At 46.0% G+C, this 144,179-nt stretch overlaps 1 long non-coding RNA gene across 1 annotated transcript; it reads left to right on the top strand.

Moving 5' to 3' along the window:
- The first annotated feature begins 33,201 nt into the window (after positions 1–33,201).
- Positions 33,202–120,839, top strand: LOC138260422 (uncharacterized). The gene is made up of 6 exons (XR_011198853.1): positions 33,202–33,287; positions 36,609–36,684; positions 61,965–62,473; positions 94,675–94,773; positions 111,882–111,941; positions 113,130–120,839. It is a non-coding gene; the product is annotated as an uncharacterized lncRNA (long non-coding RNA).
- The last annotated feature ends 23,340 nt before the right edge of the window (positions 120,840–144,179 follow it).

Here is a 144,179-nt window from a genome sequence, read left to right as displayed (position 1 = left end):
AGTGGTGGACACACAGCTGATTGACGTGTCCTGGGGACGGAGGTATGGACCCGCTGGGTGGGTGCTGTGCTGGTGTTACCAGAGGGGGGAAGGTCTGTGGTGGCCTGTGCCTGTGTGAGGGGAACTGACTGTCCCGAGGCCCACAATGGTCCGAGCTGGTCATCTAGATCCAGTTGGACAGAGCTGCTGTCATCACTGTGGGCCTCTTCTGTGGGTGGGGTGGAGATGTCTGGACCCTCCTGTCTGGTGACGTTGGGTAGTGGTCCTGCAGGGGTGGAAAAGCATGATTATTGCATCTGTGTGTGTCATGGTGTGCAATGGGTGGGTGAGCGTGTACCCCAGTGCTTGCATTCCTGTGTGGGGGCTTGTGTGATGATGGTTTAGGGGGGTGTATGGGTATGTGCAGTGGGCATGCTTTAGTGATGGGTGTCCATGCCTTGGTGTTGCATGCAGGGCTTGGTGCTGGGATGTGTGGTTTGTGATATTGGTACATTTGTGAGGAGTTGGAGTGATAGGGGTGGGGGCGAGGGTGGGGGTATGTGATAGCATACAGGTAGGGTGGGGGATATGGTAGTTAAAGGTTTGACTTACCGGAGTCCATTCCTCCACCGACTCCTGCGAGGCCCTCAGGATGCAGAATCGCCAAGACCTGCTCCTCCCATGTTGTTAGTTGTGGGTGAGGAGGTGGGGGTCTGCCGCCAGTCCGCTGAAGCGCCTGGTGGTGTCTTGAGACCACGGAACGTACCTTCCCCGTAGGTCGTTCCACCGCTTCCTGATGTCGTCCCGATTTCTTGGGTGTTGTCCCACTGCGTTGACCCTGTCGACTATTCTTCGCCATAGCTCCATCTTCCTTGCAATTGAGGTGTGCTGCACCTGTGCTCCAAATAGCTGTGGCTCTACCCAGACAATTTCCTCCATCATGACCCTGAGCTCCTCCTCTGAAAACCTGGGGTGTCTTTGCCATGCCATGGGGTGGTGTAGGTGATGTGTGGCGTGGTGTGTATGGTGATAAGTGTAGTGATATGTAGTGGTGTGTGGTGTTTTGTGCGTGGAAGTAGTGTGGGTGATGGTGTTGTGTGCCTGTGGCTGCTAGTTTGTGGATGGTGGTGTCTCTCTCTGGCCTTCTTTCGGAATTTTTGGTTGTGGGGGTTTGTGGATGATGTGGGTGTGTGTTTTATATTGCAATGGGTGTGTGGGAGTGGTGTGTGTATGTGTGTCAGGTGTGTGTATTTCGAAATGTCCAATGTGGCGGTGTTTTGTAGAAGTGTGTGTATTTTGAGCGCGGAAGTGTGTACCGCCAATGGAATACCGCAGTTGAAAGACCGCCGCGTGGATTTGTGTGTCGTGATAGTGTGGGCGTATTTCTGTTGGCGTGACGGTGGAGGTTTTTTTTCCGCCAGTTTATCACTGACCTTTGGTGTGGCAGACTTGTGTGGGTGTCTGAATTTTGTCGGATTCCGAGATGTGGGTCATAATAGCTGTGGCGGAATTCCACAGCCGCGGCGGTGTGTTGGCGGTCTTCTGCACGGCGGTAAGTGCCTTTTACCGCCAATGTTGTAATGACCGCCAAAGTCTCTTTCAAGCACAAAGTACCTGGTTTGGAGTGAAAAATCTCCGCAAAGGGCCGCAGAGGAGGAGATGCGTGGAAAAATGGTGTGTGCGTCGGTTTTGCTCCTTCACACACGGACTTGCGTTGTTATTTTTCACGCGGGGAAGAGGTGCGTCGATTTCCGGCGTGCGGACAGGTCTCCTCTGTGGGTCGCAGGGTTTTCAGACGCCCCGGGGTCTGTGCATGGAATCCTGGGCTTGTCGTCCGGCTGCGCTTCGTTCCGGTGGGCTGTGCGTGGAATTTTCTTCCTCACGGCAGGCGTCGCATCGATTTCCTCTCTGGAAGTCAGCCGGCGTTGTCCAGGCGGGCCGTGCGTCGAAGTTCCAGTCGCACCGCAGGCGCCGCATCGATCTTTTCCTTGCGGGGTCGAGCGGCGTCTTTCCGGATCAGCATGCGGTGAATTTTTCACAGCGGAGCAAGCTGTGCGTCAAATTTTTCGCCGCACAAGGAGTCCAGTTGCAAGATGTAAGTCTTTTTGGTACTGAGACTTCAGGGAACAGGAGGCAAGCTCTATACAAGCCCTTGGAGAGCACTTTTGCAGCAAGGCAAGAGTTCAGCAAGGCAGCAGGCCAACAGCAAGGCAGCAGTCCTTTGTAGAAAGCAGTCAGGTGAGTCCTTTGAGCAGCCAGGCAGTTCTTCTTGGCAGGATGCAGGTTCTGGTTCGGGTTTCTTCTCCAGCAAGTGTCTGAGGTGGTAGGGCAGAGGCCCTGTTTTATACCTAAATGTGCCTTTGAAGTGGGGGAGACTTCAAAAGTGGCTTAGAAGTGCACCAGGTCCCCTTTCAGTTCAATCCTGTCTGCCAGGGTCCCAGTAGGGGGTGTGGCAGTCCTTTGTGTGAGGGCAGGCCCTCCACCCTCCCATCCCAGGAAGACTCATTCAAAATGCAGATGTATGCAAGTGAGGCTCAGTACCCTGTGTTTGGGGTGTGTCTGAGTGAATGCACAAGGAGCTGTCAACTAAACCCAGCCAGATGTGGATTGTAAGGCACAGAAAGATTTAAGTGCAAAGAAAAGCTCACTTTCTAAAAGTGGCATTTCTAGAATAGTAATATTAAATCCGACTTCACCAGTCAGCAGGATTTTTATTACCATTCTGGCCATACTAAATATGACCTTCCTGCTCCTTTCAGATCAGCAGCTGCCACTTCAACAATGTATGAGGGCAGCCCCAATGTTAGCCTATCAAGGGAGCAGACCTCACAGTAGTGTAAAAACGAATTTAGGAGTTTTACACTACCAGGACATATAAACTACACAGGTACATGTTCAGCCTTTTACCCACACAGCACCCTGCCCTAGGGGTTATCTAGGGCACACGTTAGAGGTGACTTATATGTAGAGAAAGGGGAGGTTTAGGCTTGGCAAGTACTTTTGAATGCCAAGTCGAAGTGGCAGTGAAACTGCACACACAGGCCTTGCAATGGCAGGCCTGAAACAAGGTAAAGGGGCTACTTAAGTGGGTGGCACAACCAGTGCTGCATGCCCACTAGTAGCATTTAATCAACAGGCCCTAGGCACATATAGTGCACATTACCAGGGACTTATAAGTAGATTAAATAGTCCAATTGGGTATGATCCAAGGTTACCATGTTTAAAGGGAGAGAGCATATGCACTTTGGCACTGGTAAGCAGTGGTAAAGTGTGCAGAGTCTAAAGCCAGCAAAAACAGTGTTCAAAAAGTGGAGGGAGGCAGGCAAAAAGCTAGGGGTGACCACCCTAAAGCTGTCAGGTCTAACACCTGCCATATAATTCCAGTGGCCCAGCATTTAACTACTATAATTTGGGACGGATTGGCGGGTGAAAGGAAAGAGGGAGTCAGAAGTAAAGATGGAGAGGGCAAGTGGTGAAGTAACGGTGTCATGGGCCTTGGAGTAAGAAAGGAAAATAGTTGACTGCAATTTCGGTTGGAAAATACAGCAGTAATTAAAGTTGAGTGAGGTCCTTAGGTCTCTGGGCCCTGGTACCACTGCACCTGTTGCTCCATTGATAACTAGGCCTCAGGAGAGAATGGGATGGGGCAGAAAAAGAGAAGCAAAATGAATTCAACAGACAAAAGGAAGAAAGAGAAGGAGTCACAAAGAAATAAAAGACAGAAGGGAAAGAAAGAACGAGAAAATGAAAACACAACTCAGAGAAGAAATAGAGCAAACGTGTGGGACAAAAGAAAAAAGGGAAGGAAGCTAGCAAACTAAATATAAAGAGGAAAAAATAATGAAAAAAGAAAAGAAAGGGAAAAATGAACATTAGAGAAAAAAGAGTGATGGTGAAAGAAACTAGCAGTGAAAGAACCAGTGCAAGTATGTACTGACAAATTTCCCACAGACACAGAATGGGAAAACCACTTTGACACTTTGGGTCCCGACAAGTAACTTGTGGCTTCCACATACAGATGGGAAAAGGAGTGATTTATAGTAAAACATGAATTGACAGATTAAGATAAGAAAAACACCAGAGCAAGGAAGGAAGAAAGATCTAAAAAAAAAGTGAAAGGACGCATACCGAGTCAAAGGAAAGAGCAAATATAAAAAAACAAAGAAAGATAGAAGGGAACAGAAAAAAATATTGAAAGAATGAACGCCCAATTAAGAAAAAAGAGAGGAACAAAACAAGGAAAAAAATAGCCACGTTTTTGCGAGTTTGAAAGAGGAGGTAGCAAGCGAAAGAGGAAAATAACAACAAAGGAGGGAATTAGAAATAAAAAGTTGAAAGAAAGAGCGAAACTGTTAATGTGTGGATTTTAAGAGCTGGAAAGAGAAAAGTGAGGGAAAAAGAAAACTTTGAGAGTAAAGGAAAGAATGGAGTGAGATAGGTGACCCTCCCAAATAAAGATGGCATCTAAGAATAGATTTAATTGGCTCCCCCACGTCCTCAAACAGAAGTCAGAGTGTGGAACTGCAGAACAGCAGGAGGTGCATTAGCAGAGTTGTATGTGAACCCCCAATGCAGCAATATTGGGGCGCTTCAGGTCAAGATTGTGGGTATAGACAGAGCTGTGTCCCAGCCGAGTGCTGTAATAACAGAAAGGCAGCGGGTGAGGAATGAGAAACAGAGTGCTGTTTAACTGGTGGTATTGAAATAATGGGGCACTGAAGGTTAGGGATGAGGTGCACTGACAGATTTGTATGTGGGCTGCAGTACTGGAAGAGTAATGAGCACACAATGTCAGAAGTGAGGTATGTTAATAGAGCTATGTATGGCACCTACTATGTGCTTGCCAGTGTTAGCCTGGAGGTGCCCTGATGAAGCTGCGAGTGGGCCCAGTATGGGAGTGGCATTGCCTCTGAACCACAGAAGCAGGGAGTCCTGAAGGGTGAGTGTGTGAGCATTAGTAATGAGAAGAAATGTGCACTCAGTGTTAGAATAGATGGATTCTGACGGAGCTGTGTGATTCCCATCAACAGTGGCGTTGGATGTTAGACGAGGTGCACTGGCTGAACTGTGTATTGCTCTTTTGGGTGCAATAGTGGCCTGGCAGTGGGACTGAATATTAGAATTGAGCTGCTGTAATGGAACTGTATGTGAGCGGGGTCCCAGTATAGGAAATGAAGTGACCTCACCGGGGTAGAACTGAGGTGCACTGATGAAGCTGTGCCCGAGGTCCTAGTACTGGAAAAGCAGAGTGTACTGACTGTAAGAACTGAAATGCTCTGGCAGACTGCATGTGTGGGGCTCTGGCACGGGCACCGCTGAGGGCTTGGAGTGTGTGAACTGATGTGCACTGATGGAGCTGTGCCCGAGGTCCCAGTACTAGAGCAGCAGAGTGTACTGACTGTAAGAACTGAGGTGCTCTGGCAGACAGCGTGTGTGGGGTTCCTGTTACTGGCACGACTGAGGGCTTGGATTGTGTGAACGGAGGTGCACTGTTGGAGCTGTGCCCGAGGTCCAAGTACTGGAACCACAGTGTGTACTGACTGCAAGAACTGATTTGCTCTGGCAGACAGTGAGTGTGGGGTTCTGGCACGACTGAAGGGCTTGGAGTGTGTGAACTGAGGTGCACAGATGGAGCTGTGCCTGAGGTCCCAGTGCTGGAACAACAGTGTGTACTGACTGCAAGAACTGAGGTGCTCTGGCAGACAACATGTGTGGGGCTCTGGCACGGGCACCGCTGAGGGCTTGGAGTGTGTGAACTGATGTGCACTGATGGAGCTGTGCCCGAGGTCCCAGTACTAGAGCAGCAGAGTGTACTGACTGTAAGAACTGAGGTGCTCTGGCAGACAGCGTGTGTGGGGTTCCTGTTACTGGCACGACTGAGGGCTTGGATTGTGTGAACGGAGGTGCACTGATGGAGCTGTGCCCGAGGTCCAAGTACTGGAACAACAGTGTGTACTGACTGCAAGAACTGATTTGCTCTGGCAGACAGTGAGTGTGGGGTTCTGGCACGGCTGAAGGGCTTGGAGTGTGTGAACTGAGGTGCACAGATGGAGCTGTGCCTGAGGTCCCAGTACTGGAACAACAGTGTGTACTGACTGCAAGAACTGAGGTGCTCTGGCAGACAACATGTGTGCGGTTCCTGGCACTGGTGCATCTGGGGACTTGGAGTGTGTGAACTTAGGTGCACTGATGGAGCTGCACCTGAGGTCCTTGTACTGGAGCTATAAATGAGACTGATCATGATTTGCAAGTCGTTCAAAATACAGCAGCCCATCTTATTAACAATCTACGAACCAGGATGGCACCTGCCCCACTTCTGCAGGAACTCCACTGGTTGCCAATTCGTAAAACAATAATTTTCAAGATATGTTGCTTGATGCATGGAAGAGGCCTGAGCTAATTTTCCGCAGAGCTTGTCCATTATCGCACAAGCAGATCTTTAAGATACAGTGATAAAGCCTTGCCTGCAGTACCACGGATCAATAAGTCCCATTCAGCAGGTAGATCCTTCTTTTGCCTTGTCTTTGCTTTGGAATAAGGTCCCACTTCATTTATGCCAATGTGTGGACCATTATAAATTCAGAAAACGTTTAAAAACTACATTATTCTCGGCTTAATACAGTATGTTTTGGTTTATGAGTCGTGCTGCGCCAAGATACCCTATGTGGGGCAAATTGTGCACATTACAAATTAAATTAACATTACAACAACATAACTCACCTGATGGACGATGAGTAAAATTCCCTCTGCTGGCAACAGGGTAGAATGAGAATTCTACCACTTATCATACACTCGTATTGGCAATTATTTTCCCACCGCCACTCAGGGTAAAAGGCAGACATAGGTCCCGCTGGCGAAAACAATTCCCTGCAGCCTAATGTCTATCTAAGGATCTTCAGGCTGCAGGAGACATGTTTAGACAAGAGGTTTTCACAATGGAAAAAACAGAGCCCTCAGAAGTATCTGATAACTGAAATGGCACTGACACTCTTTTTTCCAGTTGTAAGAAACCCTGCTCAGAGACCCCTACATTGCCATTGACTTATTTCAGAATGCTAGCAGATGTGAGCACTTTTTCCAGGAGATTATGACAATTGGTGGCTGTTAGTATATGTCTACCACAGCTAATCAGAAGGTGTGTGCCCTTTTGTCAAGCCCATCAAGTAACTCGCTGAACAATGATACACAAGTAGTCTGTATCTTTGCGACTACACTATGGCCCTCATTACAACCCTGGCGGTCGGTGATAAAGCGGCGGTAATACCACCAACAGGCTGGCGGTTAAAAAAAATGGAATCATGACCACGGCGGAAACCGCCAACAGAGACAGCCACTTTAACACTCTGACCTCCACGGCGGTAGCAACAAACACCGCAGTGGTAACCGCCAACAGCCAAGCGGCAGACAATGTACCGCCCACTGCATTACAACACGCCTATCTGCCAGCTTTTCCGGGGCGGTACCAACGCCATCAAAAGCACTTCGTAAACAGTACACTGAAGGGAAACAACTCACCTCTCGACACTCAAGGAAGAACCACGACGCCATGAAGCCCAAACTGCAGATCTTCCCCATGCAGGTGTACCTTCTCATACACCAGGAACATGAACACTGTGAGTACTGCACCTAGCACACAGGGGAGGGGGGAGGAAAAAGAGAGTGACACACACACGCAACACGCAACACCCCCAACCTCACCCCCAACACTATACACACAAACACATGCAACAACATTACATATACACCCCGTAACCCTCTAGAATAACACAAGGACAAAAGGAATGGAGTAAAATGAGTGTAATATAAGTAATGTTTAGAAATACGTTCATAAAGAAATAAACAGTATGTACAATATATACAATATATACAAAAGGAGGGACAATGCCCACTCCAAAATGTTCGTGGCCCACTGGGCCAAAACACATAGGCCAAGGCCACACTTGCCTCCTGCCTCTATACGGACAGAACATTGCAGGGGCATCAGGACGAAAACACACAGGCACCTCAGGGGGACGGGGAATGGGGGGGCACCTCAGCTGGAAGATGGTACAACGCCACTGGCCTGGAGGGGGCTCGATGCCCACTGCTTGGTCCTGGGGAGTGCAAAGCCACAGTCTCTCAAGTGGGTGGTTTGCCCACTGCTTGGTCCTGGGGAATGCAAAGCCGCAGTCTCTCAAATGGGTGGTTTGCCCACTGCTTGGTCCTGGGGAGTGCAAAGCCACAGTATCTCAAGTGGATGCCTTCTTCCACTGGTTCTGGAGGGGGCCTATGCCCAGTGTGCTTCATCCTGGATGGGGCAAGGTCACAGTCTCTCACCTGGGTGTCACACTGACAGGTGTTGCAGGGGCCAGGACTCACTGAAGCCCATGTAGTCACCACTACACACTGCTCTCCGGCGATGATGGCTGCTCAGTGTATGCCAGTTGCGCTGCAGGTGGCGGTGCAGGCAGTGGTGGTGGTAGCCTCCAGGCCTTCACCTGCAGCCTTGGACGGCTGCCCACTGGGGCTGCTGATGCCGGCAGTGGTGCTGCTGGTGGCGGGGCAGGTGGCGGTGCTGGCCGCGATGCAGTGCTGGCCGTGGTGCAGGTGGCGGTGCAGGCAGTGGTGTGGTATCCTCCAGGCCTTCACCTGCAGCTTCAGACGGCTGCCCACTGGGGCTGCTGCTGCTGGCAGTGGTGCTTCTGGTGGCGGGGCAGGTGGCGGTGCTGGCGGCGGGGCAGGTGGCGGTGCCAGCAGCAGTGCAGGTGACGGTGCTGGTCGCAGTGCAGGTGGCGGTGCAGGCAATGGTGGTGGTAGCCTCCAGGCCTTCACCTGCAGCCTCGGACGGCTGACCACTGTGGCTGCTGCTGCTGGCATTGGTGCTGCTGCCGGCAGGGCAGGTGGCGGTGCTGGCGGCAGTGCAGGTGCTGCCCGCGGTGTAGGTGGCGGTGCTGGCAGTGGTGGTGGTAGCCTCCAGGCCTTCACCTGCAGCATCAGAAGGCTGAGATGACATGGCTGGGATTCTGTGCCCCTTTCTGCCCTTGGCAGATGGTGGTGCCTCCTTGCTTCTGCCAGCTGGAGTCTTTGACTTGCCCTTGCAGGCTGATTCTGCCTCCTTCCCCTTGCTGGCTGCTGTCCCCCTCTTGCCTTTGCCAGGTGGCGGACCTTTCTTGGCCTTGGCAGGTGTTGCTGGCACACTGGCTGGGCTGACTGGTGCCTCCTTGGAGCCTCTCACAGGTGCAGAAACCACAGTGGCTGTGGACTGGGTGGCTGAGGTGCTGGGCTGGGTTCTGGCCACCCTGGCCCGAGGTGAAGGACGGGGGAAGGTGGGAGGGGTAGGGAATAGGTCAATGTTGCTGAGGAAAAGTTTCTTAGGGACACTGGGGCGGGAAGAGGGTGAAGGTTTGGGAGAGGAGGAAGAGGGAGTGGTTGTAGGAGGTGTCAGTCTGCTGTGTTTGGGTGCAGGTGCATGGGCTGGATGCTATTGTGAGGTGGATGGCTGTTGGGTATGTGTGTGCTTGCGTTTGTGTCCTTTAGGAGGAGGGGACACAGACACAGTGGGAGAGGACACAGGGGACGTGTGCATGGATGTGGGGGTGGAGACTGCCAGTGAGGGGCATGTAGTGATATGCGTGCTGGTGATGGAGGTAGTGGATGAGGATGTAGTGCATGCAGGTGTGAGTGGAGACGCTACTGGGAGGGGTGTGGAGGACGACGAGGAGGGGGACATAGTGGAGGCAGTGGATGTTGGTGTGTCTGCATGGGGATGGTGCTTGTGTGAGTGCCTGTGAGCTGAAGTGTGGTGCTTGTGTTTGCCTGAACCACTTCTGTGTCTTGATTTGGGTGATTGCTGTTCTGAAGGTGTGCTTGGGATAGGCTGGGGTTGAGGGGATTGGGACTGGGTAGAGGAAGTTGGAGGGGGGAGGCTGGAGACAGGAACAATGGCTGTCATCAGTGCAGAGGCCAGAGCCTGGAATGCTCTCTGTTGGGCCGCCACGCCAGAGTGAATGCCCTCCAGGTATGCAGTTGTTTGTTGCAAATGCCCTACTACACCCTGGATGGCATTCAGTATGGTTGACTGCCCAACCGAGACGGATCTCAGGAGGTCAATAGCCTCCTCACTGAGGGCAGCAGGGCTGACTGGGGCAGGACCTGAGGTGCCTGGGGCGAAGGAGATGCCCACCCTCCTGGGTAAGCGGGCACAGAAAACATGCTGAGGGGCTGCTGGGAGGGCGGTGCTGGTACGGGGGTGGCAGCTGTACCTGTTGTTGGGGTGGGCGAGGTGTCCGCCACCACCAGGGAGCTTCCATCGGAGGAGTTGCTGTCGGTAGCGTCCCTTCCTGTCTCTGTCATGGTGCTCCCCTCGCACCCGTCCCACTGGTGCCCTCACCGTCGGTGGATTCAGCCTCCAGGCCCATGTGAGATGCAGCTCCCTCCGTCGCTGGTGTCTCTGCTCCTCTGCCAGATGATGCTAATGCACACAAGGATAGGGTGACAAAACAAAAAGTGGGGGAGACACAGAGGATACACTTGGTCAAGGCCATCAACAACACTACCGTTGGCGTACACAACACACAGGGAACAGCCCTATGCACTAGGTCATGTACTACCAGTTACAATGCTAGTCACCGGCCCATGGGGTACAATGCCAAACGCCTTTAGCTGCACACCTGAAACCCACAGGACCCTGCCCAGTAGTAGATGCCCGCTAACACTATTGGGGTTGGAGTGCATCTGATCTTGCCCATCAGTGAACTTACCTTGCTATGTTCGCCCTGGCCTAGGGGCGTCCACAGCCCACATCCCTCACCCAGGTAAAACCTTCACGCGCGCAAAGTCATGATTCTGAATCTGTACTCACCCCCTTGTGGCTGCTGTGATGCCTTCAAGCGCCCATCCAACTCCGGATAGTCCACCGCCAGGATGCGAAACATCATGGGGGTCAGGGTACGACAGGCACCCCTTCCTCGTTCGGGTGGCCAGCCCCAGCTGGGCCTCCGACGTCTTCCTTGCCCAGCGGCCCAGGTCGTCTCACCGTTTGCAGTGGGTGCTCCACCTGTCAAAGACCCCCAGGGTCCGCACCTCCTTGGCGATGGCACACCAAATACCCTTTTTCTGATGGGTGCTGACCTGCAGTAAAAATAGAGCAGAAAAGGGATTAGTCATACCGTACGGACTGTCATACTCCTGGCCCACCATATCCTTCCCATCCCCTTACGCACCTACATTCCCCACCATATATGCAGCACTCTGCCCAAGACCCCTCAGACCCCCCACACGAGGCTTCCACACACAGAAATCCATACATTCATGGCCCACACATCGTGCTCACAGTGTACTCACCTGTTTGTCTGGAGGACTATAGAGTAAAGTGTACTGGGGTAGGACCCCATCCACCAGTCTCTCCAACTTCTCCGAAGTGAAGGCGGGGGCCCTTTCCCTGGACATTGGAGCCATTGTCGCTTCCAGACACAGGTCACAGCAGCACGTGCAGTGTAGGTCCTCTCCTGTTGAAGGTCAGGTAGCAAGTGAGTGAACAGATAGAACATGGCGGTCACGTCCGCGGAGGTGTGTACCGTCATCGCCGGCGTACATCGCCATTGGCTCCTGGAACCCATAGGGCCCAATGATAACCAATGCGATGTTGCGTGGCGGTCATCGACCGTCGACCGCAACGGCGCACAACGCCAGCAGAATTACCTCATTTCCACTTGTCTCTCCTCACGGGTCAGGTAGCTGCCATTTCAGGGGGGCACAGCTCATGGCACCGAACTATGTCACAGCAGACATTGGCACATTAACTGACTCTTGAGTTCACATACTGTTTCTGTAAAGGAAGAAATGCATATTAATTTTGACATATGTGTGAATATGACCCTCTGCTCACCGTTTTTCACCCTAGAGTTCAACCGCTGAGGATGAAAAAGAGATGGAGACATCCCCTGTGTACAGACCCCTGGTGGACCTGGTGACAATGGAGGACAGGCACATTATCCTGACCTACAGACTTGATAGGGCCACAATCCAAGAACTGTGTGCCCAATTGGAGCCAGACCTGATTTCAGCTATCCGCCACCCCACAGGTATCCCCCCTCTAGTGCAGGTCCTGTCAGTGTTCCATTTCCTGGCAAGTGGTTCCTTCCAAGCGACAGTGGCCATGGCATCAGGGATGTCTCAGCCAATGTTCTCAAACGTGCTGACCAGAGTGTTGTCTGCCCTGCTGAAACACATGCGCAGCTACATTGTATTCCCCCAGGTGGAGGATTTGGCCACAGTGAAGGCTGACTTTTAAGCCATGGGACATATCCCCAACATCATTGGTGCCATTGATGGTACACATATTGCATATGTTCCCCCCCCCCCCGGAGAAATGAACAAGTGTTCAGAAATAGAAAAAGCTTTCACTCTCTGAATGTGCAGATGGTATGTTTGGAGGACCAGTACATCTCCCATGTCAATGCCAAGTATCCTGCCTCTGTGCATGAGGCCTTTATCTTGAGGAATAGCAGCATACCATATGTGATGTCTCAACTCCAGAGGCACCGGGTGTGGCTAACAGGTGAGCCCATGATGTAGGTATATGGGTGTGGGTTTGGCCCTAAGGGTGAGTGTGTGGCTAACTGGTATCCCTCGAATATTTGCAGGTGACTCTGTTTACCCCAACCTCTCATGGCTACTGACCCCAGTGAGGAATGCCAGGACAAGGGCAGAGGAACATTACAATGAGGCACATGGGCGAACATGGACCATCATTGAGAGAACGTTTGGCCTCCTGAAAGCCATATTCCAGTGCCTCCATCTGACAAGTGGATCCCTGTACTACTCACCCAAGAAGGTGTGCCAGATTATCGTTGAATGTTGCATGTTGCAAAACCTGGCCTTGAGACGCCAGGTGCCTTTTCTGCAGGAGGATGAGCCTGGAGATGGTCGTGTAGCAGCGGTGGAGCCTGTGGACAGTGACGAAGAGGAGGCAGAGGAAGAATATGTAGACAACAGAAGTGCACTCATTCAACAGTACTTCCAGTGACACACAGGTAAGACACTGTAACTTCACCTTCCACTGCAGTATTGTTTTTGACATTGAACACTGCAGCTTGATTTCCCTTTTTCTATGGCCACTTACTGTATCCTTTGGAATCTCTATTTTCAGATCACTGTGACCCACTCTGGCTCCTGGTGTGTTTGCTGCTGCCCACTACAGGTCATACCTATGTTAATATTACAGTTCATTTGAATTGCAATGTTTACAGTTTATGAAACTAATACATTTGTCATAGAATTCACAGACTCCATACTTGACTTTGTTCAAAGGGTGTTTATTTATGTGCTAATAGGTGTAGGGGGTACTGCAATGGGCTGGGTTGCTGATGGAGGAAAGTCCAGGGTAGAGTCTATTCTATTTGTATCACAGGTGCATTGTCCAAAGGAGCATAAGAAGTGGAGCAATGGCAGTTCAAGGTGGACAGGGTGACAGAGTGGGACAGAAGGGTGACAATCAGGAGAGTCCTATTTCCTGGCGGGGGTTTTGGCAATGTTCTCTGGCTTCTGCCTGGATCGCAGGGACCGTTTGCGGGGTGGTTCTCCTTCTGCAGGGGGTGGGGTGCTGGTGGCCTGTTGGTCCTGTGGCGGGGTCTCCTGTCCACTAGCGCCAGCGGAGGTGGAGGGCTGTTCTTCGGTGTGGCAAATGTCAGGGGCCCGTTGGTGTGCCAATGCCTCCCTCATGATGTTGGCCAGGTCTGCCAGCACCCCTGCAATGGTGACCAGGGTTGTGTGAATTTCTTTCAGGTCCTCCCTGATCCCCAGGTACTCTCCCTCCTGCAGCTGCTGGGTCTCCTGTAACTTGTAGAGTATCTGGCCCATGGTCTCCTGGGAATGGTGGTAAACTCCCAGGATGTTGGTGAGTGCCTCGTGGAGAGTTGGTTCCCTGGGCCTATCCTCCCTCCCGCACACAGCAGTCCTCCCAGCCTCCCTGTTGTCCTGTACCTCTGAGCCCTGAACCGTGTGCCCACTGCCACTGACCCCAGGTCCCTGTTGATCCTGTGTTTGTGGGGTTGCCTTGGGTCCCTGTGGTGGTGGACACACTGCTGATTGACATGTCCTGGGGACAGTGGGATGGGCCCGCTGGGTGGGTGCTGTGGTAATTTCCTGAGGGGGGAGGCTCTGTGGTAGTTTGTGACTGTTTCTGGGTCACTGACTGTCCAGAGGTTCCTGATGGGCCAGGTTGGTCATTGTGATCCAGGTGTGCAGAGCTGCTGTCATCACCATGAGCCTCTTCAGGGGGTGGGACTGGATGTGGCTGGCAGTATTGGGATGGGTGGGTTGTGATGGTGGGGTATATGTGAGGTGGTGGGGTGATGGGGGTGAGGGTAGGGGTTCTTGTTTGTGATGGCATGCAGGTAGGGTGGGGATAAAGTAGTAAAGATTTGACCAGAGTCCTCCTGCTACTCCTGCGAGGCCCTCAGAATGCATGATCGCCAAGACTTGCTCCTCTCATGTTGTTAGTTGTGGGGGAGGAGGTGGGGGTAGACCACCAGTCCTCTGTACAGCTACCTGGTGTCTGCTACCACGGAACGCCCCTTCCCCATAGATCGTTCCACCTCTTCCTGATGTCATCCCTTGTTCTTGGGTGCTGTCCCACAGCGTTGACCCTGTCCACGACTCTACGCCATAGCTCCATCTTCCTAGCAATGGACGTCTGCTGCACCTGTGATCCGAATAGCTGTGGCTCTACCCGGATGATTTCCTCCACCATGACCCTTAGCTCCTCCTCTGAGAACCTGGGGTGTCTTTGTGGTGCCATGGCTGTAGTGTGAGTGGTATGGGTGAGGCTTTGTGGGGTGATGTGTTGGGGCATGTGCTGTGAGGTGCTTGGATGGTGTATGGGTGATGGTGTTATGTGGCTCAGATTCAGTGGGTGCTCCTGTCTTGTCTCTCTCTCAGTTGGCAATATTTTTTTGTTGTTGTAAGGGGCTGTGGGTATTGTGGGTGGGTGGTTTATATTGGATTGGGTGTGTGGGTGTGGTGTGTGTATGTATGTTAGGTGTGTGTAGTTTGAATTGTCCAATGTGGTGTAGTTTTGTTAGTGTGTGTGTATTTTGAGCGCAGTGGTCTGTACCGCCAATGATTTACTGCGGTTGACTGTCCGCCTCGGGGATTCTTGGGTCATGATGCTGTGGGCGGATTTCTGTAGGCGTAACTGTGTGGGTTTTGCTACCGCCACTTTATCACTGACCTTTGGTCTGGCAGACTTGTGTGGGTGTCTGTATAGTGGGGGATTTCTCTGTGTGGGTCATAATACCCGTAGCGGTATACCGCCGTGGTCACGGTATGTTGGTGGCCGTCACCACGGCGGTAAGCATCATTTACTGCCAATGTTGTAATGAGGGCCTATATGTCTGTAGTCAGATAAGTAGTGTGCACGGCGGTCTCCATCAGGGTACATTCAACTAATTCTGGCATTTCCATGCACAACACAGGGGACAGTGGATAAATATGTTAAGAAGCTCAGAACCTTCCCTTTCAAAATAGTCACCACAAAATACAGGAACCTCTCTTCCACCAATGAAATCAGGAGAGGATCAAGCATCAACATGTAGTTTCAGCTTCCCATTGCATAAATTGTATGGTGTTTCCTGGAGGACAAAAAGATGCAATTGTGTTTTTATTCTCTTTTTAAATTTCCACAATTTACTTCTGTGGGACTGCAGTGAAGGATGGGCAGCCTTCTGCCAAGTAGAGACTGCTGGTTCCTGGTACAGACTAGAAGTTGCAAGGCTCAGTGTCCTTGCATCAGGATGTGGTCCTGGGCCACCTCATGCACCATCAACTTTGCCATGATGCTAACCAGAAGCTGCTACTTGTGTGCATTTTAGGCCTGCATGCATGTCTGCCTCTCAAGTGGGTCAGCTAGTTCAGGTGCCAAGATGTTTGATCTGCTTCCATTGACACACTACACCCTTGCAAAGTGAACACACACCAATGTGTTGATAGTTCATGTGAATTGTAACAAAAAGGAAAACCAGGGATGTGCTCATTCTCACAACACCAAACCTATACCCACCCGTAGTATTTGGCTCTTTACGCTATGGGGTCCAGATCTGTTCCGGTCAAAACTATGGCCGGGTTTGTTGCTGCTGTTGCCTCTTTTTTCAATGTAAGTGAAAGACAATGGGGATTATAAGGATGGCGTGTGCTGCAGTGTGGATAAAGGTTACCTCCAGTACCTCAGTGCCACTCTCAATATACCCAATCACATGTTTATCTTCATTGCGGTAATCACAAATGTCATTGAAAATCAGCATTTCCACAAAGTTATTTTTTGTTATGTTTCCCTGGCTTCGATAAAGACATTGTTCATGGAAAGTCAAATCCACTGCTCTGCTGCTACCATTGGTGTGTCTGACTATTTTTCTTCTTCTGTTTGCTAGGATGACCTAGTGTCATCCATGATTGCTTTCATAGCAAGTGTGAGTGGAAGGGGGTTTGTTTCAGACAGACCAATGATGTTGGTGATGGGACACTAGAGCAAAGAGTACTTCCAACATCTTACTAGCTAGAAGGGCTGGGTACCAGTACCCCACACAGCACATTTCTCCTACTGACTATAGGTGCTGTTGTGACAGACTGTGCATGGCTGGTGCTCTTAGAGAAATGTTAGAATTGTCACTAGCCACACTCTTGGCAAGTACAGATTTTTGGATTTCATGTTTACTTGTTCAGTTAAGTTAGTCTGTTCACTAGATTCGCAGTTATGGAAGAACCAGGGCTCTGTCTCATCTACCTGCAGAACTAAGGAGGCAGGCTGTGACACTTGTCCACAGCTGTGATACAAAGCTTGCATTACACAAAGCTAGATAAAGGAGGAAGTAGGCATGAGCCTCTGAAGAAGAAGAATTAAATCAACTAAGGCTTTCGTAGTGGTTTCTCAGCACTAAGAATTGTCTTTCATGTGTCCTATGAAGATGATGTTACCTACTCACACCATACCTAAAAGATGCCTGTGGCAAAGGCCTCAAAAGATAAGTCCGCCCAGTAATACATAGGAAAGTATGAAGTACCAGGCTCAAACCAACAGATGCAGCCAAGCCAGGATCACATTATAACACAGAGGGAGCCACAGGACATGAACTCCTCATGACAAAAGGAGACCCTCTACATTGGGGGAAAATGGAGGACCATTACAGCCCACGTGTGTCTCGGGAATACAGCGAGGAAATTGTGAAAATCAATCAAAATCCAGATTAATATATGTGGCCTACACCAGACCCTACACACACCAGGAGTAATGAAGGAAAATACATGGCAGAAAAGCAGGAAAAACCCACTATATTCAGGAATATTGTCAGAGGGCTTCACATCTCCCCTAACACTCCCTTGACAGCAACAGGAAGACTGTAAAAATGATTTAAAACCCACATATTGTCATCGAGGAGACAGAGTTTGAAACAAGTAGGACCAATGCCTTTGGTCCTCAAAAAGCCCAATGCATAGCCAGGACGGCGACAGGGAGGATGTGAAAAGTTGATAACAATTGGGAATATTTGTGGCCCTCAAAAGACCCCAAAAGCCCTTAGAAGAGCATAAAGAAGACCACGAACATTTATAAAATTCAGGAATAATATATGTGGCTCCACAAGGCACCAAAACAGTTGACAAAATGGAGGAGCAAAGAATGAGTTAAGAAGGCAAAGACAAAACTGCTGGATGCCTGAATTGTGCCCCCGCCTTCTTCACCACTCACATTCAGGAAAGGGTTAAAAAAATGCCCCACAAATTTGCTATTAAATGTGGGCCCTTTTGGACACAAGCAAGGAGAGTGTTACAAACTGATAACAAATCAAGATTTGCACCTTTAGGCCCTCACCTCTCAGGACAGCTGAGGCGAAACAGGAAAACTTAAAACTTAAAATTTGAGTTTTCCACACAAGGACCAATGAAGAAAAATAGGGAAAAAATATCAGAAATAATATCTAAGGTTCCAAAAAGCCCCTGAAAACTACAGAACAAGTAAAAGACGATAACAATGTTGGTAAATTCGATAAATTAATGGCCGCACAGACACACAAACATGAAGGCGCACCAACATATACAAACATACATATTATTTTAACTATATTGATGCCCATTGCGCTTGCATTAAGCCACTTGAGCCCGCCCCGACCTGCATGATTGCATCCTAGCTCCTCCAGCAATAGCCATAATATAATATCCAAAAATAGAAATCTAACTTGAGCGTTTTATGCCTCCACCATTAGCCCATCTCCCAGGAATGTGCTACAAATGAAGATTTCACTTGAATTTCCGAGCTATTACAGTGGATAATGCAGAAGAAGAAAGAGAGTGCACACTGCCAGGCTTTTCTTCCAGTATACAATTCCAAAATGAGCAGGCAGTTAGTAAAAGGGAGGGAGGAGTCTGGGTGACAGGAAGAGAAAATTAGTAATGCAAGTTTAGCAAGTTCTTTCCTTGCGCACCCGCAGCCAGGTATAACAAGCAATTCTGCAGTTGCAAACTCTGAGATTCCCAAAATCAAAGAGTTTGAGGCTGAAAATGGCTTTGTACGATCTGGAAAAGCTCTTTTAAAAGTCACAAACGTGTTTCTGACTTATAAAAGGGCTAAAAAACCTTTAATAATTGCAAATAGGGAGGGGGGCAGACCAAAGGGGCATCAAACTCGCATTTGAAATTTGGCAACAAATATGTCAAGATTCGTGACTGCAATTGAGTTCACCAGCAATTGATCAGTTACTGACTAACGATTTGAGATGGTAACTGATTAGCAAAGAAAAAGCTATCACTCTGTGGTAACTTTCCTTTTGGAAATAGTGCTAGCAGCCCTTGTCTCTTCAATGGGCATGGGCTTCTTCAAAAAAATTCCCCATTCGGGAAACTAAATGCAGGGACAGAGGATTGCTGGGACAGTCCTCCAGCCCAACATTTGTAGCAATGCGCCTGGGGGCATAGTTACAAGCCCCGTGCGCCGGTGGAGCGTTTATTTTTTGACCCTCAGGTGCAGACTACAGAACCATATCTATGAGGCCACGCAAAGCCACATTACACTGCTTTTCATCGCCTCACAGATATGGCGTAAGGCAAGGCGGTGCAAGTCGCTGCGTTGGCTCACTCTGTGTCGGGGGGCTTTCCATGGGCGTTGGAGTGGGTTTTCCCACGCCACACCTATGGATTTTGACGCTGCCCCAGATTTACTGAATGATATAGACCTGGGACAATGCTGAAACCTTACTCCTCCCCAGGGGTGGTGAAGCTAGGAGAAATATTTTTGTTTCTCCTCATTTCTTCCTCTTTCCAAGCGTGCTGCATTCTCATTCTTGTAAATATGGGCCCCTTCGACTCAGTTTTCTGCTTCGGGGGGGGGGGTAAGCATTGGGTGTTTCAGTAGACGTTCCACCACAACATCCATTGCTTTTGTAGCTGCCCCAGATTGAGGAGAAGGTGTAAATCTGAGGCAGCACTAAAAACTACCACCCCAGGGGTGGCGATACAAGGTGCGGCACACCCAACAGAAACTTATTATGAGCTTATATGCAAATCATCAACAAAGAGCAAAGTTCAACATCAATGTTTAATACATATTTGAAAGAGTCCATTCTATTTGGAAGAGTCCATTCTTATTCAGCAATTTGAATACTTATTCTCATAGGTATATGCATTTCTCAGTAGCGATGCAAATCAAGCTGTGATTAATGACACATCCATAGTACTACAATTCAAGCCAACACGTGTTTCGTCTTGGGAAAAACTTCAATCCAATCCCAAATGACTTCTTCAGGGCTAAAATTGTAAATAAATTATTGAGTTAATAACCAAGATACCACAACTAAGTCTTCAAATTTGCCTACAAAAGGACAAGGTAATGGTAGAAATTCAAATTGTGGTTTAAACAAATAGCTAAAGTAATAACCCCAATAGTGTCTCATAACTTGCACAAATGTCCCAAATAACAAAGGGTGGAATGAGAACCAAAGAAACGCGAATAATTAAAGACTACCATTAAGTACATTAAGTGAGAATATAAAGCTCAAGAACAGACTACATGCCCAAACATGCACTAGCCGAAAGCTCCAATATTCAACTGTAAAAACACCACAGTGTTCATTGACATGCAACAAAAAAATGTAGAAGTCATACCTCCTAATTTAACCAATTCCAACCGTCAATAATCAATGTCCAATCGATGTCAATCGGTAAGTAAATAGTGAACTTTGAAAAACAAAAAATAAATAAAAAATATAGAAGATAATTTCATTTATATCTCCTTGTTCAGGAAATGTTCAAAATGTCAGTAAGTTTATGAGACTCTATATATAAAATTACCTATTGTCACATGGTTTGTATGCTCCAGTGAACAGTTTCACTTCTCGGTATTGGTAGCAATATTAGTCTAGTGCAATAACCAATTTTTGGCCTCAGATCTAGTAAGAAAACAAACAGAATAAATATAAGTCCAAAATATTCTCCTTATAGTGGTCCACACACCTCGTAGACCATTAATAATTAATAAATAAGAGACCTCCAAATATCTCTTAGAATCATTATCTAGTTTAAACGCATGTAAAACTGAAATATCAAAAGCATTAGGACAACCTTCCCGTTTCCCGTTGTCATGGAGATCCCTATCAATTATATTACGGAACCAGCGCCGAGTCTGCCCAAGGAATAAATCTATTCGAACCAAAACCGAAATAACCAATACTCGCCGTATCTGAAAACAAGCACGGTCTGTTCCACACACCTCTTTCTTGTATTAGGAGAAGCGAGTGCGCCACTCCCAACGCGGTCAGTGCAGCCGAAAACGCGAGTGCGCGACTCCCGAGCCCGGCGTCTGGGACCCGGAAGTCGAAATGCACCCGATGATATGAGAGTAGAAAACGGACTAACGCAAGCACCAGCACAAAACTAAAAAACAGACTACCTCTAGTATATAACTTCGGAGTAACTTTGTGATAAGTACATGAAGAGCACCGGTGTTCGCTGGCTCAAACAACCTATAATCAGACGTAGATCAGAACAAAAAAAAACAAATGAACAATGCTTAACTGGAATAACATTGCACACTTAAAAATAAATTACTCATTCTGGAAATGTAGTGTCTTGAAATGGGATAACAACTAGAAAGACCATCATGAAAAACGAAGAGATGCACAATAAACCCATCTCAGAAAAACCATGTCTGGCTATAAACTGAAAAAACCATGGAGTTTATTCCTCCCAAACCCGTTTCTTTGTGTGGCACCTTCCAAATTCCCATGTCTCCACGCATAAGGCACCTTAAATATGTTCATAAAAAGAACCAGCTGACTCATACAGAGGTGGTCTCACTTATATGGGTCAGTGCTCGATCGTGACACTATGGCATACTGTGTTAGTATGTAATATAAAAGAAACCCCACCGACTTAGTTGAAGGATTTTGATTAATATCTCAAATGCTGCAAAGCCATTGACAAAAGGGAAAAATAATATACACCAATTATCACATCCTATTTGAACAAAGGAAACAATAGTAATAAATAATTAAGTTGACCTGCAATAACTTAAATACATGGACAAGTTATCTTAAATTAGACCAGGAAGAATTCCAACTCCCTGTCCGAGTTGAGACCAGATTCCACGGCCCTCAGTCTCATAATCCAAAGTGCCTCACTTTGACGTAGGGCTAGTTCCCTATTACCTCCCCTGAAATTTTTGGGGATGTGTTCCAGCCCAAAAAATTCAAAGCTCTTATGGTTGGTCTGTGAGTTACAGTTCATTATGTGGATCACTAATGGATATTTCATGTCAACGTTGTTAAGTGCTCTCACATGTTCACCAATCCTAATCTTCAGTGCACGAATTGTACTACCTACATATATCTTCAGGCATTTGCATCGTATGATATATACGACAAACGTAGTGTTACAATTAATCATGGAACAAATCTTGAATTGTGTTCTCCCATCGGAGAACTCTTTTACATTATGGCAGGCCCAGCGGCATACTCCGCAGCAACCGCATCTAAAAAACCCCACCATTTTTGTGGAGAGCCATGTCGTCTCAGGAGGATTAACAGTAAAGCTTGGACTTAAAATGCTTTTTAAGTTCCTGCCCTTACGAAATGCTACTGGTATTCTTTTTGGCAAAATATCCTTCAATGATTCGTCTTGGGACAGTGAACTCCAATGTTTGTTCATGCATTTTTGCAGAATTAGCGAGGCATCATTAAACTCTGTAATAAATCGAACTATGTTGGGTTGATCAGTCTTCTTAATAGTGTTATCCTTCTTGAGTGTGTCATATCTCTTTAAACACTTTGCTTTGCGATGGGCCTTCCTGATCAACTTATTTGAATAGCCCCTTGCTAGGAATCTTCTGCTCATATTAGCTAACTCATAAAAAAACTCATCATCTAGACTACAATTGCGTCTAGCCCTCACAAATTCTGCATAGGGGATAGATGCTATTTGATACCTAGGGTGCGAACTATCAGCGTGTAGTATGGAATTACAAGAAGTAGCTTTACGAAATAGTCTACTCTGGATCTTGCCTTCACCAATGAAAATTTCAACATCGAGAAACTCAATACTTGTTGTGCTGAATTGATATGTAAATTTCACATTCAAATCATTGGAATTCAAAAATTCACAGAAATCAAACAGTTTCCTTTCACCACCAGTCCAAATCAAAAAACAATCGTCTATGTATCTTCCCCAGAATAATATATGTGTCTGCCATTCACATGCATCAGAGCCCCAAATCCATTTGTGCTCGAACCACCCCATAAAAAGATTTGCATATGAGGGGGAGAATTTGGAACCCAGGGGTGGCGTTAGCATGGCACGACGAGGAGGACTACTTTTATTCCTCCTCGTTTTTTGCTCTTTCTGCAGCACACATAGAAAGAGCAAAACACCATGAACGATTGCCTGTACACAAATAATCATTCCAAAATGTTGCTTTGGTACTTCTGTGTGATGCGTTTTGCAGCACACATAGAAGTGCCAAATTTCCATTGCAGATTGTTTATGTGCAGGAAGGGATGCCTTCCTGCACTTAAACAATCTATACCCTCAACGCAGACACCCTTGCACTATGGTGCAAGGATGCCTGCCTTGGCAGCTTAATTCAGCACCGAATCAGGGGGAAACGCAGGGGTGCGCTGTATTTCTGTAAATATGGCACATCCCTGCATTTCAAAGGTGGCGCAGCGCTGCCATTTTTGCCGCAGCTCCGTGCTGTGCCACTTTATCATAAATCTGGGCCTGTGTTTAATAAAAACTTTGCACAAACATACATTGATGACAGAATATGTATTGCATTGTTGGAATTTATCATGAGATAACAGTTATCTCTCAGCAGGTTATAACACATTATAACACACATCCGCTGCTACTCACCGTAAAGCGCTTCAAAGCCTCGTCAGAGGTAGTAAGCTCTATATAAATCCAATTATAATTACAGTTTGTTCTATTTATTTCCATCTGAAGCATTCCTTGTATAAGATGGTGCAAAAGGCCACGGATATAAAAGAGGATTTAATAAGGGTATTGTAAGTCACCGTGGGGATCACTGACTTTATCAAGGATCATATCTGTGATTCTCATTGCTATCAAGAAACTCCTCAATGCCTTGCAATACCCTCATGACGTACAGCGGAAGTAACTATCACATAGCATTTATTGTTCGTATTATCCTTATTATCCCTATTATTTTTGTTATTAATGAAAAATCATGATTTCTTTGTTTTTCAATACAGTGAATGTACCAACTTCCTACCTGCATCTGCTCTTTAAAACTCGGCCATCCAGGCTGTGCTTGAGATTTATTTATCTTGAATTTATTTGGAAAAAATATTAACTTTAAATTGCACTATTTAAAGTAGGGAAAGACAGTTGAAAAGAGCTATTATGGTGAATGAAAACGAATCGCTGTGACATCGCATGCCCACCAGATGGCAGACTTTAACCTAAAAATAGCAGAAATAGCACTGCAAATTGTGCTTCTAGCAAAATCTCGACATCTAAATGCATGTGACGGTTCCTCCAAGTAGCTGCCCAGATGAATAACTTTAATTCTCTCCTGGAGCCATCAGAATGCAGGCAGAAATATGAACAGAAAAATACTGCTCTAATATTGTTTGTCATACATTAGCTAAGAGAAGGGTAAAAATACAACTTGTCATCTGTATATGTCCGTTATCTTACTGCTTTGAACACAACGATTGTTTTCAAGTATGGTAGGGATGGACGGAACCACTTTGTATACTCCCACAGGGTAACTGTTCGGGGCGTTGATGGAAGCTACATCCGTGGAGTCTCTGGGAGTGATTTTTTAGGGGCGGCGCACATTGGACCAGGTCCTCCCTGAACAGGAACACAAGCAACCAAAGACCGGTTTCGCTCTGATTGGCGCTATTCAGGTATGACTTGGTTACAGTGGCAGAGTGAGCATGGGGTCCATGTCTGGGCATACCCTTCCCACTTAGGGTCAGATGTACAACTTATTTTGCCTGTCGAAAAACGGCCATCCGTTCGTTGGCGACCTGTCAAATGCATTTTGGCACAAACCAACCCTATTTTGCGAGTCAGTAACCTATTACCGACTCGCAAAATAGGGTTTGCGAGTTGCTATTAGGAATGTGCATATAAAGGGCATCCCTTCCGAACAGCGAGTCACATGGCCATGTTCAAATGTTTTACGACTGGACTGTAGTCGCAAAACATTCGCAGATTACCGCCAATTTCAAGTTGATAGTAAGCCATTTTCAAATGGGTACGGGTACACAAGGGAATCCTTCCCCTTTGTGGATGGGGGTGCCATCATTTTTTAAGAGCATACAGTTGTCCCACGGACAATTGCCTACTCTTAAAAAAATGAAAAGAATACTTTTTATTTTAAAATGCATCCTGTTTTCCTTTAAGGAAAATGGGCTATATTAAAAAAATGCTTTATTTAAAAAGCAGTCACAGACATGGTGGGCTGCTGACCCCAGCAGGCCACCATCCCTGTGAGGGCCGGCCATTACCAATGGGTTGCAAACTGCGAACTGCATCATGAATATTAATGAGGCAGATCCCTTGCGACACACTTGTGAATCACAAACAGTGTCTCAGACATTGTTGTACATCAGAGATTGCAACTCACAATTTGTGAATCGCTGAAATTCCCAAATTGTGAGTCGCAATCTCTGATGGTCATACATCTGGGAGGTGGAAAGGGGGAAAAGAGCACATTTATAGCCCACACTTCTTCACCAGTACATCCCCAAAGTTTTCTTGATTATTTCCTTTGCGTCAGTGGAGGCCGGGTACAATGATTTGTTGCTTTCTCTTGGGGAGATGTGGAGAGAAATTCTTTTGTGTTGTGGTTGAGCAGGACCCTGGTTGCAATGCTATCTTTCAGGCAGACTCTTTTTTGAAGCAGAAGTCCACATGGTGGCATTCAAAGGTAGTTGAGGAGCTACGTAAGGTAGGTTCTCGGCACAAAGGGCAAACTACCTTCTAATCCTTCCAGGCACAGCACCAGCAGGCCCTTGTTTTGAGCTCTCAAACATGGTCCTAGCTCAACACAAGGGAAAACATGATTCCCACAGCTGGTCACGCCTTTCTCGGGCTAGTGCATGCAGCTTTGTTGAAGTAAACAGATGAACTACTTAACAGGGTCCCAGGGCCAGTTTTTATTCCAGAACTGACTGTAGATGCCGGCCTTCTAGCCACTCAAGATTGATGCAGTGTTTGAAAGAGTGGGAGGACAGAATCAAGTCTAAGTTTATTTCCTTTTCACTGTAGTCTATTTCCTTGGTAACCACTATCCCATAAGATGTTAACTACTGCAGAAAAGTCATCCTTTTATCCCTGTTCACCCCCTGGTTTCAAACTGATACTGGTGATTACTGACCCTGAAAGTGCCCTAGCTGTGCCAACCAGCCCAGGGCCTGGGCCAGAGCTCCATCCTCTAGAGGTATGTGCTGATTGTATGATTTTAATTGGCCAATAAAACATACCTGTAAATCCCTAATATATGGTAGGGCATTTAGGTTTAGAGACCCCAGTGGCCTTAATGTACTTAAGTGTGTGCTGCTGTGGTGTCTGATGTCATGTTAAAGCCATCCTTGCCTTGCAGGCTGGATTTAAAATAAATCTGTGTCCAAATTCAACTTGGAATTCAAATTATATTCAAAGTCCAAAACCACCTTTTTATTTGTTATGGGTCACCCCTAAGGTCTGCCTAGGTGACCCAAGGCAGGGTGCATAGTTGTTAAAAGTAGGGACAATACAAAATATATTTTACATGCCCCAGTATGGGAAAAAATCTAACGCTGATTTTCCCTATGGAAATGCTGATATCCCCAAAGGTTAACTTGGGGAGGACTTTATTACATTTAATCAAGTCTAACTTTGGATTAGAGCTAGCTAGAAATATCATTCGAAGTAAAATATGAAGGGTCACCTTAGCTTCAACAACTTTCCAAGGTCAGATTTCATATAGCTATTACAGGAAAGCAGTTTCAAAAGTAACCATTATGAAGTTACTGAAAAGCATCCCCTGTAGCAGCCTCTTCTGATCGGTCAGCCTTTAACAGCATGAGCCACCTCTCCCTGAGTAAAGTGAAGCCATCAACATTGACTCGCTGGTCAGACCAACCACACAGTTCGTCCCTCTGAAATGCTCCAGAGAACTAGAAAAGTTTCAAAGTCCAAAGGTAAAGGAGTAGATCGGGATGTACCTGGAGAAGCAAGCCACTGTCATTGACGTCTTCCCCAGCAGCGATTGATTCATGGTTCTCCTCACCGCCAACATCAAGGACACAACTCCCATATTTTTCACCAAGCTGTCAGGCTGCAGCAGGGCTCTGTCATTGACTGGAACTTTGGATTTAACCAGCCCAAGGGCCTGCAGACAAGCCAGTGAATGAGTCAAAAGAATCAAGAATTCTTTTAAGTCTGAAGGTAAAACTTTTACCAGGACCTAGATCACAGCCTACCCGGCCCACAGTCCATTGTGGTCAGCCTTAAACGTTGACTTTGTCCAGTAGTGTGACTCCCTAGTGTTCCAAATGGTGGTTTAGGCTTTACGTACATTTCATTTTTTTTAATCTTTAGAAATTCATGTCTGGTTCTTTACATTGAATTGTTGTCATTTTTGTGTAACTTTAAAGTTAAACATATTTCTATTTTCATATATTTGTGCTGGTTTTTATTGTGTTGTATCCCTTTATTGGTTTAGTGGTATTAAATGCTTTACAATTCTTAAACCCTAAGTTAAGCCTGACAGCTCGTTTGTCAGAGCATCCGCAACGCCTGGCCAGCTCTTCACGCTTCTGTGATGACCATTCATGCAGCTCTCCTCGCTCCTTGCAGCCTCCCCCACCACGAACTGGACTCTTTGCGCTGAACTTTGAGAAGGTAACTTTTTCAGTGGAATTAACCTGGTCCTCATATATGGCCCGCACACCATTATGGTCGGCCTCAACTTGTGACTTTACCTCGGTCTAGCACGGCCACATAACTGTGAGCGACGCTTTGTGCTTTTAGGTGCTACAATTACCTAAATCATTTAAATTGCATGACTCTGGTTCTACTGATTACATTTTTGTCAGTTTGGTCCTATTTTAATTACTACATTTTAAACTGTATTTCTAAATTGCTTTGGGACTTTTATTGTGTTGTATTTTTACATTAATACTGTTTGTATTACTGTTTGTATTCTGTATAAATACTTTACAATTTGCCTCTAAGATAAGCCTGACTGTTTTCGTCCCAAACTGCCAGAGGGTTCAGCACAGGTTAATTTAGAGTCTTTTGTGGATCGCCCTGACAAGGATTGTGGTTGTTACTTGAGTAGGGTTTTTACCCACCTCAACCAACAACACCATTTCTCACACCATCCATATTTTAATCAACCTTTACCATATCGAAAAAACAGACAGGATGGGCCCCCACTAAATGACCCAGTTAAGGACATACCACTAATTTAAAATATGTTTCTTTCTGCCTTGCTGGGCCTCAACAGTAAGGTGCAGCTTGAGTCCTTATGGGACAGTGAGTTCAAAATCCACATCTGGTGATTCCTGTATCACTTAATGGAATAACAGTGATGAATGGAAATGTTTGAATAGATTGTAACTACTTGCATTTCATCTCATTATTTTTCGAGTTTGACTCTTCCTTTGTATATTGGTGCTATTTTCAGATCAGGCTTGCCCCTAATACAAAAGAGCCAATCCAACTGATCCACAAGTCAAATGTCGCCTGAACACGAACACAAACAACCCTCTAACATAGGAACCCAAATGTTGCATGACAACCCTCCTCCATAGCACTGAAATGATGTATTTAGTTGCTCAAATTAATCAGAACTACTGATAATAGCACTGGTAATGCCATGATACTCCTTTAATAAATGAGTTATTTGTGGTCTTATAGGAAGGGATCAACATTATGTAAACCAAATTGGACCTGGCTCCAAACTAGACAGCCCATTTTTATATCTGGCTTTGAGCCCCTTTCAAGCTGGATGTAATGACAGATACATATTGCTCACTGGTGATCATTCGCAGGAAATTTAATTTTTTGGTATTCTAATAACTTTAGCGCCGTTCGATGAATCATCACAAAACCTTCTAAATAAAAGAGTCATCCGCCTCAACTTCGTCCTGGAAAGTTTCAGAGTGATCCGTCAAGTGTGGGCAGAAAAAAGGGACGAGTGAAAATGTATTTCCCCATGCAATATTAATAAGAAAATTAGACTCTGCTACAGCCTAAATGGCTGAACAGAATTACTCCAAATTTGGCACAAAGTTAGATCCTGATCCAGACACTTTGCTTTTGTGATGTGTTGTAGATGTGGAGGGTGAGTTGGTACAAAATAATTTTTGTTTTGCATGTGTGTGCCACAATCTCCAACCCCACCATTTTGCTCACTGCTCGACACCATCTGTCCTATGATTGGAACCCATAAAGTAATTATAATGGTAGCCAATGTTGCTTTTACCTATTATAACCTGTATTTATTCTACTACAGGGCGACATCTAGGAATAGTTTGTTCAAAGTTTGTTCCGGACTAACTGTAAGTGACTGGATATACCGTAACTGATAGTTTTAGGTGACCACAGTCCCCCTTTTTTTGACACTTAGGAGAAGCATGTAATCATTAGGTCCTGAAGAAGCGTTGTAGGATCAGGCTGGACCTCATAGAAGCGAAACATGTTGACCCTTCTCTGAGGGTTGGTTTGATAGTTTCCCACCCTCTTTTTGTATTCCTGTAGGAAAGAGTGATTGACCATTGTCTCTGTTTCACTCTTTCTTCCTCCTCTTTTAATCTTGGCCTCAACCCTCCCTTTGGATCAATAAAGTCTTTCTGGGTTTGTGAGCCAATTTTAATTTTCTCTTGTGACTCTCCTAGTTTTTTCTTGTCCAAACTCACTCTTGGGGTCTTGGCATCATTGAGAAAAGATCTCTGGCAAAGAGCACCCCCTTCATTGGGGGGAGCCCATCAGACATTGCAGCACCGGTCTGACGAGGAGCACTCCGATGATGAAGCACGACACCCATCTGGGTGTGTGAGGACTTTTGCTCCTAAAATTTAGGACTTCCTTTCTTCCTTTCACCTACTTTCGTTTGGAACAGTGTATTTTGTTTATTCGTATGATACTTTTTCCGGGAGGGCTTACACTGGACCATTATTCCTCCCGATACCTCTATTTATTATTCTATCAAGTACAGCGGCTCAGCTGTGGGATTCATTCTAGCCCCCGGCATGGATAACTTCCAGGGGCTCAGTTTTGATGATGATATCGTGTCCGCTATCTTACAGACTCCGTCTATCCTAGGAAATGACGGTGCAGGACCTTCTGGTCCGTCTAAGGAAGAGTGGGACAAATTGTCTGCACTCAAGCGTGACCTTATTAAAACAGTTCTTCCTGGGACCATTATGACAGAATATTTGAGAGCAAACATAGCCCCTAACGGGCTTCTCGTATCCAATATGCCAAGGATCTTCTTCCCAGATTTGGCCTTTAGTAAAGACTGGGCCCAGATCGCCTGGAAGTGCACACAAGACTGGCTAGTTCTCATTATCAGCACATCCAAACGAATAGCAGAATCCATTACCATACAAATCAACCTTATGGAGAGTACACTAAAAACCTCTATCTCTCTTGCCGCCTTCAAGAGCCGGTTGACAGAGATTAATTCCGAACTCAACGAAACGAGGGAATTCCTGACCCAGCAAAAGATTACCAAATTCTAGAAGGACATTACCAGGTTCAGTAGGGAGAAGGTCTATCCCTACATTAAAGAGGACTTCACTGCTGAGACCCAGTCAGTCTCTTCGGATGAGTCTTCCTCCTCAATGAGGAAATCCGCAAATTTAGCAATAGTTCCTCATCTGATGGGTGGAACACGGATGATGATAGATCTCAACCATTGTTTCACTACCCACAGTATCATCCTGGGCAACCTCTAGCATGGCAACAGCCCTTCCCCTTTTTCCAACCACGCCCCATGCTGCCTTACATGCCTTTTTTAGGCCGCGGCCAGGGCAGAGGAAGAGGCAGAAGGAGAGGAAGAGGCAGAAGGGTCTATTGGGCCCAGGACGAACCCCAAATGGTAACCCGGAGTCAAGGGAAGAACCAACCAACTCGGACCTAGTAGTTAATCTATCTTCTAGACCACTCTCTTCTGATGAAGCCAGGGTCTTGAACAGAGGGTTGGGTTTTGTACCCACTCCAAAAGAAGACTTCTTCCGTCTTCAATGTGAACTGCCTAAATTCTTTAGAAAAATCCGACTTCAGTTTTTTTTCAAAGACAGACCTAATGATAACCAACCTGAAGATTCAGGTCTGAGGAACCCGTCTCAATTCATGCCTCCCTCCGCATCCATGCCTTGTGACGTCTTGGCATTTGAGAAAGCAGTAATGAGTGATCTCACTAGACTGCAACCTAAACAGAGTTTCTTTAACATTTCTACGATTGAGAGCGATGCGTTGAGGGCCTTGGCTTCTGATTTTGGTATCGTAATAAAACCAGCAGATAAGGGTGGTGCGACAGTTGTGATGAACTCAGCTGACTATAGACAAGAGTGTCTACGTCTGCTCGGGGATTCCACTTACTATGCCCAGATCAGACATGACCCCACAGAGAGATTACAAACAGAGATCCGTGGGATGATAGAGGAGGCACTGAGCAATTCATGGATCTCTCAGAAGGAAGCAGAATTCCTAGATACCTTGAATCCACGCATTCCTTATTTCTATTGCCTCCCGAAAATTCACAAAGGTAGAACACCTCCCCCGGGTCGCCCCATAGTTTCAGGGATTGGTTCAGTTCTCGAACCGTTATCCATCTTTTGTGATCATTTTTTACAACCCATTGTTCAGGAATCAGCTACTTACCTGAAAGACACCAAAGAAGTCCTCAATCTGATCGAGACTATCAACTCTATGGTTTTTGTTCAGGCTCTCATCACTCTAGACGTAGAGGCCTTATATACTAGCATAGGTCAAGAAGCTACCTTACAGGTAGCTGAGACTGCTCTTTCTTCCACCAATCGAGTATTAACCTCTCCAGTTCATTTCATCATGCACTGCGCTGCTCTGGCAATGAAAGAACATTTTTTCCAATTTGAAGATCTACTCTTTCATCAAATACGAGGCACATCGATGGGAAGCACTTTTGCGCCAAGTTTGGCTTGCCTCTATATGTACGACTTCGAAAATAAATTCATACTACCGACCACCAATCCATTTCATGACAATATCAAATTATGGCACTGGTATATCGATGACATTTTGATTATCTTGCAAGGTTTACCTACTGAGGTTGACCTATTCACTACCTGGATCAATGGTTTAGATCCTTATTTGAAGTTCACTTCCGCAGCATCCAGAACCCAGATACCCTTTTTGAATTTGATGATCAGCATAGAGGGCGGTAAATTATATACCTCCACTTATCACAAAACAACCGATCGCAATAGCTTGCTGCTATACGAGAGTCATCATCCAAGAGCATTGCGTGACAACCTACCTTACGGCCAGTTCTTACGACTACGCCGTAATTGTAGTAATATCCACACATTTGACTCCGAAGCGAAGATCTCTCTAATAAACTTAGTGATCGCCATTATCCAGATCATGTGGTGCATACAGCCTACAAGCGAGCCAAACACTTCAACAGAGATGCATTACTATCTACAACCCCTCGTTCCTCAGACACCAAACTCACTTGTGTGTCTACATTCACCCCGATGTCCAATTCCATAAAGAAAGTGGTAAACAAGAGATGGGCTATCCTCCGCAGTGGAGGTGAACGGATTTCTAAACCTCTCTTTGCTTTCAAGAGGACGACTAACATTAGGTATATGTTAGTCCATACCCGTCCTCGCCCTGTCACTCGACTTCCCAAACAGAAAACACTATGGGACACCCCACCTGTTGTAGGTCACTTCCCCTGTGGGAACTGCAATGTCTGTTCCCTTACAAAACGACTAAGGAATCTTGACCTTGATCCTATAGGTACATGGCGGTTATTAACACACACCAACTGTAATAACCGCAACTGTGTATACTTGATTACGTGCCCTTGTGGTCTGCGCTATGTAGGTATGACCACTCGGGCAGTCAAATTAAGAATCAATGAGCACCGCAGTAATATTAGATGCGGACGTACCTTGACAAAATTGAGTATCCATTACATGGAAATCAGGCATAATCCGGACGACATGTGGTGGGTTCTTCTACAGACCAGCCCACATGAGCATACTAGAACACTTTTTGAATTGGAACAACGCTGGGTGTTCAAATTGAACACCCATATAAATGGACTGAACGATGACATCCTTTGGATTAGTTTGGCTAAATAGTGTTATTAGGTGCCTTGACCAGGCGCCTTGAACATACTTTTCCAGGTCAATTATGACTGTATGACCAACTACTCCCTATTTTCCCTACTTGGTTTCCTTTTCACACATCAATCTAATTATAGCTGCAATCCAAACATATTGACACTATCTTTTAAGCATTTCCGGTTCCATCTCTGTCCCACTTGGAAATTACCAGTTTTCCTTTTTATATAAACCTGTGAACTTGCCATTACGGGTTATTCTCTGTCAAATGATTTGTTTAGACTATGAGTCTTTTTTCACTTTCTACCCTCCGTCGTCGATGCTCCTTTGTCTAACCCATGCTGAGCTCGGTTGCCTGGCAACGCGAGCCTCATTACTGTGGGCTGACTTCCGGTCGACAGGTTCTTCAGCCACCGGAGCTGTGTCATCCCCATTCTTTCGGGAGCACGGCTTCGGGTAGGTTACCCGCATCGTCTAGGAGCGCCACAAGTAAGTGATAGCTCACCCTTGCCCCGTATGTCGTGCCTATTATATTATGTGTGACTGCGATCATTTCGGACCTCTTGTGCGATTTACTGACGCGCAGGCCCGCAAGTTTCTACTTACCTTTCTCGGGAGCACCTCCCGTAGTAAAACAGTTTTTACAGAGACAGCCACTTTGTTTTCCCTGTTCATGATTGTGAACATGCAAGCCTTCTACCTGTGACAATGATCATTTTTACCGCTTTTTACGAGCCATTATCAGGCAGTCTGCGTGTTTCTGTATTCTGAAGTATCCTCTGCAGTAAAACTTTTTTACGGGCATAAATAATCCACCTTCCTCGTCAATGGAGAATGTTGACATTTCTCTAATGCCTTGCTGTAGGAAGTTGGCTCTGTATGCACTATTTCAAAGTAAGAAATAGCATGCACAGAGTCCAAGGGTTCCCCTTAGAGGTAAGATAGTGGCAAAAAGAGATAATTCTAATGCTCTATTTTGTGGTAGTGTGGTCGAGCAGTAGGCTTATCAGAGGGTAGTGTTTAGCATTTGTTGTACACACACAGGCAATAAATGAGGAACACACACTCAAAGACAATTCCAGGCCTATCGGTTTTTATATAGAAACATATCTTTTCTTAGTTTATTTTAAGAACCACAGGTTCAAGATTTACAAACAATATTTTAAATGAAAGGTATTTCACTTAGGAACTTTAGGAACTTTGAATTAGCAAAATAGCATATACAGTTTTCACACAAATGAAAATAAGCTATTTTAAAACTAGACAGTGCAATTTTCAACAGTTCCTGGGGGAGGTAAGTGTTTGTTAGTTTTGCAGGTAAGTAAACCACCTACAGGATTCAAAGTTGGGTCCAAGGTAGCCCATCGTTTGGGGTTCAGAGCAACCCCAAAGTTACCACACCAGCAGCTCAGGGCCGGTCAGGTGCAGAGGTCAAAGTGGTGCCCAAAACACATAGGCTTCAATGGAGAAGGGGATGCCCCGGTTCCAGTCTGCCAGCCGGTAAGTACCCGCATCTTCGGAGGGCAGACCAGGGGGGTTTTGTAGGGCACCGGGGGGGACACAAGTCAGCACAAAAAGTACACCCTCAGCGGCACGGGGTCGGCCGGGTGCAGTGTGCAAACAGGCTTTCGGGTTTGCAATGTAGTTCAATGGGAGACCTAGGGGTCTCTTCAGCGATGCAGGCAGGCAAGGGGGGGGGGCTCCTCGGGGTAGCCACCACCTGGGCAAGGGAGAGGGCCACCTGGGGGTCGCTCCTGCACTGGAGGTCGGATCCTTCGGGTCCTGGGGGCTGCGGGTGCAGTGTCCTTACCAGGCGTCGGGTCTTTGAAGCAGGCAGTCGCGGTCAGGGGGAGCCTCTGGATTCCCTCTGCAGGCGTCGGTGTAGGGGCTCAGGGGGGTCAACTCTGGCTACTCACGGGCTCGCAGTCACCGGGGAGTCCTCCCTGTAGTGTTTGTTCTCCACAAGTCGAGCCGGGGGCGTCGGGTGCAGAGTGCAAAATCTCACGCTTCCGGCGGGAAACGGGTGTTCTTTCAAAGTTGCTTCTTTGTTGCAAAGATGCTTCTTTCTTGGAGCAGAGCCGCTGTCCTCTGGAGTTCTTAGTCCTTTTAGATGCAGGGTAGTCCTCTGAGGCTTCAGAGGTCGCTGGACCCTGTGGGACGCGTCGCTGGAGCAGTTCTTTTGAAGTGGGGAGACAGGCCGGTAGAGCTGGGGCCAAAGCAGTTGGTGTCTCCGTCTTCTCTGCAGGTTTTTCAGCTCAGCAGTCCTTCTTCGTCTTAGGTTGCAGGAATCTAGTTTCCTAGGTTCTGGGGAGCCCCTAAATACTGAATTTAGGGGTGTGTTTAGGTCTGGGAGGGCAGTAGCCAATGGCTACTGTCCTTGAGGGTGGCTACACCCTCTTTGTGCCTCCTCCCTGAGGGGAGGGGGGCACATCCCTATTCCTATTGGGGGAATCCTCCAAAATCAAGATGGAAGATTTCTAAAGGCAGGGGTCACCTCAGCTGAGGACACCTTAGGGGCTGTCCTGACTGGTGGGTGAGTCCTCCTTGTTTTTCTCATTATCTCTCCTGGACTTGCCGCCAAAAGTGGGGGCTGTGTTCAGGGGCGGGCATCTCCACTAGCTGGAGTGCCCTGGGGCATTGTAACACGAAGCCTGAGCCTTTGAGGCTCACAGCTAGGTGTTACAGTTCCTGCAGGGGGGAGGTGTGAAGCACCTCCACCCAGAGCAGGCTTTTGTTTCTGTCCTTAGAGAGCACAAAGGCCCTCACCACATGAGGTCAGAAACTCGTCTCTCAGCAGCAGGCTGGCACAGACCAGTCAGTCCTGCACTGAACAATTGGGTAAAATACAGGGGGCATCTCTAAGATGCCCTCTGTGTGCATTTTTTAATAAATCCAACACTGGCATAAGTGTGGGTTTATTATTCTGAGAAGTTTGATACCAAACTTCCCAGTTTTCAGTGTAGCCATTATGGAGCTGTGGAGTTCGTTTTTGACAGACTCCCAGACCATATACTCTTATGGCTACCCTGCACTTACAATGTCTAAGGTTTTGCTTAGACACTGTAGGGGCATAGTGCTCATGCACCTATGCCCTCACCTGTGGTATAGTGCACCCTGCCTTAGGGCTGTAAGGCCTGTTAGAGGGGTGACTTACCTATGCCATAGGCAGTGTGAGGTTAGCATGGCACCCTGAGGGGAGTGCCATGTCAACTTAGTCATTTTATCCCCACTAGCACACACAAGCTGGCAAGCAGTGTGTCTGTGCTGAGTGAGGGGTCCCCAGGGTGGCATAAGACATGCTGCATCCCTTAGAGACCTTCCCTGGCATCAGGGCCCTTGGTGCCAGGGGTACCAGTTACAAGGGACTTACCTGGATGCCAGGGTTGTGCCAATTGTGGAGACAATGGTACATTTTAGGTGAAAGAACACTGGTGCTGGGGCCTGGTTAGCAGGGTCCCAGCACACTACTCAGTCAAGTCAGCATCAGTATCAGGCAAAAAGTGTGGGGCAATTTCAACAGGGAGCCATTTCCTTACACTTGCTTTTCATGGTCAGATACTGTCAGGGATATATCCATATATATATTTTTTACCAACACCTCTTTTGGGCCTTGATTAGCCTATAGACACACCGTCATAAGATTTAGACAAATAATTTTTTGTAGATGTATGTCTCCATGGTGGGTTTTAGCCATGGCGTAGTTACTGTTTCATTAGACGGTTGCCCATTATATGTTGTACATAAACTTTGTTTGACCACATAATCCTGTTCATATAATAACAGCCTGCACTATTGTTTCTTGTTTTTTAGTCATCCTATTAACAGAGTGCTAGCGCCCGGCTTGTGGCCATTGCCATCCCATGAAGCCCGTTCCTTGATAGGGAGGGTGAGTTGGTACAAAATAATTTTTGTTTTGCATGTGTGTGCCACAATCTCCACCCCCACCATTTTGCTCACTGCTCGACACCATCTGTCCTATGATTGGAACCCATGAAGTAATTATAATACTAGCCAATGTTGCTTTTACCTATTATAACCTGTATTTATTTTACTACAGGGCGACATCTAGGAATAGTTCGTTCATTGTTTGTTCCGGACTAACTGTAAGTGACTGGATATACCATAACTGATAGTTTCAGGTGACTACATTCCCCCTTTTTTTGAGAAGCATGTAATCATTAGGTCCTGAAGAAGCGTAGTAGGATCCGTCTGGACCGCATAGAAGCGAAACATGTTGACCCTTCCCCGAGGGTTGGTTTGATAGTTTCCCACCCTCTTTTTGTATTCCTGTAGGAAAGAGTGATTGACCATTGTCTCTGTTTCACTCCTTCTTCCTCCTCTTTTAATCTTGGCCTCAACCCTCCCTTTGGATCAATAAAGTCTTTCTGGGTTTGTGAGCCAATTTTAGTTTTCTCTTATGACTCTCCTAGTTTTTTCTTGTCCAAACTCACTCTTGGGGTCATGGCATCATTGAGAAAAGATCTCTGGCAAAGAGTCCCCCCTTCATTGGGGGGAGCCCGTCAGACATTGCAGCGCCGGTCTGACGAGGAGCACTCCGATGATGAAGCATGACACCCATCTGGGTGTGTGAGGACTTTTGCTCCTAAAATTTAGGACTTCCTTTCTTCCTTTCACCTACTTTCGTTTGGAACAGTGTATTTTGTTTATTCGTGTTGTAAATCCATTCAGTCGTTTTTAAGAAATGAAGGTGCAAAATGTATGTGTGTTTCACACTATGGAGAATCCCTGAATCAAAAAAGATAAAATCTGATTGGCTGCCAAAACATCAAGAAAGATGCTGAGTCAGCCATTTTAGGACTCCAGAACTCAGCCCCCTGTCCTGTAAAAAGACTGAAAACACTTAGAAAGGGACAGAGTAGGGATACCCTGACACTCTTGGCCTAGTGAGAGAGGGTCCTCCTCGGTGCAAAAATGTTTTTTTAAGGGGACTATGAATCCCTGGAGGATCTGCATCCACTGAAGTGAGCCAAGGGATGTACAACCCCTTTCCATGAGTAATTAGATGGCCCAAATACCCCACTCCCAGAGCCACATTATGATGTTAAAGGGAGAGGGAAACATCCCCCTCCCTGCTCTTTTACAAGGCAGAGAGGACCCCATCCCCTGGGATTGTGATTTAAAAGGGAGGGGTATGCAGCTCTCCCTTTCTAAACCATTACATGGAAGCACCCCATCCCCCTTGCCCTGAATAAATGAAAAACTGCCTATGTGCCTCCGGCTCACCCAGGGCACTCATAGCAATTAGGGGCCTTGGTACTGAGGGGGAAGGTCACAGCCCCTCAGCCCACTGGCTCCCCTGCCTGCACCCAAGCCGGTTGCATTGGTTTGCTCCCACCTAGCAGAAGAAGCTGTTCTTTCTTCTCCACCGGGCAGGAGAAAACCTATGTTCCCTGCCTGGGATAGTGTGTGCAGGGAACAACTCAGTGCCCTGGAGGATGGGGTCCCTTGGACAGGAAACATCACTTACAACGAAGTCAATGCATAGCATTGCATTGACCATGCTGCCATTACCACACATATGCGTTTAATATGCATGTGTTTACCACGCATGCGTTTACTACGCATATGAGTGGTAATGGCAGAGAAAGCGGTCTAGGTGTCAGGGTGGAACAGGCAGGAGCAGAGAGCAGAGGAGAGAGAGGTAAGTGGGGCTGGGTTTGGGGGGAGGTTGGGGTAATTATTAGGACAGGGCGGGGAGTTGGGGTCATTTTTAGGACAGGGTGGGGTAGATTTTAGGGTACAGAGTGGGGGCAGGGTGTTGGGTACTTTTAAGGACAGGGCGGCTGCAGAGGGTAGTTTTTAGGACATGGTGCGGGGTGGGGTTTTAGGGTATTGTTAAGGGCAGGGGGTAGGTTTTAGGGTTCAGGGCAGTGGCTGGGGCTTCGGGTAGTTTTTAGGACAGAGCAGGGTTGATTTTAAAGTTCAGGGGCGGGGTAGGGGTAGTCGGGGTGGGGGGTTGGGGTAGTTTTGAGGGCAGGGCAGGGTAGGTTTTTCGGGTTCAAGGCAGGGGGGTTGGTGTCATTTTTAGGACAGTGCGGGGTAGGTTTTAGGGTTCAGAGCGGGGGTGAGGGTGTCAGGTAGTTTTTAGGACAGGGCGGGTTACGTTTTAGGGTTCAGAGCGGGGGCGGGAGGGTTGGGACGTTTTTAGGACAGTACAGGGTAAGTTTTAGGGTACAGGACGGGGGGTGAGTGTAGTTTTAAGTACAGTGCGAGGTAGGTTTAGGGGTACAGGGTGGGGAAGGGGGCAGGTAGTTTTTAGGACAGTGCAGGGTAGGTTTTAGGGTTCAGGGTGGGTGCGGGTAGTTTTTAGGTCAGGCTAGGGTTACTTTTAGGGCTCAGGGTGAGGGGATTTAGGGCTCAAGGCAGAGGGTAAGGGGCAGTTTAAGGAATAGGGCGGGGTAAAGTATGGTATCGGGTGTAACGGGCAGGGCGCAGGAGAATATACCACGCATGTTCCTTTACCATACATGCTTTTACAAGAAAAGTTGTTATAAAGGCACGCATGACACACGCATGTGTTGTTCTATCATACATCCCTCTGGACACTGCCGTCATCAGCCCCTGGGGGTGGGGGACCGAGAGCATTATATGGCTCTCAGAGGGGGGACTCACACCCCCAGCCCTAAAGCAATATTACATCGGCCCAAGGGATTGGAGTGCCATGGCCTTTCAAAGGCCCATGAAGGAGGGGCACACCCCCTCCCCATTAGGACTGATGATTAGACCGGCTGTTCTTTAGGCCCTATGGCCACAATATGGAGATAGCATGTGCATGCTGTTGATAATTTCACTTTCAATGGTGATGCTATGGTATGAAGAGTGGGACATTTACCTCTGTTTATGAGAAGATATATAATATTTTATATGTATGATCTATATACTATTTATGTCTGAGGTAGTTGTGCTAAAATTTCAGATGTGATAAACATAAAGAGAAATATAGTGGATCTGAACAAGATAAGATGTGGCATTTCCTGAGGAAGGCATTTTCGCCAAAATGCGTGTTGAAGAATGAAGCCTCAATTTTATTTTAGAGGCTGCTTTATTGTCAGTACAATATGAACATCACATCGAAGAAATTGAGTTTGTATATTGTGTAGAAAAGTGTACTGTGCATTACTTAGTCATTGTTAACTTAGAGTGATTTTTTGCCATAATAAGAGCCATACCAAATTTTGTAGAGTAATTGAATATGATTATCAACATTGTATATGCAAAGTATTAATGTGGACTTTGGGCGCAATAGTGTTGGAATGCACTTTATTTCCAGGTTCCTAATTTGAAAGTGATACAGTGGCAGGTTGATGGTTTTTAGAGATGCAACGTATGTATGGAGAGAATGATATATGTATGTCATGAGTATTGGGGTTGTTGTGAATGGTATTTTTAATCACATTGATTTGCATATAATATCTCTTGTTTGGATAGATTTGTACATTTGAATATATATTTTGTGCATAATGCTATTGAATTGATAATACATTTGATATAATTTGCCAACTTCCATGGTAGCCATACAGTTTTGTCAATTAAGAGTATCATTGGAATGCCTTTAATATTTTTGGGGGTGCCTGGGGTTTCTCGTTAGACTAAGAGCCTGATTATGAGTTTGACGGTCCCAACATGGGACCGCCAAACTCGCAGGGAGGACGCCATGGTGGTGGCACTCCCTCCCCGCTCTATTACAAGTTTTCCGCCAGTGTGACGTGGCTCACTGGCGGAAACCTTGAAATAGAGCGTTCCAGACGGTCTGACAGGTAGGAACAGTGCTACGAGATAGCACTTGGCTCCCTTAAATGAGCTGAGTGCTATCTCGTAGCACAGAGGGGGGCAACCAACACCCTCAAAATACACAAAGCAGACAGTGCCAGGGGCATGGGCATTGCAGAGGCCCCCCTGAGGCTTGTTCTCCATCAGCCTTTTCATGGTGGGGAAACCGCCAGGAAAGGCTGGCGGAGAACAAGGCTGTAATCAGCAGGGCTGCTCTGAGTTCAGTGCCGCCCCGGCTGATTTTAACCAAGACTGCCGTCATCCCATCGGGATCTTGGATCCTGGCGAAGACAGCAGTCAGTTGGCAGTTCGCCCACCAAACTGGCGGTCGGACTGCCACAGCCACGGGGGTCCGACCACCACTGCGAGTCTGGTGGGCTTGTGACTGCCAGACTCGTAATCAGGCCCTTAGTCCCTTTAGTGTTAACCACCTTCTTCAAATTAGTATAGATTGAAGTGGGAATAGTAAAAGTCACCCTTTTAGTGTCCAATATCTTTCCCAAATTGGTATAGATTAAAGTAGGAATTGTACATATCACCCTTTTTGTGTCCAACACCTTCCTCAAATTGTTCTAAATTGGAGTGGGAATAGTAAATGCCATCTCTTTTAGAATTCAACTCCTTCCGCAAATTGGTATAGATTGGAGTTTAGAATAGTAAATGTCATGATTTAGTGTTCAACATTTTCTTCAAAATAGTTTACTTTCTTTCAATTGGTTTAGATTGAAGTGGGAATAGTAAACTGCACCTTTTTAACGCCCTACACATTCCCTAAATTGGTATAGATTGATGTGGGAATAGTAAATGTCACCCTTGTAGTGCCCAACACCTTCCCCAAAATGGTTGAGATAGGAGTGGGAATAGTAAATGGCACCCCTTTATTGTCCAACACCTTCCCCAAATGTGTAAACATTAAAGTGGGAATAGCAAACGTCAACCCTTTAATGTCCACCACTTACATTTGGTTTATGTTGGAGTGTGATTATTTAATTTTATAATTTTAGTGTGAAATATTTTGTTTAATTGTAGTAGAAATAGGCTGTATTATTAAATTAATATTGTTGGTGTGTAGAATCATAATAGTTGGTTATATTTTTGTAATAAATAATATTGCTAATCATATATTTTTATGGAATGAAGACATACATTTTTCTCATTTTATCTATGTTTTTCAAGTTTACTTAATGCATATTTTTACAGTTTTAAACATACATATTTCAACTTAAGAGTCAACATTTCTATATAGGAAAAAAAACATTATTAATGTATTTTTATTATTGCATTAAAAATGTAAATCATACTTTAATAGTAATATGGCCCTCATTACGACCCTGGCGGTCGGTGTTAAAGCGTCATTAATACCACCATCAAAAATGGGATTTTGACCCTGGCGGTAACCACCATCACAGACAGCCACTTTAACACACCGACCTCCAGGTTGGTAATGGCCGCTGGGCTGGAGACTTTGGTCTCCAGCCTGGCAGCCATCACAATCCCACCCTCAGGATTAGGACCCGGCATACCACCATGGTTTTTGTGCCAATCTTACCACCACGAAAACCATGGCGGTAGGCACTATCAGTGCCAGGGAATCCCTTCCCTGGCACTGATAGGGGTCTCGTCAAAGCCCTCCCCCACCCTCCCCCTTCCTTTCCCACCCCCGCACATGTACACACCCACATGCGCACCCATATACACACATGCACACACGCATACCCACCACCACCCACGCATGCACACGTACATACCCACACACCGCAACACACACCAACATACTTTGTCGCACACACGCATTCACAACACACAACATACACTCACATTCAGTCATTCACACACTCATTCAACGCAACTCACACCCGCATTCACGCATACCAAAACATACGCACACATCCCCCCACATACACACAACACCCCCTACCCCCATCTCCTGTCGGTGAACCCGACTTATCTGCTTGCAGGGGGCCCTCCGGCTGGAAACGGGCCACGCCGCTGCTGTCAGCAGCAGCGTCCGCCAGCAAAACACTGCCAGGCTTTATCATTGGTCATGATACGGTCGGCGGTGTTTTGCTGGCGTGGCGGTGCTGCTCTCAGCAGCGCCGCCTTACCGCCGTCCGCCGCCATGACTGTCGGAGGTATTCCGCCAGCCTTCTGGCGGAATACCCTTGATGGTCATAATACGCATAGACCGCTGGTAGCCACGGCGGTGGCATGTTGGCAGTTACCGCCAAAGTTATAATGACGGCCTATATGTTGTACATTTTCCTCTTATTTCCATTGTTTGACATTTTTAAAATGTCTTTATATACATATTTTCAACATCATTTGAACATACTTTTTTCAGTATATATTAGATAATCATACTTATTTTATACAATCAATTAATTTATACTTTACAGTTTCTCAAAATTTTCCAATTTTTTTTGACGTATTACATGATTAATAATTTTTTTACATTTTTAATACATTTATTCAACATTTTAAAATTACTTCCCATGTATTTCTATTGGAAGATAGTGTTTTTTTAGTTTCATTTAGCAGCCATTTTTTACCTCCACCTTCTATTTTGTAATCTATTTGTGTCACTTTAGTCTTTTTTCCTGGATTCACTTCACAGTATGGTGCTGCTGTTCATCGAAACAGGTAAGTACTTTTTAAGGTTTGTGTTTTTTAAGGGGTTTGAGGGTGAGGTCTAGGGGTAGGTCCAGAGGTTAGTTATAGTATTGTTTGTGGGTTTTTTGTGTATTTAGTTGTATTAATAGTAGTGTTTTTCACTAGTTTATAGTTTGGGGTATTTGTACACTGTCTTAGTAATGTATTGTCATGTTATGTCACATTGTGCTATGTTGTTTTATGATGATTAAGTGTTACATACATATTTGGGAATGTAATGTGTTTTGTAGGTGGGTTTCCTAGTTTATAGGTTTTTGTCTGCAAACATGTCCTAAGGGCATTGGAAGTTCCCATTTTTTTTTTCGTTTAGGGAAATCACTTTTGGTTTATATTCAACCAATATTTTCTAATTTTGATTTCCTATGTTTTAGGGTTTCCAGGAGAGTTTATTTTGTAAACGTTTCTTAAGGTTTTTTATGGTTCCTATATAATTTGGATTGCTCCAAGGGATGTCTATTGGATTTGTTTTATTTGTGCATTTTTGCTGTCTTTTTGGGAAATATTTTCCAAATTTTTGTGGATTATTATTTTTGACTACGTAGGTACAGTGGAAAACATGCAGCTACAGAACAGTGCATCATATTTATTTTAATTCATTTGGTTGTGAAATGTTATATTTTACTGTTTGTGTAAAAATTATGTGATTCTTATTTGGAAATGTGTGGTTTATGTGTTGTATTCATTTTGTGTAATGGATTGAAATTGTCCTTTAAAATATTTGGTTGGTGAGGTTTAAATTTTTCGTGTAAATAATTTATGCATTAGTTTATTGTTTTAGTCTTATTTAACATTGCAATTTTATGTAATGTTTAGACTGATGTAAGAAAATAAGTACGTTTATTATGTACATAAATTTTTTTTTGTGATGTTGGTTCAGATTTTGTGGACAGTTTTTTGGGGACTTTTGTAGGTTACTTTCTATTTTATAATATGCTTTTGGCTATTATTTTCAAGTGAGCTACTCTTTTGTTGTTAATGAAGACTTTCAACCTCATTACCAGGCTGTCGGTCCTAGGACCGCCATCCTCGCTGTGGAGGCATGATAGCCGTAGCGGTCCAACTGCAACATTACGAGTTAGGTGGGCGGACCCTTCTAAAGAATCCGTTGGGATCTGTGATCCTGGCGGGGACGGCGGTAATGGTCATAGACAGCCAGGGCAGCGCTGAACTTGGTGCCGCCTGGCTGGTTACAACCTTGTTCTCCACCTTTTTATGGCAGGGACCCCGCCATGAAAAGGCTAGCAGAGAACAAATGTTGAGACCCAGATGGTGGCCCCTGCACTGCCCATGCCGATGGCATGGGCAGTGTAGGGGCCCCCCTGTCCAGCACCCTCAGAATGCGCACTGTCTTCTTTGCAGACACTGTGCATTCCAAGTGTACTGGTCGCCCCCTCTCTCCTGCAAGATTGCACTTTGCGCCTTTAAGTGCTATCTCATAGCATTGTTCCAGCCGGTCTGACCAGCGAGAATGCTCTATACTGGCAGAAACCTTGTAATAGGGATGGGGGATGCGGTGGCATGCTCCCCTTGAGTTTGACAGTCCCGTGGTGGGACCCCCACACTCCTAATGAGGCCCTTTGACTTTACATTGTAGAATGCTGTACATTCTGTTGGTTTGTTTGCTAAATTTAGGTGCAATTTGGCTAACAGATTACTCAGTTCGTAGTTGTTGATCGCTTTGCTCTTTTTGTAATGCTTCTATAAATTTATAGAGTGTATGTTTAGTTCTGCCTAGTGAGGATTGGAAGACATTGTGGAATCCTTCCAGTGTGTTGATTGTTCTGGCTGTCTATTCCAAGGTGCTGTCATAGACATTCCACCATGGTATTTGGAATTTGGCTAAGTGTCTGTATCCGGAATGGTGCAGTCTGCTAACCCAAGTGTCTGTTACAGAGCTTAGTTTGTGTTCATTTTGTTGGTAGAAAAGCCTTTTGTAGGACATTGGATTAGAGGTTGTGTGGCCGGCACAACTAATAGATCCACATTTCCCCATACTAGGAACCAAGCGCCCCATTTTAAAGCTTACTCAGGGTAGCAAGGCAGAGCAGTTCAGGGACGACTCAGGGGAGGTGGTCTGGGGTAGTAATCACCGTTCACCAGCTCACAATAATGACACTCAATAAATGATTGTCCAGTGAGTACTTTTAAAACATTGTTTAAGGGGTGAGCAGCTGCACTTCTGCTACCCCCCACACCGCCCGCAATTCATTGGTGATGCCCGTGGCACTCTTGGGGCAGCACAATGAGAGAGAATGTGCAAAACTGAAGAGTCTCGCAGGGCACTGTTGGGCTTTTCTCCTGGAGCAGTGACTATTTTAGTAACAGCTCTCTTGCTAAGCCGGGGAGCCACAGGCTTTTTCTTTGCCTCTTTTTAAAATCTTTTCCAGGGTGCTTGGTCCCAGTGGGCGTTCCTATTCCTCCATTTCATTGGGGGCAGTTCAGGGAGACCAGCCATGACTACTCTGCCAGCTCCCGAGTGGCCCGCACCTCCATGTGCGGCAACGGAAGCCGTCAGCTTCGTTCTCCCTGCCCACTCCTGCAGGCAGAGTGCAGTGTGCTGCGGTGGCCTCCCCACTCATGGGGGTCGAGGATGGGCCCCAGTCCCCTCTCTAGGTAATGCAACCCAGGTGGCAGGGTCCCCGGTGTGAAGGCAGAGACTACAGGATGTCATCATGACTCTTTATTGTCATAGCAGAAAAGCCCAGCTGGTACATAACACTCACAACTGCCTTTCCTAACTGCCTTTCACTCCAACACCACATCTCAAGAGTATGCCTTGGAAGGAGGTCATGACTGGAATGCAAGTGACACTACACCTGAGTCAAGGGAGCTGGCCATATACATGCCTCCTCCCTAAAAAAAAAAAAAGTGTTGTCCCCCTGGGGAGAGAATGATCAGGGGAGGGAACATCTTGTAGTCCACCTCCCAGGGTGTGAATTCATAGCCATTCCTTACACCGACCACCGATAGGGTGGAGCCTCACACACTCCATGCAAAGAAACAGTCAAAGGTCGTCAAACTTTCAAATGCAATAAGTCGGGTCATGTTGGGACAATTTTGATGATCCTAGGCTCATTTAACTCCTGGTGGTTGGCTCTATCCACTGGGGTCTGTTGCAGCAAACCTCTTCACCTCCAAAGGGGACTCAGGGAGCTGGTTCTCTTGACTCCCGGCATCAGAAATCCTCCTGGTCTTGTTTTCTGGGTGCAAAAGTCCAGGGCTTTCCCCCAACTGGTCTTCAGGGGGCGTAAGGGAGCCAGCCTCAGTGACCCCTGGGGAGATCCACTGGTCCTGGCGTGAACTGGGCAGAGTCTTTAGTCCTTTCCGGGCCTCAAGGGGTTCCTCCTTCTAGTTCTTCATGGTGGTCCATTAGTCCAGCAGGGAAATGCAGAGAAATCACCAGGTAAGACAGTCACTCCCTTGTGCAAGAGTTTTTAAAAGGGAGAAGAAAGTTCCAGATGTCAGGTGCCTCTGGCCAATCAAATGTCACATCAGCTCTCCACCTTGTCCCATCCCCCCCCTGCACAGTGTGCTGAGACAGTTCAAAATGGTGTCATTCAGGAGTCACTGGTCACATCTGCTCCTGGGGGTTCTTGCTGCTGGTGAGAAATGTAATTAACTGGACACTGCAGGTTGACAAAAGGCCTGGGCTCTATTCCCGAACTGAGTCAACGAATTATGACATTTCAGAATGACCCATAAATATTACAGATATTTGGAAATTACAGAATAGATTTTCCATCACAGGTTACACCCCAATTGAAGACGTCACTGGTCTCTGTAGTTATTGCAAATGTTGCAGTGATAATATCAAAGATGCCATCGAAGATGTCATCAGTGATATAATATGTGGAGTAATTAGCTGTGCATGGGTAAGTCGTGAGTTATTGTTACCTTAACGCACATGTTATAGTTACTTGAAATAACTCTAATTACAACTGCTGAATTTGTATGGTTTAGTATCAGTAAATTTAGTACCTAACCATAACGTCCCAGTAACCTTTGTTTTTTCAGTGAATTTCTATGGTGATTTAATGTAAAGTAATTTTACGTTAATCGGCCGTGTGAGGTGGGTGTTGGCCACAGGGCCTGCAGCAAGCCCTTATAACCACCCAACCCTGTGCTGCCCACAGCCTTTGGCCATGCACAGCGGGAGCTGGCCACAGGGCCTGTCTCTGTCAGTGGATCTGTGAGTGGGTGCGTGAGTGGATCTGAAAGTGGGTATGTGAGTCTATGAGTGGGCCTGAGTGGGTGGATGAGTGTCTGAGTGGGTGTGTGAGTGGGCGCATGAGTCTCTGAGTGCATGTATGAGTGAATGAATTAGTGTATGAATGAGTCTGTGAATGTTTTAAAAAAAATGTTTTTGCATATTCTTGAATATTCGCAAATATCCTCAAATATCCTTTATTGTCCTCGAATATTCGAGGATCTTCGATGACATGGTGAAGAAAAATCATTTCAGACCCATAATTAGACCCTCAAACACCCTATATCAAACTCCTGGGGTCAGGGTACCTCCACCCTGACCTCTGAAACCACTTATCATCTCTATTGTCAGCCTCAGTGATCCTCTCCCCTGCGACTGCCCGTAGGTATTCACTTAAAAAACACAAAGGTCACAGGGACGTTATTGTTAGGCTCATATTTTAAACATACAAAACCACAGAAATTCCCCTTTTATAGTTAGAGTTATCTCAAATAACTATAACTCATGTCCTAAGGTAACTATAACTCACACTACCTTTGGGCCACATGTGGCTCCTTACTATGATGCTTCCAGACATACCTATGACAGTCAACCCACACATGTGATTGGAAAGAAAAGTGAATGTCATTAGGAGGCTTTAACAGTCAAAACACTACTAAATAAATACATTCTGCCAAGAGATACTAGGATTTGAACCTTCAGCCTACTGAGTGGCAGTAGAAGACTGACCATTAGACCAGAAGTGTCTCTGTTCTTCTCTGCATCCAAACGTAACTGTAATATTCTTCCCAAACATCTTGCTAGTTAGACACTTTCAAGTCATTGCATGGAGAGACCATTGCAATGACAATCAATCTCTCTCTCTCTCTTCCATCCCACTATGAAATAGAAGAGAGTGTTAGAAATGGGGTTTCGGATTGGCTAGGGTATGCACCTAAGCCAAGCAGAACCCACCCATTCTAGTCAGGGCGAGAGAGTTACACACCCAAGATAACCCCTGCTCACCCCCTTGGTCGCTTGGCGTGAGCAGTCAGGCCCGTCCTAGAGGCAATGTGTAAAGCGTTTGCACAACACACACAACACACGTGATGCACTGTCCCCACCACAAAGGAAACACAATATCATGTTATATGAAATTAAACTGTATTGTACACAACATCATTAGACCAAACACAGCATGTCAGTAATACCCTGCCACCCAAGCAGTTGTCAGAACTTTACATAGTACTATTACTCTGTGAAAGCCAGCTGTAGTCACATACAACACATAGGTTACTGGTTATCCTGCAACATAAGCAGTAGTCAGGTAAGCATTGCTAAAACGCACACATCATGGTAAAACACATAGCACCAGAAATGCATAAGGTCATAGTAAACACGTTACCAAAAATGCACATGGTCCTAGTAAACACACCATCATAAATGCTCATACAAGGAACATCAGAGAACACAAGGGCAAGTCCTGAAAAACATTTCAGTAGCACGGATCATCAACATATTGCACCATGTAATGAACATCTTGCCATGTAGCACATCTCATAAGGCATTATCCCCACTCTCACTGTATTCTCAGCAGATCCTGCACATAGGCACGTCAACCCAACCTGGAAGTACGAGGTACAAACTCAACCAGGTCTGGAAATACAGGAGAAATACATAGGGTGAAAGAGCAAAGGAATAAAAATTAAGTGATAGGGTGGGCACAACCTCGCCCTCTAAACAAAGGTGATCGTGCCCCTGTGCATCCCCTATCCGATGAGACACACCCTGTCCAATCCAGGGGCTCTCATGCTCCAATGACTGCAAACTGCATCCAGTAGAAGAAGTGGCCCTGCTCCTCACACAGGGGTCACCCCAGCAAACAGAATCCCCAGTAGGTGGTGAATCTTCCTCAGCAAGATATGGCCTCCGTTGAGATTCCCTTCCCGCCCTGCAAGGGATAGGTATGCCAACCAAAAAGGTCCGGCTCCCCCACCCCCAAACAACAAGCCTTCCCAGATCCAGTGGAAATTCTACTGGGGCAATAAATCCCACACGCTTTCTGTCCACCGTGGGGAGACCTAGAACAGTCCCACCGATGAATCTTTGCCCCCCAGCTACCAGTGTGCTGTTGCTGGTGCCCTGCTGCAGGGCGCTCAGGATCTCGTCCAACCCAGGCGGTGCCACACCCGCACGGCAGAGCAGGGGGAGCAGAGCGCTGCTGTCCCCGCCGCTCCAACTCCAGAGATGGGTGCCGGCTGGTCCACCATCACACTCCTTCTCTTCACATGAGTAGGGGCTGCCAATCACAGGGACGTCAGTGGCCCCCCCTCGCCCGCAAAAGCATGAGAGCAGGTTCGTGCTCTCCACACGCAGGCAAAGGGTCACCAAAGGCGAGCCCTGTCAGTGCCCTGTAGGCACTCAAGAAAGCGCTCCTCGTCGTGCAGCACTGAGAGGTTGCCAGAGGGCCCCTTTTGTTCTCCCTTGCATCAGAGGAGGGGCGGGGTGCCCAGGCAGTCACGCACTGTAGCGCCCTTCATGTGCTGGAAAACAGATAGTGGAATCAAGAGACGCTCCCCCTATTGCTTATGTTTGGGCACAATCACGTCGGAGAAAAGTGCTCACCAAGCACTAATTCAAAAGGATAAAGCTCTCCCCTCACGCTCTTTAGGAAAAAGAATAGAGCGCTCCTCCTGCACCACTTCAGTGCAGGAAAAAGGTGCAGGGGAACAGGGGCCTCAGCACCCAGCCTCTGGAGACAGCTAGAGGGAGCACAGGGTGGTATGGCCCAACAAGCAAGTCAGCACAAGGTGTTACAGTCAGTGCCAGTTCCTCCTAGTGACCCAGCAGGTCACAGGTCAGCACAACAGCAGCAATTCAAGGCGGTTCCTGGTGAGTCCCTCCAGCAGCATTCTGTGTCCAGGTCAGTTCTTCAAGAATGTCTCCGAGTGTCTCTTTATTGTGGGGAAAACCCCTCTGTACTTATAATTAGTTTTGCACAACTTTTACCACAAGAGGGATAAGAGGTTCCAACCAGTTCCAACTGGTTCTAGGAGTGTCCCCTCTTACCGCCAGCACAGGCTCCAGACATCGGTTTGGGGTAAACAAGCCCTTTGTGTGAGGCCAGGGCACAGCCTTTACAAATGTAGGAGTGCCCCACCTCCCCTTCTCTCAGCCCAGGAAGACCATTCAATATGCAGACACCTCGACCCTCCCTGTGTACAGTCTGTCTGAACAGTATGCACAAAGCCCAGCTGTCACTCTGCCCCAGATGTGGATTGGAGTCAAGTTGCAAAACACCAGAGTCATAAGAACAGAGAAATGCTCACTATCTAGAAGTGCCATTTCTGTAATGGCAATAAAAAATCCACCTAAACCAGTAAGCAGCATTTATCACTACCATTACAACCATACCAAACATGCCTACACTACTCCTCATAGATCAGGCAATACCCAATAGACATAAGGCAGGGCATTTCCAATGCAATCCTATGAGCAAGACAGCCCTCACAGCAGTGAGAAACCAAATAGGCTGTTTATAACTACCAGGACAGGCCACACAACCAGGCACGAGTCCTGCCTTACACATACGTAGCACCCTGCCCAAAGGGCTAGCTAGGGCCTACCTTAGGAGTGACTTACATGTAGTAAAAGGGGAGTTCCAGGCTTGGCATGTATATTTAGATGCCAGGTCCCTGTGACAGAAAAACATGCATGCAGTCCCTAGGCTAGTAGGCCAGAGACAGGTTTGAAAGGTAACTTCTGTGGGTGGCGCAAGGAGTGCTGGAGGCTCACTAGTAGCATTTAATTTACAGGCCCTGGGTATAGAGATACCACTATACAAGAGACTTACAAGTAAATTAAATGTGCCAATTAGGTGTAAGCTAATCATACCGCCTTTAGAAGGGAGAACATCTGCACTTTAGCACTGATCAACAGTGATAAAGTGCTCAGAGTCCTAGAGTAGAAAAATAGGAAGAAGGAGGCAAAAAGTTTGGGAATGACCCTGCAAAAAGGGCCAGGTCCAACAGAGAGAGAGAGTGACAAGGCCGCAGGAGGAGCCAGAAGGCCCTCGCAGTCCTAGCCATCTCCTCACGTCCTGTGGGAACTGGCATTGCCCCCCCAAGCAGGGAGCTGTTTTTGACATCAGCTTCCTGCTTGCAGGAGCAATGTTTTCATGTGTCTTCCCCGCACACATATTTACACGCAGGGAAGACAGATGAAAACTCTGCTTTTTGCAAGTGAGAGCTGTTTGACCGCTATCACTTGCAGAAAGCAGACTTTGTTTGCATATATATATATATATATATATATTGTTGGACCTGGCACTTTTTGCAGGGTCATCCTCAAACTTTTTGCCTCCTTCCTCCTAATTTTTCTGACCAGTTTATGTTGGCTTTAGGACTCTGAGCACTTTACCACTGCTAACCAGTGCTAAAGTGCACATGCTCTGTGTGAAACTGTATGTGTAATTGGCTTTCCATAATTGGCATATTTGATTTACTAGTAAGTCCCTGGTAAAGTGCACTAGAGGTGCCCAGGGCCTGTAACCCAAATGCTACTAGTGGGCTTGCAGCACTGATTGTGCCACCCACGAGTAGCCCTATAAACATGTCTCAGACCTGCCACTGCGTTGTCTGTGTGTGCAGTCTTGCACTGCCAATTCAAGGTAGGCCTTAGATAGCCCCATGCAGGGTTAAGTGTGTGTTAAAGATAGGACATGTAGTGATGTGTTTCTACATGTCATAACAGTTAAATACTGCCCAATTCGTTTTTCACTGTTGCAAGGCCTATCTCTCTCATAGGTCCACATGGGGGCTGTCTTGAAATATCCTTAAAGTGCAGTTTCCCTTTGAGAGCAGATAGAAATTTGGAGTGTGGGGTCTCTGAACTCACAATTAAAAAATACATCTTTTAGTGAAATAGTTTTTTAGATAGTTAGGTTGAAAATGCCACTTTTGAAAGTGGGCATTTTCTTGCTTAATCCATTCTGTGACTCTGCCTGTTTGTGGATTCCCTGTCTGGGTCAGACTGACAGTTCGGTGGTTTGTGAATCTCCTCTAGACAGTGACACATCCTGATGAGACATCTGGGCTAGAGTGGAGGGAGGAGTGGTCACTTACACCTGACTGGGCTGTGCCTGCCCTCACACAATATAGTCTCCAACCTCCTGGTCTGTGTCTGGGGCCTGGCCTGGGCAAGCCAGCATCCTGTAAAGAACAGAGACTTCTCTTTGAAGCAACTTTAAATGCAGAAAGGGGTATATAAGTAGTGGACCCAATACCCCAGACTTTAGATTTCTTCAGGATCCCTTCTGGATTCAAGAGTAACGTCTGCCAAAGAGAAGAGCTGAAGAGCTGAGGAGAAGTGCGGCCCCTGCCTGTGAAAGGGGACAAAGACTGGAATTTGTGGCGTATTCCTGCATGAGAAGAATCTCCAAGGGCTTGGATTGAGCTTGCCTCCTGTTTTGAAGTTTCAGGGCCATCAAAGACTTCCTCTGCAACGCAGCTGAAAAACGATGCGCCGCCCGCTTTGCAGGTGTAATCGATGCCCCACCTGCATCGCGGCTGGGAAACTGAGGCATCGCAGATTAAGAAACAACGCAACACCCGCTTGTGGCTACTGATAATGACACAAACACCAAGCAGAGTGGGTTTCTAACAGCGTGCGACCGGATTTCTTAAGCATCATCGCTGGGCGTCAAAATCATTGTGAACCTGTGCTGATCTGAGGTGCCCTGTCCGGAAATCGATGCATCGCTCTCTTGCAATGGAGAAAAATGACGCATTACCTCCCCGACCGGAGAAGAAATGATGCACGGCCTCCCTTGCGAGTGAGGAATTGATGCATTTCTGACTTTTCCGACACATGCTCGCCCATCCAACTTTACTTTTGACCCAAACCAGGTACTTTGTGTAAAATCAACGTTTCCATTGTTTTCAATGGAGCAAGATTCTTTTTACTTTGAAAATTCATATTTTGACTTGTGTATGTTGGATTTTTGTCCTTTTGGTCTTGTCTGATTTAGATAAATATTGACTATTTTTCTAAACATGTGTTGTGTCCATTTTGTAGTGTTTCACTATATTACTGTTTGTTGGTACAAATACTTTACACATTGCTTCTAGGTTAAGCCTTTGTGCTCGAGCAAAACTACCAAAGGGGTGAGACGGGGTCAACCAGGTGTGTTTCTCCTTTGCCATGACTAGAGTGAGGGTCCTTGCTTGGACAGGGAGCAAGCTCACTGCCAACCAAAGGCCCCATTTCATGATTTATAATGTTACTTTATATTTAAAAAAACCTCAAAAATTCATTGAAAAAGTTTAAGTGACCTTAGGTGAAAATATCAGTGACAAGGTGTAGGACGTTGGCTCTGTATATACTATTTCAAAGTAAGAAATAGTGTGCACAAGGGTTCCCCTTAGAGGTAAGATAGTGGAAAAATTAGATAATTCTAATGCTCTATTATGTGGTAGTGTGTAGGCTTATCAGAGGGTAGTGCTAAGCATTTGTTGTACACACACAGGCAATAAATGAGGAACATACACTCAAAGACTTACTCCAAACCAATAGGTTTTTATATTGAAAAATATATTTTCTTAGTTTATTTTAAGAACCGCAGGTTCAAGATTTACATTAAACACTTTAAATGTAAGGTACTTCACTTAGATACTTTAGAAACTTTGAATAAAAGCAATATCATATACAGTCCTTGTAAAAATGGCAATAAGCTATTTTCAAAGTGGACACTGCAAAAATCAACAGTTCCTGGGGGAGGCAAGTAAAGGTTAGATTAGGAGGTAAGTAAAACACTTCCACGTCTCAGTCCTGGGGCATAGGCAGCCCACCATTGGGGGTTCAAGGCAACCCCAAAGTTACCACACCAGCAGCTCACGGCCGGTCAGGTGCAGAGGTCAAAGAGGTGCCCAAAACACATAGGCGCCTATGGAGAACAGGGGTTCTCCGGTTCCAGTCTGCCAGCAGGTAAGTACCCACGTCCTCGGGGGCAGACAAGGGGCGTTTTGTAGAGCACTAGGGGGGACACAAGTAGGCACACAAAACACACCCTCAGCGGCACAGGGGGCGGCCGGGTGCAGTGTGTAAAGCAGGCGTCGGGTTTCAGATAGGAAACAATGGAGGGATCCGGGGTCACTCTAGCGGTGCAGGTAGGCACAGGGGGGGCTTCTCGGGACAGCCACCACCTGGGCTAGGCAGAGGGTCGCCTGGGGGTCACTCCTGCGCTGAAGTTCGGTTCCTTCAGGTCCTGGGGGCTGCGGGAGCAGTGTTGGTTCCAGGCGTCAGGTCCCTTGTCACAGGCAGTCGCAGTCAGGGGGAGCCTCTCGATTCTCTCTGCAGGCGTCGCTGTGGGGCCTCAGGGGGGTTGTCTCTGGTTACTCACGGGCTCACAGTTACCAGGGAGTCCTCCCTGAGGTGTTGGTTCTCTGAATCTCGAGCCGGGGGCGTTGGGTGCAGAGTGAGAAGTCTCACGCTTCTGGCGGGAAATGTGCAGTCTTGGAAGGTTGCTTCTTTGTTGCAAAGAAGTAGCTGGTTTTGAATAGGGCCGCTGTTCATAGGAGTTTCTTGGACCTTTAGTCCAGGGCAGTCCTCTGAGGCTTCAGAGGTCGCTGGTCCCTGTCGGATGCGTCGCTGGTTGCAGGTTTTCGAAGTTGGAGACAGGCCGGTAGGGCTGGGGCCAAAGCAGTTGTCGTCTTCCTCCTTCTCTGCAGGATTGTAGGTCAGCAGTCCTTCTTTCTTCAGGTTGCAGGAATCTGATTTCCTGGGATCTGGGGAGCCCCTTAATACCGAATTTAGGGGTGTGTTTAGGTCTGCGAGGGCAGTAGCCAATGGCTACTGTCCTTGAGGGTGGCTACACCCTCTTTGTGCCTCCTCCCTGTTGGGAGGGGGGCACATCCCTAATCCTATTGGGGGAATCCTCCAAACTCAAGATGGAGGATTTCTAAAGGTAGGAGTCACCTCAGCTCAGGACACCTTAGGGGCTGTCCTGACTGGTGGGTGACTCCTCCTTGTTTTTCTTATTAACTCCTCCAGCATTGCCACCAAAGTGGGGGCAGTGGCCGGAGGGGCGGGCATCTCCACTAACTGGGATGCCCTGGGGCGCTGTAACAAAAGGGGTGAGCCTTTGAGGCTCACCACCAGGTGTTACAGTTCCTGCAGGGGGAGGTGAGAAGCACCTCCACCCAGTACAGGCTTTGTTCCTGGCCAGAGGGTGACAAAGGCACTCTCCCCATGTGGCCAGCAACATGTCTGGTGTGTGGCAGGCTGGCAGAAACAGGTCAGCCTACACTAGAAGTCGTATTGGTATTCGGGGGCATCTCTAAGATGCCCTCTGTGTGTATGTTACAATAATTTGCACACTGGCATCAGTATGCATTTATTGTGCTAGGACGTTTGATACCAAACTTCCCAGATTTCAGTGTAGCCATTATGGAACTGTGGAGTTTGTGTTTGACAAACTCCCAGACCATATACTCTTATGGCTACCCTGCACTTACAATGTCTAAGGTTTTGCTTAGACACTGTAAGGGCATAGTGCTCATGCACATATGCCCTCACCTGTGGTATAGTGCACCCTGCCTTAGGGCTGTAAGGCCTGCTAGAGGGGTGACTTACCTATGCCACAGGCAGTGTGAGGTTGGCATGGCACTCTGAGGGGAGTGCCATGTCGACTTAGTCATTTTGTCCCCACCAGCACACACTAGCTGTGAGGCAGTGTGCAAGTGCTGAGTGAGGGATCCCCAGGGTGGCATAACACATGCTGCAGCCCTTAGAGACCTTCCCTGGCATCAGGGCCCTTGGTACCAGGGGTACCAGTTACAAGGGACTTACCTGAGTGCCAGGAGTGTGCCAATTGTGGAGACAAAGGTTCAGTTTAGGGAAAGAACACTGGTGCTGGGGCCTGCATCATTGATAACAACATTGTGCATGGCGAGGGCACAACTTTAACTCTTGCTAAGAGAGAACTGAGGCCCAGATTTATTAAGGGTTTGCGTTGTTGGTGAGTCATGGAAGGCAACAGAGGCAACAACAAGCCTTAAGTGAGATTTACTATGACACACAGAGCCAGTTTGTGTGGGTCTGCATGAAATAGTAAATCTGGAGAAATTAAGGTATACAAGTCACTGCCTTCTGTGCCTTGAGAAGGCGTTCTGTGGGTGGAGCATCATTCCCACACATCCAACCATGGTTTTTGGCGCATTCCAAGATTTACTAACACTAGTAAACCTGGAAATGCATAGAAATGATATGCCTTCCCAAGGCAAGGCTTAACGAGGAGTACTATTCATATATCTCCTAGGTTTTTCCTCTTTCTATGTGTGCTGCTTTCTAAATCATGCCCCTTCCTGCACAAATACAATTGCTCAATAATAAACTAAGACAGGAAACAGGAGCACAGAAACTAAACTATATATTGCAATAGTTGTAAGGCTCTATATTGTAAGGCTCTGTGGTGAGGGAGGTAGTAGCATCTTCATGGACATAAAATGATAAATTGGATGACAGCAGATTGGACAAAGATGAGATCAGAATATCTTAAAGTCAGCAACAGGGGCGTTATGATGAAACAAGCAGAGCCTTTGAGGTTACCTCTCTGGAAGTTATAGCAAGTTATCTGGTGGCCCAAAGATGAGGCTAAGCAGTGTCTGCAGGATTGCAAGATCACGCTGTTAAAGGGTTAGTTTCCTGCTGAGATAGAAGAAAAAGAACGTCAGCATTGGGCACCACCAGGAGTGAGAAAAAAAACAGTGACTCTCCATGACTTTTTACCGTAGAATACAAGTTGGGGATTCGGGCAGTGCAAGACTGGAGACCTCAGTGGTACTGGGTCATTAGTAGTGCAATAGCTGGAGACTAAAGCGGAAATATGCAGGATCCTTTAGTGTCCCCCAGGAAGAATATCTAATTGAAGATTAGTAAATAGGTTGGTCCAATGTGAGGAATTTTGATAACAGTAACATTTTCAGTTCTGTTCGGAAGAAAGTGACAGGGAAAATGCCAGTCAAAGTTAGAGCAGGAAAGAACCCCAAAATGTGGAAGTGGATCACAAGAAATACGTAATTAAATTTAAGCTCCTTGACGCTTGTAGCTTCCTATGCAAAAAGAACAGTTGATGGACAGAATGTAGACCAAATCAAACATTCACCCCCAGTCATCAATCTGGGTTTAATCCATCAGTTGTTTTTGCTCACCATGCCATTCCACTTTGGACCCAGCCATATGCAAATCAGTCTTGACCCTGCTCCCCAGGGGAACAGTCATGCCCGAACTGCCAGGCAGGTCCTCCCTGGACCGGATACAAGCATCCTGGGACCGGTTTCAGGGTGTCACTCTTCATCAGCCAGGCTAGCTTGAATCCAGTGGCATAGTGTGTGAAAACAAGGCTGATTGCAGAGGCCCCTAACTTTTTGCCCCAAATTTGTCACTTTTTTCTGGTGGTTTCCTGACTCTGATGGTGCCATGGGTACTGCTAACCTGTCCCAGGGCCTGTGCTCTGTATAAAATAAGTATGCAAATTAGGCTAATTATAATTGGCTATGTCAACCTACCTATAAGTCCCTAGTAAATGGTAGGGCATGTAGGTTTAGGGACCCCAGCATAGGTACTACATCCATAGGTGCACTGCTGAGGTACCCAGGGTCATTTTAAAGGCAGGCCTGCCTTGCTGGCTGCTTTTACATTAAAGTTAAATGCAAATTCGACTTTGGAATTAAAAGTACTTCCAAAGTCTTAAACTACCTTATTTTTACATATACGTCACCCCTAAGGTGTGCCCTATGTGCCCCTGGGGTGGGTGCCATGTAACTATAAGCAGGGACCTTATAAAAATAGTTTTATAAACCTTGGTGAGGTAAAATAGCTAAATTAGTTTTCCCTCATTATAGTGAATAGCCTCGATAGGCTAAAATGGGGAGACTTTATTTTAATTTAAAAAGTGTCAGACACCTCGAGTTTGGGATCAAACTAATTTTTATAATAAATCCTACAACTTACAATTGTGGGAATTAATATCACTAGTTCAGGTAAAGAGTTTTAAACTCTACCTGAAAAGTTGCCAACTTCAGCTCTGTAGTGCCCTTCTCTGATTGGCCAGCCTCTGGCAGCCTGGCCAGGCTGCCTTGATGAGGTGTGAAGTTGCCTGGGCTGAACACAAAGGATGTGCCCGGGGGAGGAGAACTACCTCAGCAGCTGGGGAAGCAGAAAGGTGGAGGGTTACCAAAGTCTTCAAAGGCAGGGAAGGACATTTGGAGCAACCGAGCACCTCCCTCACATCCAGCAACCCCAGGCAATTAGGTGCCCTCTTGATTAGATTAGGAGAGGGTAGGGGATGGGTGTGTTTAAGATTTTTAGCCAAACCAGTGGGTGCTCAGCCAGATGTAGCCTCCAAAAATCAGTTTCAGCCATGATGTATTTTTGAAGAATGTTGCTCCCTAGGATTGATTTTTGCCACACTTCCCAGGAAGTGGTCATCACAGGGAGGAGGACCCTGCATCTGGTTGCAGAACCAAGACTCCCTTGTGTTTCACCTAGGAGCAAGGATAAGTAAGGCAGAGCTGCACCCACACCTCAGATCCCTACAAGGAAGAACATCAGGAAAAGAAGGACTGCCATGCTGGACCCCTGACCTGCACCTGGACACTGCACTCTAAAGGACTGCACCAGCTGCACACTTGGGCTTCACCACAAGAAGGACTATGCCTGGCTTCAACTGGTTCAAGGAGGGATTCCCTGTTTGCTACAGGGGAAAATTGCTAACCCCAGTCCCCTGCCTCAGATCCTGAAGAAACTGGCCAGCTGACCACTGACCAGTGGTCATTTTGGAGTTTGAGTCAGGTGCATTCTGGGAGTTGTAGTCCGCACTCTCAAGGAGCAACTCAGAGCTTCTGGAACCTTGGGGTGAGCTGTGGACTCCAAAAGAACCTTAAAAGACCTTTTCGAAGACGATCTGGAAGTTTGGAGAAGATTGGACAACTTTTTGGAAAAAGCTCCATATAGGGACCGACCCGCTGCACCAACGCTAGCCGACTTGCCTCAACCGTGACCCGGCCTGACTTGCAGGTTCTTTCCACTGAAGAAAATCTCCCAAAAAGTAACAAAGTCCGAATGTAGAAAGTTGACAGGGACCTCCCGAGCAGTGTATCTGAACAGGGCTCCACAAACGTCGGATCAGGATTCAAGTTCCGCCCGTTAGAAGGATTTTCATCCCGAAAAATCATCTAAGTCCGAACGTGGAAATCTTCACGAGGACTCCCGTTGCGCGTATTCGGGAAAGGGCTCCAGGGAGGTCGGGTCGGACTGGCGACTTCGTCCTGCTGAAGAAAATCTTCAAGAAAACGACAAAGTCTGAAGGCAAATGTTTGACAGAGGCCTCCCACTTGCTGTAGCCAAACAGGGCTCCATCGTGGGCGGCCTTAAACTTTGACTTTGCCCCGGTCGAGGTGCGACCAGATAATCAGATTGGCGATATTCATTTCTATGTGCGAAAAAACACAAATTCTTTAAAAATTCATACCTCCGGTCCCCCTTATTCGATTTTATTTGTTTGAGTGCCATTTTAAAGATAAAAATATAATCTATGTTTATAAATTGGTGTTGGATTTTTATTTTGTTTTGTGTTTTACTTATTTACTCTTTTGTGATTTTAAGTGCTTTACACATTACTTACTCTCCTAAGTTAAGCCTTGTCGCTCGTTGCCAAGCTACAAAGGGTTGAGCTGGGTTTAATTTATTGAGACCTAACTGGACCTAAGTGGAGGTTAGTAGTCTATTGCTAAGTGTAGGTACTTACCTGCCCTTACAAATAATCCACTTTCCAACACATAGTGAGCCCGGGACCCACGTCTGGGCACACCCGGCACACTTATGGCAACAAAAGCAAACAAACACAAATGATGGACAGAATGGGGAACCAATCAAACATACACCCCCAGTCATAGATCTGGGTTTAATCCATCAAATCTTTTGCTCACAATGCCACCCCAGTTTGGATTCAGCCATATGCAAATCAGATTTGACACTGTTTTCCACGGGAACAGTCTAGCCCGAACTGCCAGGCCGGGTCCTCCCTGGATCGGAAACAAGCATCCTGGGACCGGTTTCCATCTCACACCTGTACACCATCAATCCCAGGGGACAGTAACATGAGAAGTCACCTGTAATAATTTACTACACATAACTAATGGCACATTTTCCTATTACAGACATATTTACTACACCTCTAATAACACACACTATTCAGCAGAACAATTTAGACAGAACATTCATCACACATCCTTCGCAGCACAGGTATACCATATCATTGCTCACAATGCTACATACACTATGCTTACAATAGCACTCTCCAACACACAATGGGGCAGATTTAAGAGCCCCTAGCGCCACATTAGCATCATTTTATTTACACCAATGTGGCCCAACGACACCAAAAGCATGCATTGTGCCACTTTGTAACCCTTTGAGCTGCATTATGCCTGCACCAGGCCTTATGTATGCCAAAATTGCACAAAGAAATCAGAGCAGGAGTTAAAAGGAGGCACATCATTGTTTACAATGGGCCTCAATGGGCTTTGTAGGATTAGCGTCAACATTTTTTATGCTAATCCTGCAAAGCTCCGAACTAGCATACATTTTTTTGATGCTGGTTCCCCTAACTACCACTATGGCATGGTATGGCTATCTTAGATACGGCGCACACATGGTGGTATTAGGGGTGCGCTAAGGGGTGCAAGAAAAGTGGCGCTGCACTGGGTGAAGCGCCACTTTTTAAAAATCTGGCCCAATGTTATTTCATACATAAAAACAAATTAAGACAGAACTCCTACCATTCATTTGAAATTGCCCAAACATGCAATTAATTGTGAGAAAACATAATAATGTTTTCTCAAATGCATTAAATCTTAATTCTTCCTTGCACGTGTATATCACAATGTGAACTGATGTATCACATAATCAACTTTGGATATTGTTTTTATAATAACCTGAAGTTTTTATCAGCCTAAATATGTATGCTAATTTTCATGATTCCCAGGGCCAAAAAGCCATTTTATTTGAGGTAGTACATTTGCAAATTTCCTGCATTTTGTAATAAAGCGCAGCCCCACTTTCAGTATTGGCAAACAGGAGGGTGATATTAATAAAATAGTAAATTTAGCACTGTGAAAATATCCTGCTTCCTGCTCATTAGATAATTTTGTTGAAGTAACAGTTTCTGTCACTTATTTATGTCTCACAGAATTGCCCAAAACTGCATGCATTTTAACATTACATGATCCATGTGGCTTTTTGTTGAGAGCTCAGGCTGGTTGAAATGACAATTGTTGCCTGATTATTTCCTACTCCGCGCTATTTTTGTATTAAATACATGCTGCACTTTTAAGCTTTCTGAAGTGTTGTTTTTTATTCAAATCACTGACTGTTACAATAACCAACATCAATTGTCACCAAAAATTGCCTTACACACATCTACTTTCACCTATTTCACCAATATTTTTTTTTTTTTGCAGTTTTATACAGCAGAAACCTGGCCTGGGGTATTCAAGCACTTCACATGGGTATCAGAATCTTAGACACAGGGAGATTAAGGGCCTGATAAGGATCCTGGCAGAATCAGTCCCGCCGTCCATTTTCCATCAGATTACCCGCCCGCCACCTTGGCGGTCTGTGCTCTATATTTAGATGTTGGTGGTCCCATAGACGAAAGTCCATTTACAAACCGCCTTCACTGCCAGAAATCTACACCCACGATGATGGCACCATAGGCAAAAGTTGCTGGTGGCAGGACTCCTTTCAGTTTTACCATCGGACCAATCACAATGTTCCTTCCCACCAACAAAACTGTGGCAACTAAATCTCCACACCTGAGTTGGCAGATTGGGGGGGATATAAGCATGAAACCTACCTTTTTTAAACTTTGTCCATTTACAGCCACCATGATTCCGATCATGTAAGTCCTACCTTTGCTGCTGCTACTGGACCACATTGAATACCAACCCTGTTGTCACCAGAACCAAAGGTAAGTCACTATTTGCTCTGTCATCATCGGAATTCTCTGTGTACGTTAGCTCTGGACTTGTGCATGTTTAAAAAATACAATAGTACAATGATGTGCAATGCATATGTGTGTAATGTGGTAGTTAGAAAAACTCAAAGAAACACACCTCGAAATGCCATGAACACTCACCATTCTGGTACTAACTCCCTTCATGCCAATGTACACCTACACAAAAAGTCACATCAACCCCTAAATTGAAATGTGTGTAATCATTCACCATAAACTACCATATCAGATACATAAACAGTATACATCAGTGGTTCCCAACCTGTGGTCTGGGGAGCCCTGGGGGTCCAGGAACCCTCCTCAGGGGGTCCGCAACTGCTTAGATAATTAAATAATATTAACAGATTAGGTCCCCAGCTTTCAGTAATGACTCAATGGGGGTAGAGGGTCCCTGGATTCCATTAGTGATTCAGTGGGGGTCCACAGGTCCCAGTAATGATAAAGTGGGGGTCCACAGAATTCAAAAGCTTGGGAACCACTGGTATACATTATTGCAAAATATTGTAGTAATTGCACTGCACAATGCAACAAGTGGGTTTACACAGAATGTAAAATCAATGTTACCTCTAAACGTCAAACATATCAGAGTGTATTAAAGTCACATTACACCTTGTCATGCGCAATTTCAAACATTAGAAGTCATTTAACTCCAAAGTGCCATTTTCCCTGTGTAATGCATCTGTGTATATTATTAACACATATCATCTTAAAATAAACACACCTGCATTCTCAAGTCACAAAAATAGAAACATGGATAATTTTGGTGTAAGTGTCTAGTATCATGATGAATGCTTGCGCCAAAATGAACATGTCCATCACAAATGTCATCAGCGCTACGAGGCCTCCGGGTAGCTGGCGCTATATAAGTCTCAATAACATAACAATGTCCAACACTATTGTATGCACTCGATAAATATGGCAAACATAATACCTGTGCTTGTCACTGTCAGAAATTAGAATGAGTGCATGTCACACACATTGGCATAAATAACATTATCAGCAATCCATTACTAATAATCTAAAATTAATGGGAGGACAAAGTATTGAAAATAAATGAAACTTTAATCCAACAATGAGGTTATTCTCTCAAACAGACATGTAAATATAGTTTATGTAAATCCAAATTGTCCAAAAAGTGCATTGTGGGCTTCAGGCCCAGAACCTACCTCCTGAATACACTGCCAAGTACAACATCCACAGTAAAGGGCATCTATTAGTTTCAGAACAGGCACCTCAATGACATTTCTTCATTGGACAGGTTTGGGTCAGAAAGGGGTCGGTAACAGGGCAAGAACATAAACATCTGAAGAGAAGGGGTACAAGGGGTGGGATAGGATTGGGTTTGGGAGGTAGAGGGAGCTGGAGTGGGTGTTGTATGTGTTTCTGTGTGTTGTGCATGTGGGTCTGGTGTGTGGTGCATGTTTGGGTGTGTGTGTGTTTGTGTTTGGTGGGTGTTGGGTTGTCTGTGCTCTTCTATGAGCGTGCATGTTTGCATGTGTGTGGTTTTGTTGGAGTAGTGCAATCTGGTGATTGTGAGCGTGTCGGTCTGGTGGGTGTTGTTTTGTCTGTTGGTGTGTGTATGTGACGGAATGTGTTTGGATGAGTGTGATGTAGAGGTGGATGTTGTGGCACTTGAGAGTACGCTCGTAGATGGGGTGGTGATGCATGTGTCTGTTGTGTTGGGTGCTGTCTGTTTATGTGTGCATGTGCTGCTTGTGTCTGTGTGAGTGGGTGTATGCAAGGAAGGAAGTGAGTGTGCTTGTGGCAGGGCTGGGATTAGGTAATTGGGACGGGGAAGGAGTGGGAGTTGGGGAACAAGATTGGGATGGGTGGGAGGCTTTGGTCGGTGAGGAAGCTAGACCTTGAAAATACCTCTGTAGGCCAGACACAGCACTGTGAATGCCTTCCAGGTAGGCTATCATTTGTTGCATCTGGCAACCAAGCCCCTGGATGGCATTTAGGAGTGCAGTCTGGCCTACAGAGATATTCTGTAGGAGGTCATTAGCTTCCTCGTGCAGCTGAGGAGACGGGCAGGTGGTGAAGTGCCTGCAGCAAAGGAGACACCACCCCTTTTAAGTGGGCAGAATTTGTGAACTGGGAGGGGGCACAAGGGAGGGTGGATTTGGGTCACTGGGTGGCAGACAGGGATGCTGGTGGAACTGTAGCAGTAGGGTACTCCATCACGAGGGACTGGTCTTCTGTGGAAGCTTCAGAAGATGATGTAGATGAACTTGCGTCCTCCGTGCCAGTCCCCTCACCCACTATGCCACTCTCTCTCTCTGAGTAGACTCCGTACCCAAAACAAAGTGGCCAGCTGCTTCCCTAACAATGTGATCAATGTCTCCTTCTTCTATCTCTGATTAAGCTGAAATGACATATACTATAGTTGTATTGTATATGTGCAAATAGAACTGATCATGAACTTTGATCACAAAACATTTTCCAAGTCTTCATATTTCACCAGCATCAAGTCTCTCAAACATGGTTCTTTATTATCATTGACGTGTAGGGAACATTTTCAGAAAACTTTTAGTCACAGTTTTTTAAATTCACTATGCTAGTTCCTACATCATGTAGGACCTTCTTTCTTATCCCTTTTATTTGTGTGCAGGAACTGTTTCACGCCTCAGATTGCTAGGACTTTGTTTTTTAGAATAGTGAACTTATGTCACCAAAAAGGATGTAAGCCAAAAATACATTTGTACAGTGTGTTTCCAAGCCAACAAATCTGCATTATTATATTCACAAAAAGAAAAAGATGAATCAATGTGTGTCTACAAATACTGTAATGTTGTACCAATATTTCTATAAACTGAAAGCCTGTTTCCTTTGTCTGCCCATTCCTCAAGTAACTAAAGTATATTTCAAATGTACAAAACAAAATATGAATTCTGTACTTAAAAAGCTTAGCAATGTATCATGCACTATTGTCATACTTATGCTGTTGAAGATATTTTGAAAAATATTTTAGTGGTTGATTGACAAATGACTTCTACTGCATAAGTAAATAGATAGGCCTTGATGCATTTCTAATCCACTGCAGTAAACAGCAAAAAAGATTTTCACATTCGACTCCTAAATATCTCTAGTTATTTGAAATCAGTTTTACTATTGTCTAAATGTTTTTTACGAAAATGATGGCTTTCACTTTGTTCAAAAAGTGGTGCAATATCACAGTAAATATTACGGACACTGATTCATACATAATTCTTTTCATCAAAGAGTCACATGCAATTTACATTATGTTGCAGATTACACCTTGATGCTTTGAAACATTTTCAAAAAGAGTAATAGTTTGGTCCAGATATTGACTTTTCAAGAGAGGATTCTCCTACATATATGTGATGGAGCCTTCCATCTGGCAAAGTCCCTTTAAGAATCCCATTTCTCACCATCGTTGATGTATCATCTAGAAATAGCTAAGGACACTAAGATATTGTTTGTGGTACTTGTTACTTTGTCATCAATGTGGGCACATTCTTACCTGTTTCAATCAATACAGTTTACCAACTGAATTCATGTTGGTTGAAACAGACTTGCTGACATGCACATTTGTGAAGGAGTAAGGTTTCATGCCAATCTGCTCTGTCAACATAAACTGATTTGAATCTTGCAGTGAAACATATTTATAACATTTTTTAGAAGAACTGATTCCATTGTACTCATGTTCCTAGTCATTTTGGACCAGATGATCATTATTGTTTGGTCATTGTAGCAACTCGCCAATGTGAAGTCAGAAACATCAACTGTATCATAAGTACATTGTATGCCATGTCACCTGTAATAGGACCCACATTACCTTCTCACATGTTTGTTAGAGCATCACACCTGACCCAAACCTCAAATGGGGCTTGTTTGGTACAATTGTCCCTCATACCATAACCAAATGCAGGGACCTCTTTTTTCTTATGCAGGCATGTGCCTGCTCCAAACAGTCCTTGGTGTGGGATAAGGAATCAAGTGGCAACCTTTATCCCAAATCAATATACCTAACACATCATCAGACACCTCCTGCAAAACTTACACCTCCAGAAATCCTCATGTGTGTTGGGTGTGTCAGCCTTCATGTTGATTCCATAAAACATTGCTGTAAATAAAAATAGGGACTAACAAGATTAGCTACAAACTCATCCACTTGATGCTGCTGTTGGGCTCTCATCTGCCCATCAAGGTCCGGGTAGGCTACCGAAAGGATGTATGAACACGTATGTGTTTAGGAATGGGACATACTTGTATGGCTGATTGATAGCCAGCGTCATAAGTCCTTGCAGCACAGGACATACCCTCCCCCATATGTAGCACCATGACATGGCTAAAACATACAGCTTCTTATTTCCCACAAAATGAGAGACAGTTAAAGTGCAAAAAGGAAAATTCAGACACGTCCATAACTTGAAAGTTTATTTTTGCACTTTACATTTCTCTCATTTCAACATATGAAAGCATTTGTCACCTATACTTATGGTACAGTGTCTACTGACCACTGAAAGTAAGGGGCATGGAGGTTGTAACATGAAATCCTGATATGTCAGTAAATAGAAATGAAAATTCACCTCATTCATTCAGATGGCTTTTCTTTTCAATTTACAGACATTTCAATCATTGAAAAACATCATTATGTCCCTTGCCAAATTATTTAGTTGACTACACTCCAATCACAACACTTCACTCAGAAACTACAAGGGACAAATTAGCCTCTGTCTTAATAAGAAACATGTTAGTTAGAAAGACTTTTTGTAAACAATCATGTATCTGTTCCTCTGGGTTCCCATAGAGCTGGCTGTACAGGGACAGGAACGCTGTGATAAAGAGTCCCTGCGGCTGAGGGGAGCAGTTAGGGGCCCTGTCACCTGTTTTGCCTGGAATCCCGCCACCCAGAGAATGATAACAGCAGTAAAGTGAAAGCGGTGTTGATGGCTGCAGTGTTTGGAAGCAAGTGAGCTTTTTCCCTAATGCATACATGTACCCGATGGACGTGATCCATGACAGACACAGCAATTGGCTTTTGTGAGTAGTCGTCACACACGTTAGCCTGTGGCTGTGTCCATCGTGAAGTGTTACACCTCCTACAAGGTCAACTTCCACCAACAGCCGGAGGATTGGTAATGTCCTGACAGCAGGGTCAGTCGGCCGCCATTTCAGGATGCAAACCAGTGTAGTTTTAAAATGTTAAGTGCGTCACCACCACTTAAAATGATGGCGTGTTTGTTTGCCAATGTAAAATACGTACAACACTGTTTTTAGTTAATTTTGACACCTTATAGTGTAATGCGTTACTATGTTTTACCACAATAGTGATGCAGTGTATTCCTTTGATGGAAGTTTAGAAATACAATAATTGCTGTGCAAATTATACTTTTCAAATGTATCATTTGCACATAAAAAAAAAATGATGACATGTCAAACATTGTTTTTCTAAGTTGCAAATTCACTAGTAAATGATGTGTACATATAGGGACCAAAAATATATGTATCATTATTGAGACATGAGATGTGTGTTGCCAGGCAAAGTATTGTTTACCCCTTTTCATTGATAACCTTCTAACTCAAATACAGAAATATGAACCCAGGAAGAACTAGTAGATGACAGCCTCAAGTGTTCAGACCTTTTCAAATCTTGCCACCATGGAAGAAAGGGACATCATAAAAGAATTCAGATTGAATAGGCAAACGATTTATGTCACCAGCTGAAGCCTGGTCTTCTGCCTGACAATAAGAATACATCAGCAATAGCAATAGTGAAAATCATGGCAGAACTTAATTTTGTGGCCACAGGATCTTGCCAATACACTTTGGCAGTATCAAAAGGCATGTCACAACCACCTTTCAGTGTGTGCTACATGAAGTCTTTCTTCTATGATGAGACACATCAACAGCTTCATCCAGTTTCCACAACATCAGGATTTTGCTAATGTGAAGGGAGAATGTTATGCTTTGGGTAACCTACCACATGTACTAGAATCAATTGATGGAACACATATTGCCCTTGTACCACCACATGCCAGGGAACAGATCTACTTCATTGGAAGAACTTCCATTCAATCTGCTTACCTGATTTGTACATCTCAAGTGTGTGTGTCCAATTCCCAGGGTCAACACGCGATTCCTTTGTAATTCTAAACAGCATCATACCCCTGCAAATGTCACAATTTGGATCTGAGAGGGCCTGGCATGTTGGTAAGTACAATATGGCATGAGGATCATTAGCTTTGATCATAGTTTAGGTATGTACATCTAGGAGACTCCATTAATCCCAACCAACCATGGTCTTAGCACTGCTGAGGAATCCAACAATGCCAGGGGAAGCCTGCATCAATGAGGCCCATAGAAATAAATGGAGGCCAGTGGAGTGGGCTTTTGGGCTCCTGAAGACCAGATTTAGATGTCTGGACAAGACCGGTGGAGCCCCCTTGTACTCACCCAATAAGGTGTGCCAATTCACAGTTGCCTGCTGCATGTTCACAACATAGGCCTGCGATGGAACATCCCAATGATTGCAGAGGATCAAGACCATAAAGAGCCACTGGGTCAGGATGCTGAAATGTCAAATAAAGATGACAGTGGTGAAGAGAAAGGAACTGACATACGTCAAGATTTTATTGACCCCTCCTTCATCTGAGTGTAGGTTTACCTTTACATATTATAACATCAAATGACAGAACAACTTATAACATAGTGAACATGTCAGTCTGTGATAGTAACTTAGTTGTAATGGTCAGTTCAGGAAATTCCAGGGCAAAGATATGTGTTAATCAAAGGTTCCCTACATTGACCACTGTGTTTATTGACATTGATCATCTTTGCTTCTGCTAAGTATATGTGCCCTCCTAACTTATCATTTGAGTAATGTTTCTCATGTGAAATCAGTAAATTTCCCTTGTCATTATTGTTTAGGATTCTTCACCATGTCATTTTTATTTGGAAATTTCCAAGTTGTGACATTTGTGATATGTGTCTGTTAGAAAGTACAAAGAGAACATGGGTTGATCCTGGGACAGACACACACTTCGGATGTATAGATCTTATCCCGGGATATTGTGCACATTGATTGAATGGAAGTTCTTGAGATTGTATTAGACCTGATTTCTGTTGAATGTTGCCACCAAGGCAATATGTGCTGCTTAACTTTCTCTAACCACATGTCTATGTCAAGCTATAGCATACTGATCTCCCTTCACAGTGCCTAAATCTTCATTTTGTGTTGTGAGTGAAGCTGTTTATGCGCCCCATTATTGTAGAAATAACTTTTTGTAGCACACCACTTGGAGGTAGCGATATGCCACCAGATACTGCCACAGTGTATTGGAATCATTCTGTTGTCAATAAATTGTGTACTGGCATGATTTTGACTACTGGTGTAATTGATGTGGCAATCCTATTATGAGGCAGGATGCTTGGCTCCAGCTGATGACATGAATCAGTTTGCCTATTTAATATGTTTATTTGATTTAATTTCCTACCTTCCATTGTGTCAAGGTCTTGAAGCCACTAATTCTAAATATCACAGACTTTTTGGTTTATGCATGTTTTGTAAAAATGATCTACAATTTTGAATAAGATTTGTCACTTACAAATGTATGACACTGATACATTGAGAATCCTATTCTTTTATTTGTAACTTTTTCTATTATAAAATGGGAAACACATAACCTAATTGTTTGATCTTAATTTTGTTTTAATCTTATGGATTGGTATGTGTTAGAAATGGGGTTCTTGGTTGGCAGTCAGGTTACACCCTGTCCAAGCAAAAGCCCTCACTCTAGTCAGGGTAAGTCACACACAATCCAAGATTATCCTGTGCCCACCCTCTGGTAGCTTGGCACGAGCAGTCAGGCTTAACTTAGAAGGCAATGTGTAAAGTATTTGTGCAATAAATCATACAATACCACCATAAAGCACCACAAAAATACACCACACAGTGTTTAGAAAAATATATAATATTTATCAGGATAATTGTAGGTCAAAACGAATAAAGTTGCAATGTGAATTTGTAGAGATATCACTGAAAAGTGATATAAAGTATCTTAAGTCATTAAAAAGCAAACAAAGTCTCTTTCAAGCACAAAGTACCTGGTTTGGAGTGGAAAATTTCCTCAGAGGGCCACAGAAGAAGAGATGCGTGGAAAAAGGGTGTGTGCGTCGATTTCTCCCCAGCACACACGGACTTGCGTCGTTATTTTTCACGCGGGGAAGTCGTGCGTCGTTTTCCGGCACGCGGACAGTCTCTTTCTGTGGATCGCGGGGATTACCAGATGTCCTGGGTCTGTGCGTGTATTTTCCTGCTTGTTTTCCGGCTGCGCGTCGTTCTGCGGGGCAGCGCGTCAAAATTTTGATCTCACGGCAGGCGTCGCGTCGATTTCTCCTCTGGAGGTTGGGCGGCGTTGTCCTTGCGAAGCCGTGCGTCAAAGTTCCGGTCGTCCCGAAGGCGTCGTGTCGATCAGCGTCGGTGTGCAGCGTTTTTCTCGCCGCGGAACAAGCTGTGCGTCGAAAATTTCGGCGCACGGAGCGTCCAAGTGAAAAAGAGAAGTCTTTTTGGTCCTGAGACTTCAGGGAACAGGAGGCAACCTCTATCCAAGCCCTTGGAGAGCACTTTCACAGCCAGACAAGAGTTCAGCAAGGCAGCAGGCCAACAGCAAGGCAGCAGTCCTTTGTAGAAAGCAGACAGGTGAGTCCTTTGAGCAGCCAGGCAGTTCTTCTTGGCAGGATGCAGTTTCTGGTTCAGGTTTCTTCTCCAGCAAGTGTCTGATGAGGTAGGGCAGAGGCCCTGTTTTATACCCAAATGTGCCTTTGAAGTGGGGGAGACTTCAAAGAGTGGCTAAGAAGTGCACCAGGTCCCCTTTCAGTTCAATCCTGTCTGCCAGGGTCCCAGTAGGGGGTGTGGCAGTCCTTTGTGTGAGAGCAGGCCCTCCACCCTCCCAGCCCAGGAAGACCCATTCAAAATGCAGATGTATGCAAGTGAGGCTGAGTACCCTGTGTTTGGGGTGTGTCTGAGTGAATGCACAAGGAGCTGTCAACTAAGCCCAGCCAGACGTGGATTGTAAGGCACAGAAAGATTTAAGTGCAAAGAAATGCTCACTTTCTAAAAGTGGCATTTCTAGAATAGTAATATTAAATCCAACTTCACCAGTCAGCAGGATTTTATATTACCTTTCTGGCCATACTAAATATGACCTTCCTACTCCTTTCAGATCAGCAGCTACCACTTCAATACTGTATGAGGGCAGCCCCAATGTTGGCCTATGAAGGGAGCAGGGCTCACAGTAGTGCAAAAACGAATTTAGGAGTTTTACACTACCAGGACATGTAAACTACACAGGTACATGTCCTGCCTTTCACCCACACAGCACCCTGCTCTAGGGGTTACCTAGGGCACACATGAGAGGTGACTTATATGTGGAGAAAGGGGAGGTTTAGGCTTGGCAAGTACTTTTAAATGCCAAGTCGAGGTGACAGTGAAACTGCACACACAGGCCTTGCAGTGGCAGGCCTGAGACAAGGAAAAGGGGCTACTTAAGTGGTTGGCACAACCAGTGCTGCAGGCCCACTAGTAGCATTTCATCTACAGGCCCTAGGCACAGAGAGTGCACATTACTAGGGACTTATAAGTAAATTAAATAGTCCAATCAGGTATGATTCAAGGTTACCATGTTTTAAGGGAGAGAGCATATGCACTTTAGCACTGGTTAGCAGTGGTAAAGTGCGCAGAGTCTAAAAGCCACCAACAACAGTGTCCAAAAAGTGGAGGGAGGCAGGCAAAAAGTTAGGGCAGACCACCCTAAGGCTGTCAGGTCTAACAGGATGTTTTTAAAATGATGGTGAAAGGAGAACCCAAAAAAGGAAATACCACTATCCATACAACACCAGTCTTTGGCTTTGTGTAATGTGATTATTTTTTTATTAATACAAATTAACTATAATCTGTTTTAACATAAAACCAAATGGAAAATATAAAATAAAGAAAGTCTATCATAGTGGATTAAACTATTTTTGTTGAGCTACATTTGTTTGCCGTCCAATGTACAAAATACAGTTGTCCTCAAAAAAGGTAAATGTGTCCATGAAATAGTCCACAGTGTCAATGGTGGACACACCATCTTTTGGAGGTGGTGGTGGAGGTCTTGCCATCCTCTCCTCGTGGTCTGGAAGAAAGTCCCCTTCTAGGGGTGGTCACAGTTGCAGGTACTGGGATGGTTTGAGCTGTTTCCTGTTGTAACGGGCCTCCCTGTCTGTGGCTGAGGCTTGTGTATTTTGTCCTTATGTTGAAGAGTCACAGACAGGGGTAGATGGTACAGGAGAAGCCCTGCACATGTGATGGTAAATATCAAACATCACTCCAGTCCGTTAGCACAAAGTTCTGTTGAGATTCTGCATCTCAATATTGTGCTCCCTCTGAACCTGCTTAATATCTGTGAGCCCCATCAGGACCTGGCCCATTATGTCTTAGGACTGCTGTAGTGCTTCCAAGATTTGGTCGATGGTGGTTTGGGTAATAGTGTACCCAGTGCCTCACGTTACTGGACAACAGATCCCTCCCATGACCCCTACCCCCACTTTCCTGTGCCCTTGAAGGAGTCTGCCTCATTCAACTGAGTCCTGGCAGAGCTGGAGGTGGTGGGGGTGCTTGCTCAAGAGCAGCCAGGACTGAGGGGCACAAGATGGGTGTAGTATTCCTATAGACACAGGAAATGGAGGTATCCACTGGCTGAGGCGTTGTTGCAGCTGTGGTGGGAGGTGTAGGTGTGGGCCGAGTGTCACTCACTGGAGCTGTCTGCTCACCCTGACAAGATGGACCAGGCTGCCTCACATCATCTGGACTTACAGAAATGGTGTCCTCACTGAAGGCTTGATCCAGGTCTGGAGTGGAGAGGTCTTCAGCTGCAGACGGTGGTCCACTGGTCCTGGGTGTTGGACACAACATGAATTACAGACAATATGAAAATAAAAATCTGGATTGTACCTCAAATGTGTCTTCAGCTACAAATGAAGCAACCTAAATGAAAAAAAATGATTAGATGGCATGATGAGGCCTTTGTGATTTTTTAATATTTGACACATGCAGGTTAATTTATACTGATACATTTTTCAGTAAACATGTTGTAGAGATTTCCAGAAATGAAAAATGTTATTTAGTAAGTGTAGATTACACGTACCAGACATTCAATCCAATACAGTAGAGAGGAGAATTGGTCATTATACAGGGAGTGCAGAATTATTAGGCAAATGAGTATTTTGACCACATCATCCTCTTTATGCATGTTGTCTTACTCCAAGCTGTATGGGCTCGAAAGCCTACTACCAATTAAGCATATTAGGTGATGTGCATCTCTGTAATGAGAAGGGGTGTGGTCTAATGACATCAACACCCTATATCAGGTGTGCATAATTATTAGGCAACTTCCTTTCCTTTGGCAAAATGGGTCAAAAGAAGGACTTGACAGGCTCAGAAAAGTAAAAAATAGTGAGATATCTTGCAGAGGGATGCAGCACTCTTAAAATTGCAAAGCTTCTGAAGCGTGATCATCGAACAATCAAGCGTTTCATTCAAAATAGTCAACAGGGTCGCAAGAAGCGTGTGGAAAAACCAAGGCGCAAAATAACTGCCCATGAACTGAGAAAAGTCAAGCGTGCAGCTGCCACGATGCCACTTGCCACCAGTTTGGCCATATTTCTGAGCTGCAACATCACTGGAGTGCCCAAAAGCACAAGGTGTGCAATACTCAGAGACATGGCCAAGGTAAGAAAGGCTGAAAGACGACCACCACTGAACAAGACACACAAGCTGAAACGTCAAGACTGGGCCAAGAAATATCTCAAGACTGATTTTTCTAAGGTTTTATGGACTGATGAAATGAGAGTGAGTCTTGATGGGCCAGATGGATGGGCCCGTGGCTGGATTGGTAAAGGGCAGAGAGCTCCAGTCCGACTCAGACGCCAGCAAGGTGGAGGTGGAGTACTGGTTTGGGCTGGTATCATCAAAGATGAGCTTGTGGGGCCTTTTCGGGTTGAGGATGGAGTCAAGCTCAACTCCCAGTCCTACTGCCAGTTCCTGGAAGACACCTTCTTCAAGCAGTGGTACAGGAAGAAGTCTGCATCCTTCAAGAAAAACATGATTTTCATGCAGGACAATGCTCCATCACACGCGTCCAAGTACTCCACAGCGTGGCTGGCAAGAAAGGGTATAAAAGAAGGAAATCTAATGACATGGCCTCCTTGTTCACCTGATCTGAACCCCATTGAGAACCTGTGGTCCATCATCAAATGTGAGATTTACAAGGAGGGAAAACAGTACACCTCTCTGAACAGTGTCTGGGAGGCTGTGGTTGCTGCTGCACGCAATGTTGATGGTGAACAGATCAAAACACTGACAGAATCCATGGATGGCAGGCTTTTGAGTGTCCTTGCAAAGAAAGGTGGCTATATTGGTCACTGATTTGTTTTTGTTTTGTTTTTGAATGTCAGAAATGTATATTTGTGAATGTGGAGATGTTATATTGGTTTCACTGGTAATAATAAATAATTGAAATGGGTATATATTTGTTTTTTGTTAAGTTGCCTAATAATTATGCACACCTGATATAGGGTGTTGATGTCATTAGACCACACCCCTTCTCATTACAGAGATGCACATCACCTAATATGCTTAATTGGTAGTAGGCTTTCGAGCCTATACAGCTTGGAGTAAGACAACATGCATAAAGAGGATGATGTGGTCAAAATACTCATTTGCCTAATAATTCTGCACTCCCTGTATGAGCACTGCAAAGTAAATTGTGCATCAATACCACTTATATTCAGCATGCCAGTGAACAAGATTGGAACTCCTTGATTCGACAGACTATGAATTATGCAAGCAATTACATCAATTCGATTGAGTAAAAAGACAGTGACAACATATTCAATCAACACAACAAATAACATGTTTATACATAGCATGAAATGGTGAATGACAAGTGCATAACACGTCAACATATGTGCATAAACCCAAGGAAAGGGAGGTTGAGCAACATCACATTGCATTATTTTTCTCCAGAGACAAAAAATCATGGTAGTTCTGGTAATTTGGAAACACCATTGACAATACTTGGTAAAATGTAAGTTAAACATACATATTTAAATATCTACATTGAAAATGAACACACATTTACAGTATGTACACACATATGTGAATGATGTAAACAGGTGAGAAGAAAACTTACAAACACTGTTAGTTGATGTGCAGATTATTAGAGTTTGAAACCTGTTTTTTAGGTACAACATACTTAAAATAAAGCAAGGAACTAGGTAAATGCAAAGGATGATCCATGGGGAGCAACACACTTTGTAACAAAACATTTTTGGCATTGTTAAAAGGGTAGATACAACTATGATGCTACTATTTGAATGAAACAAGATACTTTGGTGAATCGAGTTTTGATATGCATTGTTGGACCTGGCCTTTTTACAGGGTCATCTCCAAACTTTTTGCCTCCTTCCTCCTATTTTTTCTGACCTGTTGTTTTTGGCTTTTGAACTCTGGGCACTTTACCACTGCTAACCAGTGCTAAAGTGCATATGCTCTCTGTGTAAATTGTACTGCTGATTGGTTTATCCATGATTGGCTATTTGATTTACTTGTAAGACCCAAGTAGAGTGCACTATATGTGCCTAGGGCCTGTAGATTAAATGCTACTAGCGGGCCTGCAGCACTGGTTGTGCCACCCACTTAAGTAGCCCCCTAACCTTGTCTCAGGCCTGCCATTGCAAGGCCTGTGTGTGCAGTTTCACTGCCACCTCGACTTGGCATTTAAAAGTACTTGCCAAGCCTAAAACTCCCCTTTTTCTACATATAAGTCACCCCTAAGGTGTGCCCTAGGTAACCCCTAGAGCAGGGTGCGTTGTGGGTAAAAGGCAGGACATGTACCTGTGTAGTTTATATGTCCTAGTAGTGTAAAACTCCTAAATTCGTTTTTACACTACTGTGAGGCCTGCTCCTTTCATAGGCTAACATTGGGGCTGCCCTCATACATTATTGAAGTGGTAGCTGCTGATCTGAAAGGAGTAGGAAGGTCATATTTAGTATGGCCAGAATAGTAATACAAAATCCTGCTGACTGGTGAAGATGGATTTAATATTACTATTCTAGAAATGCCACTTTTAGAAAGTGAGCATTTCTTTGCACTTAAATCTTTCTGTGCCTTACAATCCACTTCTGGCTAAGTTTAGTTGACAGCTCCTTGTGCATTCACTCAGACACACCCCAAACACAGGGTACTCAGCCTCACTTGCATACATCTGCATTTTGGATGGGTCTTCCTGGGCTGGGAGGGTGGAGGGCCTGCCCTCACACAAAGGACTGCCACACCCCCTAATGGGACCCTGGCAGACAGGATTGAACTGAAAGGGGACCTGGTGCACTTCTTAGCCACTCTTTGAAGTCTCCCCCACTTCAAAGGCACATTTTAGTATAAAACAGGGCCTCTGCGCTACCACCTCAGACACTTGCTGGAGAAGAAACCTGAACCAGAACCTGCATCCTGCCAAAAAGGACTGCCTGGCTGCTCAAAGGACTCACCTGACTGCTTTCTACAAAGGACTGCTGCCTTACTGTTGGCCTGCTGCCTTGCTGAACTCTTGCCTTGCTGCAGAAGTGCTCCCCAAGGGCTTGGATAGAGCTTGCCTCCTGTTCCCTGAAGTCTCAGGACCAAAAAGACTTCACTTTTTCAACTGGACTCCGTGTGCGCCGAAAAATTTGACGCACAGCTTGCTCTGCGGTGAAAAATTCACTGCACGCCGCTCCAGAAAGACGCCGCTCGACGCAACGCCTGCGGTGCAAACGGAACTTCGACGCACGGCCCACCTGGACAACGCCGCCCGACTTCCAGAGAGGAAAACGACGCGACGCCTGCCGTGAGGAAGAAAATTCCACACACAGCCCACCGGAACGACGCGCAGCCGGATAACAAGCCTAGGATTCCAGGCGCAGACCCCGGTACATCAGGTAATCGTGCGACCCACAGAAGGAGATGGTCCACGTGCCGGAAAACTATGTCTTCCCAGCGTGAAAAATAACGACGCAACTCCTTGTGTGAAGGGGCGAAACCGACACACACCATTTTTCCCGTAAAACGACGCACGTCTTCCCCGCGTGGAAAATAACAACGCAAGTCCGTGTGCGAAGGGACGAAACCGACGCACACACCATTTTTCCACGCATCTCCTCCTCTGCGGCCCTCTGTGGAGATTTTACACTCCAAACCAGGTACTTTGTGCTTGAAAGAGACTTTGTTTACTTTTTAAAGACTTAAGACACTTCATATCACTTTTCAGTGATATCTTTACAATCTCATATTGCATCCTTTATCATTTTGACCTGCAAATACCCAGATAAATATTATATATTTTTCTAAACACTGTGTGGCATATTTTTGTGGTGCTATATTGTGTTATTGTATGATTTATTGCACAAATGCTTTACACATTGCCTTCTAAGTTAAGCCTGACTGCTCAGTGCCAAGCTACCAGAGGGTGGGCACAGGATAATTTGGATTGTGTGTGACTTACCCTGACTAGAGTGAGGGTTCTTGCTTGGACAAGGGGTAACCTGACTGCCAACCAAAAACCCCATTTATAACATGCATGTTTTAGTAAGGGTCTTGAAACATCCTGAACCGCAAACTTCAGGGCAAAAGCTACATTTGTGATTAGTGAGACATTGTTAGGTGCACATTACCAGTCTTCACTCCATCATGGACTCCTGTCCAGCCTTCAGTAAATAGGATCTGCAAGACCTCCTCGTCCCAGGGAAAGAATAATAATACGGAGCTGGGAAAACAACCGGTCCTCCGGCCCACCAGGTGACTTTTGGAGGCCAGTGAACGCACTTTCTCCCGCAGGTCATTCCACCTCTTCCTAACTTCCACCTGTGTGCACAGATTGTATGCTACAGCATTCGCTCTGTCGACTAATCTCGCCCACATCTACCTTCTCTGAGATATGGTTGTATTTTGTACTTGGCCTCCTAACAATGAGGCTCTAATCTAATAATTTCATCCACTATGACTGACAAGTCTCCCTTTGTAAAACGGGGATTCATCCTTCCTGCCATAGTGAGTAACAGAGAAAGATACCTAGTGGTGCCCCAAACGTTGATGAACAAAAAGAAATCTTAATGAAAAGAAAATAAACAGAGGCAAAAAAAAACTGAAAGAAATCCTGGCTCCTGAGCAGCAGACTGGGCATCAGATTGGTGTTCTGCAGTGAAATAGCAAAGGATCATGTTCTGAAAGGGAGTGTGTTTTATAGTGTGGTATGCAGGTGTTCACAATTGGCCAATGTACGTCAGATGTGTACTGCTAGAATCCATTCAATAGCCTCAGCCATAATATAATGCTGAATGGGTCTTGCAACTGGCTCCCGCTGTCAATGGACTGCCGCTTGTACACCGCAAGCATAACTGTGTTATCTAAACATCTTTGGCACAGTCCTTACCATCACAACAGAGTGTTATTCTTCAGCACTGGAGTCCGCCACATCAGCTGCAGGTAATAGCTTGCACAACAGACTCCCTTCTGTCGACGCGGACGGAGGTTGGACAACCATAGATCTAAATACGACGGTTGGAACTCCATCAGCTTGACTGAGTACTTGGGAGTGCTGCAGCAGCGGGATGGAAGGAGTTCCATCAAGATGTAAATCAGGCACTAAGTGATTTTCTCAGAATCACAGGATGTTGATATGATGCCACAGTTCTGGCCTGGTTCTCCATTTTGAAAGTCAACAGTTCTGGCCCAAAATGCCAAAAAAGTTCACATACAACTCACTGAAGCTGACACATTTGTTTAAAATGTGAGATACTATTCACATTGTGGATAGTATCTTTCACAATCCGCAGCAGGCTCCATACTGTCATGGATGCACCCAGAAGCCTGTGGAAAAAGCACCATGAAACCATGCCATTGTCAGATTGTACACTATATAAATACCAATTGTGTAATATAACATGACATAAAATAACATAGATTTCACTCTGCAATGTAGAATTGTGCATGCACCCTCTACTCCTGCTTTGTTTGGTGTAATTTCCTAACCTTACAAGTCTAAATGTGAGTAGAGCGGCAGCATTGTCTCTCTTTGTAAAAACTTGGCCTGAGTCCTGTTCCTGGAGGGAATGATAGCAGTAATGATGAGGTTTTTGATTAATCAATAACTAGCGTGGGAAGCTGAATTTTATGACATATGTGCTTCCATTTTATGAAAGAAGTTATTACAAAGGCTGAAATTCTCATTTTCCCAACATTAATAAGTAATTACCAAATCATAAAAAGAAGAAATGGAACGCCCTCCATCGCATAAAGAGCGCAACAGAGAAGCTGTCCTGGGTGATTCATATAATAACAGACATTTGGACCCCATGAGCATGAATGAGATATTGATTAGCTGCAGGCTCTTGCTTCAGCTTTATGCAGTGGGTATGACTGAGGTGGTTGTCATTCCTGAAGGTGAGCAAGAGAAAAGAAATCCTATCAGTGCATGTCAGCATATCAGTTCCACATAAGAAATCCAAACACATGGTAATATGTAATGAAAAAGATAAATACAAAACAGACAGTTTATTTCTCAAATACTATTTCCACATCACAGTGGTGAGTCACAAGAGCGAACTTTAACCAATGCACCATTACAATACGGCTTTTGCGAAGGTGGATGAAGTTCCCCTGCTTCGCTTGACTTTGAATGCGAGTGGACCATAGGTTTAATCACAGTGGAGCAAAAACAACAGTGGAGACTACTCTGTCTTTGCCGTTATTAAACTCCTCTGACAGACCTGCAGAATAAGTGTGGTCAGAGGCAGAACCTCTAATTCTGCACACTTGATTTAGATGGCCAGAACTAGAGGTCAGTTTTCACTGCCTGTACCTGCCAGGAAACCCCCCAAAAAGACCGCAATGTGGTGCAGGGCTCTGTCATGTTAATGGCCCACTTCACCAAACTATAAACAGCACTGACAGAAACCACCACAGCAGCAGTTCCGGCCAATGATTTAAGAAATGACTACCAGCTTGGCAGTCATTTCTTAATTAGGCAGGCAACACCTCTGCCAGGGTGATTGAGTAATTTACTCCATCTCTCTGATGGAGAAACTGTCCGCCCGCCCATACATTGATCAGGTCCTTAGTCTTGCTTCTCTGGTTCTTCTTTCTGGGACATCAGGCTGCAGGGGATTTGTTGCAGAGTTGTGCCTGCTAGTACTAAGGGCTTGTTTTAACCCTTTATGGCATGGACCACATGCCAGGACAGTTACACATCATGCTTTCCGCCTGCCAGAATGGACTGTGAATGGCTGTGCATGACTGTGGACTGGTGGCAGCCAGCTCACATCCATGGGTGGCAGCAGGAACAGTTTCCTACTGTTGATCAGGGTCTCATTTTTATTTTTTAATCCTTTAACTTTTTTGTAAAGATAGCAATTTTAAAAACTGTTCTAATATGTTTTAGGAGGCCCTCATATGGAATTATGGATTCAACATTTACTTTTCTGGGGCAAACAGTAAATACCTTTAGAGAAGGTTATGAAGGCCATTGCACACTGAATGAAAGAAAATTGATTCCTGAGAGCAAAAGCCATTTTATCTGATTGCAGGTTTTCTGGCTAGATTTTTGGCCAGCATACTCTTTGCTTGTGTCATGAGTCAATTTTATTATGACACTTATTGTTGCTAATCAATCACTGCAGACACAGAGCAGCTATTTCAAAAAGCTGGTTATTTTGACCAAAACCTCTAGTAAACATCTCAAGGATCTAACACAGTCACACCAGATATCAATAGTGAATGCTTTCCTGTCACCATCAAGCATAAGCTCCTGGTAGCATTGCATCGTTTGGCCTGCCAAAGAAGGATATTCTAAAATTATAGAAAAAATAAAAGTCATCAGCATTGCTGCTGCTCAATTTTGAGACTGTGGGTGGAGGTAGACCATACTTGCACTTAGGTTAGGGGATTTGGACACTACAGTCTCTTTTGGTCTCTTCTGTGTTCAGCCGGTGGCAGGCCTGTCGTTAGAAAATTACCTGAATCATCACAGTCCCATCCAATGTGTCAAATTTACATACTGCTTCTATTATTTATGAAGGAAGTGTGGCAGACCCATCATTCACCTCGTCTAGCCTCCCTCTGGGTTGTTTGTAGCAGCCTGGGAAGGCTCAGATAGGGTGTGCTAGGGCAGTGTGCCATGAAGCTCCTGTGCGTGCCGTGGTGTGGACTCTGGCATATCCAGAATTACTTGCTATCAGCCCAGCCTGATGTAACCATTAGACTTTGCAAACACGTGTATGTATGTTTATATGTATGTATACAGTATTTCTATAGCGTGACTATGGCACTGTACATGGTCAAAGACAAGCATAAGGTCAATGAGAAATTTGGAGAGGAAGCTTAGTTGTAGGCAGTGTGATGTAGTGTTCTATAAAGAGTTGAGTCTACGACCCTTTCCTAAATTTGAGCAGTGTTTGGGTTGGTCCTGATGGATATTTGGATGTTTAGATCATTGATGCAAGGATAGAGAAGGCATGCCGTCTTGTCTACACTTTCAAGGCCTCTGCCCTATAACTATGTATGTCTCTGATATTTTTCTGCTTTCATCTTAAACTGAAACCTCCTGTACAAACTTGTGCCCTCTAGCAGCCTGCAAAATATGCATGAGCATGCCTAGCTTGAATCAAGTCGGTAACCAGAGTACATTACTTCTTTGAGCAGATTCCAGCTGATGTGGGATGAAATGTATCCGTTTTTGTTGCACGTTGAGAGCATGCACTAGTTCTCAAAACCCCTTGAGGTACATCTGATGATTGGATCTGTTATCACTGTATCATTAGCAGAGGTGAGAAACACACAGCTTTTAGTTGCACCCTGAGGAAGAGACACCAAGTTTAGTAGTCCATAATTTTTCATGCAGTGGATGTGATAATTGTACCAGATTTACATGCACAGTAAGACAAAGGAGATATTCTATACATGGTGTAGGCACTCAGGGGGTCATTCCAACCTCGGCGGTAAAAGGCGCTTACCGCCAGACAGAAGATCGCCATAACACCGCCGCGGTCGCGGTAAACCGCCACGGTCATTCTGACCCGCAACTGGTAAACCGCCAAAAACCCGACATCAACAAAAGTCCACCACAGTAACGGCCAGCGAAAAACTGGCGATGACCAAACCTCCACCGTCACGCCAACAGAAATACGCCCATGCCATTCCGACCCACAAATCCCCGCAGCGGTCTTTCAACCGCGGTATTCCATTGGCGGTACACACCGCCGCGGTCAAAATACACACACCTTTACAAAACACTACCACATTGGACAATTCAAAATACACACACCTGAGACACATACACACACCACTCCCACACACCCAATTAAATATAAAACACACACCCACATCACCCACAAACCCTTACGACCACAATTGCGACTGAAGGACAGAGAGAGACAGCACAGCATAGAGTAGACCATCACACAGAGGCAATCACAACATCACCCACACAATATCCACGCACAAAACACCATACACCACCACACTCACCACACTCTACAACACATACACCACCCCTCACCTCATCCACACCACCCCATGGCACCCCAAAGACACCCCAGGTTCTCTGACGCCGAAATCAGGGTCATGGTGGAGGAAATAGTTTGGGTAGAGCCCCAGCTCTTCGGGGCACAGGTGCAGCACACCACCATTGCCAGGAAGATGGAGCTATGGCAAAGAATAGTGGACAGGGTCAACGCTGTGGGACAGCAGCCACAAAATCGGGACGACATCAGGAAGCGGTGGAACGACCTACGGGGGAAGGTGCATTCCATGGTATCAAGGCACAACATCGCGGTACAGCGGACTGGCGGCGGACCCCCAGCTACTCCCCCAGAATTCACAGCATGGGAGGAGGAAGTCTTGTACATCCTGCATCCTGAGGGCCTCGCAGGAGTAGGCGGAGGAATGGACTCTGGTAAGTCAAATCTTCACTACTTCATTCCCCCCACCCCACCTGCATGCCAAATCATACCCCCACCCTCACCCCCACCCCCATCACACCAACTCCATGCAAATGGCTCACCATCACAACCCACCCATCCCAAAACCTAGCCCGGCATGCCTCCCCAAAGCATGGACACCCATCACCAAAGCATGCCCACTGCACATACCCATCTCCCCCACAAGCCACCGTCACAAAAGCCCCCACAAGGGAATGCCAGCACTGGGGTACACGGCCACCCACCCATTACACGAAATGGCACACACAGAAGCAATAACCATACTCTTATACCCCTGCAGGACCCGAACGCCACCACACCGCCCAGGAGGGTCCAGAGATGTCCATCCCACCCCCAGAAGAGGCCCCCAGTGATGACAGCAGCTCTGTCTCCCTGGACCCAGATGACCAGCCCGGCCCATCGGGGACCTCGGGACAGTCGGTTCCCCACAGACAGCCACAGACTACAGCAGACCTAACCCCCTCTGGGAACACCAGCACAGCTCCCATCCAGTGGGCCCATGCCTCTGTCTCCAGGACACGTCAATCAGCGGTGTGTCCACCACTACAGGGCACCCAGGTTGACCCACCACCCCAACAACAACAGGGACCTGGGGGCAGTGGTAGTGGTCACACGGTCCAGGGGACAGAGGCCCAGGGAAACAGGGGAACTGGGAGGGCTGCTGTGCGACAGGGGGGGACAGGCCCAGGGAACCGACTCTCCAAGAGGCCCTCTCCTCCATCATGGGAGCATACCACCACTCCCAGGAGACGATGGCTACGGTACTGGCCAGGTTCCAGGAGATCCAGGTACTGCAGGAGGAACAGTACATGGGGTTCAGAGAGGAACTGAGAAACATTAGTTCCGCAATGGGGACCATCGTCGTGGCCCTTAACCAGATAGTCACCACATTGCTGGACCATGTGGCACCACAAAGGGCCCCTGTCACTAGCATGGACCAGGAACAGCCTACCACCTCCGCCGGCGCTAGTGGACAGGAGGCCCCCACACAACGACAGGCCACCAGAACCCCACCTCCTGCAGAAGAAGAACCACCCCGCAAGCGGTACCTGAGATCTCACAAGAAGACAGAGTAGGATGCCAAGACCCCCGCCAGCAAACGATACCCCCTGATGTCATCCCACTGTCCCACATTGTCACCCTGTCCAAACTTAAACTGCCCCTGCTCCATCCTTCCACAGGCATATGGACAATGCACCTGTGAGACTGAAAACTGGACTCAGCCATGGACATTACTCCACCATCACCCATCACCGTTTTGCAATCATGTCACTAAATTTAGCACTTTAATAAAATCACTTATTGCACTTACAAAATCTGGAGTCTGCTTGTATTTTGAACAAATGTATTAGACATAACGTTGCCAAAATGTTCAGTTACATTGTGATGACAACATATCACTGTCACACAGCTGTAGTCCATGGGCAAACAAACAGAGGTCTCGCAGTGGGGCCCACAGCTCTGAAAACGGAAGGGAAAGTCACAACTCAGTTAACAGGAACTGGGGGGGAAACACAGACAGTAGAGAGGCAGGAGACTTTAAGTAAATGTAAAATGGCGGGGTTGATTCGTACCTGTGTGCTACTGAAAATACTGTTGTATCACTGTGTCCCTGTTGTCTGTGTCGTCCCCGTCGTCTTCCTCCTCTTCACTCTCCACAGGCTCCACAGCTGCTACAACACCACCATCTGGACCATCCTCCTGCAGGAAAGGCACCTGGCGTCGCAAAGCCAGGTTGTGAAGCATACAGCAGGCCACGATGATATGGCACACCTTCTTTGGTGAGTACATTAGGGATCCACCTGTCTTATGCAGGCACCTAAACCTGGCCTTCAGGAGGCCGAAGGTCCGCTCGATCACCCTCCTAGTACACCCATGGGCCTCATTGTACCGTTCCTCTGCCCTTGTCCTGGGATTCCTCACTGGGGTCAGTAGCCACGACAGGTTGGGGTAACCAGATTCACCAATTAGCCACACACGGTGTCTCTGTAGCTGTTCCATCACGTAAGGGATGCTGCTATTTCGCATGATGTACGCGTCATGCACTGACCCAGGGAACTTGGCATTTACATGGGAGATGTACTGGTCAGCCAAACAGACCACCTGGACATTCATTGAATGATAACTTTTTCTGTTCCTGTACACCTGCTCACTTTCACTGGGGGGAACCAAAGCCACATGGGTCCCATCAATGGCACCAATGATGTTGGGGATATGGCCAAGGGCTTCACTGTAGCCAAATCGCCCACCTCAGGGAAAACAATGTAGCTCCGCATTTATTTCATCAGGGCAGACAACACTCTGGACAAAACCTTAGAAAACATAGGCTGAGACATCCCTGATGATATGGCCACTGTTGTTTGGAATGATCCACTTGCCAAAAAATGGAGTACTGACAGAACCTGCACCAGAGGGGGAATCCCTGTGGGTTGGCGAATGGGGGACATCAGGTCTGCCTCCAGCTGGGCACACAGTTCCTGTATAGTAGTTCGGTCAAGTTTGTATGTCAGTATGACATGTCTTTCTTCCATTGTCGACAGGTCCACCAGCGGTCTGTACACAGGAACATACCTCCATCTCCTCGCAAGTCCCAGCGGACGGTGCCTAGGAAGGACAACATGGAGCACAGAGTCAAGCAACCCACAGGTACGTAACCACAGCTTGCACAGAACACGATTCGCTATGCATTGAATGGCTTGTATGAGTGGCAATGCAAGGCCTAGGCCTGTGTGACGCAGTAGAAATTAAGCCATGTGGGCCCTTGAAATGGCGGCTGCCTCACCTGTGAAGTGTGACAATGGGATGTGAGGTCAAAGCGCTGGCGTGGCACACCGTGGCGGTATGCGGTCGAAGACCGCGGCGCAAAGCAGCATTGGTTAACATTGAACCCTATGGGTCTCAGGAGCCAATGATGATGTGCGCCGGCGGTCGCGGTACGCACCGCCGCGGTGCGCACCGCCTCGGGCGTGACCACCATCTTCTATCTGCTTAATCACTCGAGACCTATACTGCAAGTGCTGCTGTGACCTCGGTCTGGAAGATACAATGGCTGCTGCGACTGGGGAAAGGGCCCCTGCCTTCAAATCCGAGGAATTGGAGAAACTTGTTGATGGGGTCCTCCCCCAGTATGCGCTACTCTACTGTCCTCCAGACCAACAGGTAAGTACACTGGGACCATGCTTTGTGGGCAATGCCTGTGTTGAGTGGGGTGGATGAAAGATGGTGGGGAGGGGAGTGAATGAGGCATGCATTGCACGACAGATGAGAGCATGTGCCATATGGCAAGGTTGGGGAGGGGGGGCCACTCACATCGACCATGCAGAAAATGATTATATTTATTTTCCCACCCTGTCCATGTCACATAGGTCAGCGCCCATCAGAAGATCGACATTTGGCGTGCCATCGCCAAGGACGTCCGGACCCTGGGGGTCCACAACAGACGGGGCACCCGCTGCCGCAAGAGGTGGGAGGACATCCGCCGCGGGAGCAGGAAGACCGCAGAGGCTCTGCTGGGGATGGCCTCCCAACGTAGGAGGGGTGGCTCCCGTCAATTGACCCCCCTGATGTCCCGGATCCTGGCGGTAGCCTACCCCGATTTGGATGGGCGCGTGAGGACATCACAGCAGACACAAGGGGGTGAGTACCAGCACATTCTGCTATGTTAACGCACAGTGGAGGTGTCTGGGTGGGGGAGGAGGGCTGTGGGTATCTCTAGGCCAGGGCGATTTCTGTAGGCTGGGCCCCTCCGTAAGGCATGGCCCTGTGCCCCCGCCCCCCACCTCTGTAGGGTGCTAAGTACAGCTATCCATGGCCCTGTTTCACCTATGTGTGCAGTTGTCGTCCATAGGCTTGTAGGCCAAGTCACAATAATTGAGTAGTGTACACTGAGTGCGCGGCGTAGTACAGGGGGTTTCTGTGTCTGTCCTCTCTGGCAACGGTGTCGCCAATGCATGCACTCAACATGTCATTTTTTCTCCCCCCCCCCCTTTTTTGTGGTCTTCCTGTTCATGTGTGCATTAGCATCATCAGGCGGAGGAGAAGTGGCATCGGAGCACGAGGGAGCTGCATCTCACATGGCCCCGGAGGGCCTTGCAACCGACTCCGAGTTCACCAGTGAGACGGAGGGCGAGGGGAGCTCCACAACGGGGACCCGTGGAGACGTCAGCGACACAGACACGTCCTCGGAAGGGAGCTCCCTTGTGGTGGCGGCAACATCCGTGCCCACCGCTACAACAGGTACAGCCGCCACCCCGCGCACCAGCTCCGCCCTCCAAGCAGCCCCTCAGCGTTCGCCCCATGCCCGCTCGGCCAGGAAGGCGGGCATCTCCTTCGCCCCAGGCACCTCAGGCCCTGCCCCAGTTACCCCTGCTGCCCTCAGTGAGGAGATCATTGACCTCCTCCAGACGCTCATTGTTGGGCAGTCTACCCTTTTGAATGCCATCCAGGGTGTAGAAAGGGAGGTGCACTGGAGCAATGCATACCTGGAGGGCATTCATTCGGGTCAGGCTGCCCATCAGCGATCGTTCAATGCTCTGGCCTCAGCACTGACGGCAGCCATTGTCCCTGTCTCCTGCCTCCCCCCTCCAATTTCCTCATCACAGTCCCACTCCCCTGTTCCTTTGCCTATCCCAGCCACACCTACAGACCAGCCTGCACACACATCAACACCCAAGGGCAGCTCATCCAGACATAAGCACCACAGATCACACAAGCATTCACACATGCAACATCCACATGCAGACATGCCAACATGCACAGCCTCCTCTGTGTCCCCCTCCTCCTCGTCTCCCTCCTCCCTCCCTGTGACGTCTCCACTCACACCTGCATGCACACCACCATCAGCCAGTACGTCCATCACCAGCACGCCCACCAGAACACTCCGCACACGTGCAGTCACCACCCCCACTGCCATTTACACGTCCCCTGTGTCCTCTCCCAGTGTGTCTGTCACCCCCTCTTCCAAACCACACAAACGCAGGCAGCCACCCACCCAACAGCCATCCACCTCACGACAGCCTCCGTCACAAGCACCTGCACCCAAAGACAGCACACTTGACTCTCCTACAACCACATCCTCTTCCTCCACTCCCATACCCACTGCACCTACCCTTCCCACTGCTCCTAAAAAGTTTTTCCTCTCCAAAATTAATCTCTTTGCATCACCTGACCCACCCCCTCCATCTCGTAAGAGTCCAAACAGCACCTCAGCCACCACAAGCCCTGCACCTACAAGGACCATAGTCCAGGGCTATTGGAGTCCACCAGCTTCTAGGGCAGCAACATCGGCCAGCAGCAAGGGGACAGCCAGCCCACCCCCTGGGAAAAAAACTAAAAAAGGGAAGGGCCGGCACGAGAGGCCAGAGACGGCAGCCCCCAAAGGCACTACCTGGCACCGTCACCTGGCACATCCACAAAGGGAGGCAAGGGCCCCAGAGAATCGGCGAAGAAGGGCAAGGGCAGCAGGGCGGACATTTCCGGCAGCAGGCGAGCTGCCCAGGAGGGCCCCACCAGCCCCATTTCGGGTGTGAAGGAGGACACCCACGGGCCCAGGACTCCAGCACAGGAGGGCCCCGCAAGCGAAAGGTTGGATGGCGACTGAGCGGAAAATATTGGCCCGATCTGGTTCCCTGGGAACACATGTCAAGCACCGCTGAACAGGGCCCCGCCGTGACAAGCACCGCTGAACAGGGCCCCGCCGTGACAAGCACCGTTGAACAGGGCCCCGCCGTGACAAGCACCGCCGAACAGGGCCCCGCCGTGACAAGCACCGCCGAACAGGGCCCCGCCGTGACAAGCACCGCCGAACAGGGCCCCGCCGTGACAAGCACCGTCGAATAGGGCCCGCCATGAAAAGCACCACCGAACTGGGCCCCGCCGTGACAAGCACCGCTGAACAGGGCCCCCGCCGTGACAAGCACCGCTGAACAGGGCCCTTCCTGTCAAGCACCGCTCCGCTGGGCCCTTCCTGTCAAGCACCGCTCCACTGGGCCCTTCCTGTCAAGCACCGCTCCGCTGGGCCCTTCATCTCAAGCACCGCTCCGCTGGGCCCTTCCTGTCAAGCACCGCTCCGCTGGGCCCTTCCTGTCAAGCACCGCTCCGCTGGGCCCTTCATCTCAAGCACCGCTCCGCTGGGCCCTTCCTGTCAAGCACCGCTCCGCTGGGCCCTTCATCTCAAGCACCGCTCCGCTGGGCCCTTCATCTCAAGCACCGCTCCGCTGGGCCCTTCCTGTCAAGCACCGCTCCGCTGGGCCCTTCCTCTCAAGCACCGCTCCGCTGGGCCCTTCATCTCAAGCACCGCTCCGCTGGGCCCTTCATCTCAAGCACCGCTCCGCTGGGCCCTTCCTGTCAAGCACTGCTCCGCTGGGCCCTTCCTGTCAAGCACCGCTCCGCTGGGCCCTTCCTGTCAAGCACCGCTCCGCTGGGCCCTTCATCTCAAGCACCGCTCCGCTGGGCCCTTCATCTCAAGCACCGCTCCGCTGGGCCCTTCCTGTCAAGCACCGCTCCGCTGGGCCCTTCATCTCAAGCACCGCTCCGCTGGGCCCTTCATCTCAAGCACCGCTCCGCTGGGCCCTTCCTGTCAAGCACCGCTCCGCTGGGCCCTTCATCTCAAGCACCGCTCCGCTGGGCCCTTCCTGTCAAGCACCGCCCAGCTGGGCCCTTCATCTCAAGCACCGCTCCGCTGGGCCCTTCATCTCAAGCACCGCTGGACCATTGGCAGGGCCGGATCTGTGTCGGCCAGGGCTTCACGAAGCACTCTGGGCACCATGCCTCCTCCAGAACCAGTGGAGTCTGTAATCCACTTGATGGGCTGTGGCTTTGCACTCCCCAGGATGGATCAGTGGGCAAGCCACCCACTGTAGAGACTTGAGAGACTGTGGCTTTGCACTCCCCAGGATGGTACAGTGGGCAACCCATCCACTGTAGAGACTTGTGAGACTGTGGCTTTGCACTCCCCAGGATGGTACAGTGGGCATGGAGGCCCCTCGTGGATCTGGCGTTGTGGACTCAACTGGCTGAGGTGCCCCCCCTTCCCTTCCCCCTGAGGTGCCTGTAGTTTTACTATCTGATGCCCCTGCAGTGTTCTCTCCAATGGAATCGGGTCTTGTGTGTGGACTTTGCCCATGTGTTTAGGCCCATTGGCCCACGAACAATGGATGATAGCCAATATGGCCCGGACTTTTGACCTATGTATATATTGTTCATGATGTAATATATTTTATTTATATATTTCATATTTCACTTAACTTCAATTATGCTATAATATACTTCATTTTTAATGATCATTTTATTTTGTCTTTGCATTCTTCCGGGGGGGTTTGGGGGTGTCACTCTGACTTGTTGCTCTGCATTGATGTGTGTGTTGTAGTGGGTGAGGGTGGGGGTGGGTGTGTGGCGTATGTGTGTCCCCGTAATTTTTTGCCTCCCCCCTCCCCTGTGTCGTAGGTGCAGTACTCACAGTTGTCTTCTGCGCCGGCGTTCGTGCTCCTGGTAGAGGAGCAGGTAGACAATAGCTGGTAGGATGTGTAGTTCGGGTTCCATGCTGTCCAGATTCCTCATGGAGTGTGTAGAGGTGAGCGTTTTCCCGTTCGAAGTCTGTTTCCACCGTGTTTTTATCGGCGAGGCTCCCGCCCCGGAAAAGGTGGCGGATTGGTGAGTTGTGATAGGGTGGGCGGTACATTGTCTGCCGCCTGTCTGTTGGCGGTGACCGCCGCGCTGCTTGTCTGTACTGCCGTGGCGGTCGGAGTGTAAAAAGGGCGGGCTGTGTTGGCAGTTCCCGCCAGGGTCGGAATTCCATTTTTTGGGCCGCCTGCCTGTTTGCGGGTTGGCCGCCGCTTTTACACCGACCGCCAGGGTTGGAATGACCCCCTCAGTCTTGCTGTACTTTGAGGTGGGGTGACGAATTCACAGATTCTTTGTGCACCTCCATGCAGAAATGCTGATGCCTCTGTTTAATGGTTCTCACTGACACAGGAATGATGAGTGTACCGGTTTATGATGCTCCATAATGCAGAGGTGAGGAGAGTGAGCTGTTTTAAGTCCCTTGGAACAGAGATAATGAATGTGGTGAACATCTGAAGGGGAGGGTGCTCTGTTACACAATGCAAATAAATAGCCAAATAAATAGGAAAGAACCTAGGAAGTGAATGTGCGTCTGAGTCGTCCTCTCTTCACACCAAGCTGATCATGTCTGCTTTGCACTGCTGGACATTGTGTAAAGTCTTCACCAGATCTAAGATGTCTATCCTGGTTTAGCAGTTATAGGTCATCATTGTGATATTGGCTGTAAAAAAGCCCTACCGCCGCTGTGACGGCTGCCAACATACCATCACCGCGGCTACCATCAGTCCGCAATATTATGAGCACTGCCTGACTTCCGCTGCAATAAGGGCAGAAATCCAGTGGTGATCATACTGTGGACGGTGGTAAGCTGGCGCTGCTACCACCAGCACCGCCTCACCAGTAGAACGCCGCCAGCCGTATTATGTCCAGTAATATGGCCTTGCGGTGTTCTGCTGGTGGGGTGCTGCTGGCGGTAGCAGTGTCCCTTCCCATTCCCTGCCGGAAGACCCCCCCAACCAAGGTTAATGGGGCTTATGGCAGGGGAGGGGGTGGGACGGTGGGGTTGTTGTGTGTGTGTGTCTGAGTGTGTGCATGAATGTGTGAGTGTGTTTGGACAATGTGTCTGTGTGTGTTGTGTTGTTTGTGTGGTTATATGCGTGTGAGTGAATGCGTGTAAGAATGGTGAAGTGAGTGCGTGTCTGCATGTCAGTGTGATCGTTGTAAGAATGTGTGTGAGCATGTCTGAAAGTATGCATGTATGCGTGTGTGTGTATGAATGCCTGTATGCCAGTGTGAGTGATTGGGTGTATGCGTGGTGCGTGCCTGCGGGTGTGTGCATGTATGGGGGGTGGTAGGGTGTGTGTGAGGATCGAGAGGGTGTGGTTGTGTGTGAGGATCTGAAGAGGTGGGGGGGAGTTTGGATGGAGGGGTGGGGGGTGTCAAGTGAGTGTTGGGGGTGTAGGGGAGCCGCCTACCGGTGACAGGGAAAGAATTCCCTGTCACCGGTAGGGCCTACCGCCATGGTTTGCATGGCATTGCTAATGCCATGAAAACCATGGAGGTAGGCAGGCTCATAATGCCGCCAGCGGTACTATGCCAGCCGCCGGGCTGGAGATAAACATCTCTGGCCCGGCGGCTCATACCACCATGGCTGTATGAGTGGAGAAGTGGCGGGTTGGATGCAGCCAATTCGCCAATCTCATAATGTGGCAGTATGTACCACCAGCCTGTTGGCGGTATTGCCGCACACAATTACCACTTACCGCTAGGGTCATAATGACCCCCATAGTCTACAAATGATACATGAGATAACAGTCCGAGAAGCCTGCACACACACACACACACACACAGAACTGGGTCAGTGCAATTCATGGTACTCAAACCTCACAGGTCAACAATCAGAGTAGGGCCTTTGACAGGTTATGCACCTTTGTCATAGTCAAATTATGTGGTTGAATAACAGCTGAGGTTTACTTTACTCACCAGGTGATTTCACCACCTCCTGTATTCCCTATTGAATCCCTGCTGTGGAAATGGTGTACCAGAGCTTCTTCACATGCACAATGGCAGAAGCATGCTATTGCTGCCAGAGTGCTTCAAAATTGTATCCTGTTTCCCTGGGCTTTCAGATGGTCTTCCAACATAATATTGTTTCTGGAGTAGCATTGTCTATACTACAGGGAGCAAAATATTGAGCACCAAAATTTCACCACGTTATATGTATATCATTAAGCATAGGTTGACTTTGCTTATTTCCACAACTGTGTACTTTGAGGTAAGTGGATGTGGAGGTATTACAGTACATCTCTACTTACCTATAAGCACTTACCTTCTCAATATTTTGGTCCTTGAAAAAACTGCGCCATTTTTTGCAGCATTTCTAACAGAGCAGGCATTATAAGGAGGCACTCCATTATTTATGATGGGCCTCTGTGTACTTTGCAGAATTAGCACCAACATTTTTGGCACCAATCCTGCAAAGTACAACAATAGCGTAAAAAAATGATGACGCTATTGTCCCTACCCTGCGCCATGATGCACCGTATGTTAAATACGGCATACACCGGGTGGCTTTAGGGGTGAAATGGGGAGCTAGAAAAGTGGCGCTACATGTATGGTGGCACCACTTCTCCTAAATCTGGGCCTAAGTTTCTCTATGGAAGATTAAACAGAATTCACAAAGCTGTCATAGAGCGCACCACAGCAGTGAAAAATGATATGCTGCATTGGGTAACAGGGAGAGAGCAGGAGTGTGCCATATCTACAGAGATATGGCACTTTCCTCCTCTCTCCCTAGCTCCAGCGCTGAATTTTGCTGCTGAGCACCACGCACACACCTTAGCGCCATAGTGCAAGGGTGTATGCATGAGTCTAGCATAGGTTTTGTACTGGAAGGGTTACCTTTCTGCACAAAATACTATGCTTAGAATTAATTTAAAACATTTCCTACTTTGTATGTGCTGTACATTGCAGCACACATGCAAAGTCGGAAAAGAAAGGAGAAATGAAACATTGCTCCTTTTAGCGCCTGCTTTCCACCAGCATCTTTTTTGGCACAAAACCCTGTCTACTAATTTTAGCAGATAGGGTTTTGAGTCAAAAAGAATAGATGGTAGCACAGAAACGCCCATGTAGTACCCATGCAACCCGCCTTGACTCTAAGTAAAGCAAAGCACTCCATACAAACTAATGCAAATGCCAATTTGCATTGGTCTGTAAATCCCAATAAAGGCTTTGCATTGGGTTTGGGTTACAAAAGTAACTCAAACCAGATGAAAAAACTTTGTGAATCTTGTGTTTTGTTGGTTATTCACAGAGTTACTTGAAATAAGGCACTGCCAACCTTGGTTTAAAAATTATCTTAGCTGTAAATATCCCTGAAGTCGGATCACCAACTTCCTGTTAGTCCTCTTTTGATTAGTTCTGGTTATCTGTGCTGTGTTCCAGGTTCCTAGAGTACGCTCTTCAAATTATTGTATCAGGTTTTGAATTTGTGGAATTAACTGTTGGCTTTTACAGTTTGCACTCGATTAAGTTCATCTGCTCTTTGTCTTTCTCAATTCAGGTTGGTTCCTAAAGGTACAAGGTCCACTGGATGCAGCAAGATGAATCAGGCGACTGGCCTTTATCTCCTGGAAACCTCCATTTAGACACTGTCACTCAGGTCTGTCTCCGTTTTACTTGCTTTATTACCTGGCAAGGTATGCCAGTTGAGGATGTGATATTTACACCCTCTGGATCCGGATGATCACCACAAAACTTTCTTTTGGAGTCTAGACGCTTCTAGAAGCTTCCAGAAGCTTTTTGGGAAGGATTTTGTTGATACACATATATTGAATACTGTTTGCCAAATTTACATTACCGGTAGCAGTAAATACCGCCACCAGCATGGCGGTCTGAACCGCCATAATATGAACACAGGGAGAGCCGCCACAGTCGGCCCTCCTCCACCACCAGGCTACCGCCGACAGTCAGCCTGACGATGGCGGATATCATTATCTGACAGCTCAGCGGTGCAAGCAGCGCCACCCTCTGGATAATGAACCCTGTTTTCTCCAGCCTTTCCCTGGTGGGTTCCCCCGCCAGGGAAAGGCTGGCAGAAGAGGTGCTCCAGGGCCCTCCTTGGGGCCCCTGCACTGCCCTGTTGCACAGGTCCGGGTGCTGCTGCACCCGCCACACTGAGGCATTGACGACGGTTCCATGTGGGGCCGTCGGCAATGTCCCGGCCCAGCAGAATGTTTGTAATTCGGCCGGTAGGGTCTCAAGGGGGCTGGCGGTCTATGAAAAGACAGCCAACATGAACACGGCGGGGTTTCCCGCCGTGTTCATAATGAGCCCCTATGTGTTTGTGATGAATGTGTCTGTTTTGCACTGCTGATGTTCCCCTCGACGCAACTCCCTCAGGTAGTCTCGGGCAAGCAGGACATGCAGCAGAGTGAGCGCAAGCTGGAGTTGGGGAGACCCGGCGGGCCTCCGCACTCTCTTATTAACTTACCTACAAATGGACGGCCCACCAGTATAATGTCCTGCGACACCATTCTTCTTCCTGGAGGGGGCCTGCATTGGAGAGGCCACTGGCGTCTCCCTGTTGCTGGGAAATTCTAACTCCCAGAATTCCCTCTTCAGGAACATATCAAACCCAATCCAAAATGGGCACCTTGCCTTCTTTATTACCTGAAATCTCCCAATCCAACACAGTAGGACCCTGTCAAGGCCATGCCCAAGTCCAGATGGTCCAGCAACAGATGCAGGAGCTACAACAACTGCGAGATGAGTACCTGGCTCTTCGGCAAGCCCTGGTGGCTAGGGTGGCTGATTTTCCAGCACTCTCTTCAGCATTTCGATATTTCAGGAGATCCACAAAATTGAAGGAATTCTTGGATTCAATTACAGTGTTCTTTGCCTTCCATTAAACTCAATCTTCGCAAGACACAGCTAAGGACAGTTACCCGATCAGTGCCTTGTCATGTCCAGCCCTTTGGCCATCTGCTTAGTAGCCACAGAAGATCCTTGTCTTATGAATCACTCCACCTTCCTGTCAACCTTTAAACTAGCGTTCCACCAACCAGATCTGGAATTCCCTGCTAAAGAGGCTCTTTGCAATATACAAACATGAGGGCAAGTCTTTGGACCTACCTTACCTATTTTCGCTGATTGGCAGCAGAAACTACATAGGTTAAACAAACCTTAGGTACTCTGTTTCACAGGGGCCTCAAAGAGGAGATTAAAGATTAATTGGTCTTTCTGTTCAAGAAGAAACCTCTCCACGTTGATGGATAAGGCCTCGCATAGTGAGAATCGACTGCGGAAACGTCGGTCCAAAAGACAAACAGCCTGCTTCTATTTGGCTTTTGGCAGCATTAGACCATCAGTATATATGGTGGAAGCTTCCTCCCAAGTGTCCACCATCCTTTCTAGTGAAGAACCAATGCAAATTGGTCTGGCCAATGGACCTCTTATGGAGTCCAAAAGAGAACAATACCTTAAACACAGGGTATGTATGTACTATGGATCCCTGGAGAATCTTGTTCAAGTTCATTAGGTGGGTTTCCAGAAATTTTTGGGAGCTACTAGGTCCTGTCCCTTATAAATGGGTAAGGACAGGAATACCTCAAACCCCTTTTGTTTATAATGTCTGAGAAATATGAAGCCTTGTTTTTTCTCCTGCCTGTGTCTGTGGAACTCCCAAATCGGGGTACGGAAAGGATTCTGGTCCTCTTAGACAGCGGTACCAGTGGAGTTAATTTGAATAAATGTTGGGCCAAAGATCAAAAATTCCTCTCTTCGACAATACCTGAACAAGTGCACTCTGTTGATGGCACACCCCTGTTTTTTTGGATCCACCAAAGAAATGACACGCCTTGACACTGACTTTTGGAAACCACCAAAAAACTAATTCCTTTGAACTCATGTCCTCTCCTAACCACATCGTTATTCTAGGGCTTCCCTGGTCACCCAACACAATCCGTATATAAACTGGGAAACCCATACTATTTCTCACAAATTCTGTTTTTCCACTGAGAATTATTGGATCCCTAATGAGCTTGTCAAACATCCTGGAACTGACTCAAATATGATTAATCCCCTTCAGGGAGTGCTTGACCAATATCAAGCATTTACTGATCTTTTTTGAGAAACCAAGGGAACTGTTTTTTGCTACCCCATTGAGAAACCTGGAGCCACTGTTACATTTGGAAGGATTTACTCCCTTTCCGAATTCAAGAAGGAGACCTTAAGGTTATATCTGGAGGAGAACCTGTGAATCTTGCCTTATTTCTTGGTCCTCATCCCCTTCTGGTGCTCCCATCCCCTGTTGGTGCTTCCATGTTCTTTGTTGCTGAAAAGTTAAATGACTTAAGACCTTGCAATGACTACAAAGGATTAAACAAGATCACAATAAAGGATTGGTATCCATTGCCTCTAATCAAGGATATTTTGGAATCCATCAGAGGTTCCAAGATCTTCACCAAAATTAGACTTACCTCTGTTAGGCTTACCTCCTATTATCCATCAAGAAGGGAGACGAGTGGAAAACAGCCTCTAGAACTCCACTTGGGCATTTTGACTACTGTTTCGTGCCTTTTGGTTTGAGCTATTCTCCAGCAGTCTTCTAACATTTCATGGACCATATGTTTGCCAAAATGCTTAATCAATTTGTGGTTATCTATCTCGATGACATCCTAGTGTTCTTCAGAGATCTCCTTTTACATCACCAGCTTGTCAGCCAGGTATTACTTAGACTCCATCACATTCTACTGTTTTGTAAGCTGTAGAAGTGTGAATTTGACCAATCCAAAGTCGAATACTTAGGCTTCTGGATCAACAGTACTGAAGTCTCACTGGATAAGCACAAGGTTTCCACCATTACGGACTGGCCAACACCATCTAATGTGAAAGAAACCAAGTGCTTTCTTGATTTTGCAAATTTCTACAGGTAGTTTATTGAAAACTTGAATTAGCAGAATTACCAAAACCCTAAAGAAAGACATGCTCCATCACAGTTTCCAATGGGATGCTCAAGCTAAGGAAGGCTTTATAGGTGTATAGAAGGCCTTTATGTAAGCAACACTCTTGTGTCATCCAGATCCTTCTAAAAAGCGAATTGTTGAAACCGATGGCTCAGACCAGGCCATTGAAGCTGTGTTTCTACGTCATGAAGATGATGGTCTTGAACATCCAATTTTTTGTCCCACGGCTTATAAGATTTGGAAAGAAATGACTCTGTAAAACCATGGCCAGAAGAAAACTTCTGGCCATGAAAAGAGTCTGTCCTCTGTGGAGAAATTTCGTAAGGGGATCACCAGACCCTTTAAAATCCGAACATATATTCATAATCTCCAGTGCGTTTAAAAATATGCAGTGTAAAAACAGCTGACTTCTGTATTACCTATATTTCCAGCACTCAGAATACTCTAGCAGAGGCTCTCTCATGCAAGCTCAGTCAATCTTTGAGCAAAACATCCTCCCTCTGCAATGAATAGTAGGAATAGCTCAATCCTTTCTTGACAAAATTCAAGCTGATTACTCTAAAGTTTCTCAAAAAGATTGGAACTCCTTACAAGGACAAACTGTTAAGAGGAACAATTTTGTGTTCAAAGAAAAAACTCTATTCATTCCATCCAAGACATTCCACTTGAGGCTTTTAAGATGTGTTATGACTCGCCAGTTGCTGGTCAAAGAGACTTCATTCCTTTTTGTGGCCTTCTATTTGAGAAGACACTGAGGGGGTCATTCCGACCCCGGCGGGCGGCGGGCACCGCCCGCCGGGCGGAAACCGCCAAAAGACCGCACCACGGTCAAATGACCGCGGCGGTCATTCTAACTTTCCCGCTGGGCCGGCGGGCGATCTCCAAAAGATCGCCCGCCGGCCCAGCGGGAAAGCCCCTGCAAAGAGGAAGCCGGCTCCGAATGGAGCCGGCAGATTTGCAGGGGTGCGACGGGTGCAGTGGCACCCGTCGCGATTTTCAGTGTCTGCAAAGCAGACACTGAAAATCTTTGTGGGGCCTTGTTAGGGGGCCCTGCACTGCCCATGGGCATGGGCATGGGCAGTGCAGGGGGCCCCAGGGGCCCCACGACACCCGTTCCCGCCATCCTGTTCCTGGCGGTAAAAACCGCCATGAACAGGATGGCGGGAAGGGGGTCGGAATCCCCATGGCGGCGCTGCAAGCAGTGCCGCCATGGAGGATTCCCTGGGCCAGGGGTAAACCGGCAGGAAACCGCCGGTTCCCCTTTTCTGACCGCGGCTTTACCGCCGCGGTCAGAATGGCCCAGGAAGCACCGCCAGCCTGTTGGCGGTGCTTCCGTGGTCGTTGGCCCTGGCGGTCGGTGACCGCCAGGGCCAGAATGACCCCCTGAATGTTGTTTCTTGTTCTGTCTGTGTCCAAAATAAGATATCTCTTTCTTGACCTTCAGGGCTACTCCAACGTTTGCCTGTTCCTCCAGAGCCGTTGTATGCAATATATCAATGCTTTACCCCTCTTTGGACAGAATAGAGTCATAACGGTTACAGTTGACTTTTCCCAAGATGGCTCACTTCAGTACTCTGAAAAAAATGCCATTGACTAAAGAAATGGGACTGATATTTTTACAAAAGGTTTTCCAGTTACATGGGCTGTCTCAAATTATAATTTTCTAATCGAGATCCTCAATTTGATTCTCATTTTTTGCAAGTCCCTTCAAATTGAAATGGCACTGTCCTCTGGTTTCCATCCTCAGACAAGTGCCCAGATGGAACGTGTCAACCAAGGTCTGGATCAGTTTCTTCACTGTTTTTGAAACTCCATGCAAAGTAGTTGGTGCTCTTTTTTTTAATAGTGTGTCTAAGTGTTCACCATTTTTCTTTCTTTATGGTCTTCACACTAACTTTTATAGTCTTCACACTAAGGCCCATATTTATACTTGCTTTGCACTGAATTAGGGTCATTTGTTTACGCTAATTCAGTGCAAACTTAACTCCATATTTATATTTTGACGCTAGACACGTCTAGCGTCAAAATATTGGAGTTAACGTCATTTTTTGGAGGTGTGAAACCACCTTGCAACAATGGGATGCAAGGTAGGCATTCCCATCCCAAAAATGACTCAAAGCCCCTAGCGCCATATTTATCCACCCGTGCAAAAATGACGCACGGGTGGGAGGTTGACCCAAAAAATGACGTTAACCCTGATTTGTGTCAAATTTAACGCCTGGGTCTGATAAGGCATTAAAAAGAGGCCTACACACTACTACTTAAGGAAAACACACATAAGCAACATTGGCAACCCACAGGACAAGACGGAAGTGTTACTGCTCCAGCTTGGGAGAAGACACAGAGGACAACAACCACAACAGCAACCACCACCACTACTGCAGCAACCACCACTATGTCACCCCTCAAGGCAGTGCAGAAGGCAGGAGAGGATATTCCGGAACGGGACAACCCTCCTTTGCTTCAGGGAACAAGACTTCATTAGGACATATCGACTCAACCGGCAAGCCATGCTACGCCTGCTACACCACATTGAGCCACATATTACAGCCAGCCTGCAGACACCACATAATATACCACCTGTCACAAAGCTGCTAGCAGTCCTTCATATGCTGGCAAGTGGCTCATTCCAGACAACGGATGCACTGGTTGCTGGTGTGTCACAGCCGTATTTCTCGGTCTTCCTGCCGAAGGTATTAGACGCAGTCATCTCTCTGACACCCCACCACATCTATATCTCCAACATCCAGCAAATGCGGCAGGTGGTAAAACAGGGTTTTTATCAATTTGCTGGCTTTCCGCATGTGCTCGGTGCAATGGACTGCACCCATGTCCGACTTGGCCCACCTGCAGTAACAGAACATACAGGAATCGCAAACATACACATTTAATAAATGTGCAGGCCGTAGTGGACCACCGTGGACTATTTACAAACATTTTAGTCAAGTATCCTGGTAGCATCCATGACACCTATATATTCAGGCACAGCAGGATCAACGAACACTTCCAGGATGGCCAATATGGTAATGGCCTACTTGTGGGTAAGTCAACAAACCTAGCAATATACACACAACACCTGTAGGACACATAAGACATACACCACTCCAAAAACACATGGCTAGGGTAACACAGATGTGCAGGTAACAATACATATGCACGATGCTGCAGCACAGCATAATCAGTGCACAGAACAAACACATACATCCACATGTATGTAACACACTCATAACTTGACAGGCACACCACGTGAAGGACAGGTGGAGATATGTACCCTTTGCCAACAGATGTCCACAAACCACTACAAGTGCCCTCAGGTTGGCTACTACATACACGTCACACACACATTACACCAAACAAATAAATAGAACAGCAATGTCAATGGCATATACCATGGTCATGTAACAAAAGTCACACATAGGCACAGACCCCTTAAATCATGCTGTGCAAGTCTCTGCCAAGAACAAACATCAAATGCCAGACAACTGGTGCCAATACCAACTACATCTCATCAACACATTCCTGACTTACCTTTAGTGTGCATATACATCTGCCTGATGCATTGGGTTACACACATAGGAATACAAAATTAACGGCCATCTCATAGCATGTGCCAGATTTGTGAGAAGTGGCACCACACCTATTGTAGTGCCACCTCACATGCACCACTTACTGACCCACAACACCATCATGCCTGTACCGTAAACAATAAATGGCCCACCATGGGGAAGAGTCACTGTTAGACAGTGCAGATCATGGATGCCATAGTGGGACCCGGTAGGAGTATTTAGGACATCACTGACTTTACATGCACTGTGCAAAGGGACACATTTGCTAAGTAGCTGAGCCCCATCCCATAGCCTGCACTGTGCATGTGTTGACCGTATAAATGCTGATTCATGTATTGGAAGGTAGGTGAGTTATTGGTAGTAATGTTGATCATCCAGAAACAATGGAATACACACCTTTGGACACCTGATGACTGGCACAAACATCAGCTGCCACTCAAGATCACTAAGGGACATATGTAAGAGCCCTCAGTGCCATTGTCATGGCCTGCACTGTATGTACAAGGTGGCGGATGACCACTCTTTTGTGACTTGAAGCCACATTGTAAATCTGCCCCCCCGTTCGCAGCACTTGGCGTAGAAGGGGCATGCAATGTGGGTTTCATAGGTGTGTCAACACAAGATACATAGCGTGATGACGCTGACTCAGATGTAGGTGTCACCTAAAATCTGAGGCAGTGCCAACATCAAACACCATCCCAGGGGTGCTGCTTGCAGGTTGCAATAAGGAAATAGACTATGATTTGACCTCATATGAATGTGCCACCTATGCATGCTGCATACTGCTGCACACACAGAAAAAGCTAATTTCCCATGAAAATAGTATATGTATAGGAAGGTGTCCATTCCTGCACAGATATATCCACCTCCACAGGGCAGCCAGCCAAGCACCGTGGTGTAAGCCTGGCAGTGTTGGTGCTTGGCTGCATATTAGGCGCCTGCACAGGGGACAACAAAGGGTTGCCTTGTAACATATTACACATAGTGCATTCCTGCGTAGTGAAAATGATGCAGCACAGCGCTGTCAATGTTGGAGCTGTGTTGTGCACAGTCACTCACTCATTAAAATGGGCCTAAGTGTTGCACTTCATCTGTACTTACAGATGTCAAAATGGCTGAGATGTTCAGGTTTTGTAGGGCTACCATGTCGACACTACATCTGACCCAATTGTGTTGCAAGGATGTGTCATATCCCCTCTAGTGACAACACACTGCTACAAAGATGCACTACACAACAAAACACATGGTACATACATACTGAGCATCAGTTAGGAATCCACATTTTTTGTTCCAGGTCCTTCGGCCAGTACTCAAGATTGTCATGCCTAACAACACAGTGCTAGTAAAACTTAGCACAAGGCCAAGAACCCACACCATACCACAAACACATATGAGTCACAACCAGCTCAAATAACAACTGCCATGCTACAGACTAAGCATGTTGCAAGCTTTAACAACAACTTAAATCTTTTATCCTTTGCAGCAGATCAGGGTTACAGCATATAGCCGTGGGTGATGACCCCATTTGCAAACCCAAACACAGCAGCAGAGTGTGCCTACTATGAGGGGACCGGAGGCAGCCTCCTTTATGCCCCACACATTGTGTGAAAAATAATACTCATATGTGCCACCCTGCACAACATATGTGTAGGAATGAACGTGACAATGTATGACCAGGTTGCTGACCTGCCTGAGGAGGAGGAGGATGGTGCTGACGATATGCAGGAGAAACAGCACAACACAGCTGCTGGGGTACGCCGGAGACAGCATATCGTTGATAACTTTTATACATGAGAACCACTGAAATCACCATGTTAAATTTGTGAATAAACACTTCACATATACAACCACTCCTGCTTTGGTCTATTGAATCTCCACTACATATACCATAGAAATATGAGTCGAACCTCAGGGAGCATGTAACAATTACTAATCTGACAAGTAATGTATCGACATCATATGTGATGTGTTAGATTTTACTGCCACCAACACACACATCACTTACAGCCTTATCACTAGTGTGTGACAACTGAAGAACACAATCCATGGACCACAACATATTTTGTACATTCACATTGCTAAACTTACTTATCAATAGCTCATCACACCCAACTACATCATGTCCTAATAGGATGTACGAAAGGGGCCCACACATGAGGTAGGGGATGTCAAAAAATTGAAATTAAGTTATGTTGGAACTGAACACTGTCACAACAAGAGTTGCAGTGGCTGCATGGAACATGTGTGATGAGGGGGGACTTCATTGGTAACTATGGTCATCATGATTTGCCCAGGGATATTAACCAATGGAAGAAGTTGAGCCTGCGCAGTCTATCCATGGCAATCTGTCCTGCCACTGCCATGGGGCACAACCTTGACACAGGGTAAACATGACCTCACTCATTGCATGGACATGTCTGTGGAATGCACATTAGCATGGATGTGAACATATGCAGCTAGGGCTGCAGGTCCACCATACAAAACCAACAACCATTGGTAAATGCAATGAGTAAAATCAGAAATTTGTGATCAAACCATATTCTGGGTGGAATGTAGGCAGAATGTGTCATACTCTCTATGTACCAAAGATGTATATCCTGCATGCAAACAGCCTTCAATTACTCGCCTAAACGCCGTTTAGTGAATCGGAATATCCAGAGCTCTGATTGAGCAGACAACCCATACAAATAAGGCCCGGAACACAGGAAAAATCTGAAAATCAACTCTCGGATGGTGAAAACAAGATGGCGGCCGCGAGTCCGCGATATATCGAGACGAAGGGCTCGGCGCGTAACTCCGGTCGAACAGAGCTGCACCGGACAGACTCTGGAACACGCAGCAGGCAGGTGCCCCTGCACCCCCCCTCTATATAAGAAACAGGGATAAAACAAAAAAAGGAAAACTGACTCACCGGGAGGCCAGGGGGAGAGCGGGACGCGGACTGAAGAGGGAAGCGGTTGTTGCGACTGTGTGGGACGGATGGGAGTGGAGACCCTGTGGCACCGTTATCTCCTACAGATCTGGAGTGGCGGGAAATACCAGAAACCCTGTAACATAACCTTCCAGGCTGAGAAGCAAACTTACCAGCACTATAGCCCGATATCCAACACTCGGAGGGATGGAACATGGCCGAGCAGAAACAAAAGAACAACCTAGCACATGGGGAGAGCTCACACCAAACTAATAAGTAACGCGATTCCTAGCTACTTCTGACCAGAAGCACTCACTCAAAATGATCTGAATCAGCACTGCCATCAGTCCCAGATTTATGATATACAAAACCCCTAATAATAACAATTAGTCCACCGAACTCCGCACAATGGGTAAACCCAAGAGGCAAGAAGGGCCGGAACAAGATGTAACAAATTTGGTTGAGCCTCCAACACGAACACATGCTGGAGGGGCAAACACTAACTCACCCTCCACAGAAACCACGCTGGACACGATCCTGCTTGCAATCCAAGAATCCTGCGAGGCTCTTGATCAAAAAATAGACTCTCTGACAGTGGATCTCTCCCTACTAAGGGACGACCATAGCAGGTTGACAGATAGAGTGTGCTCAAATAAGAGAGCACTGGAACAGCTGACTCTGGGCCATAAAACCATCACAGCTGACTTGAGCGAACTTGCCTCCAGAGTGAGACACCTGGAAAATAGAGCCAAAGACGCCGAAAACCACGCCCGGAGAAGTAATATTCATATAGTGGGTCTCCCTGAAAAATCAGAGCTCGGAGCAAACTGCATGGAGTTGTTTCTCGAGAATTGGGTGAAACAAACAATTCCGCCAGAGGGGTTGTCCCCCTTTTTTCCATCGAAAGAGCGCATAGAGTACCAGCCAGACTCCCCTCACCGGGAACGGGACCAAGGCCGGTACTCGCAAAACTACTACATTTTAAAGATAGAGACTACATCCTTTCACAAGTGAGACTCAAAGGGGAAGTTACGCTCGACAATCAACGGATAATGCTCTTCCCAGTCTTCACCAGGGAAACACAGAAGCAGAGAGCTTCCTTTAGAGATGCCAAAAAACGACTCTGAGACATGGGAATCCAATATGCCATGCTTTTGCCCAGCTAAGTTGAGAGTGGCGCACAGAGACAGAACTCACTTTTTCACATCACCCCAACTGGTGTGGGACTGGTTGGAATCGCTGGAGCAGTTGACTTCTACTCCACGAGAAAAGAAGCCGAAGACGACCAAAAACAACGGACTGGGGCGCACAGCCGCGGTTCAAGGGAGATCCCCCTAGAACGCCAGTCGTCTAAAGAGAGGGAAGAAGCTGTGACCAATGTAGCTTTACTGAGTGGAGGAGACCTGACCATTACTAGGTCATCGGAATCACTCTCAGATCAGGACTCCGACTTGGGTCACACGTCAATCTCTTCTCAAGGCACATCCGTCAGCATGCCAAAAGTAACTCCGAAGTCATCGGAGGATCTTACTTGAACATTCTGGCTCGAAACACCAAGACCACTGAAAGAAGGATAACCAGTTCTCATCACAGAAATGAACACACTGTGAGAACTGCATAGGAAGTGTGGGAATCCCAATGATATGCAACCAATACCAGATGATTCCTCTCTGTAACTTGGTGAACCGTGCAAGAACCGTACACCAAGGGCTAAGGATCACTAGACTAAATATGATAAAGAATAATGATTTAAAGTGATAATGGGCTGTACTATATTGTGAATGGGTCGGGGAGACCAGCCCGGATACAGGCTCTTGGTCCCTGGTACACTGCCTTACCCAACTGTTGTTAGTCTTAGATCTTATAGTTTGGACGGGGATAGTTTTAAATGCCGGTCCTGGGGAAAGGAGGGGGGGAATTGGGGAAGTAGTTTGTTGAGTAGTAAGGGAGTAACATCCAGCACCTATATGATAACCAAATTTTACTGTATAGAAACACGAAGAGGGAAGAACCTCTGGGTGACATGGGAAGAAGAGCAGACTGTGAATCTTTATGATTGCATAATGTGGATTCCTCCCTGAAATAAAAAATTGTCACTTGGAATGTTAGAGGCTTGAATAGTATGAGTAAAAGATATAAAATTTACAACCAGCTCAAAAGGAGAGGCGTCCATATAGCAATATTGCAGGAAACCCATTTACTGGAACAAGAAGTCAGAGCTTTAAAGAAACGATGGTGTGGCCAGGTGTTGGCGACAACCTACTCAGCCTTCGCTAGGGGGGTGCTAATTTGGATACGCCCTGGGGTCCCTTTCCAAAAAAAACAAGGAATACTAGATAAGGAAGGTCGATATGTCCTGATCAATGGGAGGCTGGCAGGCAGAGATATTACAATAGGAGGGATATATGCTCCAAACCAAGAATAGGGAACGTTCCTTGCTAGGCTTTCAAGGGAACTCGGCTCTAATCTCACCCAAGCTACCATAATAGGAGGAGATTTTAATTGCATAGCAGACCCCACCTTAGATAGATCACACCCACCACTACCTGGATCACCAACCATTAAGACGGCTAGCCAATTTCTGAAGGGCAACGCCAATGGGGATTTAGCGAATGTTGGAGACATGTCCACTCTACTACTAGGGACTATTCATTCCATTCTCAAATCCATGACTTACATGTCTGCCTAGACACAATCCTAGCTTCCCCCGAGATACAAAGTATAGTGGGTTCCGCAGAATATTTATGTAGTACCCTCTCAGACCACAACCCGTTCCTGATCTCATTGACCTGGGTGAAAGAGAGAGCCTGCATTCCGACCTGGCGACTTAGAGCGGAGATGCTGGAAGATGAGGCATTGAAATGCTCTATGACCGAATCCATTAAGGACTTTTTCACCCTCAATACAGGAACAGCGCCTTCTAGGGCAATAGAATGGGAGACTTTTAAATCTGTAATCAGAGGGAAATGTATAGCAGACAATATTGGGGTATGGAGATCGTTGTAACAAGATATCCTAAAACTTGAAGAAACCCTTAGAGGCTTAGAGTGCCAGAGACCTGATCACCCTGAAGTAGCCTCTGACATCACAGCCATTAAGGGGAAAGTGGCGGAATCCACAGAAACACTTTGCCAATTTGACTATAAGAAATACCTAGACAGACAACACACAGAAGGGGACAAGGCGAGCTCACTCTTGGCATGGATGGCTGCTCCACCGAGACAGCAATCCGTGATAATGGAGATAGAAGACATACTGTAGATGGGGGACATTTATACGAACAAAAGACAATTAACCAAAGATTTGCAAATTATTATGCTCAGCTATATGCCCCTCCCCCAGAGATGTTGACCCCTACTCAAGTGAAGACTTTAGAGGAGCTTGCACTCCCCCACCTAGAAGAGAGAGAAACATTAACCCTAGCTGAACCTGTTACGATACCTGAGATTAGAGCTGCAGTACAAAACATGGCTAGAGGGAAGGATGGACTACGGGTAGAGTTATACAGTACGTTTCTGGAACAACTAGCCCCACACTTATGTAACCTGTATAGAGAAGCAAAAGAAAAGAATGCCCTCCCTCAAACCACCAATGAGGCGATTATGATTGCCCTGCTGAAGCCCAATAAACCAATGAGAGATGTGCGCTCATACTGCCCTCTCTCCATGTTAAATCTAGATTATAAAATACTTAGCAAAATACTAGCCTCCAGACTCTTATCCTTTATGACAAAACTGATACATAAAGATCAAGCCGGATTTATCCACAGCGCAATACCGCACAGAACGTACGGAGACTAGTATCCATTATCCAATCGGGATCACCAACCCTACAAACAGCCGCGATCATCTCAGTAGATATAAAGAAGGCTTTCGATAGTCTCCGGTGTGACTCCCTTGAAAAAGTAATGCTGAAATTAGGTCTCGGACCTGAGTTTGTGAAATGGATGCAGTTACTTTACACGAAGCCTACAGCACGTGTTCAAACGGGTGGAACAATTTCAGACCCTTATCTAATTGGTAGAGGCACCAGACAAGGGTGCCCATTGTCACCGTTACTCTTCACAATCGCAGTGGAACCGCTGGCCAGAATGGCTAGATCAGGGTTACATTTTGAAGGGCCCCAAGTAGGAACACAGAGACACCATATTGCACTATACGCAGATGATATGCTAATCTTCCTTGGAGACAGGGACTCGGAACTACCCGGAGCTATGATCATGCTGGAAAGCTTCGGTGAAGCTTCAGGCCTTAAAATAAACTGGAGGAAGTCGTCCATTTTCCCATTAACAGAAGGAGTCCAAACGATGACCGATACAAGAGGACTCCCCTGGACACCCACTACATTTCACTATTTGGGTGTGAATATTTATCATAAATCCACAGATCTACTAGAGGGAAACATACACACTGCAATTAGCAAACTGAAAACCGAAATACAGTTTTGGGGGACGCTCCCCTTAGCGGTTATGGGAAGAGTAGCAATACTAAAAATGATAGTGCTCCCAAGATTTCTGTATTTTTTCTCCACCATACCTCTGATCATACCTAAATCAGTATTTAATGACCTTAACTCTATCATGTCTAACTTCATATGGGGAGCAGGTAGACACAGACTGGCTCTGAACACTCTTAAGAGACCCACTCTGGAGGGAGGGCTCGCAGCTCCTGATATGGAAACCTATTATTGGGCGGGCCAACTACAATGGTTGGCAAGATTCCTAAATGAAGACTCAACAGTCCTGGAACAACAGAAAATTTTTAAGTCACTTCCCCATACTTTGTTGGGAGTACTGCTAACCCCAGGAGGGAAAAAACTATCACTACCCCCGGAATGGCAAGTTAAATTCACTTGGGAGAGAAATCTTAGGCGCTCGCACTCGAGCGTCCCCTATGCTCCAGACATACCAGTGACGGGCCTTTTTAAAACTGATAGGAGGACAGGCTTTAACCGGTCTAAAAAGACTAGCCAGATACAATATTAACACACTAGGAGACCTATATCATAATGGGCAGCTTAGGACCTTCGCAGAATTGCATGAGCGCTTCGAGATTCCACCGGGGACATTCATAACACATACAGCGATAACTAGGATTATCCAGAGAACTTGAAAAATGGGAATACAAGAACCGCCTATACACGAGGGCTGCAGAGTTATTTGTACTCGGGGGGATAGAGGGCTGATTTCTATACTCTATAAGGCACTACACAAAGACACCCTCACTCCACTAAATAACCTTAGACTGAAATGGCAATCAGAATTGTGGACCACGATAGAACTGCAACAATGGGATAGAATCACGTCACATATATACCCCGTAACAAGGAATGCTTGCTTTAAACTAATAAGTATTTATATCTACCATAGAGCTTACCTCACCCCCCGTAGACTTGCAAAGATTTATACCTCTAGTGGGAGTGGTTGCCCCAGATGCACAGAGGCAGAGGCAGAGGCAGGTCTAGAACATATGCTTTGGAACTTCCAGCAGGTAGTACCCTACTGGGAGGAAGTATTTAAACGTTTGGGAATGATCATGGATCGTAAACTTCGGCCTTTCCCGCTGTCCGCTTTGCTAGGGGACTTTCCCTGCCCCGCTGCCAAAAAAACTACTAACAAATTCATTGATTTAGCATTAATTCTAGCTAAAAGAGAAATCACAACCCACTGGAAAGCAACTGAAGGACCTCAAATACAAAGGTGGTTGAGTACGTTGTTAAAATGGGCGGAAGTGGAGGAACGTATTTTACATCGAGAAGCTGCCCAGGGAAGGGGATCCAGAAACACTGCAAGCCGATGGGACATAATTGTGGATAGCCTCAAATACCCAGATGAACCAGAGTCAGACGACTCACAAAGGAGATAGCGGCCTTAGAAGAAATTGTTTTACTGTACAGTATTCATTCTTTAAAACAGAAAGGTTGTAACTGGTTGCTGGATGTGAGGGTGGGTATAAGAGGGAAGTTGGGGTAAATTTCACACAGCAAAAGTGGAAGTGTTAATGCTTGCAGGACAAGCTTGATTACTTGAGTTGTGAGTCTTGCAAAGCGCCAGGGTAGGGTAGTGTCATGTTTTTACTACACAACTCCCCCTTATACTATGTTGTGCTGTTTTGAATAGACAGCCCACACATGGTGTTGTCAGGGGTGTGCTAAGAGGCACACATCATGTGGGGCAGCACTAGGGGCCAGAATCATGAGAGGCTAGCACCGCCCTTGCATCATTGTGTGATGCATTAGCAGCACAGAATTAACCTGTAATTTATTGTTGCTTATGTGTTGGAAAATGACACAAAGGCAGCACTCACTTTTCATTACTCAAGTCCCAGGTGCCTCACCAATGTTGTCCTATTGGCCTCTTTGTGTCATTGGGCATTTGATGTAAGAGAGATTGAACATGAATTGGGAAGAGACTTCTGGCAGTTCCATGTTCCAGTTCATGTTCTGTCACAGACAGCCTCTACCGCCCACATACAACACACATGTGCAGAGTCTGTTCCACTGGCCTACAACTCCTCACTGACAATATGAGGCTGCACTGTATCAGCTTCATCTCCGCCACATCACTCACTAACCTGCAACTCCAGATGCATCCTTTGACCACAGAGCAAGTGTGTCAGTGTTAAACGCAATGTCTATGCCCATGTACTTCTCCCTCACTGGATTGACAATAGTGTACAATGGCAACAATGGCAGGCCAACCACTATTTGCAATACATACATGTCACAATGCAGTCAATGTGCAGGTAGATAAAGCAACTGAACATGAGTCCACAGCCATAGCAATTCCTTAAGTGTGTCTGCCTTGCGATGGCACACACATTTAACTCTGTTCATTGCAGGGTGTGTAATGCAAATCCCCAACACCTTGCAATACCCACATAATCCTAAGGCAGTAGCGTGTCTGTGAGCTATGATGATGACATAGTTGTTACCTACATCTGTTGCAGGCAGAAATGCCATGGGTGTGACAATTGTCTTGCCACTGCTATAACCATAGCATGGACCTCAGATGGAAAATACATGATCAAACAGTCCCAATTGGCTGTGATGGTGTCGTGCACACAGACAGCTGCATGACAATGCCACATATTAATGTTGCAGGGTGTAGCACCACAGGACTCGCTGGCCCATTGCTAGTGTTCAGATGTGTGGCTCTAACTCACCTGAGTGTCTGTGTCATTGTGTGAATGTAGTGGTGTGTCTGTTACACTGATTTCCACTAGGATGACTAGCTCACTCCTCTCAACTAGTTCACACTGAAATTTGTTGTCCACTCGCAGTGACTATGATTTAACACTAAGCATGGTTTACCTTTCATGTCTAACAGGTGAACCAGCCCCCTACACGATTGGTGAAGTGGCACGTTTCGAAGACCCAGATGTAGCCAGTAAGTGTGATAATGTATGTCCTGTGAAGTAATCCAGGGTTTGGTGTGAGTGAGTTTTGTGTTGAATATAGTGCCAGATGTGATAAGCTGTCCAATGATCAGATATCAAAGTAGGCTGGATGGTGACATCATGGCCCATTTTAAAGAGCCCCAAGTACCACCAGAGGGACATGTCTTGTGAGGCCCGTGGTGCGCAATGGCCAGCATTGTGTGTACAAGGTGGTGACAAGCCACATGTAGGGCCATATGTAACTAAGAATGACAGAGTGCAACGCTGTGAGAAAACTGGCAGTGGTGCACTCCGTCATTATCACAACACCAGGATGCACCATATTGATCCCAATTTGGTGCATCCCTGTATTGTCATGAAGGTGGAGGACTGGGCTGGCAATTGTCCCCCAGCACGGCGCTCCATCTTTTGCACTTCATGTATGTTTCACTTTTGTGGAATGTAAGTGGCTTGCATGCAGGTCAAGACCCAACGTGTGCTGGCAGGGAAGTGGGTGTGAAAGGAATAGTAGTGGCATATCCTGTATGGATGGGTGTCTACCCCTCTAAACATGAATGTAGATGTGATTGACCTATGGAAACCAGCTTCCTAGTTGGGAGCCCTCTTAACATATGGTCTGTTCCTTGACTCCATGTATGAGTGGTCAGGCCTTGGTGGATGGCCAGGACTGTTGAGATGACAGAATGGCCATCTCCCCTTAGGCTCAGGCGGAGAGGAATACCATATTTGTAGGTAGATGTGATGTTCACAGTGTAGGTGACAGTCATGTTGATCAGGCTTGCACGTGTACCTATCAGCTCTGACCCCTTATGGTTACCAACAGCATCCCATCCTCCCAATGACATGTCCAAGTTACTGATGATGTATGGTTGGAAATAGACACAGATGATTAGGAAATTTGGTCCTGATCAATGTAAAGTTAGCGCCGCCTTTGCATCATTTTTTTACACAAAAGTGGTGCAAACTTCCAAAATATTGGTTCATTTTGTAGGTTTCCGTCGCTTTAGTGTAAAAAATATGATGCAAAGGCTGCATTGACGTTACATTTATCAGGGCCTTTGTCTTTTCTGGAATGTGAGTTGGAGTGCATGTGTAATTAGATGTAGCAGTGTAAGCTAGTAACCTGTTCAGACATCACACAATGCTGACACTGATGGTTGCTTGTCTCCATATTACAGCTACCAACATGACCAGTGAAGAAAGGCATGATTTTCAGAAGAGGGCAGTAAGGTACCGCCACATCCTGGCAGTGGAGTCTGGGTACAGATGCATGTGTCGTCCCTTCCATGGAGAGAAGGCAACAGCGGAATGGCGGGCATTCCCACATGGGGACCCCACACTGCATAAAAAGTCTCAACAAGCTCAAGGATCATCAGCAGTGCAGGGGGGCACAGCTGGCACCACCCCAACTACATCGGCTGCAACAGTCACCACAGCAGCGCAACAGCCCACACACCTGCTGCCATTGCGATACAGTTGCTGCACGATCTGCAGAGGGACGTGTCCCTCGTATTCCAACGTTTGGACAGATTGGAGGAAGAGGTTGCCGGAAATAAGAAGATGTTAAGATACATAAAGAAAAAACTTAAAAAGGCAAAACTGACTTTTAGCTGATCTGCCACCTCCAAGTTCTGTCCCCTCCCTTATGATGTTCTTATATATTTTGTTGTGGGTTTTAGAGCGTTAGTGTTAGGTTAGTGTAGGCATATAGATTAGATAGGATAATTGTAGTTGGGGGGTGTTTTTTTTTACTTATGTGTTAATTCGTGGGTGGGTGGATTTTCACCGAGGAGTCTAAGAGTGAAATCGGACGATAAGATTTGTGATAACTCCGATTTCCCTTTTTGAAGATGGGGACAATACACGCGGATTTCCATGAGGAAGGGATTCCTGCACTCATTGCCGCATTTAAAACATTAAGCATTATAGGTGCCCACATCTGAAGATATCTTTTGTATAGGTCCATTGGAATTGCATCAGGGCCCGGCGCTTTGTGGCTAGAGCCCTCCTGCATAGCCACCAACACCTCATCTAGTGTGAATCTGATGGCCAAATATGGGCTATCACCTAATATCTTATCCATTACCTCCCATGAGCTCCCCCCACGAAAATCCCACTAAAATGTCTCACCCACACGTCAGGGAGAATATTGCACCCCAGCCCATCAGGTGTTTCTGTCTCAAAGGTACCCCTATTTACTATTTTCCAGAACAGGCTTGAGTTTTTGGTGCGCAACGCCTGCTCCAGATCCTCCCAAGCCTGCTCCTTGATCTGTTGTTTTCTGACCTTCCGAGCAAGTTTATACTGAGCCCGCACTATGCACACATAGAGCTTATCTCTGGGATGGACCTTCAATGCCCTCTTCAGCGCCTTCACCACATAACAAGATTTGTTGAACCATCCTCCTAGATGCTTAGGAATAACCTCTTCATTTTTGATCAAGGACTCCTTGATAGCGTAATTTACTATATTCACAGCCTCAATCACTTCCCCTGGTAGTGGGGATTCGGCCAAAAGAATCTCAATTATCAGATTAAAATTTTGTTTTACCACCCTCTTCACTACCTGTAGGATGCTCACCTGTCTAGCAAATTCTTCTACCTTGATCTTTAATTCACAAACATACCGGCCCGCTAATCGCCGATGTACACTTATTGCATGGAAAATTTAGGGACACTATAAGGGGGTTATGATCACTAAAATACTGCCTTTGAACCTCTCCATACAGGATCAAATTTCTCATTACAGGGGATACAAAAATATTATCAATTATAGACCCCGCCCCTTTCGCCTCAAAAGTTGGTACCTGATTTTCACAGACAGATTGCAGGTCAAAGATGTTCAGCAAACCCAAACTCTGCAGCCCCTTGATAAGTGACCTACCCCTGACATCCTGTATACCTTCAAACGCAGGCATGTTCTGCTCCCGTTCGAAAGGGTTCTCAGTGGTATAGCCCCCAGTCTTCACATTAAAGTCTCCTGATACAATTGCATGGAATTCCAAACCCCAGGACTCCAACCTTCCCTTCAGTATCTGCAGTACGGAAAAAAGGGCCTACTTTGACAGACAGAGTCCAATACTGCATTATAGAATTTAACCAAAAGGACATTATACTTTTTTGGGAACATCACCCAGATGATAAGGAGACCCCGATGGTTGCAATTAATCTGATAAACTCTAGAGATCTTAGAGATGCGAACCATGGTAACTAAGCCCCGTTAGGGTGACTCCCGGGCACCTGTTCAGCCGGAACGGCAAACCTTTGAAGCCCATCCCATACCGCAGCTCCTTCTGACCAAGTTTCTTGGAGTAAAATAAAATCAAAACCTGAAATAAACTTTACCCATTGCACATCTTGTAGCATTGAATTTCTCCGAAAGATCTTCCGTTGGATCCCCGCCGACACCAGAAAGACCGTGACCCACGCCCTCGTCACGAGCCGCCTGGACTACGGCAACACACTATACGCAGGAACCACCGCTAAACTCCAGAAACATCTGCAACGAATTCAAAACACCTCCGCCCGCCTCATCCTCAACATACCCCGCAACAGCCACATCTCCGCCCACCTGAGACACCTGCACTGGCTTCCCGTCAACAAAAGGATCACCTTCCGACTCCTCACCCACGCACACAAAGCCCTCCACAACAAGGGACCCGAACTCCTCAACCGCCGCCTCAGCTTCTACACTCCCACTCGTCCTCTTCGCTCCGCCAACCTCGCTCTCGCCGCCGTCCCTCGCATCCGCCGCACCACGGCGGGTGGGAGGTCCTTCTCCTACCTGGCGGCCAAGACATGGAACTCCCTCCCCACCATCCTCAGGACCACCCAGGACCACTCCGCTTTCCAGAGACTACTCAAGACCTGGCTCTTCGAGCAGCAGTAACCCCTTCCCCCTAGCGCCTTGAGACCCGCACGGGTGAGTAGCACGCTTTATAAATATTTATGATTTGATTTGTTTTGAATCATATCCCCCCACATTCCAAGAGCTTAGCCGAGTCAGGGAAGACAGTTCACTCAACCCTCCCAAGCCTGGGGCTGTATTAGAGGACCTCAATGGACTACCGTATCCTTTCCCTCCTGTATTGCCGAATAATCCCCTAATCCTTCTTTTTCCAGGGGGCCTACCCACCCAATCCTTCTAACAAACAAAATGTCCGTTGTGTCCTTACAGTTAAAATCTCAGGTTTTGCTCAACCAATGTCCTGTCTTGTTCATTAACTGATCAGTGGATTCATTTGTTCCCAGGGGTAATGGAGGAACATTTGTCTGTATTAACACATAGGGGGCGCAAGCAGTTGGAAGCTCCAAACGGGCGAGTGGAAACCATTACAAGAGTGCAAATTCTGACCCCCACCCCCACTCTTGAACCGGCCCTGCTTTCTCTCCAGTCCCGTCTGAGGTTCTCCCTCTGATACCATTGCTACCAGATTCCCCTACAGGCCTATACAATTTTTCCTGGGCCGTCTTTACGAGGTTTTCAAGGTTGCCTGTATTCGGATGGTGCGGTGGATGCTGGGTAACACTTTTCTGAGTTGCTAGGTTTTCCTCCAGCAGGCTTTCCTTTTCCGGAATGGGGCCATAATCCTCAAAAACCAAAGACCCACATTTTTGGGATATTATACTGGCCCCCCCACCAGGAAACATCAAGGAAACTGTTGGTTCCAGGGCCTGCAATTTTTCCTTTACCAGGCTCAGGCATGCCTCAATCATCTCCTTGAATTTGTCCAAGAGGTTTTCAAAACCAGGACTTTGCCCTGACTGGCACAGATACCTTCCTGAAAACCAGAGCAGCTCAAATTTTCGGAAAGTGCCAATATAGATTTTTTCCCAGGTTTCCTCGAAGATTTTTTCCTCTTTTGCAGAGGGCTACTACCGCCGGGAGGGGAATCGGACAAAGTACTGTTGCCATTTCTTAAAGGCTCATCCACAACACTATTTCCCACTGCTGCCAAGAGGGATTTAAACAAATCTGCCTGCTGTGCCACCAGTGGACCATCATCATTTCCAGCACAATCATAAACCTCATCAATGGCTGTACTTGGCTGCCAGTCACTTATTTTCTTTGAAAGGCTTTTCTCAGCCAAATATATCTCCTTCGAAACTACCCCCACTGCTCGGGCTCAAAAGGAGTCAAGAGTCGAATTTCGTGGCCCCCTGGCCCCTACTGATTGATCGCATTTCTGCAGAGTCCTCTTCCTACCCATCCGGCAGACCCATCCAGCAAACAGCCCTTCACCAAATATGTTTCTCAAATGCTAGACAATTACAACTTTGTGGGGGTGAGTCAAGAAACCTCCTCCAGCTTTGATTTAGTGGGGATTTTACAAATTAGCACTCACTCTACTTTTACCGGAAGTCAGAGGGGTAGCCCAGCCAAGCCTCTTCCGGCCGCTGATGGCTGCAGACGGGCCCACTCTTGGCACCGCGGTGCACTTTCCCTTTTTTAAAGCGACCCCGGCCTCCTGACCGGGACACTGTAGCCTGGGAACTGGAGTCCTCCTTACTGCTGGAGGCACCACTCAATACCGCAAAGTGCGTCCCGTGCCGCTGTGCTCTTTCCCTTTTTTGAAGCATCCCCAGCCTCCTGACCAAGAAGCTGTGAGCTGGGGAGACCTCAAACTTTTCCCCAAACTTCCTCTATCAAAGTGAGGGAGCAAGGATGGGAGCTCAAATAGAAGCTCACATGGGCTGAAGGCAGCCCTTTCTTAAATCACTGTGAAAAAAAAAAACAAGCGTTGCAGCTGGATGCTCAACTTCATCCTCAAGGTTTCATCTGGCTGGGCATCTATCACAAATTTTATCATTTTCTCCAAAACCCCATTGTTTCAGGGCAATTTGAACTAGAAGAATGTTTATTATGCACTCACACAACTGGGTTTGGTGGCTTGGTGGGCTAATACATTTACTTCAGAGGCTTGTGTTTAACATCACGGTTTCAAATCCTGGTGGGTCCATCCAGCCTTTCATTCTTCTTCACTGGCCCCAGGCAACTGATGGAGGGCAAACGCCCAAGCAGGGACTTCACTCACGGTCACCATCTGCCAAGAAAAAGATGCAACAGGGCACTGCTTTCCCCGCATTACATGTGGACGGCTCAAGTGACTATGGGCACATTTCAGAGCGAAGTTACAACGCCACCTCCTTCTCACAACGTTGATTGCTAATATATATATATATATATATATATATGTGTATATATATATATATATATATATATATACAAATGTATTTTTTTTATATATATATAAATGTATAGTACATTTATAGTTAAGCTTTTTCCACGCATATACTTTTACCAAACATGCTTGTACCAAAAAATATTGTTGTAAAGGCATGCGTGGTAAAGGCAAATTCATCGTTGTAAAAATTATCGTTGTATAAAAGACATGTGTGGTAGTGTAGCGCTCGTATTGACGCAGAGTAAAGGTATGCATGGTAAAGGCATGCGTTGTTTGGTCATGCATTCTTTATGTGGTTCTCACCTGTGAAATAAGGTCTTGTGAGAACTGCAAGGATCATGAAAACTGCACATAGTTTTGTTTGAGCAGTTTTTGTGGTTCTGTTTGAACCTTGATTTCTCAGGGAAGACCAGAAGGTCTGCCCTGATGCTGAACTCTGCCATTTCTTAGGTCTCCTGGTTGAGCAAAATTGGGCATTTTTGTACTCTGCTTTTGATTTGTAGGTGTGTATAAAAAAATGGACTGATTTTTACCACTAATTAAATAATTTCAACCACAACTTGTTGGCTCGCATATTTACCATAAACAAGTCCAAGGTTGTTGTACACTAATTTTCAAGCCCTGCCTGTGCCTCTGTGTGCATTATGCATGCGCTTGATTAGTAATATTGTTTTCAGTGAGTGGAGCTCGTGAGGTTCCACTGTACCTCAGGTAACGTTTGAGCTGCGGTACAATGGAAGTACCATGGTGTCAAAAAAGGTAAATAAACACGAAAATGTGAGGTACTGGTTCCTGGGCCGTTAGCGCCTACAAGGGGTCGGATTGCCATAGGGGTTGAATTTAGGACCAACACCACGATACGCAACTCCAATGGCCATGCTCAGTGTGGGTTGGGCACAGGGTCTGGCCAAAGGACCAGTGCCCAACCCCATGCAGCGCATGGCCAAAAGCTGCACGTGGCAGGGGGTCGAGAGCCAATGTGGTGTTGGGTGGCAACAGGGAGTTGGGCACAGGGCCTGGCTACAGGCAAGGCTCTGCAGCTAACATCATGCTGCATATAGCCTAAAGCTATGCTCAATGAGGGAGTTAGGTGAATAAGATAAAAACCCAGTTATTCACTGAAAAAAGCAAAGGTTAAAGTGACATTGTAGTTCAATATGGTAATACAGTTTTACTTCACATTGGAAAAGCATCAGAAATAGACAAAGGTTAAAGTGACATTTTAGTTAGGCAAGGTAATAAGAATTTTAGCTCCTATTAAGAAAAAATCCAGAAAGAAAATGAATTTGAGATGTCATCAGTGATGTCATCAATGGCAGCATCTACCATTTTAATAGGTGAAGTAATATGTGGGGGTATAAGCAGTGCATGGGAGGGTAAAAAATATAGTTAGCTAAGTTAACTAATACTGGTGAATGTCAGTGTTCTTTTGTTTTTTAAACATTAGTTTTTATTTTATTACAACATCTGGTATGTCACTTAAATCGTTGTTTTTTTAAGTGAATGTAGTGTAATGCATAAATGCCTTTGTGTACACGGTGAACTTGCATATCAGACACGTGCACTGATGACAAGTTAAGGCCTTTTGTGACTCCTGCATACTTTACCTGTGCTCACACTAGGGGCCTGTCTGTGTGTTTGGTTCTTGCCTAAAAGCTCCAGATTTCTCGGACCATTATGAATTCTGATTAGAATCCACCAGTGCACTCTCCACCATCTTCTGCCGGTTAGTGTTTTTTACAACTTCCCATGTTTTTTAGGAAACATCTTTGGGGACCGAAGCAAATATGTCCAATTATCAGTGTCTCCGGTGCTTAATTGGTAAAATTATGAGTGCCAGTGCCTTAAGCGCTACTCAGAAGCCCGCAGCAGGTGCACTTAAATGTGAGCTCGCCATATACCAAGGCCACTGATGTAACAAAGTCCCCCGCAGTCCCCACAGTTTGGGGGCGCGGAGCTCCCGGGGGGCCCCCTCAGCCTGAGAGCTCCTGCATGAGGCTGGAGTGGGGGACCTCCATGCACTGTTCTGTGGGACCGTTACGTCACTGCCTCATGCCTCTTTAATCCACTGCCAGACACTCCCGGCCCTTTTATCTCTTTTTTGCAGGTTCTGCTTTCTCCCTTGATAATGCTTTTTGCCGTCTTTCTCTTCCTTCTTCTTTCCTGTGTGTGTGTCTCCTTCTCTTGCTCTTGGGAAGTATCTGACGAGGAAAAATAAGTGCCCTGTTCCCACGAATAAGTGCCTGTGCCCTCTACTGGCAACCATTGACCCAAATTAAGCACTGAGTGCCACACAGAAACATCTTTATATTGTTACTGTTCTGCACCGCTGGTATATCGTCTGCCACTTCCTCACCTGGGACCTGATTACAAAGCCATTTCGCAATTCCAAATCCTGTGAGTCAAGAAATCACCAGGTTTGTGACCTCATGCTCTTTTTGCGAGTCAGAAAATAATTTCCCACTCACGAAATGGGTTCACAGACCCGGTCAAAATTGCAGTTAGCAAGGGGTGTGGAGAGTAATGCTTCCGAATTGGGATTCAGATAGTTATGTATCAATAGCTTGCAAATGCAATTGCAGTCATGAACCATTAGAAAGTTACCCACTCCTCAGAGGAAGTGCCCATAGAGGCGCCCCGTCCGCCAAACTCCCAATAGGGTGGCTGCCACTGTAGTGGCGACCTCCCTGCTAGACCTATAATGACTTTCCCACTGGGCTGACGGGCAGAAACCAACGTTTCTGCCCATCAGCCCATCTGGAAAGTGATGGCAGCATTGTTGCCAGCTCGTAATCGAGCCAGCAACAATGCTGCCGCCCCAGAGGGCACCAGCACCCTCATAATGCACACTGTCTGCACAGTAGACATTGCGCATTACGAGGGTGCTGGGCAGGGGGACCCCTGCACGTGTTCTCCGCCAGCCTTTTTGTGGGGTTGAAACCACCATAAAAAGGCTGGTGGAGCACCAGGTTGTAATCAGCTGATTGCAACCTGCACCCACCCTCAGCCTATCGAGATCACCAATCCCCGGAGAGACAACAGTACCCTGGCGGTCGGACCACCAGGATTGTAATGTGGCAGTTCAACCGCGAGTCTGGTGGTCTAGTATCCACCAGACTTGTAAGTCATTAAAGGGAAAACAGATTCCATGTTGGGAGTCATGTTGAGTGATCACCCAACTTGTGGTCCAGGAAAACAATGGCTGAACCCCACACCCTCATTTGTCTTCACAAACAAGATTTATTTTAAGCAACACCAGTTCTTTTAAGGAACAAAAGCTGCTATTAAAAAATACAAGTGTTCAATTTAGGAATGCAAACTCAGGGATGGTGATCTGCTGTTCCTCATCACAGGGAGTCACAACTAGCAACCTGCCTAAATGAAATGGATTAGATTGGTCATTCTATCATCCCCTGCAGAAAAAGATTTTGCTATGCGACAGGTAATGATCTGTCTCTATTTTTTATTTTGCATAACAAATATTCAAATCTGCATTGAATATACAAATATATCAAATGTGATTTTCACGTTGACTGACCATGGATAATGTGTGTTAAGTTAGCCATAGTTAATGTTGGCCTCAGTTTACATGTTTCACACTAACATGAAACTATACTTTTGGCTGCTGTGCGTTCTTTCTCTCTTTCTTTTGTTTCAGGATCCAAGCTGCAGGAGTTAACCACAATGTTCCAAAATGTTTTGTCTAATTAAATGATTTGAGTCTGGAACTTTCCTCATCTGCCAATGTACTTATTTTGCTAATCTATTTCTCTGTCATTTTTGTGGGCCATACTATGGTTCACTGGCATTGATTTATTTGGGAATAAAGGTTGATGAAGCAGAAATGAAGGTTTTCATTTATTAGCGCTTAAACGTAGTGTTGAAATAATCATGTGTGACTTTAACCGAACTAATAAAGATTGTACGGGGACAAAATGTGCCCTCAGAGTAGTTTGCCAACATTTATAAGCGTGCTTTATATAACGTGATGTATTAGAATTGCACTAATCTGACATAATCATAAACGTGTGCTACGATTTGCTTGCTTGAAATGTTTTAGCTTAGCATAACTTTAGCGGAGGCTTTGGCCTAGTTGCCTGGTCTCACGGTTTAGATGCTCGAATTTTTCCAATGTGCTATTAAACGTGTATTTTTGCTTGAAGCTGTACTTTTCCACTGAGATCGTTCACATGCTTATCTTAAAGTTTCGTGCCAGCCTGGCATATTTTCTCTTTACTCCAAGGTCAATCTGCAGGTGCGGACAATGGAAGCTCTGAAAGTGAGCTAATTGGTATAAAATGTTGCAACTTGCGTATCCATCTCCAAGGATAATGTATGCTTAAGTAAAAGCTTGAGAACTGTTGTTTTTGATTGGACAATTTGAAGCTAACCTATGAACCCTCCAATGGAAGACCCTACTGGATTTGAACTGTTGTCTATAAAAACCAGGTGCACGAGAAGAAATTAGATCATTACGGCCATTACCAGCTTGATACCCGCCATTTTGCAGACTTCGTAGCTAATATGGCCCACTTTGCTGCGACGCCATTTTGAAAGAGACTTTGATGCTTTCTCTAATCGAGGGAAAGAGACTTAAATGATTCTTGCCCTAGAGACTTTAACTTTGATTTGTCCCTTTGCATGAAGTAGTAGTTTTACCTTGCCGCCGTGAGGCAATTGCCCCGTCCACCCCTGCCCCTTTGCCCCGTCCCATGCCGATCGTAACGGTACCCATGCTGATCGAGAAACGGTACCTGTGAGACGAAGACTTCCTTGTATGCTGATCGTAATTGGTAAATATGAAAGGAAAATTGTAAAATTGCATTGTGTTTCTTTTAGGTAACCAACTGCTGATTTTTGACAAGATCCCTAGCTAGAAGTTTTCTAAATTAATGTTGCTAAATTGTTTTTGTATGAAGTCCCACATGCCGATGCTAATTTGAGGTTAGATGAGGATTCCTTTTGTTGCATGATGCAATTTGAGACCTTGTTATGCTGACTAAATGTATGCAATTAGTTCATTACAGATTATCGTATTAGTGATTTGCATTGCTATTATCGAATGCCTTGTTATTCAAATGCTGCATAGATTGCACTTGTTCCGCCGCTATGGACAGCTATTAATGTTCATTTATGTTTATCATTTGGTGTTGAGACACATTTATATTGTGCTAGCTTTGTTAATATAGGGAAATAAATTCACTAACTTTGCAATAAACTGGTGTGGTTATTCCTGACTGAAAGGTCAGGGTTCGCCGAAATGTATTCTGGATTAATTGTTAAGTGTTATGTTGATCAGGGTATTGCTTATGTTCGTTATTGATTATTGATTTGATGCAATTGATCGATACAAGAGTACGGAGAGTTCCCACTTAGTCAAAAGATTCATCGGCCTAAAGAGCGTCCGAATACAGGTAAATTATTAGTGCGGACCGCTCTATCAGTAGATGGTAGCAGAGGACGGTTTCGTCTTTTGGGACCCTGTACTCTTAAAGTACATGGTGTTGAATTAACGAGTACGTATTTTGACACTCCACTCGAGAAGTTGAATTAGATTTTTTTGGGATAAAACTGATTGACAGAATGATGATGGGCTAGGTCTACCGCGACTTTCCCGGGATCTCGGAGCTTGCGAATGAAGAGAATGGAGGTGTGGAGTCGGCGTTGGCGGTACTAGTGATGGTATGAGTGAAGTTAGGGTTTTGCGCTTGCACAGCTTATTGCCGCAGGTTGGGTGAAAAGGTTGCGAGGAATTTTTTTTCTTTTTTTAGAGGGTAGCGGAGGTGCGACTCCGAGTGTAGAAGTAGAGAAGTCGTCGAACTTCATAGAAATAGCGGAGGTGCGACTCCGAGTGTGAGAGTAGGGAAGTCGTCGAACTTCATGTGCGTGTGGCGCTTTGTGCATAAAAAGGTCCACGTGGTTGTTGTTGTTGAGACGGGCCCTGCGAGGTCAAGAGACTCCGGAGTATGTTGATCCATGTTGTGGTCTGGGCGGTTTAGTAGGTTGATCGGGCGTGGTCAACGAGTCGGTACGTGTGTTAGGGAGTGAAAGGAACTTCGACTTCGGGCTTTGACAAGATTCTAAGTGCACTAGAATAGATCACTGACAAGTTGAGAGTAGGTCTGCGGGTCAGATTTGCTTGCGAACGTGGGGACCGAGAAAGACGGAATAGCGGCCGAGGCTAGTGAAAAGTCCCTAAGGTCCTGAAGCGATTGTGTTACCCTTCCTGTAGTAAACCGACAGATCTGTTTTATTTTTTGGTAGCTCGCGATATATGCAAGAAGTTGTTACGAGAGGAGGTGAGTGAAGGAGGACTAGTTGCGAGGCTTTGTCAGCCGCAGTGTGTGTGAGTGTGACGTCACTAGGAGCCGCGCTGGGATAGGTTGGTTGGAGAGAAGGGTTGCGCACGGATTGGACGCAGTCCGTGGGGCTCGTTTGGAAGGGGAAAGGCAAGCGAAGAGTATTCCGGGAATTAAAGTCACCCATTGATTACAAATTTTGTGAAATAAAAGACGAGAAAATGAAATTCTTTAAAGCATTCAGGAGTGCAATGAAGGGGGAGTCTTACATTAAAGCAGGCGTAGGAGAGGAGACGCCGCCCGAAGGTACACCAGCTTATATTGTAATGGAGGAAAAGGGGGTAGCTCCGTGCCTTTGGCTAAAGCAATGGCACAAACTGACAGAGAAACATGGGAGCGTAGCATTCCCGATCCATGGGACATTCAATATAAGGATACTAGAGAATTTGAGATTCACGATGTACGACATGAAGGTACCTCCAAGGCCAGCACAGTTTGAGGCTCTAGCAATTTGGGAACTGATGGCTAGACAGCAGCAGCAAAATAAGTTCGAGAACAGGATAAGGAAGGTAGAAAAGACACTAGCGGACGCTAGGTGGGATAATGCACAGAAGGTGTGGAGGTCAGATGTACTGCAGGGGATAAAATTGTTTCCCGCAATTACTAAGGAAGAAGAGGAGACAGGTAAGAAAGCTACCTGTAAGACAGACAGGAAGTGTTCCAGGGATAAAGAGGACGAGGAAAAGTTGAGAAGAGAAGAGGAGTTAGAGGATGAGGAGTTGATAATGCAATTGCTGAACGACCGTCCACCACCTTATGCAGAGAGTGGACAAGGTCCAAGTACCAGTTCTGCCCCTCCGGCATCGGTACAGAACAGTGAAAGTCAGAATTCAGGAGCATCATCGGGATCTAAGGACCCGAGTCTACTGTTCACCCCGCAGATACCACAGGTTAGGAGAATATATCCAGATGTGCCCATGTTGAAACCAGCAGAAAATTATCAGCCGCAGATCCCAGGGTACTACAGCAGTGACAACGGTGCAGGAATGATTCTAGATCCAACCGTAAGGGGAGTACAGAATGGTCACAATCCAGAAATGGCACAAGCTGAATCAACTCAGTTTTTGATGCCTCAAAAGCAGATGCAGGGGGGAACAGCACATCCTCAGATGACGGGGAGTCAGATGGGCATGTCGGCAATGATGACCCATGGTGTGGGAATGAACATGCCTCAGAACATGGGAAATGGACAAAACCCAGATGCGATATCGCTACCCATTACTGTAGGTCCACCGGTACCTCTGTACAGTCAGCCTAACTTAGGTATGAGCAGTCAGGGATCAATGCTGCAGAATGGGACAGAGAGGAGGTGCATAGAAAACACTCCAGGGATAACTCCGATAGCGGCTCAGCCAACAGGATCTGGGACCTTGATGGAGTTTAGTCCCATATGTGCTCAGTCGACACTGGTGAGGTCGAGTCCCCCACTGATAATACCTCTGTCATCGAACACTGAAAAGTTGCCGCAACCATCAATGGCAGTCGATGTGAACGCTACACTGATGGGGTTGAATGCGCAACAGCTGACACAATGGTTCAACAGTCTAAATTCCACACAAAGTTCAGCCAGTGGGAAGGGAGAAGATTATCTGAATAGGGTCAGGTTGAACATGGAAGCACAAGAATTGGTGGAAGGGACTATGGGGGTGAATAGGTTAGAGTCCTACTCGGAAGAAGAGCTGAGGTATCTATGTCCCAGGATAACAAAAGAAGTGAACAAGGTACACAAAAGCTTGCAGGAAGTAGCTGACAAAAACGGGGTTGATATAGACAAGACGAAACACTTGAGCAGGAGCTATAGGTTGGATTTCGGGACCACAGATTTTGAACACATGAGGTCAGCAGGTATGAAGGCGCACCTTAGAGAATTGCTGCAGAGTGCACAAGTGTGGAGGTGCTTAGACAAGTGGGAAAGCAGATGGGTAAAGAGAAAGGAAAAGAGGAGGGACAGTGCTACAGAGCTCAACGAGAAAAGACCACAGAGTAGCGAGGCAGTAACTATGTTACCAATGAGGGAGACAGCAGGGGGAAAATTAATACATGAACCATGGCACAGAAGCGACATTCAGTCATTTACGGATGATTTTCCCAAACTGAGAGAGAAGCCGATTGAATGGTATCAACAGACTGACAGGTTTGTGAAGCTTGCAAAATGTCTTTGGGAAGACCTGAACACTCTCTTTGAGATTGTGGTTCCAGCAGATTTGTGGGAGGATTGCAAAAGAGCTGTAGGTTGGCCGACAAGTGAACCAGAAAGAGACAGGGATACGGGTGCACCATCACCTATGGTGATGAGCTTGTACTACAAGGTGATTGAGCATTTGAAGACGAAAGTTGCCGCGAAAAATGTGGATTGGCAGAAGATCGATCGAACGGCCCAAGAGGCTAAAGAGTCGATTCATAGTTACTATGAGAGGTTGTTGAAGGCGTTTAAGAACTACAGTGGCTCAGAGACAATAGAGGCGAAGGACATGCTTCATTTTGTGTTCAGATTTGTGGAAGGGCTGAGACCAGAGATAAGCCAGATGATAAAGTCGCATTTGATTTGTTGGCAGTCGAAACCGATTGATGAGGTGTTGAATTATGCGAAATACTGTAGCGACGAAATTGAAGTGAAACAGAAAAAGTTGAAAGAGAAGGTGATGATGATGCAACTTAAAGCAGCTCAGACAGGTCTGCAAGGTTTGCAAGGGATGCAAGGGTTCCAACAGCAGGTACCGCAACCGCAGCCGCAGTTGCAGGGAAACATGATGTTTCAGCCACAGGGCAGAGGCAGAGGAAGAGGAGGTTTTGCGAATAATGGTCCGGATTTGAATACTGTTGTGACTGGTGTGCAGGCAATGAAGAAGGTGATGCCGTGTCACGTGTGCGGAATCGTCGGTCATTGGAAACGCGAGTGCCCGATGGTGGTGCAGGAAGGTGCAGGTGCAGGTGCAGGTGTTGGTCAGCAAAACAATGATGTCAATGCATTTCAGACAATGAGGGGACCGAAAATGAGAGGTCCAAACCCAAATTTTCAGACCTTAAATCAGTTGCAGGGATTACAACCTATGCAGCCGCAGCAGATGCAGATGCCTCGTATGCAGATGACGCAAATGCAGCCAATGCAACAGCAGTTACCCATGGTACCTAATCAGCAAATGCAAATACCTTTGGCACCAATGAGTCAGCAGCAAGTGATGGTTCCTCCACAGGTCTCGGGTCAGGTAATGAGTACAAATGGCACAGTACAACAGTTCCCACTACACAGTGAGAGTGGAATAAACAATGTATGGGAGAGTGAAAGTTCAGAAGAAGAAGGAGATTGTGTGCTTGCAGCATCCTTGGAAGTTGATCAAAAGGGTCCGTACGTAGAGGGAAGAGTAATGGGTCATTGTGTTTCATTCTTGGTTGACACGGGAGCCACACGTTCAACTGTTAAGAGCAGTGAAGTACCAAATTTGCCACTCTCAGGGAGGACAGTTCAAGTGGTGGGAGTAGCAAACAGGCACCTGACGAACCCAATAACAGATCCGGTACCAGTCAGCATCGGTAACTATCAAGGGGTGCATCAGTTTGTGGTATGTGACTCAAGCCCGATAGCACTGTTAGGGAGAGACCTATTGTGCAAATTGGGTTGTTCGATCATGTGTTCGAACGAGGGAATAACAATTCAGACGAGCAGTGATGGGGAAGAAGAGGACAGTGTAGAGGGGGATGAGATGGAAACTGTCGATGAAGAGTATCCTCTGATTTGTCTTTTCCCGATGATAACTGAAGAAGATATTCCAGCCGAATTACGGGAAACAGTCGGAAAGGAAGTGTGGGATATGACAGGGAAAGAGGTGGGATTGATGAAAGGAGTGGAACCAGTGAAAGTGACTGTAAAGCCCAATGCAATCTTTCCCCAGACCCCACAATACCACATGGCACAAGATACCCTCATGAAAGTTGCCCAACTTATTGACGAATTTGTAAAACAGGGGGTACTGAAAGAAGTGTTAAGCAGTCCATGTAATTCACCAATAATGGGACTAATAAAGCCAAGTGGAAAGGTCCGACTTGTGCAGGACTTGAGGAAAATAAATGACATCATAGTCAAGTGTTGCCCTGTCGTACCGAATCCAGCTGTGATAATGTTTCAAGTCCCTTGCGATGCCGAATGGTTCTCAGTCATCGACTTGTCACAAGCATTCTTTTCTGTGCGCCTTCATGAGGACAGCCAATTCCTCTTTTGTTTCAAATTCCTAGACAGAGTGTACAGTTGGTGTCGAATTCCACAAGGGTTTTCTGAGTCACCGTCAATCTTCAATCAGATTCTAAAGAAAGATTTGGAAGCATTAGAATTGCCTTTTGAGTCAACCCTAGTACAGTACATTGATGATTTACTGATCGCGTCAAAGACAGAAAGTGGCTGCACCGCCGATACCATTGCTCTGTTGAACCATTTGGGAAGGAATGGACACAAGGTGTCTCCTTCCAAATTGCAGTTCTGTCAGAAGAAAGTGAAATACTTGGGTCACCAGATAGAGAAAGGGTCACGGAGAATAATGAAGGAAAGAATAACAAGCGTACTTCAAATGAGTCCACCCAAGACAAGGAGGGAGGTGAGGAAGTTTTTGGGAATGGTGGGCTACTGTCGCCAGTGGATTCCCAACTTCTCAACTCTAGCAAAGCCTTTACTGAAACTGACCCAGAAGGATGCCTTGGATCAAATTGAACTGAAAGGAGATGAGATGGATGCTTTTGTTGAATTGAAAGAATGCATGTGCAGGGCTCCAGCTTTAGGTATGCCTGATTACACAAAGCCTTTCACATTGTTTTGTCATGAACGTGATGCATGTTCTTTGTCTGTCTTGACTCAACCCCATGGTGGCGTAAACCGACCAGTAGCGTATTTTTCAGCTACTTTGGATCCGGTCGCAGCAGCACTTCCAGGGTGTTTGCGCGCCGTAGCAGCAGTTGGTATCAGCCTCACTCAGAGTGAAGGAATAGTGATGGGACACCCAGTAACAGTCATGGTCCCTCACTCAGTTGAGATACTATTGACCCGCTCCCGAACGCAACACATGACCGGAGCAAGACTCACAAGGTATGAAACGATAATTCTGGGCTCACCGAATGTGCAGCTGAAAAGGTGCACTACGTTGAATCCAGCAACCTTGCTTCCTGGTGAAAATGCTGAAATTGAGAACGCTGAAGACGTCGAGCATGACTGCCTTCAGGTGACTGAATTTTGCACAAAACCTCGACCTGACATTAAGGATACTAAGCTTGATGAAAATGACCAAATTGTTTTTGTGGATGGTTCATGTCTAAGAGATGGGATGGGAATTTTGAAAGCAGGATATGCTGTATGTACTGTAACAGGTGTCTTGGAAGCGGGCTGGCTTCAAGGAGTCTATTCTGCACAAGTAGCAGAACTTGTAGCCCTTACAAGAGCATGTCAACTGTCTGCATTGATGAAAGTCACCATTTACACTGATAGTCAGTACGGGTTTGGGATTGTGCACGACTTTGGACAACTATGGTCACAGAGAGGTTTCCTGACTTCTTCAGGATCCCCAGTGAAAAACGGGGAGAGAATAAGGGAATTGTTACACGCCATTCAAATGCCAGCCGAAGTTGCAGTGGTAAAGTGCAGTGCTCATACAAAAGGACAGGACTATGTTTCTCTGGGAAATGCATATGCGGATCAAGTCGCAAGATTTTGCGCCTTGAATTGTATATTACTCAGAGATGAATGGAATTCAATAAGTGAGCCAGAACTCGAACCAGCTGAAGCATTTGCTTTAAAGGTTGTAGATACAATAGATTAACTAAAAGCATTGCAGAATAACGTCAGGGAGGATGAGAGGGATTCCTGGATTAAATCACAATGTATGAAGAGACCAGACGAGTTATGGGTTTCAAATGAGGGAAAATTTGTTCTGCCAAACAGTCTCTTATCACAGCTTGCGCGGTTCTATCATGGGCAAGCTCACCTAGGGAGAGATGCCATGATAAGATTGTTCAAAACTGATTGGTTTAACCCCAGATTTCGTCAAGCTGCAGAAGCAGTTTGCCATCGATGTGTCACTTGCCAGCAGATGAACCCAGGAAAGGGAACGGTTGTGAACGCCAGCCACATTGGCAGGGCCAGTGGGCCATTTAGTCGAATGCAGATAGATTTCATTGAGATGCCTGTGCATGGAGGTCTGAGGTATGTGTTGGTGATTGTGTGCATTTTTAGTCACTGGATTGAGGCATACCCCACACGTAGAAATTACAGCCTTACAGTTGCAAAGCTATTGTTGAGAGAGTTGATACCACGTTTCGGATTCCCGATCTCTTTAGAATCAGATAGGGGAAGTCACTTCAATAACGAGGTGATAAAGTTACTCTGCGAAGCGCTGAACATTGAGCAAAAACTGCATTGTAGCTATCGCCCTGAAGCATCAGGACTGGTGGAGCAGATGAATGGTACACTGAAATCAAGAATGGCGAAAATATGTGCATCGACAAATTTGAAATGGCCTGACGCATTGCCCTTGGCGCTAATGTCAATGAGAAACACCCCTGATAGAAAGACTGGATTGTCTCCGCACGAAATTCTCATGGGCAGGGCTATGAGACTTCCTGCAGTTCCCGCAAACGCGCTTTTGAATATTACAGATGATATGGTGTTAGACTACTGCAAAGGTCTGGCTGACGTGGTTCGCTCTTTCTCTCACCAGGTGGAAGCAACCACCTTGCCACCGATCCAAGGTCCAGGACACGCACTGAAAGCAGGTGACTGGGTCGTGGTAAAGAAGCACGTGAGGAAGTCGTGTCTGGAACCCCGTTGGAAAGGCCCTTTCCAAGTGATCCTGACGACAACTACCGCCGTGAAGTGTGCGGGGGTTCCCAACTGGATTCACGCCAGTCACACAAAGAAAGTGTTGTGTCCCACAGATGAGGAAGTTGAAGCGCTAAAACTGCCAGTGCCTGATAAAACAGTGCTGAGTGCTGAGACAGAACAAAACCGAACTGGAAGCGAACAGGCAGAAGCAGGAGAGAGAGAGATATTATTGGAGGGCGAAGAGTCCGACTCACTTGGGGAAGACCAAGGAGAAAGTTCAGACAGCGACGAAGAAGCTGAAGGTGACAAAGAACCTGAAGCAGCTGAGGGTAGCAAAAAGCCTGAAGCAGCCGAAGGTGACAAAGAACCTGAAGCAGCTGAAAGTGATACAGAGCCTGACGAAAGTAACGGTGACGAAGGGCTCGAAAAAGGTGAAAAAGCAGGAGAGCCTGATCAGAGGAGGGCTTTCCCAGAAGCAGACGATACAGGAAAAGAAAAAGAGAACGTGATTGGTTCCCCAGAAGGAGGGGACAAGGCAGAACAGAACGAGAAAGTTCAAGCTTCTACAGAAAAGGTCACAGGTCCGTCAAATGGACATGGTGCAAAGAGGAGACTAATTATATCACCAGTTAAACAAAGGACTGGAGAAGGTTTGAACGACGGAGAAAGGCCAAAAGTGAGAGAGAAAAGAAAGGAAGTGTCTGTCGTGGTACCAACCTCAAGTGAAGGAAAAGACTTAACAAAAGAGGAAAGTACCAGCGAGGTGGAATCGAAAAGAGAAGCAAAATTGAAAAGGAAAAGGATACCCAACAGGAGATATTCCGGTCCTGAATGGGCATATGTAGTCAATGATGATTGGACTGACGAGTTTGTATCTCTAAGCATCGAGAACGAAGAAGAAGAGATACCAATAGAAAAGATAAGTTTTATGGACAGTGTTGATTGAAAGGGTGATAAATGACATTGCTTGCTACAATCTAACTTGAAAACAAACAACCAGCTGAGACATTGCTAAACCGGATGAGACATTTGCTAAACAGATGAAGACTGAGTTATTGCCGAATTGAGACAAATACTGCTAACCGATAAGTGACTGGCCTCTTGAAGAAGACTGTGTGAACATTGCGCTCGTTCAGCTTTGTAACTGAATTGCTCAATAGTTTCATTTATAGGTGCTTCTAGCTCTCTGATTCTATACAGATCATGACGCAAAACAGTAGAAAGAAATATTGTAAATATGTGTGTATAGGCTTGATAATTGCATGTGTACTAATAATAATGGCAATTATGCTTGGAATGCATGGAAAGGGTGAGAATGAGAAAATTGATGCTTCTACTTTCGCTCCTGTTACTGTCACTGAACTAACCGCATTGAAAAGACTAGAAATAGATGAGAGACTCTTGCGTGATAAGAAAGAGCTTTCATATAATGTTTTCTATCGCTTGCTAACAGAATATGTTGAGACAATGGATGCGAAAGATTGTTATGTGTGTACACAGATACCGACATCAGTAAAGGAAGGGGTGACTTATCACCACATGCCTCTTACATACGGGATTACATGTAGTATAGTAATGTCTAGATTTTATGGTCAAACTAACATACAGTATTTTTACTCAAATTACGATGTTACCGTTGCATATGTTCCTATAATAGCGCAGCTAAGCCAGATTGCTAAAGATTGGGATGCTAAAATAATGAGGGAATTTTTCGAGCCAATGCTACCTTTTGAAACGGCTCACGCTCATAGGGAAAATCTTACCTGCTCGCTTTCTGCAGTAGAAATAAGCTTTTTAGATCGTACAGATGATAGAAGGGCACAAATGAATGCGAAATTAGAAAAGGAGCTACATAAGAGGACTTCAGTAGATAATTATGATTTTGCTGCAATAAAGACACAAGGGAGAATAGCTTTAGATGCTTGGCATGTAGGGAAATTTTGTATCTATCGAGGTGAATCTTATTATGACAACATTTTCGTAGGAGCGAGTGAGTGTAAACATACGTTTATCTTTAAGGCCAAATGGACATTCATGATGAACGGACTTGACCCTGTCATTCCAGGTGTATATTACATTTGTGGGTATAATGCCTATTATCGTCTTCCAAAGGGATGGTGGGGGAGATGTTATTTGGGTATAGTGTTCCCAAAGGTTTATCAACTGGATGACCTATCGATGATTCAAAAGACATCTGGATCCCATCGTATCCAGAAAAGAGAGACCGCAGCTGCTGTGGTAGGAGATATATTTGGAGCCATGATTCCTTCATTGGGAGTTGTGTTGAATTCCATCAAAATAAGAAAGTTGTCTACTATAGTGGATAACATGTTGACAAAGTTTTCAGGTGCTATAATCCTGATAGATGCTGAACTTGCAGCGGAAAGAGCTATGACTCTTCAAAATAGGCTTGCTTTAGACATTCTTTTAGCAAAGGATGGTGGCGTTTGCAAAATGCTTGGTGCACGACACTGTTGTACTTATATTCCCGACAATAGTGTGAAAATTAAAACTATGCTTGCTAATCTAACAAAAGAAAGTGCAGATTTGAAGGAATTGAAAGAACCAGGAGTGTGGGAGAAGGTTGGAAAAGGACTTGCTTCAGTGGGACATTGGATTGGGGGAATTTGGAATGGAATATTGCTAAAAATAATAGAGGGAATTATGATAGTTATAATTTGCGTATTTGGAATTTGGGGAATAAAAAGGGGAATAATAATGATTATGGAAAGAATTAAAAGACGGAAGGAGGAGAAAATAATGAAAAGAATGGCAGAAGAATACAAAGAGAAAACTAGGGGAATTAAAAGGAAAAGAGAACTGACAGAATTTTAATGGAATAAAATTTGTGGGCATGATTTGTGTGATGACAAGTAGTCATCAGAGGAGGGATTGATGAAGCAGAAATGAAGGTTTTCATTTATTAGCGCTTAAACGTAGTGTTGAAATAATCATGTGTGACTTTAACCGAACTAATAAAGATTGTACGGGGACAAAATGTGCCCTCAGAGTAGTTTGCCAACATTTATAAGCGTGCTTTATATAACGTGATGTATTAGAATTGCACTAATCTGACATAATCATAAACGTGTGCTACGATTTGCTTGCTTGAAATGTTTTAGCTTAGCATAACTTTAGCGGAGGCTTTGGCCTAGTTGCCTGGTCTCACGGTTTAGATGCTCGTATTTTTCCAATGTGCTATTAAACGTGTATTTTTGCTTGAAGCTGTACTTTTCCACTGAGATCGTTCACATGCTTATCTTAAAGTTTCGTGCCAGCCTGGCATATTTTCTCTTTACTCCAAGGTCAATCTGCAGGTGCGGACAATGGAAGCTCTGAAAGTGAGCTAATTGGTATAAAATGTTGCAACTTGCGTACCCATCTCCAAGGATAATGTATGCTTAAGTAAAAGCTTGAGAACTGTTGTTTTTGATTGGACAATTTGAAGCTAACCTATGAACCCTCCAATGGAAGACCCTACTGGATTTGAACTGTTGTCTATAAAAACCAGGTGCACGAGAAGAAATTAGATCATTACGGCCATTACCAGCTTGATACCCGCCATTTTGCAGACTTCGTAGCTAATATGGCCCACTTTGCTGCGACGCCATTTTGAAAGAGACTTTGATGCTTTCTCTAATCGAGAGAAAGAGACTTAAATGATTCTTGCCCTAGAGACTTTAACTTTGATTTGTCCCTTTGCATGAAGTAGTAGTTTTACCTTGCCGCCGTGAGGCAATTGCCCCGTCCACCCCTGCCCCTTTGCCCCGTCCCATGCCGATCGTAACGGTACCCATGCTGATCGAGAAACGGTACCTGTGAGACGAAGACTTCCTTGTATGCTGATCGTAATTGGTAAATATGAAAGGAAAATTGTAAAATTGCATTGTGTTTCTTTTAGGTAACCAACTGCTGATTTTTGACAAGATCCCTAGCTAGAAGTTTTCTAAATTAATGTTGCTAAATTGTTTTTGCATGAAGTCCCACATGCCGATGCTAATTTGAGGTTAGATGAGGATTCCTTTTGTTGCATGATGCAATTTGAGACCTTGTTATGCTGACTAAATGTATGCAATTAGTTCATTACAGATTATCGTATTAGTGATTTGCATTGCTATTATCGAATGCCTTGTTATTCAAATGCTGCATAGATTGCACTTGTTCCGCCGCTATGGACAGCTATTAATGTTCATTTATGTTTATCATTTGGTGTTGAGACACATTTATATTGTGCTAGCTTTGTTAATATAGGGAAATAAATTCACTAACTTTGCAATAAACTGGTGTGGTTATTCCTGACTGAAAGGTCAGGGTTCGCCGAAATGTATTCTGGATTAATTGTTAAGTGTTATGTTGATCAGGGTATTGCTTATGTTCGTTATTGATTACTGATTTGATGCAATTGATCGATACAAGAGTACGGAGAGTTCCCACTTAGTCAAAAGATTCATCGGCCTAAAGAGCGTCCGAATACAGGTAAATTATTAGTGCGGACCGCTCTATCAAGGTCCATCCACTTTAGTGCAGCCTGTCTTAAGTTTGCACCAAGTATATGCACGGTGCAAATCCCAGATCCCACTGCAACACAAACTATTAATATATAGGTCACAGCACACATTTAAAGAGAGGTTACATAAAGTTTGTGCACAATATAAAGCATATTTTTGCAACCAGACATATATGAGGTCTGCATCTACTGAATGGTTTAATGCTATTGACAGCATGTATTCCCTTTTCAAGGAATGTCCTGGTCAAAGCATAATGCACTTTGCTGCCTGCGCTGTCTTAACCTTATCATAAGCTTTTCCTTGATTTTCCAGTGAGGCGTGCAAAATCTATCCGTCAGCAAAGTACACAGAGACTGCACAAGAAGCAGATTGTCGACAACGCAGCGTGTGGCCCTGGCCTACTTAATGAGCTACTTTAAAGCTCAGAGAAGGAACTTGCCTAGGGGCTAGCACAAATTATTCTCGTAAACTTGTCAAAGGATATTTGCCTTTATTGCAAATAATACAAGATTAAACCAAGTTTTCATAACAAGCTGTTCTGCTCAATAAAGTGGCATGTTCTTTCTTCCTTGAAAACTGTGCAGCCACCAGGGAAAGAAGAGAGCTAGGCTTGTCATCATCATCATCATACTTACATAGGACTACAAACCCAGGTGGGGCATCCATGGATTGCACGCGTCAGCCCAATAGCAGCTGAAAAGAAACTTAAGAGTAGCACATCCTGCTTTTCGAAATTATTATGCAAAAGGGATTTACATTCACATATGAGTATTAACCAGTGGTATTTTTCTTGGATCCACCTCTATCCCTATCAATACCAAGTAGTGGTCTCCTACTTGTATTTGTCTTTGCTAAATCAGGCCCTTGAAATTATGGGTATCATTCATGCATTGGTTGTTTTACATTGTGTTGTTTATGGTGTGAATTGAAGAGGGTGGTTACAAAGATAACTGTACTGCATTGACTTTGGTCAGCAAACAATCACCATTTGCAGGTTTGGCTTAATGAATGCTGCAAAGTAGCTTTCAAATATGCAACAACTTGGGTTGCATGAAGTAGAATTGTTGGATATATGGGATGTGAGAGGTGGAATTGTCAGTCATATAGGCTACGATCAAGAGGTGTATTGTTTTCTCTGCAATTGGATGAGCCATGAGCTAATGTATGTAGTATATGTTACAGACTTAGCCAAAAGATGAAGAAGTCCTGCTGCCTTCCCATTTTCTTTTTGCACTCTTTTGCCTCCAGTCTGATGGTGTGATGGCTGCAGACGTACCCAGAGGCGCTGCAGATGGTGAGCAGGTGAACTAGAAAGGCGTGCGAAGCTGTTCATATTGGTTTTAAAAATTATGCAACTGGATTTGAAGATACTACAGGCCGATCACGTGAGCCAGTGGAGTCCCATCAGGATAGACGTGATGTGGTCATATTTATTCAGGATGAAATGTGCTGTGACATGTAGAATGTCTTTAAGGGTGGCACTGTGGAGTCTGAAAAACCATGCAAACCCTGACTCAAGGTGTTACCACCACAGATGTGCACATTTATGAGTTCTTGGACAATAGTTGAGAAGTCACTTTCTGGGAAGAACAGTTTCACACTTTTTTGTAGAGATAGCTGGTACACGGCTATCTTTGCTTCATGAAACTGTGTTACGTAAGGGTGAGATTTGTGTCCAGTAAGAATCCAAGTGTATCATGCTTCAGGAAATTATTTTTACTTATTCATTATATTTTTCTATAACACGTGCTGATTGGTTTGGCACTGGTAGGACAGACATTGTGTCTTCACAGGAATCATTCTAGTAAGGCAATACATTGTTTGGTAGCAAGGAGGATCAACTTGTGTATTATCTTTTGCACATACCATTTTTAGGTCGAGCATAGCAGTGCACAAGCGCTGCTTTTCTGACATGTTCTTATCTATTTGGGCTTTTAACCACACTCACCTCACGCCCATCACTCTCACTCATTCTTGGGCTTGCCCTTCAAATATCCTTTGCTATCATTGGTAATTCCTTTACATTTGTCCCTCCTTGGAGCAATTTTGTTACTGCCTGGGCCACTGACCCAGTTACATGGCTAAGTGCACTTTTGTTGATACATTTAACTGCAAGCTAACTTCTTTTTACTTTTGCGTCTCTCCTTCATGCTAATGGCGTGGCGCTTTGAATCAGCTCACTCATGTTAAACTGTTTTACTTTTCATTTTCAATTTATGTGGCAAGAAAAGTCCGGTTAGCTAATAGCTCTAACTCGAGCAAATGCGAGACCCATTGCATTGCAAATGCTCTTTAATGATTTATTGACTGGCACCCTTTACACCCATGGTTGTATATAAATTGTATGCAAAAATGTGCAGAAGTAACAAAGTGACTGAAATGACTATTAAAGACATCACAACTTCTTCAGATGTACAGTCTATTAGTGGCTGTGGGTCAGACAGCACAGAAGCATAGAAGCACAAAGAGGCCAACACCATTTTTTGTCTCCATAGTGTGCAGTTTGCAGTTCAAACACTATCTTACAAGGAAGGCTCGATGGTGCAAGACCTGCTGACTTCTCAAGTTCTATCAAAACAGCTCTTGGTACCCTTCCTTCGACCCCTGTTGTCCCTTTTGCCAGAAACGCTTTAAGGTACAGGCAAAGTGGGCTCTGGCCCAGCGCTCCAGGCTTTCAGGTGCCCCCTGATAGATCCAGCTCTGTTCTGGCTTCGGAAAATGAATATCTGTACGTGTGCAAGCATGCAAGCTTGTCTAGATGTTCACCCTTTCTGCATGTGCTCTCTGTGTGTATGTGCACGCTGTATGCATGTCCACCCTGTGTGAAATTGCACTCAGTGTGTATATGTGCCCAGTGTGTATATACACTCTGGGTGTATGTGCAGCCTGTTTGTATGTGCACTTTGTGTGTATATGCATTCTGTTTGTATGTGCACCCTGACTGCATGTACACCCGGTCTGTATTTGCACCCTGTGTGTATGTGCTCTCTGTGTGTATGTGCACTCTGTGTGTACACCCTGTGTGTATGTGCATTCTGTATGTATGTGTGCCCAGTGTGTACGTGCACTCTGTATGTATGTGTACTCTGTATGTGCACACTGTGTGTATGTGCACTCTGTCTGCATGTGCACCCTGTTTGTATGTGCATTCTGTGTGTATGTGCATTCTGCATTCTGTGTGTATATGCACCCCGACTGCATGTACACCCGGTCTGTATTTGCACCCTGTGTGCATGTGCACTCTGTGTGTATGTGCACTCTGTCTGTATATGCACCCTGTTAGTATGTGCACTCTGTGTGTATGTTCATTCTGCATTCTGTGTGTATGTGCACACTGACTGCATGTACACCCAGTCTGTATTTGCACCCTGTGTGTATGAGCACTTTGTGTGTATGTGCACTCTGTATGTGCACTCTGTGTGTAAGTATACGCATGCACTAGAAAAGAACCACTCAGATTGTCTGTCATTCCTCTCTTCTGGTTTCGGAGCCAAAACGTACAATTGAATAGTGATATAATGTACACTTTCTGTTGCATTGTTTGCATTCTGCGTTCTTCTTTGCATCATTATGTCTTTTACTCGCTGCTTTGAATCTTATTCTATATGCCTTTAAGCATTCACTTTGGAATTTTGAACTTTGATATTACACAAAACAACAAACAGTCCAATTATTCCAGATTCGTGTACACACTTTTCTGTTTTATGTGTCTTTGTTCTTTAGCATATACATTTTTTAATCGATTCCCTTAAATCACAGCAAAAATATGTAAAGCTTAGAGTTACAAATGTCCCCACTTGCACGCTCATTTTAGCCAGATCAATGATCCTTGATTTTGTAGATGTGCAAACTAGTAGAAAACGAATGCATCTCACACGTGCGTAGGTAAGGATGAAAGGACAACATGAGAGTGAAAGGGAAGCACATCAATTTGCCTTGGAAAATTGACTCTGGTTCAATGCATTCATCAGAGAAGGTTATTTCCTATACATCTGGAAACTGGACAGTTTACAGATTATTTCCACAGTGTCCATGTTTCATAGATTGATGCTTTCTGAACAAGACCTCCTGATGAATGTGATGTTTGTGTGATGAATCTTGGCTCACCCCCTGATCCTCCTGTTACCGAGTTTTGACACTGCAATGCTGGGTGATTTACAATTTTAACTACTGTGTCTCTCACCCTTTTGATTTGTCCCCTCAAATACTTAATCCATATTTTATTAGCTGTGGTCGATGTCTCAATCGAATATTTTGAAAGAGGTGTAGGGATAGGGAGAAAGTACACAGTATATGGCTCATTTATGTATGGCACTTTCTATACAATGCTGATATTTGAGAAGGCTCCCAGGTTCTGGCATCCAACTTTCCATTTCCCACAATGACGTGGTATGCAGGGTTGTTAAATTTGTGATAAGTGCTTGGCGAGAAACCTTCACGAGTTTTAGAAAATTAGCATTATCTATGTTCTTATCCCATTGGTTAACCGTTTACCCCCTCCATGAAGGAGTTCCAGTGCTTAACTTGAGCTGGTGGTTTCCTGTGCTTGGCACTGGCACTTAATTGTCAACACCTGAACGTATGACAGTCAGCCACATGGTGGCGTTGTCTGTGTAAATTTAGAGATGAACACAAAAACAGTTGTTTATTAATTAAATATACTTTACAACAGTGGAGGCTCCTCCGCTACGGCGGAGGAGCGTCACTGTCCAGCCAGCAGCAGAAGCTGCACACCTTTTACAAAGAAAGGCTAATAATCTATGTTTATTCCTTTTGTTGTGAAAGTGGCGGGCCCTGGGAGTGACGAGCAGTGAGGGTAGTGCACAGAGCACTCCCCTAAGTGCGCATGTATGTTTGGCCGTCTGTCTCGGGCCTGCCAAATACACATGCGCACTATGCTCTCTCCAGCTCGGCACTATGTTGTCGGGCTGGAGAGAGCCTGCACATGCTCCCTGGCAGCCTGGGAGTGCCCTGACTGGGCGCTCCCAGCCAATCCTAATGCTGCTCTGAGCAGTGTCAGGATTGGCCGAAGGGCAGGTTGGGAGCCTGTGCCTGCAGCCTGCCTTGAGGAGAGGAGCGTCCATGTGGAGCAGAGGTAAGGTTTTTATTTATTTATTTTAATGTATTAATATTTCCCTCTGCGTGCCACCCCTCCCCCTGCAACCCTGGCAAGCCATGATTGCATTACAAATGACTAATAACTGCCACCAAAGCCATTCTTATACTTATGGAGGCAAGGAAAAGTCTGAATTGTCACACTTGTAGGAGTGTGATGGTCGGTAATTGTGTTGGTATGACACTGGCAGCGCTGACAGGGGCAATGTGTGGTGTAAGCTGCAGTGACTTCCTGATGAGGACCTATTACATATTTTTTACAAGTTAAGAACTGAGTCCTCCTCCTTCTGGCATCACATAAATGCTAGATATCTCACACATGTAAACATTCTAACAGCCATAGTCAGTCTCAGACGGGCTGAGGATACACATTTACATGCACACACATTCTCTCTCTCCCTCTGTTTCTCTCTCTCTCTCTCTCTCTCGCTCACGCAAAGGCAGAGTATGACAAGGAGTCTTAGTCAGCACAGTCACAAATGCTGAGTCTAGTCTCATGAGCACCAAGCCCTTAACACAGGCAGAATCACTCATAAAACCTCCTAAGTATGTTTCTGACAGCAGAGAGGTTCACAGATGCAGAATATTGCACGAAGGCCTGTTGATGAGTTAGTATAATACCAGGCAACACCCATTCCATAAAGTGCTTCAGGGACGGAGACACGGGAGCTAGGTCAGAGGACAACTGCGGCTTGATCTGTATGCACACAGCTCCACACGCCCCCCTCTGAAGGTCATCCCCCTGTGCGTGGGCCCAGCGCGACCATGCTAATAGCCGGCTCTGCCAGTCATGCTTTCTTTCTGAATCTCAAAGAATCCAGTGAGTGGGCTCCTCCCCCCTGCACAGCCAGTCTAGAGTCTTGCCCCTAATGCGATCCTCTACTGCGTTTAATCCAGTCTAGAGTCAACCAGTCCACATGCTCCTCCCTCCCTCATATTGAGGCGCGCCTCCCCTCTTCATACTCCAGGAGGACCTCAGTTGCTGTCCTCCCAAGGCCTACTGAAGCCAGTGAAGGTGTGTGATCTTTTACCAAGTGTGAGGAGTCTCACTGACCAAAACAAAGTCAGGAGAAAAGGTCTGGAACCCTTGTGAGACACAGACCTTGTGAGCGGTGGGCCGCTGGTATCAAGATCAGACAGGGAACAGGACAGCATTGCCAGAGTGAGGTGACATTATGCATAAAATATCCTGGTGCTGTTGGGCCTGTTGGTTGTCTGGGTGTTTGGCAGGCATAATATAGTAGAGTTGGTTTCAATGCTGTGATAAAGGGCACATATGCAACCACTACACATTGTTTAAAGTGTGTTAGAAAATAATGTTTATTTATAGAGGTCAGTTTATTGTGAACAATATTTGGTAATATATTACAAATGCCACATAGCACGGGACTTCAAATCTAGGGATGGCTCCTTCGCAAAGGCAAAGGAGCGTCGCCCCCCCTGGCTAAGCCAGGAGCTGAAAAATAAAACAATATTTCTTTATTGTTTTATATTTCAGCTGCTGACTCAGCCAGCGGCATGTGAAGGGATGGAAGGAGCTGGGCCACGGGAGGGGGTAGAGGGTTGGGGAGGAGGAGAGAGTGCACTGAAGTGCACATGTGTGTTTGGCTGGCCGTCTTAGGCAGGCCAAACACACTTGCGCACTTAGGTTTCTCTAGCCCGCTGTGTTGAACAGCCGGGCTGGAGAAACTGCGCAGATCCCAGGGCAGTGTCTGAGTGGCAGTCCAAGCTGCTCACACCAATCCTGATGCTGCTTTCATGCTAGGTTTGGCTTGAAAGCAGCACCAGGATTCCTGGGGAGCCTGTGCTAGTGTCCCAGTGATGATGATACACAAAAAAAAGAGCAGAAAAGGGAGGCGCCAGGAGGCGGTGGCAACGGGAAGAGGTACTTTTTTGGGGGGTCGAGCCTGCGTCGCATGCGCTTGCGCATGCGTTTTGCTTGCGAGACGCTTTAGGAGTTAGAAAAGGGCTCGGAGCCCCGTCCACGTCACGTCATTTTCTTTCATTGGTTCGAGGGCTTGCCTTTTAAAATATTCTTGCTTTCATTAGTGGAAGGCACTCATACGTCATGCCTTTTCCGGTGATTAACCCTCCTTGAGCGCAGCGACCAAGTACTGAAAACATGCAACGCTCGCTGTTTCCTGTCAGGTGTGTGGACTACTTTTTATCTTTGGTTCGCAGCGCGATCTCGCTTGGCAGAAGTCGAGTGCTTTGCATAACATCGACCCTGTTACATAGTTAATTGCACTTTAGCCGGTTACGGACATAATTGCACTTTAGCCAATAGGTTTCACTATGAGTGTGGTGGCTGGTTCCACCCTGCAGGTGGAAAAGTTTTCTGTATTTGACGTTGAAATATGTTGTGGGCTGTGATGCTAAACAAATGCAAATTCATAATTAGGACGTCGAGATAAAATCTGTAGGTTGTTGGCCTTGATGTAACAAACTGACCAAGTGATGCACATCAGTTCAGGGTCTCAGTCTTTAATGATCGAAAGATAGCTCTGTAGTGTGGCCCAGGAAGCCTCAAGTCACACAGAAGATGGGTAATTGCATTAAGTGTTGTCTCTGTGCTTTACGTTTCACAAAGACTACATCATAAATAACTGTTTCCAAATCTGACATAAGAAGTCCCCTCTCATGTGTGTCTTTAATTGCAGACTGCTGTTAAATTTGGCAGAAGTGACGGAATGTTTGTACTGGGTTAAGGTATCAGACATAAGGGTGATGCTGTGTTTTTTTTTATTTCAAGAGTGTTTTATTGAGATTTTATACAACAGAAGTGTAATATAACATAAGGGTAAAATAAAGAGAAACAATTCAATGTATGGTACCATCAGATCATGTGGGAACAGCAGTTTAGGATATAGCATAAGGAGTTGATCTGCATACGTAAAATCAGAGAGTGGATATAAGTGTATTTGTTTGTAATGATGAGGAGAGGTTGCTCAGTGTCTGTATGGTGAAGGGGTGGTTTTTAGGTCGATCATGCAAGCACTCTGACGTGTTGTAATCTATCTGTGGTGGTTATCATTGGTAAATGCTTTATGTTTGTCCCTCCTTGGGGCAGTTTTGTTACCACCTCGACCATCGACCCTGTTACATGGATAATTGCACGTTTGCCAATATGTTTGACTGCAAGTGAACTTCTTTTTCCATTTGTGTCTTTCCTTCTCACTCACGCTCATGGTGACCATGGCACTTTGAATTGATTTGCTTATCTCAACTGTTTTACTTTTATTTTTCAATTTATGTGGCAAGAA

This window comes from Pleurodeles waltl, chromosome 9 (assembly GCF_031143425.1).
Source record: "Pleurodeles waltl isolate 20211129_DDA chromosome 9, aPleWal1.hap1.20221129, whole genome shotgun sequence".
Lineage (NCBI taxonomy): Eukaryota > Metazoa > Chordata > Amphibia > Caudata > Salamandridae > Pleurodeles > Pleurodeles waltl.
The sequence above is the reverse complement of the archived record's forward strand: the minus strand, read 5'-3'. Positions and strand labels throughout refer to the sequence as shown.